The 144,179-nt window shown below is 38.1% G+C and overlaps 2 protein-coding genes across 2 annotated transcripts; one reads left to right on the forward strand and one right to left on the reverse strand.

Annotated features, from left to right (window-relative positions):
- Positions 1-31,271: 31,271 nt before the first annotated feature.
- Positions 31,272-54,479, forward strand: NEIL3 (nei like DNA glycosylase 3; the record flags this gene model as incomplete). Its single annotated transcript, XM_082314971.1, has 10 exons — positions 31,272-31,388; positions 34,724-34,839; positions 39,776-39,910; positions 40,974-41,187; positions 42,361-42,435; positions 44,929-45,095; positions 47,753-47,922; positions 51,034-51,436; positions 53,295-53,469; positions 54,303-54,479. 10 exons carry the CDS (start codon positions 31,272-31,274, stop codon positions 54,477-54,479), a joined length of 1,749 nt encoding a protein of 582 aa, XP_082171097.1.
- Positions 54,480-72,638: 18,159 nt separating this feature from the next.
- On the reverse strand, positions 72,639-91,941 carry AGA (aspartylglucosaminidase). Its single transcript, XM_082315575.1, has 9 exons — positions 91,788-91,941; positions 89,619-89,772; positions 88,860-88,972; positions 82,164-82,276; positions 81,058-81,172; positions 78,965-79,040; positions 78,024-78,131; positions 75,739-75,872; positions 72,639-74,907 (listed from the first exon to the last, which is right to left on the reverse strand). Exons 1-9 carry the CDS (start codon positions 91,936-91,938, stop codon positions 74,807-74,809), a joined length of 1,065 nt encoding a protein of 354 aa, XP_082171701.1. The 5' UTR covers positions 91,939-91,941; the 3' UTR covers positions 72,639-74,806.
- Positions 91,942-144,179: the final 52,238 nt, after the last annotated feature.

Genomic DNA, 144,179 nt, shown 5'->3' on the forward strand with positions numbered 1-144,179 from the left:
GGAAGGTATTATGATCTATTAAGTTGTGAATGAGACTTTACTGCAAAGTTTAGAGCAAGGAGGAAATACAGGTGTTAATTACAGAGAACCAGCATGTGCTTTTTTTGCAATTATTAAGTGAAGGTCAAGTTAAAATAGTTTGGTTGGTAAGAGAGCAGTACATAAGATATCACAATCAAAGCAGAATTCTATTAAAAATGCAGCATTAATAGGATATAATAAAAATTAATTTATCTGGGGTTTTTATGTCATCATTGTATCCTAGTGTAGAAAGGATCCCAGAAGACAGTTGTACACTATCATAGTAAAATAGTACATATGAAAAGACAAGATCACGCCAGACAAGAAAACTCATCAGGCATGCAAAGGTGTAAAGTCATGTTGGACATGGTGCATTTTTAACTCTACAAGTTCCAGGAAACTGTGATGGGATTCCAGACTGTAGAGGCCAGACTGCCAATGTGTCCCAAAGGACACAGGATATCTTATTTCTGTACTGAGTGAGATTAAAAAAAAAACTGGCCGTGTTAAATGCAAGCAATCATATTTTAATGCAGGATCAGGCAAAAAAGAGAAGACTTATGCATCATATTCTTACACAGGACCATCGTCAGGTATGCAAAGGAGCAAGGACACTTCAGCTCCATCTTTGGAGTTCTCACATGTTTGTTGCACCAGTTCTGCATGTCAGTTGATGCTGTAATTCCTTGCCCAGTACTGTCATGTGAAGTAGATGACAAACTAAGCTTGGATTGAAAATTCTACTCATCATACAAAGGTGACATGCTTGCAATCTTGTGACAGTTTTTCCTATATTCATCTCATGTCTGTAGATGTTTACGTTTGAGGATGCTTTAAAGGCCAGGTTACTTTTTGACTAGTACCTTGACTTAATGCTCTTGCTGAATAAAATCCAGTTCTTTGTAAACTGCACTAGCAGTTCCATTTCAGTACCGGATATCTGTACAATACACATAGTATTTATACTCTTAAAGAGAAGTCTCAAAACAAAGGAATGCTGACAGATAGAAGATTAATGAAATATTTTTTTTCCTGGCAACAGAATTCTTCGTTTTGCTAAAAATATTTTAAATGATTGATGTATTTTTTGTCATATTCATATAATTTTCTCTAGAGAAGAGAAAACAGAAATGTCGAGGAACAGGAATTAGTCACACTGAATGAACAGATCATTAAAAAAGAAGTCAGAAATCAAATTGATATATATACATGTGATTCAGATCAGCCCACAAAAAGTGTTTTCAAAGATATTAGTCCTAAACCTCATGTAATAAGTCAGTTGAAACGTATTTTTGAAATAAGAATTTAACAAAAAAACCCCAGTATTTTTATTTTTTAAAGAGATTTACAGGATTTTTAGGAAGCATTTGAAAGAGAAACAAAAAAAGCAATTTCAAACAAAATAGTTTAAGTCTAAAGAAAAAATTATTCTGATATGACTAAATAATAGGTTCTGCTTTCGGAGTCACTAGAGCAATATTGAATTTGCTGAGCTATGAATGATATGGCATTCAGGAACAAAGTTGTTATGTTCAGTAGCAAGCCAGTTTTTGCCTTACATATGGTTTTTGGAGAAAAGATTTACATGTTCTCATTATCTCTGAACACTCATGAGAAAGCAGAAAGCAAGCAGACTGTCCCCACAGTTTACACGAGGAAAAGGTTTCTGTTTATCATAATGATCTCTTGAATCTTTTTAATCCTCTGTTAAAAAGAGCACGACAGCTGCATTTGAAACCCTTCTTCCAGCTGTGTATTGCTCAGCTGTTGCTTTTTCATGGAATTTGGGGATTGGTGTAATTAGACTGAAGGGAGTTGGGTCATGCTTAACAATTAACTCTGTTAATATAGCTGACGTGTCCAAATGTTCCTTCTGGGTATCTGTGTAAACATTTTCTCTTGATAATTCTCTACTCTCCACTTCTTACAATAATGAATTGGCAGCTCCTTCCACTATCTACAGCCCATGCTTATCAACTTTTAAGTTAAATATCTGAGAATGTAATTTCTTTATTAATAAACAGAGCAAATAATAATATTACAAGAGATGGAAAAAGTGACCTCAGAAAGCAGATCATGAACTTACATTAGTGCAGAATGGACATCAACATTTATAATAGTTCATCAAGAATGATTAGGAATTCTACACTGCTGAATACTTCTACAATTGCAAGTTGATTGACTTGTCAGCAAAATGTAATTCAAACGTTGTATTACAGTCTCTAATTTGGATCATTTATGTTGCAGTTAAACAAGGTTTGATCCTGGAAGGAGTTAAGGCTTGAGTTAGTAGAGTTAATGGAACACGGTACTTTACAGAATCAGGCCAGAGACAGCAAACTTTGTAGCTGCCAAAGAGGTAAGCACAAGAAGGGCCAGAATTTGTTAGAAGAAATAAATACATTTGAAAACAAGTAAGTTACCTTGCAAAAAAAAGTAACAAACAATATACACAGAAGTTATACAATTAAATGATGCATCATGATACCATCACCATCACATAGCAACAGCGAAGGGAATAAACAATTCTATTAGGAAGCATAGCAGCGTGGAGTCAAGTGTCACTCAACTAATGAAACAAACGTTCTTTTCCTTGTTCTACTACTGAAACAAGATAAGGTATTTCACCTCTTCTCTTTTTCTTCTGCCTTTCTGATAGGATATTCTTCAGAGCTCTGTCCCTCATTATAGTTTGTACAGTGCTTAACATGACAGCTCCTAATGATTATAATCACCAAGAACGGTTCCAATACAAAACCACCTAATATATGTGTTAGTTATGAATTCTGTTCTTCTTGAGAAAGAGAAATAAGCACACAGAAATAACCAAAATTTCTAAGTTAAAAATCATAATAAAAAACTGTTGCTGCTAAACACCGGAAGTGCCTGACTCACTGAGTACCGCCCTGCTTGAGCTATGCATGTAGCGTTTCCATGGTAGGCTCTTCAAACCCAGAACTGATACGCTTGGCAGAAATTAGCTCCTGGCTTAATTTCCGTGTAAGCCTGGTATCATTCAGAAAACAAGCACTATGCAAATCCAGACTCCAGATCTAGCAGGCATTTTCAGATCACACCTAGCACACATTGACAGGAGTAACCTACTTCCAAGCTTCAGCTGTGACTGCTTTATGTCTGTGGAGAGAAACAAGGAATGCAGTCACAGCCCTTATATCAGAAGTGAGAAAATCAGAGCCTGCAACTTCAATTGTCCAACTCATCGTTCTCTGAGATCTCTGCCTCCTCGCTGACCCCCACTTTAGAATTTCACCTGCCTCTGTAACACCAGCAAGCTATTCTTCACAGGGCATATTTGCATTCAGGTTTTAGTTTAGACCTGTAGCACACTGTTCATGTGAACTCCCCATCAGCCCTACTTACTGTGCCTTGGATCAGATCACAGAATTTCTTTCCTTTCAGAGAACGCCCAACTCGAAAATTCAGTCCAATTGTCATCAAATGTGCTTTGTGGTAGGTTCTTATGGGAAGCAGCTACCACTGGCAAGAGAATCATCCCTCCCTGTTCCTTACCTCTTCATTTGTAAATTTGTAGTTCTAGAGAAAATCAAAATACACAACAAAGGACACAACAAAGTTGATAATAGTTATTTAAATATTCAGTAAACATTATTCATTACCATATCAACCAATCAGAGTGCAACATTTGTATCTATTTAGCATACTCCAATCATTGCTAATAGCATCAGAAACAACTAGAGGGGAGTTTGAGCAAATCCTCACAAAAAGTATACAGTACTAAAGAAACAGCATGGTGTAAGATTGTCATCGTCATCATCTTCATCCTTCATCATCACCACCTGCGGCACTCTTTTTCTCCTGAATTAGCTTCCCCCATTAAAGGTGATGTATGCCTTCAGCTATAGACCCCACTAAGGAACCTTTGTGCCTGTCTCTGCAAGCCTGACTTAACATCCTCTTTGCAACAGTGTCCTCTCTTCCTGACAGCCCTACTTTTCACATTGCTTTCTGCTGCTTTCTTTCCACCTACTAAGATACACGAGTGCTCTGGTTTTAAAAAAAAAAAAAAATAACAAGAGGAAAAAAGAAAAGACAAGGCACCAGTGAAATCTTCTTGCTGTGCTAAAGCAAAATCTTACAATTCATCTCTATCAATGAATGCAGTTGTACATATTGATTAAGGACAAAAAATCCTTTCCTGCTATTAGCTCATGATGAAGGAGGCTCTGCCCATCCAGAGTGTTCTCACAGTGCATGGGATTTTCTTCAACTCTTGAATCTTTCTAGACATGCTGTGAATAGCTCTTTGTCTTCATGAACTAGAGGACAGAACTCTGACATGGAAGAGGAAGATAAGGCTCCTCTGGAATAGCTCAGATTCTGCCTGTCTGGCCCATAAAAGTCTAGGAACATTTGTACTTCCTTTCCCATGGTCATAAACTCTGGAGAGAATGTGGAACTTGTGTCAAAGGGGAAGACTACTTATTTAATGAGTTATGTTGCTTATCCTTACCCTTATTTAAGAATTTGTCTGAATCAGACGATTGCTATCAGAAACATCCTCCTCTGCTAAGAACTGTGGGGGTATTTTTGTCTTGTAGGCCTTGTTTGAGATGGGGAAAATCCTAATTTAAGACTTCCTGGACTCCTTTTCTTCTTTGTCTCCCATATACAATCTTGGCTCTTGGACAGTTGTGGTAAGGGCTCATATTTTAGTGCTCAAAAGGACCAAATTCAAACTGAGCTGTGTAATGATATTCCAAATAAGTTGATAAAGAGTTGCAAGCTACAGCAAAATCAAATGAACAATGAGAAACTCACTGCTGGACAGAAAGGACAATATAAAAGCAAACTAGAAAATAAGGTAGCGTAACAGATGAGTAGAGAGTTAACACTTGCTCTGACTGATTCTTCTGCCTCTGCCTCTGAAACCTCAATTAGCAAGACAGTCCTCTCTCCGCGTCCATTGATTGCCACTAAGCCACAATAAAATATGAAGAAAAAGCAATTCAACTTACCAAAGTTGGTTGTACAAACATTCTCTTCCCCTCTGTTCCTGGGAAAGTAGCTATTATGGATGGCAATGTACGGGTCACTGCTCCCTTAGGGACACTGAATACTAGCAAGAGAGACTGGTTTTATACTGGCAGTATACTGGCAGTATTTAGCATTTGTCTGCATTTGGATAGATTCCAGTCATTGTTCAGTTTTGAATAAGTAAGTGTTAGGGCATTGGGTATATAACAGATTATTTTTATAATAACTTTTATGAATATGAGCCTACTTTTTTTGGATTTACATATATTTTAATTTTTTACTGACTGTACAAGTTGCATCAATTTACAAAATGTAAATCAATGAAAATTAAATTCAGCATGTAAAACAAAATTATACAAAGTATTACAATTACGCTCACTAAATCCAAACATAGTGACAATATTTTCATGTGACTGTTAACTTATATTAGTTATACAAAAGTAGCTCAAATTATCACTTTTTCATCTGCAACGAGTTTGCATGACATAATTCATTGGCTATTCTGAACGAATGTCATAAGAAATGCCTGCTTCATGCCAAGAACTCTCATGAAAATGTGATTTGACATCAGCTATTTCTGATCTTTTCAAGACCCAGAGTTGCAGTGCAACTCGATCAACAGTGATTAAAGTTATGCTTCAAAAGTGGCATTTCTCTAGCATGATCCTTTCTATCCCTTTTCTAGACCCAGGAACATTCTTATTTCACTCACCACTCCCACCATGAATTTCTGTTTCAAATCTTTTAGGCTGTGCTGCTCTGAGGAGTACATATGCACCAAATAAGACAACATTTACCAAAATATTCTGTATACACAACTGGAATTTTAAACAAAAGGAAAGCAATACCTTGAGATAATAAGAAATATCTTAATCCAGCATTTTGTGGTTTATTTTTTATGCAAACTAGTAAATTCAAGAGAGAACATTCAAAAGCTGGAACAAAAACTAAGTCAAGCCAGAGTGAAAATTCATTGTACACACAAATAACTCAATGACTACCGTCATTATCTCCAAAACAGGCACTGTAACTACAAGCATTTAAAAGGTTACACTGCTAATGCAGAAACATTGTAACACATACATATATATTTATATGTATATATTCAGGACACAATTATCAGTAAGGGTATGTAGAAAAATATGAGTTTTCTCTCATCTGGGATCAAACACTGTGGATTACATGATTATAAAATTTCATTACTATATAACAGAGTTGCAGTTTTTTGGATTGCTTAGCCAGGCAAATCAGTGACAATTAGTCAAGGAATATAATCTCCTAGATCTTCAAGTTCAAGAAAACATCCCTTTTTTCCTCCAGGAATAAGGTAGTTGTTATTAGTACTATTCTCTATAAACTATTATTATTTTCTTACAGTAATACATAAAGGCTGCACTCAGGGAAACTCAATTTATAGTACACAGTGGCAAAAATATAGGACAGACTATAAGCTTACTAGGTAATAAATATGACATAAACAAATCAAAAGACAACCTTGTATTTTTTTCAGAAGTAGAAGAATTTTAGTACTGACAGTCTAGAAATTTATCCACGTTGACAACAAGTATTTATGTATATCAGCATAGGGCTGTAAAAGATGCTGGCTACAGTTCTTCAATTTTTCTTTTAGTGGTATTTTGATAAAGGTTTTTTTTTTTGACAGATCACCCAGCCCACAATAATACAAAAGCTTACTGCAAACTCACTGCAAAATGTAAAGACCATTTGGAGAACAGCATGTTTGGACTCAGCTAAACCCAGAAATTTTGTAGCATTGGTCAAAATGTTGCTAAACTTTTTACCAACTGGAAATCTCATTGTAACAAAAAAGAGAAACTGCAAGAAAGCTTTCATTTTTTATTACTCTCTTTGCCTTCCACTTTTACAATTTACCAAAAAACGAAATCCCACATTTTCCAAAAATACCATTTAGCAGGTTAGTTTTCTTACCATATTTTTCAGGGATAATACGATATGGAAAAAGTACTGTAATTTTATCCCTGGTATTTTTTCCTTTTAGTTGAGCTCTACCTCACCCCACTAGCGTCTCATAGCAAAAGTGGTGGAAATCTTGGGCCAGGGCAGTACCTCTGCATTAGCAGCCTTCTATACTGTCCTCCCAGGGCCCTTCCACATCCTGGAAGCTAACAGCCTTCATGAGGCAGAGTGTCCTGTTTCTGTCTTCATAGGGCTGGCCTGCTGGAATATCTACATCAAACAGGACAGTGTTTCCTGTTCCCATCCCAAGCTGACCCATGTCCTGCAGAGGTAAGGCATGCCAGAATGCCTCACGTGCAGGCTCTCTTCATCACCTGACAGGCTGTACGAGCCTGTGCCTTAAAGAGAATCTACAACCCTAACCTGGACTCTGCAGAACTTAACACCACAGGGGTGCAGAGCAGGCCACCTACAAGCAACAAGAAGGAAGAAATCCTTCTTTAGTTTATGTAAAAGGGGAAGAGCAGGAGAATATGGGGACCAAGTCAGGAGACACACATTTTATTCCTGCTAAAAGCCAGGAATATGCTTTACTCTTTCCCACGCCAAAACATCCTTCCTCAGATTTTACAAAGAACAAGACCTTATAACCAGCCTCCAAAGAATTGCTTTCCACGGGCCACAATATACTGCAGTCCTCCAAGAAAAACCAAACAAGGAACCGAATGAGGTGACCCTGTCTCCCTGTCCTGGGATACTCTGAAATTAGGTGGCCCAGGAGTATTGGGCTCTTGCTCCCAAAAGATGAAGATACTTTCTCAGACAAGCAACATCAAAAGGAGCCTCTTCAGTGATCGGCAATCAGTGAGCAGCATTTGACCTGCAACAACATTGACTCCTCCCACTGATTCTGCTTTACTGATGCTGCTGGATCAGTTAAAACTTCAGATTGTGCCTCGTACAGTAAACACCTACTTGCAGACCCATAAAATATTTTAAAGAGATATTCAAGTGCATACGTCTTTACTGTAAACTTATGTAAACATGTAAAGTAGTGAATCTACTTCCTAGGACTTTTAAAACCATTAACATGACAAAAAATTCTGCTCTCTAAAGTATTTCAAAAGATTTTGCAACAGAATTCCACCACTATAAACAACAGCTTCATTGACATTACTGAAATTATCTTAATTTATTCTAGATGTGTGTTAAATCCTTCATGCTCTACAGATTTATTGGAATAACTCAGACAGGGAGAATGGTAATGTGAGACAACACTACACACCTGCACCTCAAAACAGAGCTAGCAGAACTTACTAGAGCATCCTGTCTGAGCAGCCAGCTTATTTAGCCCTTCATGACTTACAGTCAGCCAGTTCATATAACTATTCTGGTGTACCGAACAAAAAAACCAGCACACTGAATTGTAAAGAATGTCAAAGCTTGTAGATATTATACAATATTATTTCATAAGCTATGCTGTATTTGGCAGGTGTAATTTTCTTTAAAAACTGCTGTGCAACTAGCTACTTTTAAAAATACTTCTTTGTCTAGCTTGTAGACTGTAAACAACTATAAGATGAATACAATGCTGTGTAGAAAATTGGTACATAAGAGAGGTCAGCCACTTTTAGAAAATCACACCCATAAGAGTATTTGTTTTGTTAGTACATGCAGCCTAAGATTCTGGTTCAAGTTTCTGTTTTCCTTGCACAGAACTCTGCCTGCCACCCTAAGGGCCTATGAAGCATGTTCTCCTCTTTGATTCCCTACAAAAGAAAATGCTTTCACATATCTGTGATAAAAATGAATTTTAAAGTTCCCATATAAGTAACAGGGAAGGAAACCTCATTCTTTCTAGTGTTTGTTTAGCAGCTAGACTTCAAACATTCTCTGAAAAGCAAACAACTCCAGGAAAAGGAAAATTGAAACACAACAAGCACACTGAACAGATCAAAGGTTTTGAACTGCATCTGCAGATTAAATAACAGGTTAACAATGATGGGAACCAAATACATAGTTAATCCAAGATAAAGGGAGGAACAAAACTACACAATGTTCATGACAAGTATTAATTCTTCTACACATAATTTTGTAGGGTTACTGTTCTTATTTTATACCCTAGAATAAGAAATTTCTTCTTTGAGCAATGGGGGATCATGAAGCTTCAACGTCACACAGAGTTTATTCTGTATATGAAACAAAGAGCAGCTGAAAACATCTGCCTTTTAAGGAAAATTAATTATTCTGTATCAGACAAATGAGAAAGTCAGCAAATGCCACAATATTGTTGGGTGCTATTGCTTTAGCCTATAACAAATAATCTTCATCCTGGCTCAAAATGTGTCATTGCCCAGAAATATGTATTGCATTACTGCATTGGAAAAACGAAGCAAGAGCTCCCTCTACGTAACTCCGGATGCATTACTTTGTTGTACTGTGTTACAGATATATGTTTTATATTTTACAAGCCCTACTGTGAATGTGAATGATGCATATAACAAATCGACAAAATTATTAAAAAAAATCAGAGTTCTCAGCACTAGACTGAAATATTTTTTCAGTAAAATTATTAATTATTATTTATTATAATTACAGGCTAAAAAATGTAAGATTGTTACACTAAATGAGTTGGTAGTAAAGGCCCATTGAAGGTACATGGCTAGAATTTCAGATGAAGCATGCTTAGTTTCTGACACACAAACACTTATGCTTGAAAGTAAGTTAAACCAGACTAATAAGAAATATCTGAGGAGGTTCACTATTATTGCTACAGTCAGATGTGAGTAGAATGTACCATTCTCGGCTGTCTTCCCTGCCTCTCTGTTGAAAGCTTCTGCTCCCACAGCAGGAAAACTCCTGAACCATCACAGATGGTTCACCATCTCACCCAGATCACCATACCAAATTATACTGATGCTGCTTAGGGTTACTTTAATATCCTGGGTAGTAAACGGCAGTTGTTCAGAACTTGTTTCGTGTGTGGTTGCTACCACTGCAGAAGCAATAATCTCCACGAGAATGCCAGGCAGACAAACAGTAATTGCTTCAGCCAAATGAACTGCAATCATTTGTGTTTGTAAATTAAAATTCTGAACACAAAGGTGATTCTTTAGTGATGCATGGTAGAAATGGGAACTGTTACAACATTTCCAGTCTATCTTTGCAAGGATACTCCTGCCTTATGTAAACAATTCCTAGAGCTATTTGTAATTTTTTACAGAATGTTGGCAGACAACTCTGCAACTAAGGGGAAAAAAGTGCCTTTCTTCATGAAAAAGAATCAATAATGCATGACGGTAGTGAGCACTGTTAACATGTAGTCATTCTAGATATTACTTACTGCCTTGAAGCTGTATAAAATGATTCTGAATTTCATTGCACTTTCTAAATAAGACAAAGCCATCCCTTTTGTTTCCTTTCAGAAACAAAACTTTTGCCAGCACATTTGAAATTTAAGGTGGAAAATTACCTTCTATCTTGAAGTTTGTGTCAGTTCTATTTTAAATTTAACAAGCCCTGGGACCGTTGTGATTAATGTTACAGCTAACTAACATGTTAACAGTATGAAAGTCTTACTGTTTATTTTGAGGTTTCCTCCCCTTCTCCTCAGTGGCTAGGCTGACAGGCATTTTGCACAGAGAAAGGAGAACAATGAATGCTGGTAGCACACTGACTTCACAAATTCCTTCCTCATACCCTGAGGAAAGAACAAATTTTCCTTAACTTCAGAATCACTGGCTATTTAGCAGAAATACTTATTGCCTCTACACCAAAACTTCCATCAACATGTGTCACTTTGACCAGGGCACTGTTTTCTTGTCAACCTGTGCTGTTGAGACAATTGCAACCTAATTGCTGAGGAGATCTTCCAAGACTACTCTAAGGACTTCAGACACAGGGCATCCTAAGAAGGCTGCTTCAGGAGTCTTAGCATTTAATCATGACAGTAACCAGCCTGGATCATTTGAATATAGACTTTTGCCATGCTTGCATTTTGTACAGCATATTCCTCTCCCAAAGATCAGATTGTGAGAGGCTTGGTGCTTTTAGAATTAACAAATGTCTTATCCAGATCTTCACAGCAGCAGTTTATTGCTGGGGTTATTAACGTGTCTCTGGTTTATACTCTAGCTTTGTGGAACTCTTTGTGTTGACACATCCCCAGTACTGAATGTTGGTTCAATAACTGCTCATCTGAATAACCCACTGTAAAACACTCATGTAGTGGGTTTTCTGACAACTAGAAATGTGTCATAAGAACTCAGACATTATGGCATGAAAGATACTTCTCTAGACAGCACTGACGACTCTGGAATTGTAACACTAATAAATTAGATTCCAAATATAGAGTTGTAAGGCATGATCCAGGTATGATTACAAGACAGGTAGGCATACTTCTGATAACTATAATCTGCCCAGTATTAGTAATTTGCTGGTAATCACAATATCAGACCTCTAGCAATTCTGTGCACGTTTTCTGGCTGCTTGAGCCTGTGCAGTAGTATCTTGACTGCCTTTGTCAGACTAACTAATTACACTAAAATTACCTGTGATGTGATCACACAGTTATTTGGGCTGACAGGCCTAACAAAATGATATCAATCTTCCCAACCAATGGCAGAAGCAGCGTGGGGAGGGAGAGCCAACATAGTTGAATCTTCCTTGGCTGCCAGAATGGTGGGAGGTAGACCACTGGCACCTGCTGCCTGTTAGAGAAAGTAGCCTTTAATTTGGAGTAAAATATTAAGTATTTAGTCCAGGATCTAAAAGTGTATACTGAGAAATTGTATTCAGTAATGAAACTTTTAGAAGAAGTATATTGTGTTGATTTGTCTCTACAGAAAAAGGACATCTTAATACTGAATTGTATCTTTTGTTAATATTTAAATATGGGTCAGGCAACACCAGTGTGAATCTGCATCCATAATTCCTTTCTGAAAAGATAATTTGACATGCTCTCCTTTTTCACTTTGCTGTGTATTCAGCTTTAGTTGCAAAGATCATTTACTGTGCTAATGCCTTTCCCCTTCAAAAATGTCTGTGCATGCCATGTCTCATGATGAACACCCATTTGTAAACAAAGTAGTGATTCATTATTATAGCTGAAGGGCATCGTTTTACCTGGATGTAAATTCATCATTTCTTAATGCCTCACAGCTTGATGCCTGAAATCTCATCAAGCACTCTGAAAGCTTTGTTGACACAGATTGATGATCCAAACAATTAACTTAATAATGGCATCAGCAACTGGAGGCTAGTATCAACCAGAGAGAGAGTGAGCCAAGTTCATCCCTAGTGTATGCCCAATAAAGTCAAAGGAGGTACGCTTGGGATCTATTTATTGCAAACAATATATTTGACCCCTTTTTTCCTTTTCTGAGGTCATTTTATGAGTCTAGCTATACTGCATTAAGTACTCTGTGGAAAACAAAATGAAGCTTTTTTTTTTTAACAGGTTAGGTACTGTTAAACACTATAAACAACACTCCTTTCTCACAATGGTTTCAGAAAAGCTAATAATCTGTGAATATTCTGTTAGAGCTCAGCTGGAGATAGCCACTTGTCAGCTGTTAATTACTACACATCGTAACTGCCCATGTACGTACTTCTGGTCTGCTCTAATGCACAGTAAAATAGCATTCAGTAAAACCTTCACTCTTTGTTGTTTTTCTAGCTTGTCCAGGTAGAAAAGCTTTCCTGTTTTTTCTAGCGTTGTCTATCTCATGCATCTCTATGTGACCTGGGAATCCACCGGTGAACGCACAGCATCATTTGAATTCAGGCTGAACAAATCATAATTGTCTTAAGGAAGATCTTCTGCTATGGACTTTGATGGATTCTAGAAGACTGCAACCATTACAACCACCTCATTATTACATCCTTTGCTATCAATCTTTCTGTAATATTAACCTCAGCATTTAAAGAAATCCAAAGTACTGACTCTTAAAACTAGGGAACTTAGTTCTTCTGTAGAACTCTATGATGGTTTAACAGTGAACCTTGCGTCTCGTGCTAACTGACGTAATTGTACCGGCAAACAGTGCCTGGGAACTGCCAGTGCCAAGCTGGAGACTGACAGATGAATAGCTTTTCTTTCTGAAGACAGCCAGGTGCTTGGAGTTAGATGTAAAGGGCTTAGGTACTGCCTTGAAGCTAAGCTGTTTCATCCTCTCTTTGATAGCAATAAATGGGAGAAATTCATGAATCAGATGACTATAAATGTACTCTGGATCCAAAGATGACACCTGCCACTGTCTGTCTGCCTCTTTTCTTTAAGTTTTTGTCATTTTTTTATAATATTGATAATTTCTACAGCCTTACCACTCCCTTCCTTTACCAAAGTTATTTTAACTCAGATTTGGAACAAATTCTTCAGATATTTCACAGCAGTTGAGATGTCTTTAATGTTACAGTTAGGGTTCCCATGTTAACAGTAATCCTTTTCCACTTGTACATCTGGCACCACAGAAAAAGCATGAGTGCTAAGTAATTTTCCTACCTATAATTCAGGCACAACTACACACAAACAGCTACTTGTATTTGCCAGGTCTGTTGCATGCATCAGTGACCTTGCAGTTGCAATTTAGTTGCAGGAGAACCAAAACCTTAGAAGTTAGATATGAAGATACTATTTACTACTTTAGGAATACTGATTTTAGTACAGTTATTAACAAAGTAAGACAAGCACTGTGTAACTGTACTGAACTTTCTTGTATTAAGGTGCTGGGTATATTCAATATGGAGTTGTTTTTGAGAGAAGCAAAAGTCTGATTAAAGTTATTCTAAAGAAACAGACTGTTAGAGACAACACAGCATACAAATAAAGATGATGATACTCCATATGTAGTCAAAAGTATGTATGTGTTTGCTAAAGTCTAATGGATAAAAAATAATTACTGAGGAATGGAGGATGGTGATCGGTAGAGAGCAGAGACAAAAAGAAGAGGAAGTATCAAGGAGTTACATACAGCAAGGTCAACTGGAGGTCTAGTCATGCTCCTAAAGTATGATAAACTGTAGGGATGACAAGAATGCATACACATGCATATATTTTAAATTCATTTCTCCGAAATCTTTCAGTTCTAGATGAAATTCTTTGCTACTGCTCATAATTTCTGGAAAGCAATTAATCTAAGTTGAATCTGAAGAGGTAAATGTGAACATGTATTTATCTTCTTTCATAATACAAGAACAAGGAGCCATTTAAGAAAACTGAAAGACAACAGGCTTGAAGTTAAAAGAGAATATTATTATAAAGCACGTAATTAATGTGCTAAACTGTCCACCACAAGATAACAATTATGTGATAGCAGCAGACAGAAAAAGCATACATTTAATGAAAATATTGTTATACTAGACAGAATATTAAAATACATTTTCATAGATGTAAAGCAATTAGAGTATTGTTAGATATATCAGATGTTATGACAAACCAATAAAAGCAAGGAAATGAAAGCAAAATAATACTATATATCCCTTTATTCAAACTTCACTGTTATCGCAACTGTTATACAAAACAGATCATGCACCACAACTCAAATTCTGATGACTTTAACTTTTATCACGCATCTCTTAGTCAAGATCTCCCCCTCCCTTCATCCCTATTCCTTTTCTAAGAAAAATGTGTACATTTGGTTTGTTTTTTTTTTCATTCAGTTCTGCTGTGTATATTAGTCTGGTGAAAATTTGTAAATAGAGACTGCATAAGAGAAAGTGGTGTCTTTGACAGGCAAAATTAAAGTTGTGGTGTGTGGTCTGTAATGCAAAACTGTTCTAAACACCAAAAAAGTATTTTCTTCAAATATTGCTTAAATTGGATGAAATAGAAGCATTGTGGCTAAATATTTTGTCCACCAGCATCTGCATATGAATCTTTTCCTTTTGTTTGATGGAAATGCATAGTGCCCTATAAAGAAGATTAAGTATGTATGTACGTGTGCCCAGCCCTCATTCAGCAGATTGGCACAGCCCAAGCACCACCAGTCAAGAGGGTATGCTTTACAGCCTTTACTATAAAGCATCTCCTTTGTCCATGAGGTTTGTGTAGAAAACTGTAGATTACTTTAAAATGACCTAAAGGTAAAGTGACCTCAAATTCATCACAAAAAATAATAAATTAGCCATGTATTAAAGTACTTAAGCCTGAGTTTTCTAGCACTGATACTTTTAAAGAGATACCAGGCAATGTGAAAAAGTAATTTCAGCCTAACTCAGCCTAACTGAAAAAATCTTTCCTTTGGATTTTTTTTTTTTTTAACAGATGCCCCCACTGCGCAATCTGTTCCAACTCTGCTGGAGTATTTGATGCTGGACATTGTCAGTTCCTTTAAAATAATAGATAAATAGACTATTTATTTGGCTTGGCATACTAATTCCTATAACAGGCTAGCCTATTTTACCTCTGTAGCTTTCTCTTCTAAGATTAGTGTAAGTGTGATTATCAGGTTCTTAACAGATGCTCATTAAACAACCTGTCTTTTCTGTGTACAGAATGAAGAAAAGCAAGTACATGTAATGGTACATCTACTTTTAGACTAACACAGTAAAGGACATAGCTACTTCTTCATTTCCAAAGTAACTAGGTTTTAATTTTAAAACAGAGCTAGATGTGTAGCTCACAGATTAGATATAGATTATTTTCATACTCAGTGATTTATCTTGGCACAGAAATTGAAATTTCCAGTATAGGACTATGCAGTTGAAAAGCACTAAATTATTTTATTTTATATATTGTTTCAACTTCTAACAAGAAGTTGGAATTAAAATACCTGTTATTAGTTTGCACTGAGAATACAGAAAAGACCAGTAGTACAAAACATATTATGCCATGTTATAGACACAGCAATAATGAAAACATTGCTAAAGCAATGAGATTTGCCAACTACTGATGAGACTCAGGAGAAATTCTTTAACAGATGTTTCCTACATCAAATAGATACTTAGCCCTCTCTGATTACCATGATCTTGAGAATTCATGAGTTGATTCAATGATCAACACCTCTTCGGTAGTCCCATAAAAAACAAATTCTTGCAATAGGTTTTCCTTCCACACAGCAGCTGGTAAAATATATTTATGGCCTTCAGTCCCTTATGGTGAAGTTGTATTACAGCATTCTTGTGTTCATGACATAATTAGGGTTCTGTCAGCACATCAGTCATACACTGATGAATGCACATCCTATTTTCTTTGCCATTTTAAAAGCTACTATCCTCACAGTGACCAGTGACTACTGTACTACAAGCTGACCTGACCACTTGCTTACTTACTGAAAATTTCAACTGCTGTGCTCCAAGACTATTTATTAGTATTTACTGCAAACTTACTTCAACAAGATTCCTTTGACAGCTGTTATTTATTACTTTCAAATGCCCTCTAATATACAACTCGCTGAACAGTATTCCCTCTGGATAACTCCTTTCCTTAGCTTCAGGTTTCATCATTAAACAATGTTTAGGCACCTTTCAAGAACAGACATCAAACTCATTCTGGAGTAAGAAGTCACCACCTACAGTGAGAGCTTCAGCAGCTTATACCTAGGACTGTGATTAGCAAGAAAATAATAGTTTGAGATACTAGATAAGCCTGGAAATATGGATGGTCAAACGAACATTGTTTTAACACAATACCCAGATCTGTTTGTTTCATCTTCTTTAATTTATTTTTAGAAGTCTTCAAATCTAGGTCACACTAGTAATATATTATATCTATAATACATGCTTCATCCCAACCATACTTGCTCAGCTCACAAAATATACATTGCATATATAACTCCACTGAAGTACACTCAATTTTGCAAAAACAGCCTTGAAACAAACTGCAGCAAACAGGCACTGAAAAGAAACTCTTGCCAAGGAAATGTGAGAAACCCCTTGATTTTTCACATTATTAGAAGATTTTCAGAGTTACATCGTAGCTTTTTGTCAAAGTTTATACCTCTTCAATTTTCACTGATTTTCATAATGAAAATAGCACAGCTCAATTTAAGTTTTCTGCTGCTTTTCATTTCCTCTAGTATTTACCCTGTTAGTATGAATAATAACTCAGGTACCTGGAATGACATGAATTATTTTTGCTATCCAGCACGTTAAAGCTTCTTATGAGTGGGATGAAAATAACAGGCACCTTGGGCCAGGACAAATGACATCTTTTAAAAAATATATCTTTATTATAAGTATTTTTAATTCAGTTAAACTTTTGTACTTCAAATCTGTAATTCAATTGAAACTAATGGACCTATTGTAGCATATAACTGGCATAGGAAAAAAAACAACCTTTGATTCTCAATAAATATTTCTTAATAGCATGTCATCTCATTTGGACTGCAACACAAGAGACAGATAGCAAATCACTGAATAACCAGGTAATTCCAGCAACGCAGTTTTTATAATTATATCCTGAACAACAGTGAAATTGAACATCTGAACTTAGCCTAGCAGCTTAAAACATACACTTCAAAAAAATATCACCTTGCCTACTTCTTGCACATAAATCATAGAGTGCCAGCTTGCCTTTGCAGCCCTTACCTTCTCAACTGCTAAAAATTGCTGGCATCATTAACTCACTTCATATTATGCTATTTCTCTTTCTGCCCAGCCTGTCACCACCTCATTTTCTCCTGCATCCCCTGGTTTGACAGATGCACTTGCAGTAATACTTCTCTAGTTTTTGACTTATTCAGATTCTGCTATATTGCCAGCTTCCTCCTGAGAGCGCTGCTGTATCAGGAGCCTGCTTTCTACTAAAGTAGACTTCCAAGCACCACAAGAACTGCAATATTGTGTCCTACAGATACGCTGCTTATTTCCAACTTAACCCATGCTGTGCACATTTATCCACGATTTACAGAAACAACTGATTTTTCCAATGGAAATGCATGCAGCCCACATTACTGTGGCCTAGACAGCTCTGTCCCTGACAAGGGTAGGGAACACACTCTATTTGTACACAGTCTATACAGAACATTACACATGAAATACATTCACAACTTCTGAAAAAACAAGCAGATTTGTATTCTGTGTTGTTTGATTGTATGTGCCTGATTTTTAGAGCTGCTGATCAGAGCTATTCTTTTGTGTACTTTACAAGACCTTGTACAAAATTGGCATATAACAAATAAGGAGTTTCATTTTTCTTTTGAAAATAAATTTTAAAAGGGAAACTAGACTATAGTAGTGATGGCAGCACGGATAGATTGATATGGAACCCTATCAGAATCATGAAACTGCTGATACCACATTAAGTCAGTAAGGAATTAAAGGAGAATTAATTAAAAAAACCCATTATTTCTAGAAAATCTTATATTCAAACAAGTTTGGTGACATTATTAGACGACATGCAATTCTGATTAAAAGCTACTTGTAAAAATATGAAGTAAATTCAACCACCTGAAAGATCTGAAAAAGTAAAGTTACAAGTATCAAGTTGGGGTGTCTGTAGAGGGGTCTATCAAATGCTACTCTTAGCCCTGTTCACTTCAATGTTTTAGGAATGGTCAAAAGTTACTGTATTGATAAAATGTATACTGATATTGACAGGTAGACGTGCAGGGTAGACACGATCATTTACACTTTGACTAAAGATATGCTGTAGTGCACTCTTTTGGTCAAGTAAGAAACCAAAACATACTGTTTCTACTACCTTACCCCCTTATCCCTGCTAAAAACAAGGAAACCCTGTATCTTGTGTAACTGTTACTTCTCTCAAGCTGCCGAGTGTTTAATTATAAAATAAACAGCGTTTAAATGTGCAGATAATACAAAAGTACATGCAATCATGATTTGTAAAATGACCCGGATGTGGCTGCAGGCAAAGAGAAACTGTTTTCCCAATTTACTCTTTTTTCTTAATACCCATCTTTGTTTTCAGTCTGCCTTTGCTTCTAGTCTAGCTAGGATCTTAGAATTATTTCTGTGTAATATCTGCCAATTTAATTAATGGTCTGCCTACTCCCTCTTTCAGATCATTAATGAAGATGTTAAATAAGACCAGTTCTAACACTAATCCCAGGGTGCCTTGGCAGACACCTCTCCTCACAACATAATTCATCATACCCTTTGTTTGGAGATTGTTTGGATGATACAGCTGATGCAAAAGGAGGCTGCCCACCTGCTTGGCTATGTTAACCACAGGGAACGTATTACACCAATTACTGAAAAGCTTCACTGACTTTATTTGCTTCTTGCTGCAAGCCAGAAAATGAAGTGTTGACAAGGTTCTAGAGAAGAGCTCTAAACCTTTTGGTTCCTAACACGTAAGAGACAGTTCAGCAACCAGGTCACTGTAAATGCTCTAGATGACAGACAATTCATAGAAGCAAATCCCTACTTTTTGAAAGGAAGCCCTATTGAATTAACTGAGATAGAGAGATGTAAACTCTCAGTTTAAAAAAAAAGACTCAAACCCTTCAACTTCTAGAAGAAAGCAACCTGTTTTTCTTAAAGTGCTCCCAAACCAGAGCATATTAGGCTGAAAGTGACTTATCAGAAGTCAGCTTCCTCTGCATCTTTGAGGGCAAAATCTGTTTAGCAGTAGCTGAACTGTATTTAAGTTAGTTTGGACAGAGACTTCTACAGATGGAGGATTCTCAAGATAATTTTTCCCCCAGATAACGATCTAGGTAATGTTGTTCTTACCTACATGGTATCACCGATTCTGTTTTAGTGTTTTGATCCCTTCTTCTGCCATAGCTTGTTGGTGTAGTTTTTCTTTCTGGTAAATCAGCCTACAGATGGCCAAAGCAACGTCTTTCCCCCTTTGAAAAAACAAATATAAAATAAGACATTTAGTGGTGACTGCGAGTTTCAACAGTTTTTATTCTATTTGTGTAAATATTTTATATAATCTCTTGTGAGCCATAGTGGAAACTTTCCACTATTACAAAAAGAGTCCAGGGGCCCTACTTTTCAAGACAGCAGTCTGCTCAAACCCAAGACTACTGTAGTTGGTTATGTCTTTGGGCAGCTTCTTACTGTGTACTTTCATGATTTAGATATTATTCAGGTTCTTTGTAGAGAGAAATCCCATAAATCCTCATTCAGTGTGCTTCTGAAGTCCAGTTAGAGGATGTCTTTGGTTTATTTTATGCAGTTCTTTGGGGTGTTTTTTTCCTCACCAGCTTCTACTTAGTAGTAACCAACATTAATCTTTCCCTAGTTACTCCAGTGTCTAAAACCTTTTACAGTGCTGACATTTTTATTCACTGTTTTACACAGCTTCTCCTTTCCTTAGATCTGACTTAAGATGGGTAGTAGAACAGGTGCCATTCACAACTACTTTCTCAACAAACTTGCTTAGCCTGTGATGGGCCACACTCTATTAATACAAAATTCTCACCATTTATGAAGTCTGCATGAGGGAACTGAAGGCAAAGGTTGAAATACAGTGAAGAGAGTTCAAAATATCTGAAGGCAAAAGGAATAAATCATTCCTAGTACTGCAGTGTTGCCAACCCTTAAATTGAAAAAGTGCATCCAAAAGCAAGGTTTTGTCCTTTTTGAACTTTCCAGTACTCCTGTCAAACGTCTTCCTCATCAGCTTCTATCAGGTTATACCCTGCCAAATAACCTTGCTGCCAAATCAACATTGTCCCCACTTCACAAATCACGAGAAACTTTATTGCACAGAAGCCCACCTCTTACTGCTATAGCAGTTTAATCAGCAAACCTTTATTGACAGACCTCTGCCAACAGCTCTTATAGTTTTTCATTATCAGAAGGGGAAAAAATTAAATAAGGGCTGCAGCATGTGCAAAATACAATCTGACATTTGTTTAAGTAACACTGAGAGTTTCACACAGAATTCAAAAACACAGCAAGAGAAACCTGGCTGATGAGCAGTGTGGATCTTAGATGTACAGAAACATGCAGACTGGAAGAGACCTCTGCTGTTCACCTAGTCCAACATCTCACTCAAAGCAAGGCAATATTCAAAGTGAGATCAGGTTCCCCAGGGTTTTCCCCAGGAGTATTCTCCAAGGGTGGAGATTTCACATGCACCCTGGACAACCTACGCCTGTGCTTAATCTCTCTTCATGAATTTTTGGGTTTCTTATATAGTAAAAATTTCCTCTCCTGAATGTGTTGCATTGCCTCTTGTCCTTTTGCCGTGCACCTCTGAGAAGAGCCTCTGCATCCTTAACAACTTCTCCTTTCCTTAAGCAGGTGAAGACAGCAATCAGAGCAGTGTAGAAAGCCTTGCCCTTCTCTTCTGCTAAGCAAACACTGCTCTCTCAGCTGTCTGATCTGAACCTGAATTCTCTCAGTGCCAGGAGGCACACAAGGCGCGAACATCGTTCTTCCACTTCGATCGGTCTGCGGCTGCGTGCTCTGCAGTCCCAAGGGCCACAGCGCAGTCTTCTGTTGGTTTTTTCCTCAGGACATGACCGATCCAGTTCCATCTCCTCCTCCTCACTTCATTACTGATTTTCTCCATCTCCGCCATTTTGTTTTTTTTGAAAGTTGATGCTCGTCGTTTCTGCAACTTTTTATTTTTTTTTGCGGGAGGAGGTAGTTGGCCTCCTGCCCAACCCCCATGACTTGGAGGGCCAGTGGTTTTTCTGTCAGGGTGGCCTTCCCTTAGGCTGCGTTGGTTCGCGGCACCTTCTTCAATTTTATCCGGTGCACCCTCCAGAGAGGGATCCCCTATCCACCACCCAGGGGACGCGCCTTCTAGCCGTGCAGTCCCAGCCGAAGGCTCTCTCAGCTGTCCAGCCCCCTAAACATTTTGGTGGAGCTCGGCTGGACTCTCTCTAGTTTGCCAATGTCTTCCTGTGCTGAGGAATCCAAACCTACACATAGGAGTCTGGATGTGGCTTCACGTGTGCTAACTGAACAGAAGTAATCGCTTCCCTTCACCTGACGGCTATAGACCACCCGGAGTAGGACGGACTGCGGTTAGCCTCCACAGCCACAAGGGTGCACTGCTGACTCATTTTCCACTTGACAACCGGACGCCTGCAGATCCCTCCTGCAGCGCTGCTTCTCCACCAGTCAGTGCCTAGGCCAGCATTTGTTGCATGGAGTTATTCCACCCCAGTAGCTGGACTTTGAAAAAGAAGCATCTTCTTGCTTCTACAAAAGCCCAGGCTGCTTTGTTTCTGAGTTCCCCCACGTCTCCAAAACACACTTCACCTATACACTCTGAAACCCAGCAGGTCATTAACCAATTCTGGTCTTTAAGGCCCACATTTGTTTTCTTTTTTGCTTCCTTCTGCTCCCTGTTACTTCTTAACCCTTGAAGAAAAAAAAATCTTGGCTTGTCCTTTTCCCCTTTCCAAAGTTCTCCCTGTCTTGAAAGCCATGAATGACATTAAAACCTGAGCTGCAGCACTGATATGCTGCTTCCTTCCAGCCAGAAGGAAAAATATTTTTCCACTCTCCAAAAGGAAAGGCAGAAATTCATAAAGAGCTAAAGCTTTTTATCCTACTTCAAAACTGTCTCTAGCTTTGAGCAAACTCAGCAAGGTCCATCCTTTCCTTCCAATCTGTTGCCCTTGACTGAGGTTCAAGAACAGAGTAGCAATTGTAAGCTCTGGGACAGCGCTTGTATGGCTTCATCAGGTAGCCACACGCCATTTTTGGGCAAAATGAGTATTTTAGAAAATGAAAATAGAAATAAAGTTCATAAAAAGGGACATTCACATTACTTCCACTAGCCAATTTGAGTTCTGTTATTGCATTCTTACATGACTTGCTGATAGGAGCACAAGTAATAAATATATGTATGGAAGGCATCCAGTTTTGTTTAATTTACCGGCATTGTTTGAGGAGCTATGAATCATGTCAGAGATTTAAAGGGATTACTGATAGAGAAAAGTGTAACCTTTCTTCCAATACAACAGCTGTTCCGAAAAATTTCCATAATAACAGTTGCTTTTAATTATATAAAGAACTGCAAAGCCTTTCTAGCTTCATATCAATAATGCAGCTTTGATTCAAAGTTGCTAAAGAGATAATCCTCAGCCTTTTTCTGTCAAGGCCAGTTTGTGAATAGCAATGATTTAAATCCCAATGTCATAAATTTTTACAAGGGAAGGAAAGAATAGTGTTTATTTCCCTGGAACTAGGACTGAAAAATTATAAACAATGCTTGGAAAACATTATTCTCGTAAGAGTCCCTCAAGAAATGCTACTGATGCCTAAACAAATACATTTAAAACAGAAATATCAGAAATACTGCGCAGACATGAGAAAAAAATTACCCTAAAATACCTAGTCCATCACTGCTGATACAAATAAAACAAAAATCTCTCTATCTAGAATTGGTGTGTTTTACTAAAGAAGGATTATTTTTAGCCATTTTCAAGGCCCAGAAAAGTCAGTGAAAATTGCATTTCTTTATCTTCTACTCTTCCTGCTTCTCTCTGTGATTGAATACTGGCCTCTGACTGCTTAATGCTTATTCATTCCTCATCTTCTGGGCAGATCACTAGTTTGTGAAGATAATTAGAGACCCCTGCTATTCCTTCTAAGCCTTGAATCTTCAGGCTAATTAAAATGGAGTGCTGCATATACATATGCAGCTGATAAAGGCTTGCAGCAAAGTACTAGGAATCGTACTATTTGTGTAACAGAGAAGTAAAAACTGTTTGCATCTGCTAGGACAGTTTTTGTTACGACCCTCATTATATTTTGCCCAGCAAACCTCATTTTGTTCTGTTATTAAAGCTTCATGGGTCTTATAATGCTATCTATGCTTTTAAACAAATATTATCCTAATGTTTTTCAGGACAGCATTAAAATACAATATGTAAACCTGAAGGAAAGATGGCAAGTTCTTCATCCCAAGATCATCTTCTCCTAAATCTTCGTATTTTTCCTTGAGGTGTTAATCTTAAATGTAAAACAGCCAGGGTAAGAGAATACACCTCAGAGCACTGTACATATAAATGCAATATTGGCAAGAAGGCTACAAAGAATGTTTCTGCCTCTCTCCAGGTACCACTTTTCTCCTTTTTCCTTTCGTCTGTTTTAGCCTGTAGATAGCCTAGAGGCACTGCTGGACACTTTTTCTTAAATATCTTCAAGGCTTTACCCTTTGAATAAACTACTGCAAGTTTAAAATATTTTCTTTTCTCCTCCAGACAAATGTAGTAACTTTTACTTAATTTGGGAAGAGCCAACATCCATTAACAAAACAAGGAAAACTACTGGCACTGAACTGTGTCTCAAGATGCAGCAAAGTTATGAGCGCTGTTCATAAGTTGCTAGGTAGGTTGTCTGTACTTATCCCATGAATATCCAGCTTCAGTAAGATCTGCTCTTCCCACCCTGAGGCAGTTGCACATTGCTGTCAAACTTATTTCTCCAAATGAAGTTAAACTATGACTGTAAATTAGATTATGCTATTGTGAATGGGTAGAGGCACCTATGCTGATGGATCCGAGTATCTAAAAGCAAGCAGAGGATTTAACTGGGAAGGGAATAAGAGCCTTTAAGGAGCCTATGATTTTCAGTACAAATTTATAAAATAACTTTGTTTTTTTCAATTATTTTCCAAACACTTTATTTCTGAATTTAGGCTGGGTCTTAGTCAATTCTTCTCCAATATTACTCTACAATTTAAGAACTGCAAAAGATGTTTTCTCCTTAGTGCATAGTATTTTGGAAAGAAACATTCAGGAAAGAAGCTTGATATTGCTTAATACGGTTATAGAACTTTGAAATGTCATAATTTGTGTACTACACTGAACATTTCTCAGATCTTTCTTTTTCTCCAGTTTTGCTTTCTAACACACAAAAAAAATACGATACTTAGACTGTAATAGTTTGATCTCAGAGGTCTGATACCGAGACATAAGTAGTCAAAAACTATGGCTTCCCGCATTCAAAGTCAGTGCTACCTAGCCCGGAACATATCTATGTTACCAGGAAGCTAGGTTTCTGCTGTAGCCACTTTTCTGCCCTTAGGATGTGCATCAAGACTTGAAGATACCAGTTTCTTTGTACCTCATATGTAGATAGAATTGACTAACTGTCTCTACATAACTTGCTTTTGGAGTCTGCTCCAAGAAGTGTAGTTTCTTGTAATGTTTACCAGGTCAACTCTTGAACACAAACATGGTGAGGAGAATATTGTAATGGTCTCTGTAACTCTCTCTGCTGCTGGCTTAAAATAGTCACACAAGGAATAATGCAGCTAGGTTCAAAGCATGCGATCTGATTTGGAGCAGCATATGGACTGTTGATCTCCTGCCACCAAAGGAACTGCCATTATCACTGGGTTATTAGCTACTCTTGATGGAGAAAGGAAGAGGAATCTCTTTAGCAGTAAAGCATTTCCCTTCAATTAAAAAAAAAATAAAAATGGATGTAGATGGATACTGAATACTTAATAACATAACTTAATTACTACATCATTAAGACGCAGATTCACTCTCAACAAGCCAAAATTAAATTCATACTCTCAAAAGCTCTTGTTACAATTAACAGCAAGATCACAGCCTAAGATCAGAATATCCTTCCAGAGATAGTTATATTATAAAATATGAAGTCTGAGGTGACTATGTTCAGTGGCCAGATGCTGAAAATTAAATTTAATAATTCCAGGCTAATCTAAACGACCTTGGTTCCAGCCATTGCTCTAGTTAAAAACAAAGTATGTTATGCAACGTAAAAGCACTCTGATAAGAGAGACAGAGTTAGTCTCAGTTCGGAACACAGTCTATTCTAGTCACCTGCATACTTTCTCAGGAGTTAGAAACTCTAGGATAGAAACTCTCCATTTCCCAGCGGAAGGATGCACCACTGATTATCCAGGTATCAACAGATTGCTGTAGCAACTTAAAGAAGACGCCACATTCTCTTTTTTGAAAAAATTGCTTTGCTTGGACATCTAACCAAAGGAGGTGGTTCACGGCTATGAATCCAGACTGCAGAGAGGCATCTAGGCAACTCCATGGCACTTCCAGACAGTACCCAGCTCAGTGTACAAGTGAGTCATGTTCTTAGACATAACTCTCCCCTTACACTGCATAAGGAAAATAGGTGACTGCTTGAAGTTACGCAGCAGGGTATCCAGTAGCAGGAACTGGTATTGTTCCCTGTGTGGCTAATGAAGAGAAAGACCTAATGAGGCCTCTGCTCTAAATCACTGTCTGGTGAGGTGTCTACCTTTTGCCATTGATTAGATAGGGAGTTCAGAGTTTCCATTACCTTACAAATATAGTATAGTCGATGGACCTCAATTATTACTGAATTTTAGGGAGTGTGAATAGCTTGTCTCTCTCCTTTTAAGTCTAATTCCCTCTTGTGGATTTAACTCTTTGGTCTGAACAAAAGAAAAAATCAGATTTAAGACAGATTAGTTCTGCTTTCTCTTCCTTTTTCCCCCAGCAAAGGCCAAGAGATTAATACAGTACAAAGGTCTCTTTGGAAACAAGTACGATTTTCAGTGTTTGAAAGCAATCCACATCTAATTCCTGACTGAAAATGGCAAAATTACTCTGCTGAAAACTAACATGTCAAACTAGCCAAGATTTTCAATTACTATTTTTTTAAATCTCTAGGGAAATCAAGAATTGATACAGAGATAAGAAGCTATTTTTTCTAACAGAGTGGTGATTTGCTTACAGCCGAACAGTCATTGACAGGTGAATCTGTCATACTATTAATCACTACTCAGGGAAATCCTGGTACTATTGTGACAATATCAAAATATTAGTAACTTTTTAAAATATAATTGCACACATAATTAAGTGGTTTGGGTTTTTTTTGCATCCTCTATCTGTCTTATTCATGTTCTGCTTTGGCAACATAAAGTACAATGTATTGAACTTATATATAAGAAATTGACTTTCTTGTTTAGTATATGAATTGGAACCCTAGGAATATGCTTATCTGTGCCCAGTTTTCAATTGCTATAAACTTGTATAGTACTATTAAGTTTCAACTATCCCTTTTATTTCCAAATCATTGATCAGAAGTATTTTCAACATATACTCCATGTTCAGTGAGAATAGTACATAAGTTGTAGCATTTTATTGTGGCTGCAACAATGAAATAAATGCAAGAAACTCCCATACTAGAACTGTTATTCACAACTTAGTTCATAATTTTATATTGATACTTTACTGCAATTTCCAAAGAACCTCCTTGGTCTATAGCTTTACAATAACTGCAGCTGTAAAAAACAAAGTTTAGTATGTAATAGCATGTTTTCTGTAATGGAAAGTAAGAACTTTCCACCAATAAAAGGATCCCAGCACTCAAGGCATTGTTTTTTTTGAGATAACTGACAAAAAATAATTTAACTATGCATCCATATCAACCATGCATGACCTTCAAAAATCACTGCTAGACCAGGAATTCAGAACCAGAACACATTCCCTGAACAGTGCAACTATTTGGATTAATTGCATTAACAGACTTAATTTAGAAGGATTTGGGAATGTTTTTACAAGGCTTAGGAAGGATTTCATTAGGATTTGTCCTGGTTTCAGCTGGGATAGAGTTAATTTTCTTGCTAGTAGCTGGTATAGTTCTGTGTTCTGGATTTAGTATGAGAATAATATTGATAACACACTGATATTTTAGTTGTTGCTAAGTAGTACTTACACTAGTCAAGGACTTTTCAGCTTCCCATGCCCTGCCAGGTGCACAAGAAGCTGGGAGGGGGCACAGCCAGGACAGCTGACCCAGACTGGCCAAAGGGCTATGCCATACCGTATGGCGTCACACTCAGTATATAAACCAGGGGGAATTGGCTGGGGGGTGGTGACTGCTGCTTGGGAACAGGCTGGGCATCGGTTGGCGGGTGATGAGCAATTGCATTGTGCATCACTTATTTTGTATATTCTTTTATCATTATTATTTTCCCTTCCTTTTTTGTACTATTAAACTGTCTTTATCTCGATCCATGAATTTTACTTTTTTTTTACTCACTCACCCCAGTGAGGGGCGGAGTGAGAGAACAGCTGTGTGGTGTTTAGCTGCCTACTGGGTTAAACCACAACAGATTACATGATGAGCAATTTTGAGTGTGCTTAACTGTTCACATTAACTCTCTAGGCAACCATGAAACAGATCAGTCATCCACTGCTTATTAATTCTTCCAAGATTTTGTGACCATAAAGGGAATGTCTTTGTAGTTCACTGTATACTTGAACCAGCCAGAAGGAAAAAACTATTTCTTAAGAGAGAATCTCAATGCTGACATTGTTCTTCGGACTGTTGGATTAGAACAGGGTGTGCTTGTATTCTGCATATTTCTGTTCTCTTGTGTTGCCTTCAGAGAAATGTAACTTTACTGTTTGGTCTAAAATGATATTCCATTTAAATTATAGTCTATATTTGCCATATGATAATATTCCTTGCCAACACCTTTTTTCAAAGTTTTGTTAATTATGAATTTAACTTATGATTTTAAACTGCACGCCAATGTTCTAAGACTAACGCATTAATCCAAGGGAGAAAATGCACATAAAACAAAGAGTTTGAAGAACTGGATGCTGGTAGCTCTACTCTTGCAAACTAACCACATCAATTTTATGCCAAATGTCCTGTGACATGAACTGGTACAACAAGGCAGGGAATCGAGGTTTCTGTATAAATTCTGGAAAATTGAATTAAAAAAAGGATTGTATACTTTTATAATTCAGGGAAACTTGAAATTTTTGAAAGAAATGTACTGTTCTTTGTTTTTTTCTAATGAGATCATAACTGCAATAATATACCAGCTATGTCAGCAAAAATATGAGCGTCCACTTCTGAGCACACTGTTCTATCGTATGCTATTATCTGAATGTAAATATTGCAAATGCACAAACAAATCAAGAAACGGTGCCTGAGAACACCACTGGGAACAATAGCAGAGGCAGCTGGGCACACAGCTACAACAACAGGGGACAAATTTATGAGCATATGTAGATTTACTCAATTTCTGTTTTAAAAATAGATTTTACCCTTCATTGCAGGTTACTTGCCATTATTTGCTATATCAATTATCATAGTACAGTAGAATGCTATGAATTTGTTGATGTAGCAGCAGACAGGAAGTAAAAAATAGTCAAATGTTAAACTTACACTCAAGTGAGATTTATTTGCTTGTTTGTTCTTGAAATTTGCACATTTAATTACCTGTGGGACAGATTATTTCTTGTGTACATTGGATTTTTCAAAGTCAAAATAAGGTGTGAACAACTATTGACGGAATTACCTGCCAAGAAATGTTATATTCTAATAAAGAACCCTGAAATAAATTTAATGAAAGCTTTTATTTTCTAAGCAATCCATCAGCCTGCTTTTAAAACTTGCATCTTACAAAATATGTTCCCTTGTAGCCTGGGAACTGCAGCGTTGAAACTGAATGGCAGCAACTGAGATTTTCTGACTCAAGGAATTACTGTTACAAAAGCAGCTAAGATTTTTCTACTTGGAACGCTGTAAAACACAAACAGTTACATATTTCTGTCTTGGCTGCACTACTACGTCATTAAAAAACTGTATCAGCAATAATTTTGCCCAACAACTGTTCTTCGTTCAGCTGCTGTCATTTTGGTACTTTTACCTAAAAAACATCCTGATTTAGAGTTCAGCATGGGGCATTTGTTTCAAACTATAAAACTGTGAGACTGGTATCTCTTCCCATTGTTGCAAATGTATTCTTAGACACTTTTCTTAAAGCGAAGAAACTCCCAAATGTTTATCAACCACCACCAACACTTTAATATAAAGTTCACCAACAGTAGTTTGTACGTACCTGGAATTCAACTTCTAGTGGAATAAAAGTGCATGCAAAAGGTAACTGCAGAATCTGTAGTTAAAATTCATTGTTTACATGAGTGGAAAAAGAGGCAGAGAAACTTAATAAATGGTTAGTATTGAAGCTTCTGATGCACCTGCAGAATTAGATGTGGAATTGAAAACCCAATCTGCTGTAACACACTGCACAAAACATCTATTGAAAAATATCCAGTTATAAAATCCCTTATCATGAAAAACCTTATATTTGATAACCAAGTAATAGGAATTGTTATCGTCTGTACTTTTAAGGTGCTTACATATGAATATAGAAACTCAAGTTATGTATCAATTTCTTACTGCCTGGGAAGAACAGTAAGGCAGGACTCAAGGGCAGCAAAAAAATCAGTTTGAGTCTCACACACCATTTTGGAACATTAGTGATTTCTGCTCTCTGACTAGTGAGCTTAATTCTCTGGCTAACGATTGCCTTATTGTTTTAATTTATAATGATCACAGCAAAAACATCACTGCAAAAAAGAAAAAAAGAATACATTTGCAACAAAGGGTAGCATACCCTAACTTTATTAGCACAACTGAATTCACAGTTTTATTTCAGCAAACATAATTACTTTAACCTGATTTAGTCACTTCCTGTCAGGAAAAAAAAAAAAAATGTTATTCTTTTAGGAATAAGACGCATTTTGACTGAACCCAGATAAAAGACTGGATATGGACTGTTTATATAAGAAATAATATTAATGGAGAGATTTCAACCAATGTGAGTATGCGTCACGAGGTGGACATTAGAAAATGGTGTCTCATGTTCCACCTTCAAATGCAAGTTCCCTCAATTTTCTTAAAGCTCATGGAGTTTATTACTCCTATTCTTACTTCAAATGCAGCAGGGAAAGGAGCATTTTCCTTGTGTAAACTTGGACTGATTGCAAAAACCTATTAAATATTGACTTTTTTAAGGCTGAAATTAACTTCCAATTGTGCATTAAGTCTTAAAAGAAGACGTACTTGCAAGGGTGTTTCAGAAAATACCAAGAAGCCTGCGACAGCTCATTAGGTATTTGAGGACATTAGAAGTTCACGCTTAAGGACAAAAAAAAAAAAAAAAGGATATACCGTGTTTTCCCTGAAGGGTCTCACAAAACAAAGCTTTGTGATTAACGTTCCCGTCCACGCAAAAGGTAGTCTAAGCTTAAAGATCAGGCGGCCGGGACTGGAAGAGAAACAAGAGGCTGGGTTAGGCCGGGCCCGCCTCCCTGGCCTCCCCCAGGCCGGCGGCGGCCGCCCCTCCCCGCCCCCGTGAGAGGCACCCGCCCGCGGACACCCCTCGCCCAGCCCCGCGGCTGGTCCTGGCCCGCCCGCGGAGCCCTTCGCGGCAGATCAAGAGCGCCGGTGGGGTTTCTTTCCGTCAGCCTCCCGCAGGGGCCGCGGCCGCACCCCGGCCACCCTGACAGGCCCGCGGTAACGGCCCGGCGCTCACCAGGGCGGCCGGGCGGAGGCGGGGCGACCCCCGGCGCGGTAGCACCGCCCCCAAGCGAGCGGCGGATTTGAACGGAAGAGGCGGGCGGGCGCGGAGCGCGCGGCGGTGCCCCGCGGCCATGGTGGAGGGCCCGGGCTGCGCGCTCTGCGGAGAGAGGCTGCGGGCGCGGGTGCGGCGGGGCCAGGCGGTGCGGAGCGCCCGGGGCAGCGCCCCGCCAGCCGGAGCCGGCGGCGCGGTGAGGGGCCGGGGCGGAGGCGGCGCGCCTCGGCGGCCGTTGGCGGGACGGGACGGGACAGGACAGGACAGGACAGCCGCCTCTCCTCAGGGGCAGCGCGGGGCCTGAGCTCCCGGGTGTGCTCGGTGGTAAAGGCCGACAGGTTTGGGGGAGAGGAAATGAATCTCGGAGCCGTCAGGAGTCGCTGGGGTGCGGGGACGCGGGGCTGGCGGGCCTGAGCACAGGGTGGTTGGTACCGTCGACATGGCCTCCCCGGCTGCGGCAGAGCTCCCGTGCCCCCGCTGCCGTCGTCTGGGGGGTCGTCTGTGGATACTGTCTTTATTCTGCCTTTAAATTATAAAATATCCTTGTCGTCAACATAATAAATAAGTCTGAGCAGGTCGGACATGTAAAGAGGTGCTGAAACTGTAGAAACATAGGGGGTTTGGGAAATAATGAGGGAAAGTTTTTAGAATTACTCTTGTTCACTTAGAGTAAATTTTAAAATATCATTTAGCTTCAAGAAACCTACAATACAAGGAAAATTGTAGCAGCCGTTCCTAATTGTAATTTTTTTCATAATCTTGTAAGTCTTCACAAGTCTGAATGAAACATGATGAGAAAAAGGTACGCATTGACCTCCAGAATAGAAGCTTTTAATTCTATTACCTTTTTTTAAAAAAATTATTTTAATTGCACCAACTATTTAAGTAAAGAATGTGGTATCTGCTGTCAGTGTCCACAGTATGTAATTTTTCTACTAGTTTTTATCTTTTCTGTTGGCAGCATAAAATAATTCACCAGTACAAAACTCTGCTGGGGCTCGTGAGACCTTCTGGTAGAAGGAGAAGTTAGAATGTCAGTAAGCAGACCTAGCTGATGAGCTGTGAAGATACAGTCCTCTGGTTTTGAGGTGGCTAGGGTATCTTTTTTTCATGCCTGGTTTTGCTCAGCTGTGAGAAATTGTGCATTGCTTGTGTCCCAAGTAAGTATACTGGATGCCTCCAGACAGAAAGTTGGGGAATCTTTCCCCACCTTCAGTTTATAAAAGGCAGTGCAGGAGAGTTTGTGATTAAGGCTCAATAAGATAGTACTTCAATGAAAGAACAACTTAAGGAAGAATGTGGTTCAAGATATGTCTGTCTAAGAAGTCAACAGCAGTATATGGGTTCGTATCTTTCAGGACTAAGCTTTTTGAAGTAAGGATTTATGCTCCTATGGTTTCAAAAAGAAATTTAATTCCCTTAAATATAGTCATGTTCACAACTTTGTACAGTAAAAGTCACCTCAGGGCAGACTCTCTTCATCGGCAAATGACCATGATAAGAGTCTTGGGCTCTTTAGATCTCACAGTGGCTGCTAACCATGGGCAAAGCCTTGGCCACTGCTGAAGACTACACAGTTTAAGAGAGTTCATACTATGATGACTGTAAGGGCTCACCTGATACCAAAGTGGTATGAATTTAACTTAAAATATTTTGAAAAATCAAGTCAGTTTTCCATCTCACTCACTTCGTACTCTGGTTTAGTTTAAACAAACCTGAGTGGCTTAACACTAAAATAAACCTTATTGCACACCAACTTACTTTAATACTTTTATTGGAAGGGATGATCTGTTTATGTTTGTGAAAGCAAAATTTTGCTTTCTTCCTATTTTCATAATAGGCAAAGTAAATAATGTTATGCAAAAAATGTTGTTATTTTTCTACTTGACAGAATAATAACCATAAAACCTTCTAAATGTGTATCGTTTCAAGGTAATAATACAGTGGGAGATTGTATAGAGAGTAGCTCTGAAATTTCACTAACTAGCTGAAGCTTTGCTGATTTACCGGAGTCACTTTAATACGTATTTTCTTTGCGATTGAGTGTTGTGATTGAAGCACTGGTACACATATCTGTGCCTTGCAGTTAGGGCTCTGATGACAGTGAATACACTGCTTGCAGATTTCAGCAGGTTCCGGGAAACTTGAGGTGCTAGTCAGGGGGACCTTGACAGGCAGAGAAAAATGCGCTGGCAGAAACTTAAGTTCAGCATTTGCAGGACTTGCAGAGTCCTGCACGTGGAACAGAATAATGTCATGCAATGGCATGGGCCTGGCTGCTGGTCAGATGGAAAATGGCTCCACAGAAAAAAAGGACCTAGGGTCCTATACCAGCTGTGTCCAAGTCACTAGCTGCCCTTCCAAGGAAGAGGGCCAGCCCAATACTGGGCTGTGCTAACGACAATGTAGCCAGCAGGCTAAGGAGAGTGATTCTTAGCTCTGTTCAGCACTTGCAAGGCTGCATCTGGATTACTGTGTCCAGTTTTCGATTCCCCAGCAGGAAAAAGATAAACTAGAGTGAGTCCCCTGGTATGATTAGCAGGCTGAAGCACATGACGCACAAGCAGAAGCTGATAGAACTGGGTTTTTATTGCTCTCTTCAGCTACCTAAAAGGAAGGTATGGAGGAGACAGAGCTAGACTTGTCAGAAGTGCACAGTAGGATGAGAGGCAGCAGATGCAGGGGACAACAGAAGAAATTCTGATTAGGTATTAGGAAAAATTTTCCATCACAACAATAGTGAAGCCCTGGAACAAGGGCCCAGAGAGACAAGAGTCTCTATCCGTGGAGCTACTCTGCACTTAACTAGACAAGACCCTGGGCTGCCTGATATAAGTCAGCCCTGCTTTGAGCAGGTGTTTGGACCAGATAACCTGTAGAGGTCCCTTCTTATAATTTCAGTGGAGTTTCATGTGCTAAGCAAGAAAAGATTATTTCTTCAATCTCACAATTATATTTTTCTTGTCCTCTAGTAGTGTCCCACCTGCTGTTCAACATCTTCTGAGATTAGACTTTCAGCTACTAGGAAGAGAGAGATGTCTCTGTGGGGTCTGTGGAGGCTTTTCTGCAATACACAATGCCCTATGTGAAACATGGAAAGCGTATTATTATCTTCGATAGAAACTCCAGCAAGCGGCATTTGGAGAAGGATGTAGGTCTGCAAATGGCAGAATTGACACACTAACAAGTATTTAATATTCAAACTATACCCGTTTAGTTTACATGAGCCTGAAACTCTTATTGTGAATTCATGACTTGAAGGAAAAGGCATAAAATACCCTGATAAAAAAGATGTATTGTTTCAATTCAGAAAATAATGAGCTGAGTTACGACAGCATTAGCAATAGTGACTGTCTGCTTCCTGGGTTAATAGTCTCATTGGTTTTGATATAGCTGCTTAAGGAGAAAAGGTTTAATATTGTTCAAGTTGGAAAATTAGTTCATACAGCTACTTGCTGAATGTGTACTGATGCTAGAATCAAAATAGCAGAAATTATGTTTTAATCTTTGTGTGTGTGTACTCGTTTTCAGACTGCTGCAAGTGAAGGGAGAACCTCTGGTCATGATTTCCTTGTTGGATATATTTACAGGGGTGTGGAGACATTGGGAAAAGAACTTTTTATGTATTTTGATCAGAAAGCTTTAAGGTAAGAGGAGAGAAAAAGGCTTCCTATGCATTCAGACTGTACATATTCGGGGGGGGGTTGTCTTGTTCTTGCTAACGTCAGTTTCAGAGAACTGAAAGTGAAGTGTTAGGGAGAAACTTCTCAGCAGCCTCTCTGCAGTGCCAGAAATACTGGATATAGTCACTTACATTTTCAGGTAATTTATTGCTTTATTCTTAGTCTAAGATTCCACGTAAAGGTATCTGAAAAGGACCGTTATTCCTTGAAATGCTTCGTTTCAAACAGGACATTACATTTTCTAGGGACAAAACTGAGAGAAGTGCATGCAGTTACAGTTACTTAATATCTTCCACTACAAACTGCACTTGCAATTTCTTTTAACTTTCCTTAAGAAATTTAGACTGAAATTCTGTACTTAACTTTCAATGATTCAATTGCTCTGATAAGAAACTCATGTGAAAATCTTGCCAAACTTAAAATATTCTGTGTATATACATATATGCTGCCTGCCTTTCTTTCTTTAAATGATATTAACAACTCCTTGGTTTGGAAGTATGGTTTGAAACTTGGCAGATGAATGGTTTGGGTATCATAAATGTAACTCTTAACTTTCTAGTGAAACCGTGTCTCCTAGACGAATGGTAAAACTGCCAAATCGTTGTTTGTTCATGCTTTGCAGAGCTTATTAGGGGTTTGTTGGCATGTTGAAGATTTGTGTCATATGCTTTAACCCCTGGGACATCTTCTTGTACTAGCCACCAAGGCTGTATTTGGAATCTAGTCTACTTTTTCTAGTTCAATATGCTTCTGTACTGCAAAGTCAACTGAAAATAAGTCTAACCAAATGCACAGTGTAATGGATTATTAAAAAATCCCCTCTCATTCTTTATGGTAATTAGTATAGAATACATAAGTAAGGCCCTTATATTTAATAGGTAAGGCTTGCATTTAATGCTTTTCTTTTACCCTTCTACTTGCAACATAATTCTAATCTTTCTAAATCTTTAAAAGGGAAAACAACAACACTTCTATGTTTAGTGTAGTCTTTGTCACCTAGTGACTGATCTAGCACAAAGGTGTAAGGTCATGATTTTTGTTCATTTAAAACTGGTAATATCAACAAATACCTTACAATTCTGTGACATAATATTTTGCCAGTGGCACTGCTGTTATAGGAGGGAGATGGAAAATGCTTGGCTGTGAGTTTTCGGTGGTTGCATGCTGGATAAATAAAGGCAGTGATGTATTAGTAGTTGCCTGGGGTGATCTGTAGACTGATCTTTGGTAGCAGGGGCCTGCTGGTTATCAGATATAGTGCTAATGCTTATTTCTTCTAGCGTTAGAGAGTTGCAACTAGTCTTACAAGCACATACGAGTCTTTACATGATAATCATACAAGTAACTAGTAGGACAGGACTGCATACGTGTTTAAAGCTACCCATATTTGTGAAGGATAGGATTATGGTCCTAATCAGTTTCTCTTGCTTCGTATTTGTTTATTAAATAGAAACAGAGAAGAAAAAGCAGTTTTAAAAAAGAAAAAGATAAGTCAAATTATAAAGGAAGATAAAAAAGGCAGGGGAGGTAACTGATACGGATGTTAGCTTTTTTTAAATGACTATTGCATGTATTACAAATTGATTGGATAAGTAAAGGAGTAACTTATATAATAAGAAAACATTGTTTCAACAGACTGAATTACATTATCAGAAGAAAAAAGCTAAGGAATGTAAGTATTTTGCAAAAGTTCTCTTCAAAGACAAAGAAAATGTGGCCAAGTTCTAGTATGGAAAATATAATCCCTGGACTCTGAAAGATCTTAAATAATTCTTAAGCTTTCTAGCCAATGCAATAACTTATTGTACTTAATGAAAACAACTTCCAGTTATCATTTGATAATAAGCTTAAAAGTTTCGTCAATTTATCAGTTATTGTAGATCTAGAAACTGTATTTAAGAAGTCCCTTTAGTCATGTCACTTATTTGACTGGAAACATTGTAGAAGCTATGTACAGTAAAGGTCTCGTCTACGCAGGATGCAGAAGTTACTTATTATCAGATAATGAAGATCTTCATTCTCTTGTTTTAAAGATATATGTTGTGCATCTTAAAGATGTTGAGGGGAGGTAGAGGAAGGCTTCAGAAAATGCATCTTACAGCAGTCTAAGATTGGCTGCCAGGACTGTTATTGGGAGAGGAAATAAGGAATATGCCTTCAGAGGATATATTATTTCTCTATTAAAGTTAACTCTCAAATATAGGACTTTCTTGCCATGAGGAGTGTTACTGATATACAGATTCTGTATTTGTACAGTTTCTCAACATAACAAAACCAGCTTTTCTCGTCTGCTGAGATTACCTATAAAAAGGTGGTAGTCATGCTGGAATAATGTTAGTCAGACATGTCTTGTGAAAGACTGGGCCATGAAGGGTAATTAACTCATTTTATGCTCCTGGATTTTCTCAAGTGGTGAATGACTGCCTGGTGGGAGAAGATAACCTGGCCATGAAATTGTTTTATACACTTTGGCTACTGCTTGCCTGACTTGCAAATGAGGAGGCTACTTCTGAAGTGTTGCCATGTTGTGGATAGCAATTAGCAAACGATGTTCAATATATTTGCAACCCATGGTGGGCAGTAGAAGCTTTTTTTTTTTAGGAGTACAAATAAGCAATGACACCTTCTGAAGAAATTAGTACTTCTACTGTTTGATGTCCATTTAAACAAGGAAATTAAAGTCACTGAAGAAAGTTAAGGTTTTTTGGAAGATCTAAGGATTGGGTTTGGTTATTGGATTTTGTTTTGTTTTGTTTCTTTTTTTCAATTTTGCCTTGAAAGTCACTTAAATAATCAATGAAAGTTGAAAAAAATTCTCTGACACTCATGAGTTGTGCAGGAAAGACTTGCAGGGACTGCATGTTTTGCATAGAAATGATAGTTATGTGAGAGAGATTGTCTTGGGTTTAGTTTCTGTAGTGTGCTATTACTGTAAATTTGGAGTGATAGATTGTTTAGAAAAGCTTCTGAAAATTGGTAGTGCACATATGTTTTTGCATAACTGAAAATGGACAAAAATATTCTTAAGAAAGAGATAATTGTTGACTCCAAATCCCTTAAAGGAAAGACATCTGTTGTCTTGACTGGAAATATATCTTGGCCCTTAAACTTGATAATGTGAATTGTCACTGTTTTTTACATCTCCATATAATAGTTTGACTGTGCTGCTACTAATCTTTTATTTTTATGGGGAAAAATGTTTTAAATAAAAGCAGATCTTTACAATACTCTGTAGCACTAAATAATTCTAAAACATCAACTTTTTACTTTAAAACAACAAAAATTCATCAACTCCTTACTACTAGCTATCACTGAATAACAGATCCTAGGTTTAATTAGCGTAGCTTTTCTATTTGTAATTAAAATGATAAGATTTCTGTTTTGCCCTATTTCAGGACATCAAAGGTAACAAAACACCTTGGAATGGAATTTTGTAAATTTTTTAAGGCTTTTGAATATAAATGTGTAGCGATGACTCAATTATTTTTTTCTAGTCATGAACTGACAAGTCACTGAGGTAGCTAATAGTTGTGATTCTTAATGCTCCTTTTAAGCAGTATACTGGAGCTTGGTAAATGAAACCATCAGCTATTAATGTGAATGCTGTTTCTTTAAAAAGAACTTTCTGGAAGCATTTACTGCATTACCATTTGGTAGCAAGATGCAGAGCTTGGTTTAAAAGGAAATTTGACTAGTTAAGCCTGTGCAGTACTATTCGTGGCACTTGAGAACTGGAAATGGCTATTGAAAATAAAAGTGGGTGAAATGACTATTTCACCTGAACTGTCTTATAAGAGTGTTTTGGAAAGACACAGGTTTTTAAAAATTGAAAAAAAATAATGAATAAATGCTATGAGGAAGTTACATAGAGAGTTGACTTTAAGACTATGCCTAATGAAATGTTGTCTTAACCTATCTGTAAATATTTAAAATGCCTATCCTTCCTGAAATGTAGTGAAGAGGGGTTAAAAGGAAATATACACCTGATGTGTTTCTTTGGTCATTTGTGTAGTTTAATCTGTTAAATCTTTTTGTAGCTACAAAATAATCCAATATATACAATGTATAGAAGTAGGACACTCCCTCTATCTTATGGTTTTTTTAGGACTTGAATGTACCAGGTGAATTTGTAATAAATAATATGTATGAGACCATAGTCAAACATGTCCTTTGCTCAAGTATACTAGCTCTCAGTAAAAATATATTGTAAAATGTAAGACCTCTTAAAGCATTAGTGAACTGTAAAAGCAATGCTTGAAAGAGTCTGTTCCACTCCTTTTCCATCTGTGCATTTTTCAGTTTATTTCTTTTATAAATTTTTAATTGACCTGCAGGTTTTGCCTTGTTTGAGGCAAAGAAAAGCAGAAAACAACATATGGCAGGTGTTAATTACTTTGTTTATGGCGTTATTGGAAGTAGCTTTGATATGATAACAGTGTTGGCAATATGGAGACTGAAATCTTTCCTTTCATACCAGGCGACTTCTGCCTGATTTAACAGAAAATTGTCTGGTAAAGTAGCCTCATTTCTTTCAGCTTCCCTGAGGACTTAAGAACCTATGTTGGAAGACCAGCATGTCAAGTGAAAGTATCTAAGTGCAATACACCAGAAAAGCGTGTTACTTAATAATCAGGTTTGACTTCTGTATAATGAATTATGAAGACGACTGGAAAACTGCTATGTTTTGCAGTGGTTTTGACTTGGGGAGGGTTCTTCTCTGGGAATTGAGCACTATGTAAGCAAATAGTTTGTTGCTATGTTTCTCTTAATGACTAGAATTAATGTACATGCATACTGACTTGGTTAGGTAAGAATAGTTCATAACTTCAAAAATAGACTAGTGTAATGTTTGGAAATATTGTTAAGATAAAATACCCAAAGAACTCTCTTTCTTTCTCAGGATTCACTTTGGTATGAACGGTTCCATGCGCATTAATCCTGATGGAAGCAAAGACAGAAATGGAGCACTACCAGTTTTGGAGATACAGCTCACAGAGGATACTATTTGTTTTTTTGAAGTGACAGTAGAGTATAGGTAAGCAGAAACTAACTAAATAAAAAACACAGCTTGGTTTGTTTATTTTCATAACATTCTTTTAAGAACATAGTGAAAAATCACACACAAATTAAGTGCTTGAATGCCATCATAGACACAAAGAAACAAAACAAAACTTTCTAAACATATTGGTATGGTAATTTAATTTTGTTAGTTTTGTATCAGTTTACAGACAATTAAAGTAGTTCTATGCCATAGTCTTAGATAGTGTCAAGACTGGGAATGAAATTTGGATCTAATTCTGTCCTTAGGTCTGAATACTGAACCCCCATTGCTTCTTTAATTTCCACACAAGTCTTGCTTCCTTGACAAGAATAAGGACCTGCGATGATTACTGGTTTCAAATTTTTATGCTCCCAAGGTTGTGGTTTTGTTTTCTTTTCAGAAGCAAATTGGTATAATTGTTCTAATTGGCATTAAGTGGATGTTTTTGCCCATCAGCATTGTACTTCTCACTGCTAATAAAAATAACATAGCAAGCCTGATTTTAAAGCATTTGAGGCTCTCGGGTGAAAAGGAGCATGTAAATTCAAGTAACGTATACATGCATATTTAAGATTACAAAACATAAAAGCTTATGCAAGCCTGAGACTTCTTGTACTGTATTATTTTCAGACTGTTATGCTTAACCTAATAAAATCAAAGGTTAAGAAAATATATCTTTTATTGTCATATTGTAACTACTGGACCATGTAACCATACAGTTAGTTATGTTTGATGGTCCAAACACATGGTCTTTCCATGTTGGAAGTAGTTTTAAAGCAAGGACCTGGCAATTATTTTTCAAATTAATATGAACAAAATGAGGATGATTTCTTGTATATTGGATCGGATGCATGTTCCACTCGTGTATCATTGACCTGTTTTTGGGAGGGGCGATTAATGTCATTTCTGTGCCTCTTCCTGTCGCTGGTATTTTCATGGTTTCTGTTATCTGCATATAACGTTCTATTATACTCTCATGTGTTGTTTTTAAAACCATACTGTTATATTAGCATATAATTAAAATAAAAATAAATCTTACTGTATTTTTCTCTTGCAGAAATGCATCTGAGAGTGAGCGGAAAGTGAGAATGATGGAAAGCTTGGATGTCTGTTCTCCAAAGTTTAGCTTCTTAAGAGCAGAAAGTGAGATTAAGCAGCAGCAAACCCGCATGTTGTGTGATGTGTTACTGGATCAAGCAGTATTACCTGGAGTGGGAAATATCATAAAAAATGAAGCGCTGTTTGACAGTGGTCTTCATCCAGCTGTTAAGGTGGGTGAAATGTCTCAAGATTTGTTTTTAATGACACCAAAGCATTAAGAATGTAAATACATATTTATAAAACATTTTGTCATCTTCTTACCTTTGTTTTATCATCTGTCATTTCTTAAGTTATTCTAAGACAGTAAATTAATGTTTTATCATTATAACTGGAGATATTTGTCATGGCATTCCTTGGAACCTGTTGCTGCTACTCCTGCCTCACAGAGTGGACATTTTGTGGGGCTAAGCCTTCTCTCTTACAACCTGAAACCTCTTCTTAGTAGGGAATTCATTTAACTTTCAAATCCTGACTTTGGCAACCTGTTGTACTACCATTAAATTGTCAGCCTATAAATGAAGGAAAGTGAAGAGTGCTCAGGTTTTCTTTGTTCAGTTACTACCCAAAATGGTTTATGTGGTAGAGTTGATTATTTTTACAGCTGCTTCTTCCACTTCCTGTCCTACTAGCTGGCATCATTTGTTTTTCTACCATTGTTTACCGTATTTTTTTGGTTAAGATCCTCAAGCATGTGTCTCCAAGCTTTGGTTGAAAAGAAGTCTGATGTTTGTAAAACAGATTGAGATTACATAGAACGTAAAGGAAAGTACATGAAGATAGTAACTGAAAGGTTTTTTAAACATATTTCTGAAAGTTCTTCATAGGATCAGTCTGGATTTTAATTGTCTCTGCAATGTGAGCTGGCAGAGGAAAGAAAAATGTGACTTAAAATTTTGAGTTCTTAACAAAAATGTGTTTGGTTGATACATCTCTCTAATTGTGATGCCTTTGGCTCAAGTATCTCCCTGAAGATCTCTCGCAGGAAAGAGCCTCTGATGATAGGTAGGTTGTATCATAATCCATGAGGAAATTAACTCCACATGATTCCTGTGATCAGGAACTCTTAGGTCAATATAGAGAAAACAACTGAAACGTTTACCTAATGTTTTACGCAGATGAGGCAAAGTACATTGTTTGGTATTCACACAATGAGTTTATAGAATGTGAAATGAACTGTTTTACTGAGATGATATATATAATGTGAAGTCAGAGAATTATCGTAACAGGAAGCAATGCAATTCCACATCAGCTGAAGGTGTTCAAAGTGCCCCTGTGTTATGCGTCTTTCTGCTGTTGTCCCTTAGCATCATAATATTCTAAAAATATTCTTGTCTTATTTACAGGTTTGCCAACTGACAGATGAGCATATAAGTCACTTGGTGAAAATGACGCGTGATTTTACCCTGCTTTTTTATAAGGTATTGCCACATGTTTCTGAGAAACCTCCAAAACCTGACTCTGGCACGTTAGCTATATGTGATCATCTGGTGAAAACAGTAAAAACATGCAACAGGACAAGTGTTCCCATGAATAGGAATGTTGGTTTGTGTGCTCTTTATTAATTGTGAGTTGTCAAATGATGGAAAGGTGGGGGAGTCTAGACTGTAAGAACGTGTGCAGCCGTGGCCCAGTTGCAGCAGAAGAATTTGACAGACGCTGCCTGAGGGCCAGTACAGTTTAGCTGTCCGTGAGCTGTAACGTCACTCTGAACGTGTCAGAATTGATGTAGGTTAAGCACACACTTACATGTAAGATAACATAAAGGTCACTCTTCAAGCTGGGAACTAGTAATTGCCCCAGGGAAGTATGAGGGTAGTTCATGTGGCTTCCTTTATGAAACTTGAAATAGCAAGTATATTTATTTGACTAAATAGATTGTAGCTTCTAACAACTTTTTTTTTTTTCTAACTGAAACAACTTTTTTGGTTGCTAAAGTGAAATAAATTCAAGCTTCTCCCTACTGCCACAACCTCACTAGGATTTGATTTCTTCCCCTGTAAATGCTATAATTCCTGGTTGTTCTTTAACTTTCCAAAATAGAAAAAGAGAGAATCTGACCTAATTCTTATATGTTTTTCTTCTTTAAGCTGCATGCAGAGAGATGACCAGCAGCAGTGAAATTCTTGTCTGTTTCTCTTGGTATTCGTGAAAGGCAAGGAGCTAGTGCTGCTAAAAATTCTTTTTTTGGTAGGCTAGGAGGAGGGCACTTAACTTTCCTAATACCATCTTTCAGTCATAAAGGCTAAAAATGTAATTTGTTTAATAGTCTGCTTAAATGTCTGCTTTCCCCCATCCCACTGAAGAGCAGTTTAGTCTGTTGGCTAGGGAAATCTTTTCATTCTCGAAACTTCATAGTGAAGTCTACCAGTAAAAGGGTAGCATCCAGTTCTGCAACAACGATAATACTAGGAGATTTAAATGTGTCGCGGGCTTTTAGACTGACAATAAACAAACAAGTTAAACTTTCTGTAGCTCAGTTTAGTCATTTTCAAAACTTTTTTAATCTATACTTAGCAAGTATTCACCAGTCAAGTGCTTTTAAAGGAGAGCTAGCCCCCCCCAAGTCTCTTTAAGATAAAAACATAACAAAAATAGGTTAATGAGAGGGGTAGTTCTTGATGATTTTTGTTTGTGTAAAAAGCTGTTGCTTTTGTTTGGTTTTTAAATAACTGATGGGAGGAAACTAATAAGAAACTATCTGTAAAACTTGAGGAGAAATCTTGAGGAGAAAGCAAACTGCTTGTGATTATTAATGCAAATATGTATTAGTAATTACTTCTGATTGAATTATGGGATTGTACCAGCAAAAGCATTCTCATTCAGCGAGGCTGATGAATAAGAGCACAGCAGAAGCAAATATGCTGTGCTCAAAGACACCTGTATTTTGGGAAAACTCCAAGGGTCTTCATGCATTATGGAGCTGGAGCTATTGAACCCTGCCAGAGCTGGGATGGTATTGCTGGGCCAGCTGTGGTATCGTTTGAACTGTGCCCAAGGAACGGCGATTGTAATGCAGAAACTCGTGTGGCTCTGCAGACTTGGCTGCATCTCTGCTGGGCTTTTCTTGTTTGTTTTTTGTTTTTCTGCCAGTTTTAGCTGGGGTATGTCTGTGCTGACTCCATGTGAATTGTCTCATGAAATGTGCCTGCTTGTCAGCCCTCTGGAGGCTATTTAGGTCACTCTGCCCTTTGGGCTTGTACTATACTTAATTTAATATGACTTTCTGCCAGGATCTGGGGAGCTTGCCATAGTGCCAAGTGGCTTTTCATGAGCCAACTTGCCTGGCATGGCCAGTGCTAAGATGAAGCTGAGCAACTTTACTGGGCGCTACCCGACTCCTGCAGAATCTCTGGAATATTTCTGCATTGCTCAGTTCTTTAGGTTTTGGGAAGGTTGAACCCAGATTGTAGCATCAGGTCTGAGCTGGCTCTGTGGTGTGTTTTAGGCTCTTTTTGGGGTGAGGGAAGGTGGTGTTGGTATTCTGTTTTATGTTTGTTTTACTTCTGTTTTCTGTGCTGCATTGATCAGAGCTCATCAGCTCTTTAAGAACAGTCCTGCAGGTGCCAGGTCAAAGATGACTGGTGCTGAATCTAGCTGGTCTAGCTCAACTCAGGGGGTCCCTATCGTGTATTTGCTTGCACCATGCTAGTATGGTTTTTTGTCTTGTCTTTTATTCCATTATGTGGAGAATTCGAGACACTCTTATACCTGATTTGAAGTCAATTCTTTTCATAAAAGAATGTGAAATACAGATGATAGCCCTTATGAGTGTGCCTTAAATATCTTTATTTAGTCATTGAGCTATCAGTTTACGTAGAGTTTTTTATTTTAGCTTCAGTTGAATTGTAGAAGGACTGACATAAAATTTATACTGGGTCTCTAACTTGAGTTTTAAACATGTTCTGTTTTAGTGCCGCAAAACTGGGTCTCCACTCTACAAACACTACAAAGTATACAAGCGCCCAGCCTGTGGTCAGTGCAATGGGAAGATCACTGTGTGTCGTTTAGGAGAGAATAACAGGATGACTTACTTCTGCTCTCGATGTCAAAAGGCAGATGCCCAGCTTATCGATGTTAGGTATGATGGTAACTTTATAACACTTAAGCATTGCTCTTCTCAAAGTGCTGTTACAGTAAGAGGACATCACTTCTCAAGTAGAATGGATCCTTGTGCGTTTTATATCTAAATTCACTTGACTTTGCAAAAGAAAAATATTTTGGCCATTGGTATTTAAAAATGGTTAAAAGCTTTAATTCTTTGATACTGTTTCTTTCAAAGGCCCCATCTGTCATGAAATAGCTATTACTCTAATCAAATGTAGGAATTATAAAACAATTCAGAGTACTCGGAATTATTCAATGCTTCTGGAAAAATTGCCCCTTTTTCTTGGTGTTATCAGTATAATAGGCTTGGATGTTTACACACAGCTGAGTTGAATGGCATAAGGAAGATAGGATTTGTGTCTCTATTTCTTTTCATAGAATAGACCCTTCAGTCCTGGAATATCTAAATAGCTGTGCATCTATGCAATTTTATTCTGGCTGTAGAGTCACACTGAGGAAAACTAAAACTTCAGTAAATTCTGAGTACAGCAAATATTGTAGGGCTTAGGACTTTTTTTTTTTCTTCCTCCGTATCAGATTTGGAAAGCTTTTACTACAGGTGTGCCACCAGAGACACTTTCAGTTCTACATAAATTGTGCTAGCAGCAGCTTTCCTCCTTTTATTTCAGAAAAGCACAAAACGCATTTGATATCACAAAGGGTCAAAAGGTAAAAGTTCCAAAAGCACCTTATTCAGACTCTTACATACCTAAGTTATTCTTGAAAACTTTCATCTGAGGTTTCAGAATCTTGCCTTTTTATACTGAGCTCTGTCAATCTGATAAAAGATATCGCTCTGCTTTGCAAACTTTGCCTTCATTAGTGTGTGTGTGTATATATATATATTTTTAGATAAGATTTACAGAACACACAAGTCCCTTTCCCGCCTCCAACCTTCTTTCAAGATTTAGATGGCTGAAGGGATTTTGGTTAAAGCTTAAAAATCACCTTTGAGTGCAGATCAAATATAGAAAATTCCAGCATGGAAGATAAATATTTCACATGCTGATAACCCCAATCTACTGTATTTTCAGAAAATAATAATGAGAAATGTTTTGCAGAAGGGTAGGAAGACAGCAGTGTTCCGTTGAGTCAGATAACTAGAAAACGATGCAAGGAAAAAAAAAAAAAAAACAAAACTCTCTCTCTCTGTTCTAGAACAAGTAGTGGTTTGTTTTTTGTTGTTGTGGGTTTTTTGTTTTGTTTTGTTTTTTTAAACAAATAATTAGTGGTATATTTCAGTGAAAAACATGGTAATGGTAGCTATAAAATAAAAAGGTTGTTTCTTGTGCTGTCCTCATCCTAATGGTCAGGTCTTTGTGTTCTACTGCTCTGTTTTCTGTTATGCAGTAACTATTACCAAATAAAAGTGTGTTTAGCTCAAGTGGTTTATCTGCCATTCCAAGCTTTTCACGTTTTAAGACTGAAAGGAGCCTCTGTGATCAGACTGACTTGCTACGGGTCATAAACTGTAGAATTTAACCCAGTGGTTCTTGGGTCAAGTGAAGTAGCTTATGATTTTGCTCAACTGAAAAAATGAAGAAAATACCCATTATAAGCTACCTCATCAAATTCAAATGTACTTTGAATCTTTAAAGTACACTTTCCACCTATTGAAGTGCTTAAATTCTTAGGAGTAAAAAAAAAAGTCTCCAAAAAGTACATAATTCCACAAAAACTATGGAGAAAATTGCTTGATAACTTATCAACCATAGTACTTAAAAATTTACATACATATCTTACTGAACAGGTAAGTTCAAGTTGCATTTAACATGCTAACAGTGTTTGGATACTATGACAAAATTAGTCCTTGGTACATGTAGCGACTGTAAAATAGTAACTATGATTCTAAATCAGTGTATCAGCACAGGAGGTATTATAATTTACAGGAAAATAAATAAAATTAAAACTATAGAGGTGTCTGGAGTACAGCTTTGGCTCACCAGTCACAGCTAGGACATTCCTGAGCTCTTTCTGATGAAAAAAAAAGCACAAAAAGAAAAAGAAAATCCTTAATTCTGAACAGGCTCCTAAATGTTAAAAGGCTTTCCAGCAAATGATGACACACATGAAAGACTTTCTAACTTTTAAGGTTTTCAGTTCTGTCGGCTGTTACAATAACAAAGTGGTCTAATGGGGACTGTTTAAACGAGAGTAAAAAAAATTGTTTGCTAGATTGTGTGACTCTCTGTAGTTCAGCTTCTGAACAGTTCTTCATCCAGTAATGCATTTGTTAGTAAGCGTTCTGTACAATGGATGGGGGGAAAGTACTGAAACAGCCTCCCTTTCTTGCCAAGTTTCTTGCTGCACTACTTGAAAATGGTGGGGAATTTGAGAGAGGCTGGGGCATTGTGCTGGACAGTACATCGGTTAATTATTAACTTTCTGTCCATTTTCAGTTAAATATTTTTATTTGTATTACTTCTGCAGCACCAGGAAAGATTTGCCCTTGAGGTAAAGAAAAAAAAAAAAAATCAAACTCAACCATGACATGCTGTCCAAGCTATGATAGGCAGGCATAACACTGTGTACTACTTCTTCTCTAGCCCTGTGCCTCCCTGCACATAGTGGTATAAGGCAATTTGTAGAAGAAACGTCACAAAAGACTAACATCATTCTTTTGTTTCACAGCAAACTGCCAGCTAGAAATAGCCTAATTGGCTGGGCATATGGCAGGGGGTCATGTTCTAATGAACACATAGCTCAGAAATCTGAAGAGGAGTGGACGTGTATGCGCTGTACCCTAATAAACAAGCCTTCTGCTGAAATTTGTGATGCCTGTTTGACTTCAAGGCCTGAAGGTATTGAAAGGTTGTCTGGAACCTGTACTGGGAAAGGAGGGAGGATTGTTGTTTTGATGCAGTTTTTAGAACTATAGAACTGTCTCCTTGTGAATTGTATTTATATAACTTCAGCTAACTTAAAGTCAGATTTTGGGGAAATCTTACACAGACAATCATGGAAACTGTCTTGTCTTAAACCCTAAAAGTGTCTTGTCTCCCAGCTTTGTGTGCTGGTGGGGTTCTATGGACAAGCCTCTGCAGTGACCCTTTGTTTTTTACTGGGGCAAGGAGTGAGACAAAATGCCATTCTTTCAACTCTCCTTAAACTCATTAGAAGCTTGCAGCATATGTCTGATACAGAAATCACCAGGGGGGCAGAAAAGTAATTATCATTCTTCCATGTGAACAAAAGCAGTATATTTTGGTACCCTTTCCAAAAGGCTGTCAGGTTTCTCAGGGGCTAGGTTTTTTCCTCCAAGTTCAGAGTAAAGATGATTCTGGACTTCTTACCTAAATTTGTTGTTTGTCTCTTACTGGAGCTTTTAATGCTGCAATCTAGATCTGGTGGGCAGAAGCAGCTGTGAATGAGACCTAGAAAGGGACAGGAAGATGGAATGAATACCGTGCTAGCTTCTCTCCAGATTTCTGTATAGAAATTTAGATATTAAGAAGGGATGAGTGAGGTAATGGACACGCTTGCCACTGAGGCCTGTTTTCTGTGTGAAGAGGAGCTTTGTATTCTTTTTCACTTTCTGTAGAAAAAGTGAGTAAATTACTCTGTGGAGGGATTTACAGGAAGTTATTTGGATGAAGACTGTTGCTCAGAAACATTTTGAATTGCTACATATATTCCAAGAAACGAAGTCTAGAGGTATGCACGTGTGTGGCTTTTTAGGGATAAAGCTTATTCTGTAACAATTCCACACTGAAACTTTTCTACCTCAAAAACTAATACTTCACTTTGTGTACTGAATTATTTAATGAAGTGGCTAAAATCTGCATACTACAACTTATTTATTTTTCTAGCCCCAGTGCTGCAAAACTGAAAGAAAAGATATTTGTAAAAAATATACAGGCTTTTTGTATCTGAGAAGAATGAATGTTTTTATGTAGGCTCCAGGACCTCTTGTTAAAAGTTCACTGAATTTAACTATATGACTCAAAGTATACAAGCTGAAATCAGAATTAAAGATCACGTTCCCATAGCTTTTGATGATACTTTGAGCCATACTTTCCAAAGTGCCCCCAAATTCCGAGCCTGTGAAGAAGTGACTATGGTACTGATCTCAGTTCTTATAAGTTCCAATGCTTTTTTAAAGTACTGCTTAATTCTAGTTATTCCTTTGAATGAATGGAGTGATGTGTGTGGAACTCTTATCTTACAGTAGCTAAAGTCCATTTCTTCAGGCCATGAATCAATAAAAGTATGTCTTTGTGCCTTACGTGACACTTGTTGCCAGCAGAGGCTAATCTTGCATAATTCATCTGCAAAATCAGCACCAGAAACCTGAAAGTTTTAATCTGTCCCTAGACTCAGATTTACCAACTAACATTTATCCTGGAATTAATACTGTCAGCTGGACCTTAAAATATACAAATGCTTTATTTTAAGCTTTGTAACAAAATCTTTTTCCATCTCCTGTACTTCTAAGTTTCATTTGTTTAGCTATATGCCATTACTGAAAACAGGCCTGGAATTTGAAGATGTGTTAGACTTGGTGGAATAATGTTAACAAAAATTCTTTTTGAAAAAATAAGACTTATTTTTGCATCATAGGAGTGGTATTTGAGATTTTTCTTAACATGGTTTTGCTTACCTCCCGCTTCTCAGACTTTAAGATTCCTTGTCTTCTCACTTTGTTAATTTTTTGTCTTTTATGTTGCTTCTAAAATTAACTACTGTCAGCAGAAACGTTTGAATTTTTGAGGACAGAATACTTGGTATGTAAAGTTAGCTGCTGGCCATACAGCCGCAATAATTCAGTCTGTAGAGAGAGGTAACTATTTACAATTACATCTCAATTTCCTTGCTCCTTTGCTAAGTACACGGCCAAGCTCCTGTTCTTTCTTAAACAAATCTGAATGCACTGGAACAGTATGTTTCACTGTGCAGCAGTGGCAAAATGGAAGGAGCCTGGAAACAAGTATTGTTGAGAGTGAACTGTAGGGATTCTTATTTTGTTTCTGAGTGCGAATTCCTTTGGAGACAGTGTGCCCTTGTGTATGCCTTATTTATCCATTTTTCTTCTGCTTAATTCCCTCTTCCTTGTAAGGAGGGAAGAGGTAGGAGGGAGACACTTGCTGGAGATGGTAGAAAAGAAAGGACTTTGTTCTTGAACGCTATGGCTTCACAGCTACTTAACAAAGATTGCACATAGGGACCCCATAAAGTTTTTCTTTTTGCCCTTTTCTCAGGAAAGATTACCTACAGGCTCCTTATTTACTAAACTGGCATCAATAAATTATGCCCACTCTTTTGGAATGATTATTGCGCACTAGGTGGGCCTCTGATTCTGTGAAGAAACATACTGTTGTTCATGTCAGGAAATAAATGCAAAGTAAATGTCTGAACTGCTTGCTTCTGAAGCCTCTGACAGTAAGGGATCGATAAGTTTGGACATGCACAATGTTTGGAAAGGATGGGAACCCTGAAAGCACTAGAAAACCCAACAAATGAATATTCCTTTTTGTGTCAATAGTAAAACAGTACTTTAAAAATGGATAATGTATTGCTGCTGGAGGTACCATACCCTGCAGTCTCCCAGTGCTGGGGTTGTAAAAGGTTATTTTGAAAAATTTAAATATTTGGACCAAATTTGTATTTGGGCCAAATTCAATTTTATATGGTTAATTCTACAATAGCTTTCATTTACAGAGTACTATTCACATCTTGTCCTATTCAAGCAATAGTAAATGTTATCTTGAAACACGTGTTGTACGTGACTCCAAAAGTTCATGAACTTTTTTATTTTAAGAAATTTGGTACTATATCTAATCCATGCCAGGTTTTGAGATGGTATGGTAAATTTACTTTTTCACTCCCTGTATGATGACTTATGAATACAGATCAGAAATATGATGTATCACTCTACACAGATGAATTATAACCAATAACTTATTTTTCCTTAGCTCCAAAGACAGACAATGTTGAAGATTCTGCAGCCTTTAACATAAACTTAATGAAGTACCCTTGTAATGATTTCAGAAAACCAAGCACAGAAATAAAGATCAATAGGAAAGCTGCATTTGGAACTACAACTCTTGTCTTAACAGATCTTGGTAACAAAGCTGTTTTAAGAAATGACACCCAAATATCCAATGGACACTCTCAGTGTGTTGCTCCAAAAAGCAACTGTAATCAAATCCAAAACAATGTCTACCAGTCAGGGGGAAGCACAGACAAGGATTGCTCAACACACGTAACTGCTACGACTTTGTCCTCCTGTCAGCAACCTCTTGCTTTTGAACACATACAGAAGAAACAGAAAACTGATCATCTGCCCTCTGTTCACCAATATAATATAGCAATCAGGTATGTATTCTAAAACGTAAACAAGTCTTTTTATAATCCCATAAACCAACTTTATCCCTGAGGATTAATGGAATACTGTGCTGCTGGGTTGAGACACTGTTGTCTTTGGATTTCTGCCAGAGGTAACTTATTCTTGAGTAACTAAAATTACACTCAGATTTCAAAAGCACTGAATGACCTAGGCTGTCTCTGGAAAAGTCCTGATTTTGGCATCTGGCCAGTACTGCTGTTAACTAAACAGCTGTCCATAGTCCAGCTATTTCCATGGAATAGGACAGTATAGCTCTAATACGTCAACGAGCACAGTTCTACCTAAGGAGTTGTGTGATCTTAGCACCGTAGTTGCTATCTGCTTAGAGATAACTTAAAGTCATTGTGAAAGATGACAAAAGGAAAGGAGCTGAATGAATATATTCTGATTAAAGTTATTTGTCAACTAGCAGTTTTCAACATTCTTCCATGATACGAAGTTCTGTACAGGTACCTTGATGAACCTCCCATCACTCTTTTCTCTTAACTTTCCTCCCCATCCTATATGTAACTACTTCAGTGCTCTACCCATCCTGAATTTTTATTTACACAGCCCTATTCGGACACATCCGTTGCCTAGTTAAGAGAAATGTGAGAACCATTAGGGCTGTCAAGGAAAAGTTGGGGAGACATACATGACAGTAATGGGAGTGCAAGGTACCACTACCTCACAGTGGTAAATTATGCAGGGTGAATGTGAAAGATATTAATGATGTGCTACAAAATTCTTGGTCATGTGTCTGTTCTGAAATATAGAAGTTATTTCTTGCATTGTTGAAGCACCAGTTTTGAAACAGGATCTGACTGGCTAGCCAGGTTAGGCTGTATGAATATGCGTTCTCCTTGCTGTCTCAGTAGAGGACTACAGAGAACTGAGGGCGTAGGCAGGGTAATTGAGAATACAGTGGAGTGCAAAGAAGAAATGAGACAGTATCAATCACAACAATAGGTAGTTACAGCAAGTCATCAACTTAAACATTTAAAAAAATTCAAAAAACCAACAAAAACCAAAACCAAACACTTTGTAACAAAAAACAGCAAAGAATTTGTTGGTTTCTTTTCCTTTTGTTTTAATGAGGTGTTGGAAGAAACTGCTGATGTCTGCAGGACTGCAATCTTTCAGACATAAAAGAGAACATAAAATTCCTAAGCTGATAACAAGAATGAATTAATCTTTTCTTTTTTTCACTATGGCTTCATCACTGTTTTTCTGCTCTATAATTATATTAGAAAGATACATTTCAGAGCATTAATCTTTTTCATGTTACCATTTTTAAATAAAGCCTTGTGTATTGTATTCAGGTATTCTCTGACTGTCTCAATCATGAGGAAGAAAGAAACTTTATCCCACTCAGGGAACACCGTTCTGCCCCCCTCAGCTGGATTACTTCTTGTCTGAATATGATTTGGAGCATTACTGTAACTTCTTAGTAAAGAGGGTGGGAGACTTTTCCGTGAAGCTTACAAATACCTTCAATCTGGAGTAATTACTTGGCATCGGTCTTTTTCTGATGATCTTCCCACTGAGAGCAGAATACTCTTTTAGAATATGCTGGAATTTGGGATGGACGGTATAATAGCAGTGGTAACATTTATTTTGTTTTGCAGATTAATTTGAGTACTTTGAAGTAGTTTAGAACATGGGCTAATGCAGGGGAAAACTGGTATAGTACCTGCAAGGAAAGCACACAGTCTTCTCTATTCACTACTAGCAATCATTCAGCTTTAAAGGTGCAATAGGGTGCATTAGAGAAGTAAATTCTTTGGCTGTGGTGTTGGTAATCCCTTTAACATTACACAGGAGTCATTTTGTAACCTGTCATTACAGCAAACCTCAAGCTAATACGAGAGATGATATTCGTATGTTGAGCGCGGGCCATCCTCGCTGCAGTAAACACAGCCGTCTCTGCAGCCTCAGAGTTGTGAGAAAGGACGGAGAAAACAAGGGCAGACAGTTTTTTACCTGTCCTCTACCCAGAGAAACTCGGTGTGACTACTTTCAAGTACGTATAAGACTTCAGGGCCTGTTTTCTAATAAGCGCTTGTTCCTGCAGCCTCCTTGCCCCAGTAATCTGTAATTGTGGGCAGATATGATCCATTTAAAGTTTGAGGTGATCTTAAATACTTTCGCACACTGAATTGAAACTAAGAGCATAATAGTAGTTATAAACTTACAGTTTTAGTTACTTCTCTTACTGCTGCGAAGGCACGTGCTTGTGCAAATGCTCTTAATCTGCTTCCGTGTGATGTAAAACAGATGCATAGCAGAAATGCTGGTTTGAAGGGACTTGTACAAGTCATTTAGTTCAGCCTCTTGCTTGAAGAAGGACTATGGCAAACTCCTAGATCTAGACATCAGCCATGTTTCTGTCTAGCCAAAATCTTGAAAACCTCCAAGGATGAAGATTCTGTAATCTGCCATGGCAACTGCTCCCACTGCTGCACTAATACCTAACCTGACCTTCCTAGCTGCAACTGGTGGCCGTTGCTCCTTGCTATGAGTGTATGTGACCGAGAAGAGTTTGACTCGGCCACCTACCACCAGGTAGTTAACAGATGAACTCAAGACAGCAATGACTGTAATGCCTTAATTGGAAGAAAACTGTGTGTTAACATCAATTAAAGTTACACTAGTTAAAATGCGTGCAGTTGCAATTAATGTTAAAGGAAAATATAAAATCAGTGATCACAAAAGAGATCAGACTATCTTAACTACTAGGAAGAGCTTCTTCTAGGGCCTCCCCTATAGATCTGTTTCTCTTGCCAGTTTTAAAACAAGGAATTCACAGCCATCACACGTGCTAAAACTGTGCCTAAAACCTGTTTCTTTTGGCAGTGGGCTGACTTGAATTTTCCATTTTGTAACCATGGCAAGCGATGTGTTATGAAGACTGTGTTGAAGATTGGTCCCAATAATGGAAAGAATTTTTTCGTGTGCCCTCTTGGGAAGGAAAAACAGTGTGGCTTTTTCCAATGGGCAGAAAATGGGCCAGGTATGCAGGTTATTCCTTGATGTTGATGTTCCTAGTTATCTGCTCCTCAGGATCTTAAGTGCATACAACTTTCCTAGTCATTTCTGGTTTGTTTTTGTTTTGTCTTTTTCCCTGTTCAGTGGTTAATTAGTAAAATAGCTCCAACAATGTAAAGAACTGCAGATCTGGAAAGAGTAATTTTACATAGTCCTATAAAAATTAAACACTGCTTGTATGCTGCATACTATTTTGAAATAAACATCTAACTTGCAATATATTGTCACATACTGTTATATTTCTAATAAAAGAATTGAACTATTTTCTTTTTTTCATGTAAACCTCACTGAAGTTTGACAGCACTGCATTACTTTCAAGCATGTGTGATTTATAGAATGGATAACTTAATCTAAGTATTTTAAATTGGTAGACTTTTTCATAAATGCAAACATGTATTTAATAAAAGTGAATAAAAAGTCAATGTATTTTTTAATACCACTTCATGCTTTATTTCCTCAGAGCTTAAAATGAAACAGCAATGGACTCTACACTTTGAATGCTACCATAGTTGAATGCGTGACCTTGCTTAGATTTGGAAAACAAAGACAAAAACCGCCCTAAAATTAATAACAGGACTCTGCAGTTTTCTTAATTACGTATTTTAAAACCAGGTCTTAACATTTTATTCTAGTTGCTACTGAACTTTTTTCCCCCAATCCATGTATAATGCATAATAAAACCATACTCTGAGGTGGTTAAAGCGCAGTTTACCTGTGCTTGTCTTATCACTCTTTGATGAAGCAAGGGGAAAAGTAAATAGAATATGCTAAGCTATCAGATGTGAAGTAAAACAGAAACAGAATTCTTCAGATCTTTGGAGCATGTACTATAGATAACAAGGAAGATGAAACTAATGAAGATACAGCCATAGCTTCACAAATTACTGAAGGACAATGAGTTTTTAAAGACAGTAATGGGAAGTAGTGTTGCTTACCACCAAAAGTGTGTGAGATGAAACAGGTTTAAAAGCTTCTGTAAATGGTCCTTCAGTCTATATAAATACTTCAGAATTGTGTCATTTCTGAGAGCTAACTGTTTTTTTGTTGTTGTTGAGGGGGAAGGACTACTTAATTTTCCTGAGAAAGTTGTGGAACTTCAGTCCAATTTAAATCTTCCATGCCATGGTGCAAGTGAAACAGATTGATTCTTGTCCTAACCAACAGAAATTCAGAGGCTTTTTTCTTTCCTCTTTTCAGTAGCTTTTTTTATACTGAAATGATACTTTTTTGATACCTTTCAAATCTTTTAAAACTTCCCTTATGTGAAAGAAATATTTTCTAATCAGATTGTAGAAACTATAATCCTTATGTTGCTCAATGGACTCTTTCCAAATAATATATCTTTCATGAAGGCTATTATTTAATGTGGGGTGCAGAACTCCACCTGAGAACAAAATAAGCTACTTCATGTGGTGAAGACTGACTTTCCATTGCCATCTTTTTATATGATGCTTGTTACAATGATATGTCACTGCTAGCTTGTGCTTATACATCTGAATCTTTAAAATTGCTATCTAACCAGTTCCTCACTTGTATTTGTACATTTGATTACTGTGATAAAGTGTCCGATTATTTTTAAATTGTACATGCTTTTGGATCTCTCGCACAGGGATAAAGCTTCAGTAGTTCACCTAAACATGAAAAATCAAAAAGAAATCCAACCATTTTTGATCACTTGCCTTCAACAAATGTTAGGATCTCACTGAAGCTGAAAGTTAAATGACTTTTTCAAACTTTGACACCTTAAAGATAACAGTTGGGCTCTTATGTCGTCTTTTTTTTTTTTTCATCTTAGCAGCCAGACAAATGAGTATGTGTTTACATATAACACATACAAGTTTTAAAGGATTAACTGCTTTTATTAGCTACTGCAATCACTTTCCTTTTTCTGTTCTTATATTTCTAGAACTTGTTGTATCTTTTTAAAAAAAAAGTGCAAAGCAATATGGAAAGTTAATCTGGATAGTGGAGCAGTGATGTATAAAGTGCATTTACCCTCTGCAGATGCAAAATTGGAATTCTTTATTGAAATGAGTCTTATGTCCTGCTTAAACTAAGGACGAAACTAAGGAAAAGTGTCTAAAGTAAAATATTTTGTCCTGATCATTGGTTCATCTATTTAACAAGTCATTTCTCCTAAAGCTTGAAAAATGTAAAAGCATGACAAATAACCTACATTAAAAATCTTACTGTTACAATAGTAAGCTTCATCTTGAATAGAAGTTGTCTTTTATTTTTAAAAAGTTACTTTCTGTATTACCTCATTTCTGCTACTTTCAGCCTAACTACAAATGTTAGCATGCAATAATTTACATTTATCATCTCAAACATAATGTAATAGGCTAGCCAGTTGAAGTAACCAAAGCTGGCTGCAGGTAAGTAGCTTGAACAGCTGTACTTCATTATTTACCATTAAGATTGCAAATTAGAGATTATTTTATAAAGTCTCTGATTGTGCATGAAGTTGCAATAAAACAGATTAAGAATTCTAAGCATCTAAGTCTAAAGATGTTCCAGAATGGTTGTATCACTGATTGATGATCTCACTGTTTTGGACAAACACTTGTTTCAGGAAATTAATATTTAGCTCAAATAAATTCAGAGAAGAGTTGTCACCTAGCAGATAAAATGTAAAATGTTGGAGAGGAATTCTGAAATGTGTAAAAATAGATTTAAGAAGTTTAAACAGGAAATGAGGCAGGAGCCACAGGGCAAGGTATGGCTATTAAAGGAGTGCAATATGTTTATGGAGAAATGTTTATTTCATAAACACAACAATGTTTAGAAATTAGACTACTGCCTAACACTCAAATAAAACAATTTTGGGACTAGTACCTCTTCCCTAAACCTCATGAAAGTAGGGTATGCTACTATCAAGGGGAACTTAACTGCCCTTTTATATTGCTATTACGCTATACATTAAATAACAAGATTATAAATTATTTAATTCTAATTTCATGTCTCCTCTATAAATACCACCCATTTAAGCTATAAACTTCAAAAGTTTGCAGAGTGTGTTCCCTTGGGCATCTGTTTTGAAGGGGTAATATATCTATATCAGCCTAGGTTTGCTTATGATAGATCCTGGTTGTATAATATCGCAGGTGAGAAAAGGCAGAAATGGAAATATCAAAGGGCAAGGATACCCTGAGCTCATCAGAGAGAACTAAAAGGAGGAATCTGACATGTTTGCACTCCAGCGAAGTAAGAGACAGTGGGTTCTCATTCACCAGCTGCTTCTGCATAACTTACTGCTTTTGCAAACACTGCTTTTTAATTATTTTTTTTTTAAATTTTTTTTTCTCTTCCTCCCGGAGAGGACAGCACTATGTAACTTGTTTAACAAGCTGTGGCTGATAGCTGGTTATAAAAGGTTTTGATGAAAAAAGCTGGCAAGAAAACTTATCTTGGAATAGATTTCCCCTCTCAACCTTTCAAAAAGAATCAGCAACCAAGGGTGCAAAACAGGGGACAGTTCTTGAAAGTCTCTCTTGTGTTTGCCCAAGATAAAAGTCCTGATTTCCATCTTTTGTCCTAATAGTTTACAAATGTGTGTGTTTTTTCACATTGATTCATCTATTACAGTGCAAGTGCTGGAACACACTTATTTCAGATTCCTATCTGGCTTACACATTTTAATGGCTTGTGTTACATGCAAAGGCTAAAGAGAATAACAAAGCCCATCTTAAAAGAGGGAACTGTCTATCCCAAACAGTTTCTGTCATTTATATTGCTCATGAAAGCCTATGTAAATAGCCTTTAAAAAAATACAGTCCTTTTTAAAGGCCTGAAGGTTCTGACGTAGAGTTGTTACTTTAACCTGTACCCATAGACGGCTAAGAAAAATGGGATGTATTGCCAGCGTCTACAGGAAGCTGTTAGGCCTGACTGACAGGCTCACATAAGCTCCTTTGACTGGATGCATTCTGAAGGAGGTGGTGATGGCAGTTCTGTCATAAAAAGGAGTCTTCCAGTAAAGCTGACTTCTAAGTACTCTTACAATTTTTAGAGAGCCTTTTTAGGCATTAACATTATGAAGTGATAGCATTACTTGTAACAGAAACCTGTCTTTAACCTTACGCACAAAACACTTTTTCTGGTTTTATATACCACAAAGCTAACCTCATAAAGCTCTCTGAACTGAGGTGCTATGTAATACCGTTTTCAGAGGATCAAATCAAGGTCACACAAGCTGTGAATTAAAAATTTTAAACCTAGAAAATGCTAATGCTATACCCAGTTTCTGTTTTATGGTAGCACTTTAGTTACTATTGGAATTTAAGTAAGTTTAGGTAGAGTGTATCTTTCACTTTGAAAGTAATGTTTATTTTCCAATTTGTGACGTTCCAGTTAGAATCAATGGATTTTATGCCCAGTTTCATGCCTTTATACCCTTATTTAAAGTACCTCTATAACCAGCTATTTGTTACAGACAGACATGCATTTTTCTTAATCTATACATGCACAGCTACCATTTGATGGCAATACAAATTCAGCAAATAGATTGAGGCCTGAAGCAGTGGTCTTATATTAGTAATTCACTGAGGGAGAAATAACTTTACACTGAAAACATGCACTCAAATTTTGAGATGTGACGATGTCACAGCTGTGACTACAGACCTTTACAATTATACATATCCAACTATTTCTGCATCCACCTGCCTGTGTAAAAGGGTGCTAGTTCTCACTTGGTTTTTTTGGAATGGAAAACATAAAGAAGAGTGTTTTAGCTTGATGGGGGAAGGGGACTTTCAAACAAGTGGAAGATGCCATCCTTTCCTTAATATCTGTATGAATGGTCATCATTAGCGGCTAAGCATCTTTCACATGGAATCAAAAGATATTGCAAAGTCTTTCATGGACTTCACAGCAACTGGAGGCCCCCTTTCTCTCTGAAAAAAATCTCTAGAAGATGTAAAACTCTTTTCAACATCTCTCCTGTACCTTTCTGCACTGTGCAATTTAACTTGCTGTCAGCTACACTTGTATTAACGTTTGCTGATGACAGGCAGAGTTCAGCATCTAGTGTAACTTAATATGCTGCATAGCTGTCTCTTTATTCCTCTAATGCCTGAAAGGTTGTTTATTATGTCCAATTTTTACTTGAATATTCAAAACACACATTCAAAATCCATTTAGAAAAGTGTGGAAATGCGCTATACTTTATTTTAGTGGAACAACAAAATAAAATCCAATCTAAGGAAAGAACCCAATGATAAAACTATTTTCCAGATAAAAGCTTATTAAAAACACAGCAAGCACACTTATGGGTGAGTAGAATTCAGAGTGTACGCAGTATTGTCTAAACATCGTCAGTGCTTTAGTTATTTAACTTATTGAATTGCCATTCCTATACAAACTGCAGGTCCCTGCAGAGTTTGTATGCTTTATGGGTTTTATTACAAAACCAACTTTACACAACATGAATGTCTTATGCTATTACTCATGTGGTATGATCATACTGGAAAAAGATCCTAACGCTGGGCTTCTTTTAATACTAAGGTTTCAGGTGGGTCCTCAACAGAGAGGTGGCAGAGTAAAGACAGACGTCTCAGAAGGCACTGATGAGCAGCAGAGCCCAGCTTCAAGATGGGATGAAACCACATAGTTAGGAACACTGAGGGGAAAAGCGAAGCAAGAGTTCTTCTGTTTTGGCAGGAGAAGGCCCATTCAGCTGGTTTGGCTACAGATGGAGCTGAAGCCTAAGTCCTTCCTTCAGCTATCGTGTATCTATGTGGTCTCACACCAACCTGTGTGAATCCGCATTTCAGATCAACAAATTAACTGCAATCCAAATGCTCTGTGCTTAGATTAAACAGGCTTTAATCTCAGATTGTACGTAAATCCAACTCCACATTTCATTAGATTAAAAACTGGCCTACGCACACATTTTGCTGACAGGTCTGTGCTCCAGGCTGATTCCAGCCAGCTCCAAAAATACAGTACTCGAAGTGGGCCTTACCACAGCAGCTTGAGCACCACATCTTTGGATAAGAACTGCCCTATATTCTACTAGTTTGTAGTTTATGCAGAGCAAATGCAGATTTTGAAGAAATCTGCATATACATCCCGCAGTAGACGGCAACTTGAATAGGAGGCGCCCTCACATTTTGATCATAGGATCTAGGAAGACAGATGATGTAGAAGTTTATAGTTTCCTGTAAATGAATAATTTATTTCTATATATTGCACTTTTGACAGAATCATATTCCTTAGAGGGATCTATTCACATATCTTTAAATCTACAAAGGATTACAGTAATCATCTAGCCTACCCTTCTGCAGAAACCAGGTGGATTTATTATGCTCCTTTAATCAGTTTAAGTAAGTGTATTAATGTCCACTCATTTGCCTCCAGATGCACTTAATCTAGAAATTCTTTGTGGCTACTTCCTTCAAACATAACTTCTCTCTCTCATTCTGGCCCAGGAAATACTTGATCATAATGATCTGGCATGCAAAAAAACCCCTCATAATTTGTTAGAGGCCAGGACACTGTAGTACGGAAAAGGAAAAAAAAAAACCACACTTGAACTAGGGAAAACTGGGAAATGTATTTTAAGCTTTATCCAGAGAACACAATGCAGCACTACACAGGGATAACCAGCTTTGGTACCCCCCAACCCAGTTAGGTAGCATTTGCAAGGCGCTTTTTCTCCAGTTAGTTGACTCCCTTGAAGAGCAAAATTGTCCTGGTTTCACCTGGGAGAGTTAATTTTCTTCCCAGCAGCTGGTATAGTGCTGTGGTTTGGATTTAGTATGAGAATAATGTTGATAACACACTGATGTTTTAATTGTTGCTAAGTAGAATTTACACCAGTCAACGACTTTTCAGCTTCCCCTGCTCTGCCAGGTGCACAAGAAGCTGGGAGGGGGCACAGCCAGGACAGCTGGCCCAGACTGGCCAAAGGGCTATGCCGTACCATACGACATCATGCTCAGCATATAAAGCTGAGAGAAGTAGGAAGGGGGGACATTCGGAGCAATGGCATTTGTCTTCCCAAGTAACTGTTACACGTGATGGAGCCCTGCTTTCCTAGAGATGGCTGAACATCTGCCTGCCGATGGGAAATTATGAATGAATTCCTTGGTTTGCTTTGCTTGCGCATGCAGCTTTTGCTTTACCTATTAAACCGTCTTTATCTCAACTCACGAGTTTTCTCACTTTTACCCTTCTGATTCTCTCCCCCATCCCACCGGGGGGGAGTGAGTGAGCAGCTGTGTGGGGCTTAGTTGCCGGCTCGGGTTAAACCACAACATGAATATTGGCCTAAGCTAATATTATTTCAGACCTAAGGCAATGTCCATTAAGAATAACTAGAGAAAAAACAATGTATAGTCTCTCATAAAAGTAATGCAGACTACACATCTCAGGGTATAAATAATTCTATACCAGCAAAAACCTAAGGTTTTAATCAAAAAGAAACAGATTAAAAATCAAGCACTTATTAAATAAATTAATATGTTCTAGAACTTCAGGATGATCTTAAACGTACAAATGAAAGTTTTGAAATGTCTTTAGAAAAACAAGTTACAAAATACAAATGGAAGCCTAAATTTAAATTTCAGTTTTAAATCTAGACTGCATTTGAAGAGCAAGTGTACAATATAAAATTTAAACTCATTACTATAGCAGTACTGCAGCGTCTATGGAAGTGAAAAAAAAAAACCCCAACATTTAGCGAAGTTCCACTCTGAAGGCAAAGATGGTGGATTGTACTTCCTAAGGATGGTATTTCCACACAAAGTGGTCTTGAAGGTAACAGTGTAACTTGCTTTAATTGTAACTGAGAAATAACATTTAAACAAATACTGGGCTTTGTAGATTAACAGTATAAAAGTGAAAAATGCACTCGGTACCAGAATGCACAAGCAAGCTTAAAATCCATTTGTACAAAGAAGAAATTAGAAAAATAGCGCACTTACCATTATTGTTTTTCCTTACCGTATACATAGAATATATAGTTTATTCTTTGCTTTCTCTGGTTAGCTCGTTATTTGCACTGTATTTGCTACTTCTCAGCTCCTTTCCAAAGTTCACTCTTTACCTAGTATTGTAATACCATACATCTTCACCTAGAAACATGTGCAATGTCTCATGTTACACTTCAGTTCATCTTCACTAGAAAAATAGGGTGTGCTTATTTTTAATCAGTCTAAAATAGCCTAATAGGACAAGGCTTTACAAATACAAAACAACTGCCTTTGTATAAAAGCAGCCTTTCAGCAAATGCTTCTCTTGAACCGACTCCAAGTAGACCAGAAAAGGAATATTTACTATTATAGTAGCACAACAACTTCTCAAATTTGTGTTTTAATAAAATTGAATTCTCCAATTAAAAAAAAGTAACTGATTTTTTTTCCCCCATCAATTACTCAGGATGACTGTACGTAGGTTAATCCAGTATCAGATGCGAAGAGTAGCAGCAGCAAAACACAGGAAGTTCACAATAAGGACAGGTTTCAGAAAGTTACCTTAGAAACTCTTGTATCTGTGTCAGAGACATGCAACCACTGAAAAGGAAGTCAAAAAAGTACATAATCACAGGTTTTTCTTTTTCAGTGGAAACGTGTTAAACACGTCCTGACGCTGGCTACTAAAAGTTCTTGGATTCCCACAGAGACCAATACCGACAAAGATCAGGTGATCAAAGCAAGGTGTAACTGTTCAAAGTGCCACTCTATAGCCTGACTTTGGCTGGTTGTACATAGCAATGCAGAATGAACCATAAGCATAAAAGAAATTCTATACTCTTGCCATAAGACTATTCAGGTACGCAGATACTACAGTAACTACAGAAGTTTCAGTTATTTATATTTTGCTAATTATAACTTGCTTTGATAAACTAGAACAGGAATTATGTAGTTATGGGTTAAAACAGAAGGAGGAAAGCAGTTATGGGACAAAACAGAAGGCAGAATTCAGGCAGGGGGAAATAAAACCCTAAAACTGTAGTGTGCACAAAAGGAAACCAAAAAAAAAAAAAAAAAAAGCGGTTTAATTACTAACCTGAAACTTTATTTAGCAAATCCCAGCTCACTATGTGATGCTAGCTTAAATGTAATAAATTAGGTACTGCAGTACTGAACGCGGCCCCTGATAACAATAATCAACTGCAATTCAAACAACTTCTTTTCCCCCCTCACTTCTCTACACAATCTAGGTTTGGGTGTTACCTAGTACACATTAATTTCAAATTCAGTTTAAAGCCTCTGATTCATTGCACAAGATGGATTGCTTTTATTTTTAATTTATTGTTGTATCAATACACGAAGCACATGAAAAAATTCAAGCACTTAAACTTTGCTACTTCAATCTCCAGAAGCCAAATAAAGCCTATCTTTACAACAGATACAGCTAAATGGATGTATGTAAGTCTCTTCAAAATAACACAGTATGCAGGACTGACAGCTTTGATGGTAATAAATACTGGAAAAGGCCATTCCTGAGATAGCACTACTAATCAAGCCATACTCAGCTATTTTGTCAAAAATATTAAGTCATTGTGTTAATTGCAAGGTTTCAGGTGACAATCAGCCAGCAGGCTCTGCTGATTGAGATGAATCTTTTAATGATAGCTTAGGTGATTATATTCAATCTGTATTTATAGATTGCTTGGGTTGTTTGATTGAAGAAATTACTGATGAAAAACTTAGGATTGTTTCCTATAACAAGAACGACACTGGGCAGAACACAAAAATCTGCAGCTCTCAGTTTCTACTGCTTCCATGGCAGTACTGCAGGCGCAGCCACCAACTGGCAGCAGGCTGCAAGTCTGCTCGTGCCAAGTGAGCCAAGAACCATTCATACTAGCTGTTAAAGTGCTAAAAAAGCACAACTGCATCGATTTTGAAAATGAAAGGTCCACCCAACTAACTCCCATTGTATCTAAAATCAAGTTATTTAGAATTTTTATCTTGCTTTATTGAAAGCTGCTAAGTTAGGGAATACCGTTCATATCCACTGAAAATAGTTTCCCAGATGTTGCAAATAGTAGAAAGCTTATGCATTGGAAGTAGACAGTAAGGTCGACAGGAACGACCTGCAAACGCCCTTTATGTCTATTCACACCTCATTTTTGCCATAATGATAAGTGTATTGTGATAATGATAATTTATTCTATGATAATTTCTTCATGGGCCTGCCAACTGCCCTTAATTCTTTACTCTGGCACATGAACAATTAAAGCAATTTTTTTTTTTTTTTAATATTAGTTTCTTTTTGAACTGGTAAGAGATAAAACTACACTTTTTCTAGAACTTCTGGAAGACTCCCCAAATAAGGATGAGTTCAAGGCAGGCAAGATTCAGGAAAATATTTATTCAGATTGCAGAAGAAAACAGAATTCCCACTTATTCCCTGCAATAAGAATTAATGAATGTAGCTCTTACAGTTATAAAATATCATGAAACATATACATCCCATGTGCTTGGCCATATGATTAACACACATGGCAATTACAACCTCTCACCTAAACCAGTGCGCAGTGCATCCGCTTTTCTCTTCAGGCTGTAACACTGCTTTAGCAGGTAGCTTATTCTGAAGCACCACATCTGAACGCAGGTACTGGTAACCCCTTTACGTAAGGCTAAAGTAAACACTCTTGGATGTAAGAAAGATTTACTGTTCTCTAATTGATTACTCAGATTATAGTGATATCTGTTAAATTGTTCTCCCATGGATAGGCTGCTAACATTGCCAGAACTTCATTAAAAACACTGAAATTTGTCAACAGTGTAAAAGGAAGAGGTTTGTGTTGTTCTGCACACGCAGGGGATGGCAGGCCTGAAGCTGTGATTGCATAAAGGGAAAGGTTGCACCTGGAGTGGCAATCTCACGTATTTGGTTTGAGAATAAAATTTACTCAATTGCATTTCATAGGTACAAGAGAAGGAACACCTACTTTGTAAGTCTGTGGTGCTTCAGCATGAGACAGGTATGTTGTTAGTCATTTACTATTAAGTCATGTGCCTTTATAACATCCTTGAGAACAGACACTTACTACTATGGAAATTCAAGAGATGGGAACTTAAGGAACCTCACTGATAGAAGATTCTTGATGTCAGAAATCTACATTTATTCTTTACTCACCAGAAATTTGCCCTTAATCTCTTGTTGTCAGTGAACTGCTCAGAAACCTAGCCCATTTTCTGAGCTCTGCTGATATTCAAGAAATGCTTACCAGATGTTTGGTGCCATGTACTACCTAACCAATACTGGCAGAAGAACAGACGTACGTCAGGATGTGTATCCTCATGGAATCTTACTTCTGCCTTTCTAGAGAAGCAGATCTTCATCTGGTATCTTCCTCGCAATCTCATGTTTCTTACTGAAACTGTTTCTCCTTGTATAAATTAATTGCTACTTATTATAGGAGAATAAGGAGGAAAAGATTCTTCGGCCTCAGTGTTCTAGGATAATCAGGCAGGTTACTATTTGTACACAGATTTTCATGTTTCACATATAATAGCACAGTCATTAGAACAAGCAAGTGCAAGAAGCCACAGACACACAAACTCACTCTAGCCATCTGCTGAGCAGCATTCATTGTGTCAGCATCCTTGTCAAACCAGGCCCTGGAGTTAGAAGAATAAGAGAATGACCAGAGCTGGAGGACCTGTCAGCTTCCTAGCATTAGGAGTTACTGGTTTTATGCATCCCCATTAAGAGAAACACGTACAGGAGATGTGGGATAACTACAAAGTTAGAAAGCAGCACCTGAGACGAAGTACTCCCCATAAAGCTTAAAACATTGGGCTCTGGTACCCAAGACCCTTTTGGATCTTCCCAAGAAAGGGCAACTTTTCCCTTTCTAAGGATGGAGCACTCTAATCTTTGCATGCTGAGACTAAAGGCTTCAGTATTTCTGTATTGTTCAGTGATTTTGGTATTCACTGTGAGAGATACTTTAGAGGCACTTATATGAGATGCTCTATTATATGACTGAATTGCCTCAACTTCTAGTATGCGTTTGAAGTTCTTCCCAAATGCTAAGTGTGGAAAAATCACAGCTACAAAGTCAAACATAATGGTTAAGAAAGACACTGATTGGCATACCATGAATAGCTAAGACTGACCAAAGGTACATAAATGACAATTATAAACGACAGCTGGAATATTTATCTGGCATTAGCAGTTACATCTGTCATAGTGAGACACTACATTATTGTTACACAAGTACAACTTCATGCAAGATCAAACTTCTATTCTCAACTCTGAAAGAGACTTGATTTTTCAAATTAAGTTACAGGGTTATAGCTCTACTCTTGAATGTGATTGGAGATGTTATCTTAGCTCCGCTGAGCATATTGGCACTTGTCTCTTGCCTAAACCTCTTTGTGATTCAGTAACCAGACGCCCCTGTGACAGAAACCCCCGAGAGCCCAATATAGTAGTCTGTCCAAAACAGTGGTGTTAACACAAAGCATATCTCACGGCAACTTTCAATTAAATAGTCACTCAAGCAGTCTGCACTCGTGGTGCTCACACTTTCATAAAGCATTGTAGTAACAGCAGTTGCTCTGAAGTGTAAGATCTAAGTTGTAAAGCCTCCTCAGTCAGAAGAAATTCAAACTCACCTTTTAATGAAGAGAAGGCCATCAGAAAAAGGTTGCATGGAGACCCTGTGCTTTCCTATCCTGAAGATGGGAAACCCATCATAAATGAATATTTACATGACAGAAGAGAGAATACGGGCAACATGACAATAGCCTGTCGATGAGAAAGCTCTCTGAAATACTGAGAGTCCTGGATTCAAATCCTGATTTCTCATGTCTCCTGCTGAATTTTACTGGGGAGAAATAATAGGATGGGCATCTAGCCTGAGGGTTGAATCATGAAACCTGCAGAGAGACAGGCACCTTACTTCAGTTTGCCGGAAAATTTTGAAGACTCTGCTTTTGCCAATCTAAGTATGTGCCGTCACCAGCTGGATAATTTCCTGTGCTCCTCAGTGTCCTATTGTGTATTCCTGCAGTCTACCTTGTGTTGATATTACCAGCTGGGTGGCTGTATGGCAAAACAGAACAGCTTGCTTACTCATGCTCTGAAAAAGGAAAAAAAGATTAGTTTTCAGTCAGACCAGCAAGCTGATTCATTTTGTGGAGCTGCATAATCACCAGAACCAATTGCATAACTGAGGAGAGAACACATACTGGAGGGTGCTGGTAGTACCAGCCCTTTCGGGGAAGCAAAATCTTTATCCAGCTGAAACCATACTCCAGAGATGGACAAAGCTTAAAACATAATTGTCTTCAGCACTTCACTATTAGCTAATTGTTCTTTGTTCAGTATAGTTGCTTTTTGTGGATTTTAATACCACTGCTGTAACTATGAGCCTAGGAGCTCAATTCATAGGAATGAGGATAGCATCATATACATACCTGAGGGCTTTGATGCATGCTCCCCCAGCAAACAGCTGCAGTCAAATTGCCCTGGAGCTGTTTGTTACTGCTCTTTGATCAGAAATTATGAATCCCACAGCAGAGCCAGTGGAATGGGGTGCAGGCATCTGCTATTCTCAGTGCAAAGTGCAGATGGAGGTCAGAGAGGTTAAACTGCTGGATCTGGCATGAAGCTATTTGGGTGAATGCATACACTCAGTCTGCCAGTCCTGGTACGGGCACAGGAACCTCCAGCAAAGAGACACAGTGGGCAGGGAGGAGAAGTACCACCGCAGAAATCAGTTAAAGCCTGTTAACATCCTTAAGCCCATGCGGCAGAGTGATGTTACCCCCTAAAGACCCATTTTGTGGGGCTAGCACTTTCACTAAGCAGTAACAAAAATTGTCATAATTCTTGCTGAGAAGTGAGATAGCAGAACTTTACATGTTGACGGATTCGTAAGAATGGGTAAAGATTGAATTTAAATAGTTAAGAGTTTGTTAACACTACAGCTACTCCAATGTAGTTTTTCTACTCTGTAACATACAAATTAGTCTTCAGTTAACAACCAAATTAGCAAAACACACTTGACTGCATATGAACTAGACCGGTTTATAATACTTTTACATTCACCCTTTTAATCTCTAATGTTTTGCTTCATCTATTACTATAAATCTGTCAGAAAAAAAAAACTTACATAGATAAAGAATTAATTACACAAAAACAGTGGGAAACTGTCAGCTCTATGTTGCTCCTCAATCCTCAGGAAAAGTGCTGCAGATAAAAATATTAATTTATGGGAAGTTTCAGTTCCTTTATACTTCTCTATGTATCAGCCTGCCAACCCAACCTTCATCCTTACAGATGATCTATGATAATTTGCCTTAGAATTTTTCTCGTAACAATGAATATCCAGTAGTATTAAGCTAGCAGCACAACCATTTTTATTTTCAAATAGCCTGTCACAGTGTATTCAATAAATAACCACATATACCATCAAGCATCTACTTATGAACAATAAGCATTCATGACCTAGCTAAGTATAATCCTAAATCTGTAGTACTGCAATACTGGAATTTACTGCGATACTGCTTCTCAGTTTGAGTATCTCCTCCTTCAACCCTCAAAAATGAAACTTCTGTAGCCAGCATTTAAATCACTGACTCACTATTAGTTAATTCAGGACACTACATTATAATCTATTATTTTTTGTATTTACAAACACACAAAAAAACCCCTTAAGTCCTCACTCTCCTCCTCCCCCCAAAAAAAGTACACAGTAGGCTTCTCAAACATCCAGAAGAATGACTAACTGCTTGAGGAATTATGCCACCTTTAAGAAGTCTTAACATCCAGAACTTGGATCCTCACCGCCAAATACTGCTTGGCAAAATAATAATACAAGACAGTCTACATCACACACGAAGTAAACTTCAGAAAGAAAATTAACCAACAGTTAAACCTGGATAGGTATAGTCAGAATGTGTCAAGAAAGCTGTTATGACAACACAGGTCTGCTGATAGCAACAAGAAAGCAAATTAATATGGAGAAAACATTTATAAAACAACAAACTACATATTTGAAGAAAGTACAAAGTACCATTAACGGCAGGAGAACAGGAAAAAAAACACCAGTATTCTTCTGATTTCAGCGGTAGGAGGTAGGAAAAGGAGCATGCCTATACGTGGAAGGCAGCTTTAGACACACCAGAGACTATTTTAAAAATTGCTGTAGTTTGTAGCAACTATAAGCAATGTACCTACTTGGTTTGGAGGTGATTCTGTGAAATTCTTGTGAAATGGCTTCAGCAGTATGTGATACTAGCCCTTAGCAACAGTCATCCTAAAATCTACTTTAAGCCTCAGATTAAATTACTTTTGCATGGGGCAGAAGTGAGGGGCAAGAAGGGGTGCAGGAGAATTTGGGTGACAAGTGAAAACAACTTGCCTAAAAACCTTGTTTATCCCACAGAGCGGAAAAGAATCTAACTTGTCAAGGTCCTGTGCAACAACAGGGAACCTATGCAGCAATTTAAGTGAAGGCTATGAGTAAAATGAACATGGTAACATAGCTGTAGAAATTAACATGAAGGCAAACATTCTTCAGACTTTCAAACAATAAAACATCCAGATCCTAAAATTCTATGTGAGAGAAATGACTTAGTTTATATTTCCCATTTCAGTTTTACAATTACAAGCTCATTTAGTATTATGGTTGCTTAATATAATATTATAAAGCTCTACTATGTAAATGTCTATATGTAAATATGTAATTTCATTTCTTTTACAAAAAATTAATCAGTAGGAAAAAATTTACAAAAATCTGTCAGCGTTTGACAAAAAGCTCATCTGTAACTGAGACTATATACATTTGTGAATTCAAGTTACTAAACCTTCAACAGAGAAGTATCTTAAACATTTTGATCTTGTAACAACAAAACCAAAAAATTCAAGTGTCAAAGTCAGAGTATCACAGTGCATTTTTCCTGTTCAGTTACCCTGACATTCTACAAAGACTAAATACAGTCTGCAAATGCAGTGGGAAGATCAGCCTTACGTGTACACTCTTTCACAAAAAGCCTTTCTCCTGTTGGGAGGGTTAGGTTCTATAACAATCTCTTTATGCTTGTCTTGGAAAAGTAACAACTTCAGGTTCTTCCCATCTGTACATAAGTATTCAAATAAACCAAGGCCACTGGATTTCTTGCTAGCTGAATTTCTTATTCCTTAGGATCTTTGCATGACAAATGCTAAGAAAGTAGAAATATAAAATGCAACCCAACTTCACAACTACATTCAAGTGGCAGAGCTTGCCGCTTTTTATCTTTTACACAACACCAGCAATCAAAATAATAATTTAGCAACAAGTAGAATTAGAGCTGAAACATATTTCGGAGTCGGCCTGGAAAGTATGCAAAGGGTGAAAACAAAGAAACTTCCCATTCATCTAACACATGAAAGTTTTCTCCACACAGAGCTCCGAAATCACCATTTCTAACCAATAAAACCCCCTGACTTTTACAACACAATTGTTTCTGTAAAACTCTATCTGGGGAAAGTATAATAAAAAACTTTTCTTTCAAAGATTTTTCCCTATCCTACTAGAAAAAAAAAAGAAATCACCAGTAAGAGGAATTCCCTGAACAACTGGCACACTTTGAAGTTGCTATTGCTTTTATTTCACAGACCACCACCTGTCACTGTAAACATATCAGCTAATTGAACCAAGAGAGCATTGTACCAGCAGGTGTATTTACCTACGTTGATTCCAACTGTCAGGGGAAAAAAAGAGGAGAATGAAAACACAGCAAATATTGTTAAATGCACAAACATCTAAAAATGTTTGCTGCCTGACAGCAGCTCAAACAATCAATAACAAAGCTAGTCATAAAATCCCGAGGTTCTGCCACACCTGCTCCACAGACATTTCAGTAATGCTCTTTTACTGTAAATTTAATGGAACTTATGTGGAGGAATGAACAGACGCCCCAGTAAGAACATTTGTGGTTCAGTGCTTAACATATACTACTTGTGTATTAGAGCTAAAGTAAATTTAACTGTATCACTGATGTTTCCTCACACACACACAGACTACTGATAACAGAACTGAAATCCTACACATATCTTCTTTCAAAGCAAAGATGCAGAGTTGTTAATGAGTTACAACAGTCATGCAATAAGTAAACCCAAACAACAAACGCTAGAAGAAGAATTTCTAAGTGAAAAAGCCATCAGCACCACTGTTGTTTTCACCCTGTGAAGAGATAATAGATTCACTCCAGTTTATACAGAATTACTTGTAGATTCCATCTGAAAGACCAACCTTGAATTCTCTGAAAATCTGAATTATTCCTGATTGAGGCAGTTACAGATGAAAAGACATATTTCAGTGGTAATGAACAAACAGTGAAATGACAGGGAAGTTTTCTTCAATAAGTGCATACAAAACATTGTCAGAGTTCATATAGATTGTTTTATTAAAGAACAATTCAGTGGCATGCAAAAACATGGCATAGTTGGCTTCATTAGTCAGACCACTGAGCTAAGATTCTTTTTCTGCCTACATTGGATGAAGTGATAATTTGGTAAGAAGTTTTAGAAATAGAAAAAAGCAGGCTAGCTAGAAGCTAATGAACTTAAAACACAGTTGGACTTAAAAAAAAAAAATCCACAACTTTACAGACAGGATGCATTCAACTGTACTGCTAACTTGCAAATACCCATATTCTGTGTAGGTTTTTTTCTGTGTTTTGTAGTAGAAGTTTGAGAGTAAAAACTTAAAAATACAAAATTCCTTGAAATCAGAAACAGTAAGATTTTTTTTTTGCAACCACAGCAGGAACCGTCAGAGTTTTTGCTTACTTTTGGCATGGGTCTGTACTTGGAAAAAGCTTTCTTAAAAAAACTCATGCGTCTGCCAAGCATAAGAGAATAGCGCTATTACTAATAACCTTTAAAGAAATATTTTTTAACACAATATATTAAGCAAATTATTTTTTAAATTCAGAATTCTGTCCATAGCATGAGAACGGCACATGTATAAATATTACAATTTAATATACTATCAAATTAACAATATATTAAAATAGTTTACACAAACTAACCCTTTCATTTATGATAACTAATTCAGCTTGACAAAGCAACCTACATTATTAACCCACATATATTAGTACATATGTCTCATGGAGACAAGTTCATGTATAGATGAGCTGACTATACAGAAAGTTACAGTAACTTAGTGACTTCAGGTACACTGTTACAGAGCACTCATAGCCTCTAGAGGCATACGCTAGCTAGCAGAGTGGCATAAGCACACTAGAAAGCAAGCCATGGATCCTCCCAACCTCTCCCAAAAATGAATCCTGGTAGATTCAGCAGCAGCAGTTTGAGACATTACCACTCAGCTGCCAGTACTGAACTGTCTATGTTCACAATCCACAACGCCATCTCCGAAGTAACAATCATTGGGATTTTATGAATCTATTTGCACTTGACTGCCTGAGTTATCTGAAGATACAGCAGCCATGGCAGAAGGGTTGTAGGTAGGACAGGTAGAAAACTTATCTTAAACCACTGCAGATGTATTCAGTAAGAGCTTCTTTGACTAAAGCTTGTTGTGGCCTACAATGAACTTTATGCTATGAGATGCTCTAAAAATCCAGTGACAGAAGCAAATCACCAAATTACTTTGTTGATGAAGTTCAACAGCAGGCCATTAAAGACGGCTATTCTAGTTTGAATGTTTTTGTTTTTTTTTCCCAACTTTCACAGATACCAACACAGAACATAAGGCAACAATCACTCTAAAGCACAGTACACAAGCACCTAAACAACCTTACTTATAAACGACACATTAAGGTGTGCTTTTATTACCCAATGATTTTATTCAAGTAGACAAAGAATAATTAAAGTGTTTATGACAAGACATGCTCATTTTACTTGCTCCCCCCTTTTAACTTTTCCTAGCTCAAGTTTAGCAAACATTCAATCAAATAATCAGCAAGCCACCAAGTTAAGAAAACAATCAAGCAGATCATGAAATACCTATGGAACAATCTGCAAGATGCTGAAGTTCTATTGCAAATGATTCCTGGTATCTCTAGACACAGAAAGTGACAAACCCAGCTTTGTCAGCTGTAGGTAACTGTCATGCTCTAGATATGCAATTGCTCCTTTGCAGGCGTCGATGTGCTACAGGAAAGGGCAAGCACACAGCATATTCATGACAAGGAAATCACTGTGATTAAGATTCATAACTTAACTGCCACTACAAAAAAAGGTAACAGGAAGATTTCCACCTGTCTTCACAGCCCGTTAGAGCCAATGCAATACTCCTTGAAGGCTTGTAGTACCAGGGACTTCTGGATGTCCTCTCTATTCAAATGTATTCTCAGCTGTTGTGAAACAAGTTAGAAAGGTCCACAAGGAGATGCTCCTTATCTCTTAAAGCTTTGAAACCTGCTCCACTACTCTTCAACCCCCTTCCCTTGCTTGTCAGCATTTGCATGCAGCTTTCTTTTCAAGAGAAAAGAAAACCTGTATGAAATCTTAGAAAGACAATTAAATATTCTCAAAATAAGTCTCATGTGTAGAGGCAGAGCCCCTCCTGCTCCCTGCCCTTTATTCCAGACTTCTGCCAAATACGTTTCTAAACAGCAAAGCGAAGGTCCAGTTCAAAGTTTACTATTCACCACTTTTGGCTACTTAGTTCTCATGAAAACAGACAAACTATAAGAGCCATTAGACACTTGATCTCTTCGCATGTCCACCACCTGTCCACTTTATGAGCTCTCTTGAAAGTTTTTTTTTTCCAGTGATGAAAGCTCTACTTTCCCCAAAAAGCAGATGAAACTTGGCATTACTTGGAAGTAAATATACAACAGATAACTTTCTGTGGTATTTGGAACCATAGTTTCATTGTCAGGTTTGCAAAAGTTTAAAAATTGAGTTAGGATGTAAGGTAATGCCTACTAAATTAATGATTTAAGACAGCTCTGTAGTGAAGCACATCAATTTCAGCCATTTCATTTAAATGTAGATTTTTAAACAGAGATAAATTGCCTATGCTAACTGTGAAAGTGTCAGCGCTAACTGTAATTTTGCAACTATGTTCACTTCCCTCAAACTACAGAGAGTCAGTTTTTTAATCCTTGCTCTAGATTATAGTACTAATCTACAATAATTTAGAAATAAGTTACCAAGATAATTACATTAGGAAACCACAGATTAAGCTTAGTTGCACTACACAAAGCCATAATAAAGCAGAAGATATTAAAAACAGTGAAGTAGTAGCTGCACCATCAACATACCTTTGTACTTGTTCACATGATTAAGTAACAGTGAAAATAAACAACCATTTTAAAAAGTAACACCTGGGGAACCTCAGCACTTTCCTCCTCTAAGTTTAGATGTTAATATGACAAAAGAAATCAAATGCAATCTACTACTTGCTCAGTTGGCTGACTTAGCAAAGGGCTAGAAACCATGAAGTGAAACTGAGTGAATCCTGGAATTTTATTACATGCAGCACCTAGGAAAGAAAGAAAAAAAAAAGTATAATATGCTACATTTAGAATTAGTGTCTTTGTCATTGTACTTTATCATCTAAAGACCCAGGTACTAATTCTACTACAATGGTGTAATTATTCTTTTACAGTCTGTTTAACCCAAGACATCTTGAAAGTATTTAATTTTTAAGTAAAAATACAGTGCTACCGACTGCTATACTGCAATTAATGCCCTTATAATACAATTCAAAACAGAACCATAAGTTAGGAAAATCTCTCTCTCTCTCTTTCAATCCTGATTAACTTAATGAGTTCCTCCAACACTAATCTCTTAAACACAGAACTATGGGAAATAAGAGATCAAAGAACAGCAATAAGCAGTCTAACTAAGTAAGCCATGTTGATTAGCAAATTGTATTTCCTACTGATCTAAGAGTTCACTAATGAGATGCCTGGCACAATGACTGATCCTGGATTGCTTTGAAGCTATGCTTAACATTCACATTCTCCCTGCCTTATGCCATATCTAGGGGAGGCATAAGCATTCTTTTTTAAAACCTTCAAATTAATCATACACAGTCCAGGAAAACACATGAAGGTTGTAAATATTTTTGATTTTTCCTAAGACTTGCATAATTTTTATGAAAGCCTAAGACATCAAAATGCAGAGGAAAAATTAAAATATCTCAAGTCCACAACAGGACACAGTTGCCCTGCTAACCAGCATTTGGTATTATGAATGGCCAGTATTGTTGCAGTGTTCAAAGACTTCTGCTTTAAAATCCACCTTTGGTTTTGTACTTCTGTGACCTAGTTAGGGTCAACAAGCTTTGTCTGTTAAGCAAAATACATACCATAACTCCCAGTTGTATTGGCACATATAATAGCGCCAAAGAACTTTGGAGCATACTTGTGGATTCTGGAAATAACTTTCTGACAGGCTACTGTTGGATCTGTTCCCATCCTCATATACTCCACAGCTTGATAACTAAAAAAAAAAAAAAAACCAAGCCCACACCCAGACAGTTAGCCATACTCACGTTATATATTCTAAGATACCATTGACAGACCTTGATTTCTTGGAATAATGGAAACACATGATAAATAATCTTTAGGCAAACTTCATATTGGCAATTATTACTCAAGTTCTACATGAAAAATAATTAGAAACAGGACTAAAATGGACTGCAAGATGTCATCTATGCCATCTATCATTCTAAGGCAGGACCAAGCCTGGGATAACTCTGATCATTTGCAGTAGAAGAGGCTAAGCAACAGATCAGTTAAAGAACTGCAAAGAAGCAGCTAAAGAGCTAGTGGCTTTTATTTTTCATTGCATGATTAAGTTCAACATTAAAAGTTATTACTAGTTTTCAAAAATGCCAATGTCAAGATAATTTTTTGAAGAAAATTGACCTTATTACATTACTGATAAGTTATTGAATTCAGTAAGCATTAAAAAAATCTTTCAGAAAAGACCTTAAGTTTCTGAAAAGCTCAAAATTGACACATTTTCTTTATTTCATGAATATGAAGGTACAATGTTTTGATCAGGACTCTGAGCCATTTTCAAATTCTTTGCAAGCCAATTTAAAAAAAATTCTCACAGTAAATGAAAGAATAATGAAAATCAAGTTCCTTTGTATCTACAGTATCATTAGACAAATGACTATATGGGCATTGCTTCAGATGAATCAGTTGCATCTCCAAAATGTCCTCAAAGGCAAAAAACCTACTTTCGTTGTTGTTTTCCTTCAGAACCTGAAGATTAAAAGATAACGCATAATATAACTTACAAGCAAACAACACTAGATTTTATTTTGATGAAAGATGCATGTACCAAGACCAACTCGTTACACTAAGATTCATCTACAGATAGCATTAACTATAGATGTTATCAAAGTACCACAGAAGAGAACTTTCCTTGTATTTTGAGACTCTCTATTATCTTTGATTTATTCTAACAATCAAATAGGTTCAAGTTATCTAAAGAGAACTATCTGAACATAAATCTACATTTCACAGGGGTCTCTTCACTAATCAAAAACTCAGTAAGATGTTACTATCTCAAAGGCGGCAGACAAAAAATATTAGCAATTTTGTCCGTTACTTGACACTTCCTTCACTTTTGGTAGGTCAATTCTATTCTTTGTTTTCATGTGGGAATATCTAGATAACATGGAATTAGGAAAGATCTGTATCTACAAGGAACCTGTGATTAACCAGCTAGTCTGAATTGTTTTCTAAAACCCGTTGGTGCCAACAAAAAATGTTTTAAGCATTACAGCCAAATCCTTCAGGCTGCTAAACTGTAATGTAAGCTTTTATTGATTAACCTCATAGTGGAGCTCAACTCTACTACTGTTGGTATCTGACACCTCAGGGTAATTCATGAAGCTGTCAATTGCCTTTTATTTCAAGACTGGTTTGGAACAGCTTGAAACTCATTGAGGACATTTGTAAATATGCAACAGCTAGTAGGCATTCATAACTGCCAGAGTTTCAGAAAAAGCACCTGAGTAATATGAAGGCTACTGCTATATATTCCTTCAAGCATCAGTGCCCATTATGTTCAGCACAGACTTCCATAACTCATTCCTGCTGAGACCGACCCACAAGCATGACTGTCAAGACTCAGTGATGAAAACAGCCATATTTTACGCAGGTTATGCAACCACGATGACAGCACTAAAACATCTCCTCCAGTTTCAAATTAGAAGCAATTACATAGGATTATAACAGTGACACCTCCCCACCCTCCCGAGTAATCTGAGACTCACCCCTCATCCTTTCTACAATTTATATCACTTATTTCCCACACAACAAAACATTTTGGAGGAGAAAGCTAATCAGTTCTGTTGAAAAACATGAAGGTTGGGAATATACTCATTACCTGCTGCCTGTTTGCTCACAGCTTGGCAGTATTAAGGGATCTGTCATCAAGATATTTAAAAAGTCACTTCTTTTAAGACAGATCATAAGGATGACTTGATTCTGCTACTGTTCTTTCCCCTGCCATTCCTTTCTTTACTCCCACTTCACCAGCCAGTAAGTCAGACTGTCTTTTTAATCAATTACTTCATTTGCTGAGTTCACATTTTGCTAGCGGAAGCTAGCAAAGTCTGCCCTAAGGACAAACCTGGGTAAGAAGCGCATCATGACGTCACCATCCCCAGTAGCTGCAGCTCCTCCGGCTGTACTATCCGCATAGGATCCTGCTCCAGCTATCGGAGAATCTCCCACACGGCTGTAGTGAACAATGAAGAAAAAAAAACCAAACCAAAAACTGGAAACTATAGAAAACTATAATTTACTCATTCCAATGGGATTGCATTAACGTAATAATACTTGCCTGACATTGGCAAGTTCTTATGACTTAGGCGCACTTTTAACTTTGCCAACCTTACTGCCTCCAGCTGGGTTAGTGTTAAACCCACAGGAGAACAGAACAGGTAAAGAGATCACTCCACTGCAGTCAGAAGTCTTGTCTTAAAACTACTGATAAAAGTGATCTGTGATAACCTGGCTGACCTAAGGCTTAATCCAGCTCCAATTCACAACTGTTTGTTTTTATACTGACTATAGTTAGGGCAGTAAGGTTTAGCCAGTGGGCAACAGTAAGCAGCTAGGGATATTAGTATGTCCAATAACTTGTTGCTAGATCCAGAAGCTGTCTGACTTGGTTGACAGACAATATTCCTAACTGGGCAGAAAAAAATCTCAAAGACAAAATACAGGCCTGGGCCTCTGATTCTATGTACATTTCTTTGGACACTGTGCACCTCTCCAAAATCCTTATTTGTCTCTGGTGCCTTGCCTTACAAGTTGCCTCACTACTGTGCCAGTTGTTTGTGTCTCTGTATGGTGCATTAAGCAAGCTGAAAAACAAGCATTCCCTCAAACAAACACAAATCATCTTGCAACTGAATCAGTTTCTCAGTATTAGGATTTATGGCAGTGCCCAGAAATAAGCAAGGCCATTTTGTGATCATCACAGTCTAAAACATATGACCTTTAGATAAGCTTAACATAGGAAATGAGGTGGGAAAAAAGCTTTTTTGTAAAACCAGAGATACTAACCCTGGAATTTTGTGGACTGCACCATTAGTAGATGTCCCAGAAGCAACGGTTCCGCTCCCACCGATTACAACCATACCTGAAATTTTTAAACAGGGATGAAACATATTCAGAAACACTCCTAACAAATTTATAAAACTGGCACTATGGTTATAAAACAGAACCACAATACCCAGACTATCCAAATTACTGATATCCTGAAACACAGGAAAGTCGTACTCTTAAAGAAAACAAGTCCTTTTTAAAATACATTTGGAAACTTTTTGGATGTATTACAAGAGCTTAAAAAGGAATCTAAAACAGTGAGTGCCACACTGTTCAGAGTTGTACATTACTGCTGCACAAGCAGCCACTGTCTCCTGATATACACCTATGTTAACGAGTAGAGAACAAGTACCGGGTGTCACCACATCCTGCATCAGTACCATCAGAACAACAGAGTTTGGAAATTATAAATGGTGCTTGAGGGAAATTAAAAAAAAAAGAGTCAGAAGGATGAGTTTAAATTTGGCAGAAGGTGAAATATTGCCTACCAAAGTAACAAGAATTACATGACAGGCAATCAAATGTGTGGATGAGCCTACCCCTTGCTATATTTTGAGCTGACAAGGAAGCCGCTGCCTCATATTAGAAAAGCTTAGATTGCCACTTGGAACAGGATTTGGGATCAGCTGCTTCTCCATAGAGCAAGACTTCACCTCTTTAAGAGACAGAAGAAATTGCTGCTGGCATCAAACTCCAGTACAAAGTGAGAGCCAAGAAGCAGAATGCTCTTGAGGTACTGCTGTACCTCCTTCTCATAGAAAAGCTTCCTGACCAGTAGAAGCTAAAAGCATAGAGGCACTGACTCTATGGCCACCGTTAGCCTCTGCAAAAAGACTGGAAAGGCATCAGTTCCTACCAACTTCCTAAATGCTTTCTGAATGAAGACTCTTCTCAAAAGGTTAGTCAATGAGACATTTCATATATAAAACAAGGAGGTGGGAGAACTTGGAAGTACAAGCATAAGCGCCATCATTTACTATAAAACAGCTTAGGACTACTTAATGATACATCAATTCCTGAACTGTATTTAGCAGATTCCCCTCTCATACTGACAATCCACAATTTCTACGTTTTCTAGCACATACTGAAGACTATATATCTCAGTAAGCAAGCTACCTACCAACTTAAGAATTTGGTAGGTTGCCTGACTTCTGTAGTACATTAATTGGTTATTAGTAGGGTGGACTGGAAGCAAAGAAGAAAGATCCACACTTGAAACAGCTTGTTAATTCTTGGTATTGCAAATACTGTCAGGCAAAAAGTTCGAAATTGCTAAACTGAGAAAAATCCAGACTAAACCAAAAAGTGCAAGTTTCAAGACTACAAAGTATAAAGCTTTGAAAGACATGAATCTGTAACTGCTCCAGTTCTTTGTCTGATCTGCTCGTTAATCAGCTTATAGGCTTAGCAATTAACAGTCCTCAATCAGTAAACTGTTAGAAGTTTTTGGGACTACTACTGCTAATCTGCTTTAAGCATAGTAGTTTCTTTAGAATTTTATTGATTTAGTCAAAAGCCAGAATAGAAGAAAAAGGAAAGCAAGCTTTATATTATAAGTTTAAGGACTGTTTGACAAACATTGCTTTTGGTTGGCAACAGGACTGTTTACTCATTTCTTCCACAACCGCAAAGCCTTTTAAGTTGGTCTGACGGCTACAGGGGAGACTTGACCTGAGTTAACCATAATCAAGATAAAAATAATTATTTTTAATCTTGATCGGTTTTCTAAGCATCCATAGCTGCCTAAGCAATTATGCCAAGGTATCTGAGGGAAAAGCAGTAGGGCAGTGAACAAATAGCTAAGGGCAAAAAATGAAGCAAGTGGCTGTGCAGCCAGTGCACCGGGGGGCGGCGGGGGGGGGAACAAAACACCAAATCCTACTTTTAGACACTCCATCCTAACACATAAGTAACAGAATCTTGAAACCACTATAAATAGGAAATAATGCCTATATGAAATACTTTTCTTTAAACTTAGCATGATTTAACCTGTAAGGGAATGAGAAGAAAAAAAAAAAAAAATCAGCATCAGAGTTATCAAAAGTTGTTACCAATAGTATCATGATTATGAACACTTCTTTGTGAGAAGGTCTGTTCTTCTTTATAAGTTACTTTTTCAGGCCGTTTGTATGGTCCACAGGATTTTGAAGAGTCTGGTACCACATTCTGTAATTATTTTGTGATTTGCATGAATAATATATTATGCTTCATTACATGCAAATTTAAAAATACTACAATCAATACCTATAATCTACTACACAGGTATCAGATGCCCAACACTTAAATTATATGCCTGTACTGAAATCCCACAAGTTGTTTCATTCAAAGAATAAAGACTGACCTCTGGTATTATATGGTAAAAAGTTTTTCCTACTAGAAAGTTATATTGTTCAAAGTAAAGATTCTCCTTTGCTTAACTGACTGGTTAAAAAAAAAAAAAAGCTCATTCTTCAGCAAAATGAAGAACATTTTCAAGCTAAGAAAACAACCAGATGAACTGAGCTTGTTTTACTAATGTCAAGATATTACTGTTAAGTCAGTATCATAGTCAAGATATTTTCCCAACTGAAAAACAAAATATCTATTGAATTAAAATGGTTCAGCAATGCAGCATTTCACATCCAAGAAACAATGAAGACAGTGTACAAACATGTAGAAATCTGTAACACCAATCTCAAAACAAAAAACAAAACAACAAACCAACCTCACCACAATAGGTAAGTTTAGCGGACAGCTGCACTAATCTGATGCGTTCACAGGTCTGCATAAAGCCTCTCCAACTATTTAAGGATCTTAATTGCTACTGTAAGATTTTCTTTCAGAAATTTGATACATGCATCAAAAAATACATGCACTGATTTGTTTAGTTTGAGAAGTTCTGTCCAAATTTAGAGCTAAAAAAAAAAAAAAATAATTCCCACACCAAAACACTACTGCAGCAAAGTCAAAACCAGCAGGACCTAAGAAATAAGAGCGAGACACATACTCTTCCCGAGTCTACTAAATGCTTGGTAATGGCAAGTTTGTTCTGTTTAATAAGCAAAACTTTATTTTTCTTCACATGTAAAGCCCAACTTCAATACAAGCTGAAAGGAAAAGGCAATGCTGCATTACTGACTTTCTAAACCCTCCCTTCACCACCACCACTGTACTGTACCTTCCAGTAGTTTGGCTGACAGCTTTGATTAAGCCACTCTGAATACACCGAAAGAGATTTTTGGGTAGTTAAATCTTCATATGGAAACCCCATTCTTACAGCAAACAGGGAGGCTTGAAAAACAACAACAAAACCAAAAACATTAACTTATTCACATTTTTATGTATTTTATGATAATGCAGTCATGTAATGTTATCTAGAAATCAAGAAATTCTATATTCTCTATGGAGATGAGACATATGTCTTCAGGGAGCAGTATCAACCATTATAGCGATGTACAAGTGCAGTAACAAACTCTTCCTTTACTGGCAGTATCAAATTTCCTCAATTCACTATAACTATGTTAACACATACAAGTTTTACCATTGGAAGAGAAACAAATTCAACTCTCTTAATCAACTGGATGCAAGAGTGGCCTGGGCTATGTGTGTCACAGAAATATTTAAATAAATGACAAAAATAACAGTGTATTTTCCTTAAAAAGCTAGTCTTTTGTGAAACGTGACATAGCAGCACAGCATTTGCCACTAAAACACTGATACTTGCAGAAATCAATCCACCAGCTTACATCATATTACACTTCTTTCTTGCAGCTTTAAAAGTGACTGCTTCCTTGGTTTGAAAATTAATACATTATGTGTCAAGAGAGCAAAAGAAATACCAATACAAGCAATGAAAAAATGCTGCACTACTAAAAATGGCTTTCATAGTTAGCGAAACGGAAAAGAAAAAAAGATCAACTGTTCTTTCATCTTTTGGTTGTGGATACCTTTGATATTACCTAGTAACAGATACTGTTGCTAGATTCAGATGCTTGAACAATTTCTATTACCAATCCTTGATAATAATGTCACTATAATACAGAGCTGAACAAGCTTCTCCAGTCCAAGAATTAAGAAAAACCTTCAATTACTTCTGGACAGCTTTTCTGCGTTTTTCTTAAAAACTGACACAATTAAACTCTTTTGCACTCAGAGCAAAAGAAAACTGACAGGTTCAATTAAACAGATATTTATTTTCCCATTTCTAGAATAAACAGGCAGGTTTGGGTTTTTTTTGTTTGGTTGGTTGGTTTTGTTAGGTAAACTTGTGCTTGTGCATGTTTGCCAGTCATTCTTTCATGACTTTTGAAGCCTTATTTCTATTCCAGGAAGCAGAATTGGTCATTTTTACTCTCTGAACTTTTTACTTGGGTTATTGGTCTAATTATTGCTAGGACAAAAAAGGGAAAGGTCAGGCACACTGTGATTATGAAACTTGCCTATCTATTGGAGACAAACCTGAAAATTTCTTGGCAGATAACCAAAATTATTCTTTTTTTCCTCACTTGTAATCATTCTGCATCAAATGTCCTCACCTGACTCAGTTCTACATTGGTATACATGGCCTTCAATGCCAGTTTTCTATGACCTTTCCTAAAGAAATTAGGCCATGAATGCAGAAAGCAGCTCTTTCAACACTGCAAGAACTGATCAGCATGGTTATCTGTCTCTGCTCAACAAAAGCTACACCAACTCATTTTTATGTACACCACTGTCATTATAAACCTTAGCTGTAAAAACACACCAGCTTTGGTTATATTCTGGCTTACATCTACAACAACAAGAGTAAAAGAAGACATCGGGTTTGACTTGCATGAGTTCTTTTGTTCAAGATAGATTTTATCACCACCACACTGCCATCCTCTTCACTGAGTATGGCTCAAGCTTTCATCACAGCTTGCGATTAGCTAAAAACTGTTCACATGTAAGTCACAGGTTCAGCTTTCTCATGCAGTATGATACAACGATTTCTTCACTTCCCCAATGTGAATCATTCTCAAAACCTCTTTTTGCATGTTTTTTTAGGGGCAAAATAATGTAATTTATTAAATTTTCATTTAATAAACAAATAAGTGAAAATAAACAAATAAGTGAAAATAAACAAATAAGTGAAAATAAACAAATAAGTGAAAATAAAGCAACAATATGACTTCAGACTTTAAAGATTATCAAATTTGAATGATTTTGTTCACTGGATAATTATTTCAGTGTTCACAGCCTCTGACTCGACTTTTCATTTCCAGACCTAGAATCTGCTGACTCACACTATCAGACATTTTTATTTTTTATTTACTAGTTTGTCTGGATTTTTTTTCCCCACACTGAAAATACTGGCAAGGAAATAATTTCAAAAAGAGATAATAAAAGCACAGGTGCAGACATTCTTGAAAGTTAAAAGACTAGCAATTCTTTTAGTTGTATCAATAATCAGAGGCGCAGCTATTTTAAACAACATGTGTTGAAGGGACAACACAGCAGGGCGTAAGCAATCTAGAAGGTTTCTGGAGGCCATCGATGACAAATTCCTGACACAAGTGACAGAAGTGCCAATGAGGACAGCTGCTCTGCTGGACTTCATACTTACAAACAAGGAAGGGCTTGCTGTGGATGTGAAGGTCGAAGGCAGCCTTCACTGCACCAACCATGATATGGTGGAATTCAGGATCCTGAGAAAAGGGAGCAGGGCAAAAAGCAAGATCAGAAGCCTGGACTTCAGGAGAAAAGAATTTGGCCTCTGCAGGGATCTGCTTGAAAAAGTCCCATGAGCCCTGGAGGGAAGAAAGGTCTGAGAAAGCCAGTTGATATTCAAGGATCACCTCCTCCAAGATCAACAGCAGTCTATCCCAAGAAGCAGGAAGTCAGTCAGAAATGCCAGGAGGCTTGCACGGATGAACAAGGAGCTCCTGGCAAACTCAAAGATAAAAAGCAAGTATACGGAAGGTGGAAGCAGGGACACGTAGTCTGGGAGGAATAGAGAGACACTGTCTGAGCATGTACATGTGAGGTTAGGAAAGCCAAAGCCCTCCCGAAGTTGAATCTGGTAAGGGATGTCAAAGGCAACAAGAAGGGCTTGTGTAAGTACCTAAACAGCAAAAGGAGGACTAAGGAAAACATGAGCATGCTGTGGTCTGGGGAAGGGGCCCTGGTGACACAGGGCATGGAAAAGGCTGATGTACTGAATGCCCTATTCACCTCATTCTTTACTAGCAAGACCGACCTTCAGAAATCCAAGGCTCTGGAGATCGGGGGGAAAGTCTGGAGCAAGAAGACTTACCCTTGGTGGAAGAGGATCAGGTCAGGGAATACTTCAGCAACTTGGACATGCACAAATGCATGGGCTGTGATAGGATGTAACAAGTAGTGAGAGACATAGCTGATGTTGTTGCAAGACAACTCTCATTTATCTTCAAACTATCACAGTGACTGAGAGAAGTGCCCGAAGACCAGAGAAAAGCAATCGCCTCTACTGTCTTCAAAAAGGGCAAGAAGTAGGAACCAGGGAACTACAGACCAGTCAGCCTCATGTCAATCACCAAAAAGATGATGGAACAAGTAATCCTGGAAACCATTTCCAAGCATATGAACAACAAGAAGGTGATTGGCAGTAGTCAGCATGGCTTCACAAAAGGAAGTCATGCTTTATCAGCCTGCTAACCATCCGTGATGAAACAACTGGCTTGGTAGAGGAGGGGAGAGCAGTGGATATTGTCTACCCTGACTTTCATAAGGCTTCTGACATTGTCTTCCATAAGATGCTCACAGAGAAGTTGCTGAATTATTGGCTGGATGAGCACTGATGTGGACTGAAAACTGCCTGAAGGGCCAAGCTCAGAGGGTGGTGATCAGTGGTATCAAGTCTAGTTGGAGCCAGCAACTAGCAGCGTACCACTGGAGTCAATACGCGGTCCAATACTGTCCGGTATCTTCATTAATGATCTGGATGATGTATGTACCATCAGCAAATTTTGCAGATGATACAAAACTGGGAGGAGTGACTGAAGTACTGGGGGGTTATGCTGGCATCCAGAGTGATCTCGACAGCCTGGAGAAATGGGCTGACAGGAACCTCATGCAGTTCAACAAACAGAAGTGCAAAGTCCTGCACCTGGGGAGGAACAACCCCATGCAGCAGTACATGCTGGGGCCACACAGTGGTAAAGCAGCTTGGCAGGAGAAGACCTGGTTCTGAGGGGCAGCAAACATCAGAAAACAATGTGCCCTTGCAGCAAAGGCAGATAACAGTGCAGGCTGGGCTCCAGCATGAGAAGAAGTGTTGCCAGCAGGTCGAGGGAGATGATCCTTCCCCTCTATTTACCACTGGGGAGGTCACACCTGGAGTACTGTGTTCAGTTCTGGGCTACCCTGTACAAGAGAGACATGGACATAATGGAGAGAGTCCAGCAAAGGGGCACAAAGATGATTAAGGGACTGGAACATCTCTCCCATCAGGAAAGGCTGAGAAAGCTGGAGAAGAAAAGGCTGTTCAGCCTGGAGAAGAAAAGGCTCAGGGGGGATCTCATCAGTGTATAAAAATATCTGAAGGGAGGTGTAAAGAAGACAGAGCCAGGCCCTTTTTGGTGGTGCCTAGTGACAGGACAAGAGGCAATGGACAGAAACTGAAACACAGGAGGTTTCCCTCTGAACAGCAGGAAACACTTCTACACTCTGAGGGTGACCGAGTTGCCCAGAGGTTGTGGAGTCTCCTTCCTTAGACATATTCAAAAGTCATCTGGTCATGGTCCTGGGCAACCAGCTCCAGGTGGCCCTACAGGGTGGGCAGGCTGAACAGGGGGCAAAGGGGGTTGAACCAGAAGACCTCAAGCCCCTGCCAACTTCAACGATTCTGTAATACATCCTCTTCCTTAAGTTCTCTATGTACCAAAGGTTTTAAAATACCTAAACTTCTGTTTTTTTAATCAAAGTAAATAGAACTGTGAAGACTATTCAGGTGTCATGGCACTCTAACAGCTTCCCTCAGTGCTTTTAACACTGAAAATGAAAATTTCCTGTTACTTTCACCGAAACTTTACTGCCAGGAACAATGTACTGCTCACACATTTGAAAATGATGAACGGCACAAAATTAATGTGTGCCACAGTTTGCCACTGCCTCCTCCTCTCTAGTGTCAACCGCTCATAGAAATGAAATTTTAGGAGACAGGCATACTTTTCCAGATTATATCACCAAATATATTCAAATAAAAGTGCAGTTTAATTATTGGGAAAAAAGTAAGGAATAACCTCAGCAATTTTGCATCTTGAATAAAAAAAAGCCTGCAGAGTTTATATACATTTATATGAAAAGGTTTTACTATTCTAGCTAGCTTCTCTAGTGAAAATGTAAATATTTTTATTTAGAAAATAAACTGTTGTTTCTCTCACATGCTGATTTGAAGGTTCAAATATATTCTTCGGAAGCTATAGCTTTATTTTCTCTTTATCAATCGTCACCTGGTAAAGATAACTATAGTTTCATTTATCCAAGTTCCTATTTCCACAGAAAACACATTCCTTCACAAGAAATATTATTCTTTCTCAATTTCCCCACTGCTTTGATTCATTCACTAACATTTATCACCATCTCCAATTTTTACTGAGATCTATCTTCAGTTTTCCTGTCTTTCTTTTGCCACTACTGCTAGACAGTTTCTTCTGAGGAAGTTCTCACTGACAGCAAGGACTCAGCGTAACAGCCTTGTCCACATGACTCCATTATGCAGAGCTATCTTCTCAGGCTGGAAAATATATTTTAAATCAGCACTTTAATTCTTCTGTTTCTTCATCTTCTTTATCTTTTCTGCTCATTCTACCAGTCAAAAATTAAAATATTTTGATAACTACCAATGATGGGGAAAGGAGTATAATGAGCACTTCTTCATTCTCTGTTTAACACCTGACCAATTTCTTTTTCAGCATCACCTGTGAAATCTCTCTTACCAAAGCCACTTGTAACATAATCATGGCCAACTGCTCAAATTAAATAGAATCTGCAAATCTCTCTCTCTTTTCAGACCTTCTGTCACCTCCCTCTATTGCTCTATTTTACTCGACCAAAAAACTGCTGTTGCACTTACTTCTCTATCATTCTGTACACATTAATTTCTTCAATAATCTTTTATCTTTTCTTATCAATTTCAAAGCACTTGACTCACCCTTAATGCTCCAATGTCAATTTCCACACTTATCTCCACATTTCTTTCTGAGCAGGCACATATATTTTAAAAGTCCTTAACTGTGAGCCAAGTAACCTTCCACTCACTACTCATGTATCTTCCCTACTTGAAACCAGTATTATTCTAACAGCAGCAGCTCATATTTTAAAAGCTCAACTATTCCTCCAGTTTACTATCACTCTTTTGTTGTGCCTAGGAGTACAGTCTCTACTGCAGTATTTTACATTCAAGTTCTCACTCATATTTTTAAACTATGAAATACAGTAACCATGCTCAATACATACTAAAATAGTAAAATGTAACTATAGTGTCTATTAATTCTTTCATTCCTTAGAAAGAGTTACTCCATGGTTTTAAATGAAATGTCTACATCTAACAGCTTCTATAGTGTCTTGTATAAATCATCTTTGATACCTTTGATATCAGTGATATTAGCAAAGCCTTGGGGTTGCAAGTTAATATTTGCAGCTAAATTGTGGAAAGACCATAAAATTATATTTTTATTTTCATGCCCAAATAATCGACTAAAACCTAATTCATACACACGTAACAAGAGAGTAAACACTTCTGAATTATTTGGCTAGATTCATTTGATTGTCAGGGAATCCTCCACCTATATTACCAAGATCAGTGTATGGCAATTTTAACAGGAAGTGGTTTAAGAAGAAGGTATGACTTGGAAACGGTTAAAGGAATAATTACCTGACTCTCCCACTAATAATGTATGCTTAGTGTATTCAATGACCTTTCGTGCTACACCAATTGCGTTTTTTACATGTCTGAGATCCGCAACTGCCCCAACTTCCATGGTGTTGCTGGAAACAAGAAATATTTAAAACTTATTAAAAATACAGGAATAATTGTACATTTTTTATTAGACAAAAATCTGTTCTCATCTAAATGATAAAGCTTGCTCCTTTAACATATTGCTTTAATTGTTCTATGCCATATACCAATGGTATCACACTAGCAAGGAAAAATTTCATACATATATTGTTTCCTTTCACAGACATTGGGATGTTGCTCAAGTAACAATAACTCCATCCACAGTAATATTTTCAGTAGAGTAACTATTTTGTTACATAAACTCATAACATGAATCACACACCCGCAACTACTTTTTAATCAGGACAGCTTTAAATGGTAAATAAAGTATAGAAGACAATTGCTCCAGAAGTGAAGTATTTATGGAATGAATGTAAAGGGAAAGCTTACAATACTACCATCTGCTTTGCAACGGCTTATCTAGAGCCAGATTACTGCACTACATGTAAAGATTCAATAACAAACATGCCTAGCTACTCTTCCACCAATTAGGCAGGTATTTTTCCTAGTTCCACAAGTTCACATATAACTTGTCCCACAGTCAGCACTAAACCAACAAGATCTCTGTAGCAACCCTTACATTAAAGTGTGCTAAAAATTACAGGGATCATTCTTTTTTCCATGTAGTTTTCTTACCCATCCATAATCATTGCATCCAGTGTTGTTTCTCCAGTTTCATCTGGGCTTCCTCCATATCCCACACTCCCATCACATTGGTCAATCTCACACTGACCACAGCCTCTCTCAACTGCATCCAGCTCAGAACCTCCCAACTGTAATACTCTCCAAGCTGTAATCAACACAAATAATTAGATGTTACCAGTGAAAACAGTCTCCACTACTGCTTTAAAGAATGTTTTAAAGATGGACATGATGACGATGCACTATGTAAGTGGATAAAAAAAAGTAAACTATAACTTATAGGTGAAAAAGTCAAAATATAAATATATTCAAAAGAATATAGAGCAGTACTTTTCTAAACACTGTTTTTCTTGCATATCTGATTAGTGTTTCTGACTGAGAAATGAAGCTTTTTTTCTGACTGGAAGGTGTTATTTACTAACAATCATCACAACTTCTATATATTAAACAAACTCCTCCGCCCAGAACCAACCATTACTTTATCACTGTTTCTTTAAAGCCTTTTGCAGGGAGGGAAAGGGGGAAGCAAAACTTTTATCTCAAAAAAAAAAAAAAGTTATAACAAGCAGCCCTCAAAAGCTTTATATGAGAATACTAAGTGTCTAGCTGCAGAATAAAAAGATCTAAACTACACAGTAATCTAAAAGATCTAAACCTACATCGGTAACTACATAAGAACAAAAAGAAAGTGGAAAAGGTACACAAGAAATTACAGTCTCCGCATTCTCGTGTTCAACCCTTAGTCGTCTATTCTTTAGGATCTAGCTCGTGGTGCAGTTTCGTAAGACATTACAGATGTGCCAAACGACATGACCTGAGTAAACTGGGCCTGAAGGCTTTGCACATATGACATTTCCCAAGGTTGGACCTCAGGCAAGATTTTCCAGGATGCCCGAGCTTGCTGCCATTGACAGTTACAATCCTGCTTCCTCCTCCATCTGCTGGCTCTGGTGCTCTAGCATCTGCCAGACTCAGCACAGCGGAGGCAGCAGAAGCATACAGCCCAGCTCTTTTTGACAGAAGTAAACTATTACATTGTCTCAACCATCTCAAGAAGCCTCATCTTCACAAATGTTGCATGCAACTGCATGAAACCGCCTGCACCAATGAAAAATTAAGACTTAATACCTAGCATCCAAGTTCACATATGCTTGTCTTTATTATAAACTTCAGTGTGAGGAGTACTGCTCCAATTCCTGTTACCTTTATTGCCGTGAGTAGCCTTAACACAAGCTTTCAAGAGCTGCAGAGCAAGGGCCTTGCAGTTTTCATGACTATTTCATTTCTAATCTATACAAGGCTTTATAAGTAACTCATTTCACTAGCAAGGCTTCCCTAACAAGGAGTTATTTACAACCGAACTACGCTAAAATAGCCTATGAATCTTTTAAAATCAGTATTCACAACTAATTTATGTTGCCATAGGAAAACCTGCTTTGACCGTCAATAGGACATCACAAAACACCACAGAGCTCGAAAAACATAATATTTAGAACTATCTAAATCTTTGGGGGCAAGAATGAATCTCAGAAAGGCACCACTAAAAACAAGGCACCACTGTGAACAGCCACAAGAGTGTAAACCACATTATTGGCAAAAGAATGTTTTTAATCTAGCTTTTCCACAGCTCATAACTCCCCTTTTTTTTTTTTTTACCGCCTTTTTCCCAACCTTGAAAGTTAAACCGTTTGCTTGCAGGCTCTGAGGCAACAGCAGGGCTCAGCGACAGCGCACCACCCATGCAAACGCAAGCTCAGGGGCCTGGCCCCTTCCCACACGAAGGCAACCTGGCTCCCCGACGCCCGGCCCGGGGCCGCGCTCCCCGAGACCCAAGGCAGGCCGGCCCCCAGCGCGCAGAGGCGCTTCAGGCAGCCTCCCTGCCGGCGCCGGGCTCGCTCTGACCCGTGCGGGGAGCCGGGCGGGCAGGAGGGAGCCCGGGCCCGCCGCAGCCAGAGCCCTTTAACGGAAGCTGGGTCACAGGCCGCTGCTTCTTGCCACACGTAAGCGCGGTCACGCCTAAGAGACTTATTTTGCTTTTAAGCCAGCACCAACAGCCAGAGGCCCCCGCAGCAGGAGGAGCAGCGAGCGAGGGAGGGAGCGAGCGAGGGAGGGATCGGCACCGCCCGGCCCCACCCGGTCCGGCCCGGCCCCCCACCGGGGCACCTGTCTCTGCGGCTTTCCTAAACGCCCAGGTGTTGATGACTAGAGGCAAGGAGGCGGCTGAGGCGGCGCCCGCCAGCTGCAGCACGACGAGCAAGACAGGCGCGACCAGCCGCCAGCGACAACCCCAGCCGCGCCCCGCCGCCGCCGCCATCGCCGCCCGGCCCGGCCCGGCCCCCTCAGCCCCGCCGCCAACCAGGCGGCGGCGGCGGCGCATGCACACGCGGCCCAGCCGCGGCGGAGCGATACGGCCGTGGCGGTTGCAGAGGGGAGCGGAGGGCGCTGCTCGGCCCTGTGGAGTGATGCGGCTCTGTGTGGGGGGACAGCTGCCCAGTCGCTAGAGCGCGGGGCGGCCTCCTGAGGAACGTTTTTGTGGCAAGGAAAAGCCTAAATGCCTCCCAGCAAAGGCCAAGGCCCAATGCAGATTAAAATACAATTTATATTTATTGCATGTCTGGATGTGTGTTAAAGCCAGCCTCCTTGTGTGGAAGTCACAGTCTGTCAATGGCGTTACCGGTGCTGGAGTGCCAGAGATGAGCTGTGGTGGCGGGGGCGGGCTGTGCGTGGGTGCCAGCAGAGACCCTGAGCTGGGCTGGCCCTGCGGTGGCGGGGCTGTGGGGCAGGGGCACACCAGGTAAAGCGTGTTCAAAAGCAATCTCCGTGTATGCTCATGAGATTCACATGCAGCATCTTTACGTGCCGCCTTGTTAACATGTAAGTCTTTGTCAAAAGTGTCTTAGTAGCACAGAGACATTTCTACGACAGGTGCATTTTCGGATCTACTTCAGCTAATAGCTTACGGAAGGATTTGTAAAAAGCCTTGCTTTATAGAAATCACAAAACATATAACAAGTAATTTCTTAATTCTGCCCCTGCCATTCAAGCTTTTCATTATAAACCATTAGCAATAGTTTAAAGCCATTTGACACGTTGCCATAGCAGTCTGACTGTTTTCAGGTCCGTAGGCTCACCTGCTCCCAGCATAATGCACCAATTTGTGTTCAGGGCTGATTATGCTCAAGCCGTCGCTGATCATCAACCAGCTATTATTTCTGAACAACGTGAAAAAAGGTGGCTTCTGCTTCTGCCAGAGGAAGTGGATATAAAATATATATTTTTTTTTTTTTTTTTTTTTTTTTACTTTTTCAGCTCATTCTCATTACTCCTTTTCAATGTATGATGGGCCAAACTCAATTACACTTTACCAGCAATGTCGCTGGTCTTGTAGTAAGAGGAGATACTTGAACCTCATGTGTGACAAGCTCAAGCTTGGAGGCATGCATAAATTTTAAGTGTACCCAAGCTGATTTAAAAAGCCTGAAGCAATATTGGTTTTATTATAACAAAACGATCCACAGACTTTGGAGTTAAATGGTTGTCACAAAAGAAACATATTATCCTTTATTACAGAAATCACAAAATAATAAAATACAATATTGGGTTCAACTTTAGTAATAGCATGGCCTTGCTTTCAGCTGTTTCCCAAAATCAAAACTACAAGTAGGCTAGAGAAACCTTTACTCAGGTAAATACTGTTAGCTGATTTATTTCTGATATTACAGTTCTTATTTCTGTCACGTATTTTTGTGGAAAGCTGTTAGGGAAGGGAAAAGGGCCAAAATACAGATCTGAATTAATGTTAGCTGAAGGAAAACAGAGGAAAATATTTTCAGGGAAGTAATTTAGTAATAAGTGAAAAGGAAAATATAATCAAACATGTTCGTAGAATTGATACATTAATGATATTTTTGAAATATTGTTTTCTTTTAGCCAGATAAAATGGACCATTATGAAAGAAAAACACTTTGATATGGATGGGTGTTATTCAAATAAAAGTATTGACTATGATGGTTGCATCTGCAGGCTGAGCCTGCACAGCTGTGGAATATTTTGTACAACTTGAAACAGCATAACATTATGCTTTGAGGCCCACGTAGAAACTCAGTTGGCTTGATTTCTGTGGTATGCTTTCTAACTGGCATTCATATGTGAATGACTTCCTGCTAGAAATAAATGCAATAATGAATCCATGCTTTACTGTATACAATGTTATTTAATACCATATATTTTTATGCTAAGTGTGAAAAAGCTCACAAAGCAAACGCTGCTGTCAGATACAGTGTGTAAAATCAACAGCAAGGTCTATAAAACTCTGGCTTTACATGCTGAAAGCCGAGAATAATTTGAGCAGTATCTGTCCAAGACAATTCTGCAAGTCAGTTCTGCTACATCCATCCGGGCTCTTGATTTGCCTTCTGTCTCTGACATAAAGTATTTTAAAATTGGTCTTTGAATTTAAAACTTGTTTGTATTTTCATAAAAATTAGCTGTTGTTTTATATCAGTTCTTCCTACATCAGCAGTGAAAATGCACCTTATTCTGTTTGTCCCCCAATACTTAGTGTTATCTTAGAGACCGCAGCTAAGATAAATGGTGATACTGGTAGACTTTTGTCTCTGCAGCTAAAAAGCAAATCAATGTTTCCACAAAGAGAATTTTTCTTCCTATGCGTAATATTGAAAGAATATTCTAGAAGGCTTGTATGGTCAAGGGATTACTGCGAGGATCTACAACAGCCAACACTGTGCCTGAATGGCACTGAGTAATTAATGAAAAACACAGGAGGAAATTCACCTCTTTCCCTGGGAGTGTCTATTCCTACAGTGGCCAAATTCTGACCTCAATTATATCTGCGTGACCTTATCTAGCACCATCTGTTCAAAAATGCATGCCCAGCTCCTTTTTGCTGTCTCAAATTTTCCATAAGTGTGCTTTGAAATCTAATTAAGTATTGTAGTTATGTCTGTAATTTGTTTACATTTTAATCTTGATTTTACTTACACTTTCCAATATTAACATACACAAACACAGGAAAAACAAATCTGAGAATAATTTTCTTAATAAAAATAATCAACTGATTAGCATTTGCTATGGAAACTTCTTAAGTATGATTTTTTTTGACACCTAGGATTTTGAATCCATCAGGCTTCTAATTAAAATGCATTTTTAAATGACCCTGTGTTATGGTTTTCTCTTTGGAGTAGACTTGTGGAAGCATTGTACTCTCGGTTTTTAAAATTCTTTTTTTTTCTCTTTCGATCCCTTTTGTGGCTTCTTACGATACGTGTGTTCTCTCATTCACTGAACGACACTGGAAAGGATGAAAAGATTTATTCATGGTGAATGTCTCCATCATCTGCCTCTTAAATCTTCTAGGAAAGACCCTTATGCTCCCTCTCATGCTTGAGAGGAGCTATCTATAAACATTTTCAAAGCTACTTAGTTATCCTCACCCGAATCCTCCATAAAACTCAGCATCAGTGTGAGGTCTGTCAAAATGTGTAACGTTTAAATCACCTGATTATCCAGACCTCTGCTTCCCACGCTGTTCTCAAGTTTCCATGTCTTCCCCAACTATCTTTTTCCATGTGTTATGTGTTCTCTTTTACTTGTACTGCAAAAGGTCTTTCACATATGGGTTGTCATTTCATTTTAAGTTTGTACAGCATATAGCACCACTGTGTCATAGCTTCACGCGCCTTGATCCTTGACAATACGTTTACCAGCATTAATGCATATAATGAGAAAAGATACAGATGCTAATTATAATGACCAAGCAGCCATCAATAATAACTAAACAATAATAGTCATGTTTCCATTGCTAAATTTGCTTTTGTTACTACTTTTTTTTAGTCAGATTGCTAAGTTACAGTAGCTTACTTTCTTACTTTGTAATCTCAAAATAATTATTACGTGTCACAGAATAATATGTTCTTACAGTATTATTTTGGCCTGTTGTAACATTCTGTCTCAAAACAAGTTATGTGTAATATATTTCCTATTTGTAATTGCTATACTGGTCCACTGCAGTAATAAAGTTGTCATATGGAACATGTAATGGACCACTTTACATTGTTGGAACTGCCTTTTTTATTACAACTCCTTGTTACTTTATGATGCCTTCATAAATGTGATCCATGACAATAATAAAGTTGGACAAATACAGCAAGTTACTGTTTGCTTCCCCCAAGTCTGAAAGTTATCTTGACTTTGTTAAATGAGCATACTTGAAGTTTTCAATGTTGAAAGGAAGGCAACCAGAGACTTGTATTATACAAATATTATTTTAAAAATATGGTAGCTTACAGTGTCTACATCTATTTCATGTGGTTTGGGTATGCCTACCAAGACTTTTAAACAGGATCCTTACTGAGTTATGATTATCTTAGAGGGCTTATCAACACATGCAGCACTGTGATGTTCTCATGGTTAGAACACCCCAAAGCAATAAATAATTGCTTTGACAGGTAATTTACAGTGTGTAAGCCCCGACTTTGAAAAGAAAATTGTGTGATGTCTGTGCATAGTGCTCTGCCCAAGTTGTTTTCTCTGTAGTCTTTGTTAGGCACACGAATGCCGTTCTGTGTTTCTCCATGTATAGTTAGTCTGTGCAAACCAAGCACCTTGTTTTGTACTGGCTTCTGTGTCTCATACTCAAGTTCATCCACATAAAGGTTGCTGAGGTATCACAGCACCAGAGTGTTCAGCTGAAAAACTTTGAAGACGGATTTTAAGAATAGGGCTGAGAAGTGGTAAAGAGCTAGTTCCTACTCCATGATGTCTGACCTGGATGTATCCACAGCTCTGCAGCGTTTCTAAACCACGGAAGAAGTGTACAAATCAGGTCAAAGTCGTTTTGAGAATCTGTTTCAGCAATGTACCAACCATTCAGTTACTATCCTTTGCAAGTTCCACTGGACTCTGATACTAACCACAGGGGTTATTAAGTGGGAAATACATCTTTTTTTGGCTTCAGACTGACAAACTAGAATCTCGAACAAAAACCCTCTTGATAGCATTTTACCAACTATATTTTAAGATGAAATGGCTCAGATACAAAGCACAGAAATACAAAGTTATGAGCTACCACTACCCTTTTAAGTTCATTTCTGTGCCAGAAATTGACTTTCCGTACTGATTAAATCATGAGATATGATGCCTAGAGACAAGGGGCAAGCCAACGGTTAAGCAGCGAGTGTGAGCCGGAATTTACTTACTTTGCGAGGATTTAGTCTGATTATTTGAGTATAATAATCTCAACCTTTCCTGGTCACACCAGTGCGACACCACAGAATGCAAAGGAGACTGGGTCGATTGAAACAACAGCAGAATTTTGCTTCAGATTTTGTGTGTTTTCATTCTATATAAACATTTCTCAAATTCTAGAAGCTTTTACTTGAGAGAAAGGAGTTGTTTCATGCATTTGCTGTCATCTTTGATATTCACTTTTGGAATAATGTTATGAGTTAGACTCATCTCATACCCTAGATAAATCTCAATAAAATACATCTCTTCCTATGTTTTCTGCTCTCCAGGGTTGTGATTTTACAATTACTTTTTAGACTTAGGCTTTAGAGTCACGTTGAAAGGGGAGGCTACGTTGCTTTTGTAGCAGAAATACGAATTCAGATTGTGAATAAATAATAGTTAAACTGACCTTTCAGACCCTTACTGCTGTGGATGGTCCCATTGGTTTCATTGGAGAAGTATCTGGTAAACGAGTACTCCCTCATCAGCAGAACTAGTTCACCTACGAGGCAATTGCCTGGAGCTCTGTGCCATGCAGAGACACAGCTAGCTAACTTAGGTGGTCATTTGAGACAAAAGGGACACATATCTAACCTTCTGACCTGGGGCTCCCTTAGTCTGGAACAACACATGTAATGGTGTGAAATTACTGAGTTCACTTACGATAGTCTGTCGTCACCTTTACATTGTCTTGACTTTCATAAAAACATTCATATACACCTTGTCAGAAAAACATTTTCTGAAATACTAAACAAGAACATCACTGAACTAAAATTGCTAAAATTGGTCAAGTCCAGTGTCTTTATGTCTGTTCGTTTTCCCAATAGCCTTCTAGATACTCTATTTAGAAGCAAATCTAGTTTTGCTTCAAAATTTGAAATTTGACAACCTTGTCAACCGCTATAGCCATAACATTAGTTAGACTTTACTTAAAGGAGCTGTAAGGCTTGATGAAAAGCTGGATAATGTCATACTGAAACTATGGTGTTACTGTACAGACCTCCATTCAAACAGGTCTTAATTTTGAGCTGCTCCAGTACTAGATGCCTTTATTGTGACTTGATAAAAATGATCAAGCTTCTAAATAGAAATAATGCTTTTTGGATTTGGGTGTAAAGAGAATCTGCCAGAATTTTCACTTAAAATATATATGTGTGTAAACACCTCACATTTGTTATTGAGGGGAACTATATTAACAGCTTTCCCCCTATTTATCCAAACATATTTGTTGTATTATATATTCTAGCATGTGTTCTCTGCGTTCATATACATTAAGGACAGCTGTGTAGCTTGGGGGATATCTGTTGAGCTATATTATGGATAACCATATGGTACCTGGCTCTAGATGACTATATTTCAGCTGGAGGTTCAAATTCATAATCACAAGCAATACAAATATAGGGGTGTCTCTTATTCTGCTGGGATTACTCTGTTAGCTTGTTTTAGTGAAATCTGTTTTAAGACTAATAGATGGTGTATTGCTGCTTGGATTAACCCTTGTACTGTGTGGTGGGTTGACCCTGACTGGACACCAGGTACCCACCAAAGCTGCTCTATCATTTCCCTCCTCAGCTGGACAGGGGAGAGAAAATATAATGAAAGGCTTGTGGGTTGATATAAGGACAGGGAAAGATCATCCACCCATTACTGTCATGGGCCATACAGACTCAACTTGGGAAAATTGGTTTAATTTATTGCCAATCAAATCAGAGTAGGATAATGAGAAATAAAACTGAAACTTAAAAACACCTTCCCCCCACCCCTCCGTTCTTCCCAGGCTTAACTTCACTCCTGATTTTCTCTACCTCCTCCCCCATGATGGTGCAGGGGGACAGGGAATGGGGGTTGCAGTCAGTTCGTCACACGTTGTCTCTGCGCTCCTTCCTCCTCAGGGGAGGACTCCTCACAATCTTCCCCTGCTCCAGCGTGGGGTCCCTCCCACGGCAGACAGTTCTCCATGAACTGCTCCAGTGTGGGTCTCACCATGGTCTTCACCACGCTGCAAGGGAATCTCTGCTACAGTGCCTGGAGCACCTCCTCCCTCTCCTTCTTCACTGGCCTTGGTGCCTGCAGAATTGCTCCTCTCACATATTCTCACTCCTTTCTTCGGCTGCAGTTGCGCAGGTTTTTTTCCCCCTTCTTTAATACATTATCCCAGAGGTGCTACCATCATCGCTGGTGGGCTTGGCCTTGGCCAGCAGCGGGTCCATCTTGGAGCCAGCTGGCATCGGCTCCATCGGACACAGGGGGAGCGTCTAGCAGCTTCTCATAGAAGCCACCCTTGTAGCCCCACCGCTGCCAAAACCTTGCCACGCAAACCCAATACATACTGACAATTCACTCAGCAGAAAACAGCTAGGATCTGCATGCTTATGTTGCTTCACATAATAGGACTAATTTATAATGTCTGACTCCCTTGTAAGCAGAATTACCAGAGATGTAGTGCAAAAAACACATAGTTTATATTTACAAATTTATATTTAGAGGGAGTACCATATGACATTTCAAATACATGATACTTTGCAGCAGAGTCATGGACCTCGCGTAGATCCACAAAACTATTTTGAACTCGTGACTCATGTTTAGGTTCCCAAACTACCAACTATGTGAAACTACAGACACAATAGGAGGTAGGAATCCAAAATCCTTTGCAAGTGTGGCCTGGCCTATGGCTAGTTTCTGAACAACTGACTTAAATCTGACTTAAATCTCAAGATGTTTCTTTGAAATATAATCCCCTGAACAGACCGCAGTAAAGTAATTGATGTGGTGCTTAAGGACATGGTTTAGTGGTGGACTTGGTAGTGTTAGGTTAACGGTTGGACTCGATGATCTTAAGGGTCTTTTCCAACCTTAACGATTCTATGATTCTAAACTGAACAGCCTGGACTTAAATCTAGAGCTATCTGGACACACTGGCTCTAGATCGGCATCTTCTGCTTTTGAGAGATGTGCAAAATGACCTGCAGCCCATGCCTCTTTCACATTAGTAAGACCCACATGTAAATATGTTCAGAGGACTCTATCTCCTGGCATCCACCAGTGCCTGCACAGCTACAGAGCATCTCTAGGGAAGACAAATGAGGACTTGAGATTTAGGGTGGCTGTGAGAGTCACTAAGGAAGAGCAGCACACATTAGAGAAGACAGAATGAATAGAGCTATATAGAATGGGGTGTGGATGACTGAAGTATCTCCACCCTGCTCCTTAGAAGCCTAGTATTCTTCATTTCTACCTATCAAAGTCATCTTAAATGAACTTCTTTCTTTGAAACATTTTTCATTTTCTATTGTGCATATCTTTCTTTTCTATGTCTATTTTAAACATTATGATTTCAGTGCAAAAAAATGTGTCTAACACTCTTTTATACACAGTTAAAGAAGTGCATGCATGAATATTGAAATAATAATAATAATAATAATAATAATAATAATAATAATGATAAAAGGGCGTAATTAACTGATAAAGCATAGTTTCTTCAGAAAAAGCCCACATGACAACTAAAATGTTATTGAAAGTGTACCCATTTAATGTATTTTCATCAAACCACCCTTCGGCTGGGGCTGCACAGCTAGAAGGCGCATCCCCTGGGTGGTGGATAGGGGATCCCTCTCTGGAGGGTGCACCGGATAAAATTGAAGAAGGTGCCGCGAACCAACGCAGCCTAAGGGAAGGCCACCCTGACAGAAAAACCACTGGCCCTCCGTCATGGGGGTTGGGCAGGAGGCCAACTACCTCCTCCCGGGAAAAAAAAAAAATAAAAAGTTGCAGAAACGACGCGCATCAACTCGGAGATGGAGAAAATCAGTAATGAAGTGAGGAGGAGGAGATGGAACTGGATCGGTCATGTCTTGAGGAAAAAAACAACAGAAGACTGCGCTGTGGCCCTTGGGACTCCAGAGCACGCAGCCGCAGACCGATCGAAGTGGAAGAACGATGTTCGCGCCTTGTGTGCCTCCTGGCACTGAAAGAATTCAGATCAGATCATCAAACCACAAGTTACTGGGAATATGGCAGCATGGAGGAGGAGCAGGGAATCCTGAGGAGTTGCTTGTGTTATAATAAATTGAACAAAATGTGGCTGATTTTTCCATATAATTTATTTTTTTGATTTCTTTCTCAAATTGTAAGAATTTCCCATAAACAGTGAATTTGAAGTTTTGACTTAATCCATAAGTGACACATTATTTAATGAAATTTTGTCCAAAAGGCCTATCCCAGCAAATAGTATTTAAGATGAAACTATTTACAGACTTCAAGAGAATAGATCTTATTATTTGTTTAGAAATCTTTTCTAACATTTGTTAATTTCAATAATCCTTGAATTGGAAATACGATCATGGCTAATTAATGCACCACCTGGGAGCTACTTTAATCAGTAAAACCATTCTGGGAACAAAGATGGTTGCTGTCATCCAAGCTATGACTGAAACAGTGCCATCAGTTTTCTCTAAAGCCATTTCTAAAATTGTGTATTATGTTTTATTCATTGCTCTTATCAGAGTTTGCTCCAATCAAACATGCATTCTAATAGTGTATAATTTCCTATCAATCAGATGTATGAATTGTGTTTACTTTGCAAAAAAAAAAAAAAGTGTACAGAATCAAGGATTGCATTATTTTCTAATACCAAAAATACCATCCAGTGCTTTGTTAAAAATTACTCCACCAATGTACGATAGTGATGGGCCGTTCTTTCAGGTGCTTACTCTGGCAAAGGATTCACCTCCTTTGAACAATGGCTGCTGTCAATTGAGTTTACGATGTTTATCACCTCAGCAGTTTCAGTTTTCTTTTTTGTAATGTATGTATTCGAAGTTAAGCTGTTACTATTTTTATCATTCCATTTTTTCTATAGTTTCCCCATAGTGATGGGTGTACTGCGATACTGTCATATGGTCTGTGACGCTTCTATTTCTACATAAGTATATAAAAATACATAGAGACTAAGTCTGTTCAGCACTTTGAAATAAAATGTAGAATATTAATCTGGTATTAAATAGATCAGATGATTGTGTGAAATGAGTAAGTCTGTAGTTTTAAAAGTTTGGCGGGTTTTTTTTCTGCAATTTATTTTTTGTTCATTAAAAGATATTCAATGAAAGTGTCTTCTTTGACTAGTATTTACTCCTAGAATTATACGAGCATTAGTTATAAGCAATGCCTCTGCTTGTGTTTAAAGAACTTACATTCATTAAATTTGCACATATTTGGCTTTGAAGTAGCAAATACAGACTCCTGCTAGTCTACAGACAGTATGAAATTATGATTCTATCTACAGTCTATAAGAACTAGCAGATGAAAGAGCATATTATTTTAGTGTCTCACTCATAAAACCAGGTTTCAGTCAAGGAGGAAAACAGATTACAAATCAATCCATGTAATAAACATAATACCCAGAAGCTGAAAAATATATCTAAAAGATATAATAAAATTCCCTTGAAGACCAGGTGGGACATGGAACTTCCTCTCCATTCGACATTGTAAGATATGTGTGTGGACTTTCAAGCAGCACTTTTCATTGTTTAACTTGTGAAACGTAACTAGCATTTGGTTCCGTACACTGTGTGTATTTGACTGCATTCTGATTGTTTTATACTAACAAGAATGAACCCAACTGAGGAAGTACACCACTGAGAATGACCCTTGAGCAGCAAATGACTTAGTAATTAGGTACACAGCTGGATCAGCTGCATTTGGCTCTGTTGTCCACTACTGTTCTAAAGAGCAATAACGATTGTACATATATATATATATGCATGCAAGCAAACAGACTTTGAAGTAAAAAAATTATAAATTACAGATTACCACTTAATTGCACCCTAATGCCTGTATGTATCCACTTAAAATGAAGGACATCATTGCAAGGATCTTCGTCCATTTCCAGCTGATAGTGAAGCATGCTTTGCTTTTTCCTACTCCAGAAATGTGACATCCTAATTACAAACTCAACAGTACTAGAAAAAAAATCTGGGCTGACATATATGCCATGAATAATTTACACTTTTTTCATGTTTATTAGGAATTGTATTTTTGTATGGATGTATCCTTTAATATAGATACACTCACAAAATATGCCAACAGCTGTAGCGTTAAATTAGTCTCTCAATATAATGATCCAGAATTTTCCAAACAGGCAATCCCTGTCATGTAATTCATTTTGTCATCTTTTGCTAAGGAACTGAATGTTTCCTGCTGGAAAAAATAATGACAAACTGGCCCTTAAACTTCTCAGGCCTTGACCTTGCCTGCTTGGTGGAAAGTGGTGGTGAGGAAGATGTCATCTGAAACAACTCTGTTGACAATCAGAGTGATTGAGTACATTCAAAAGTTTTCAGTACAGTACTGTCTTATGCCTTCATAATGTCTGATCAGCGCATTTTCATCTTGTCTAGTCCTGTTTGGCATTGCCGTCTCCCATGTCACTCCTTAAGCTGCCTTGAGCATGACATAAAAGCTCATATGGTGGTTGTCAAGATATCACTTGCAATTTGTCAGTCCAGGAGCTCCACCACAGATCCTTTATACCCACACTCTGTCTTAGAAACCATGGCAAATCTTCTGGTAGGCCAGCCTGTTGGTAGCAGAATCCAAGTAAACCGGCACAGTCTGATGAGTGCTACATTTTTATCTAAGCAGAATTCGGACTGCCTCATCACTCTGAACAAATCAGATTTAATGTCACCTAGGCATAGGTGGTTTGCTGACAAGCATGACAGACAGCACGACATAAGGTTTCTATTCTTCCTTGACATTGGTGGCAGCATATATATATTTTACAGGGTAAAACTTACATCCATCAAAGTGGATATATTGCAAATAGACACATAGTTATGCATATGTGCATTGTGATCAGGCAGGGCAATGTACACATGCAGAAACACGCACACAGACACAAGGATTAAGATGGTCAGTGAACACCTGCTTACACACCACATCACTATCACAAAGGAGCCAGAGATGTGAATTTTCAGGATACCTGTATCATAAAAATACCGCTGTACGCTCCATTTTATTTTAGTTGAATTTCCAAATTTATTCACTAGGTGGCAATGTAGTATGTAATTTGTAGCAAATTTACAGCAGAGCTGTACTGATCAGAAATAACTGCACTAGATAAACGTTTTACACTGGATTGCAATAAAGAAATGTTGATTAATTCATGGTCCTACTTTTCTATTTTATGCTCATAAGAATTCATGCTCTATCTACAGCTTAAGTAGAAAATACATGAGGTTGTGGTAGATTGCAAAGCCCTCAAGAGACACATGAGGTATTTAGAGGTAGTTCAGGAGAACCAGCAGACCCCATCAGCCCTAGTACTTATGCCTGAAGTGTCAGGAATGGAATGTGGTGCCAAAAGGAGTACATGCAGCTCGGTCACCTCAGTGGGAAGAGTTAATTTCCGTCAATGAGAAAAGCCTGATTACAGCAGGAATTAGAAATACTTCATTAGAATGAGTTTCTGAAGTATATCTGCTCTGGTTGTATCAGAGCTCTAAGCACTGATGTGGAGACTAGTTCTGAACAGAAGAATGTGGGTAGCTTTGTCTATGAGCTCCTTGGTTTTTCTCTTTTTTCTCACAATCCTGATGCTTTAGAAAGTGCCCAGAGGAGTCTCAGAGATGTGGACTAGAGGCAGTAGGAGCACCACCCCAAGGGAGCTGGTGAGAGCTGGCAGCTCTCTCCTGGAGACCTGCGGCAGAATGAGGTCTACACTGCAGGGCCAGAAGAAGGCACTGCGGAGGTGGAGACCACCAGCAGGATCAGTTGCGATTCCCCTTTTAAGATTCACTGTGCATGCAATGGATAGGCTGCCTGTATGATTTGATCACTTCAATATTAAATCTTCCTTTTGTAGACATAAAATGTGAGGTGCTAAAATACAGATACTATTTTATATAGAGCCAAGATGTTCTTTTTCTCATTTGCCTTGTGAATTAATGAAATTGTTTCTATCAGGCAGATTCAATCTTTGCTGGTTTTCAGAATGACCTCATGCGAGGCTAACTGTCTGCCCAGTTCTCTGTAGGCAGCCTTTTGCTTTCTCAAATTTCATTATGTGACTCGACTGGTTAATTTGTTGTCTTTTAAGCTGTCCATACTTTTTACTCTAGGGCAATGGGCAATGTTTATATTTAGAAGTTTTTGCTGCTGTGGTGCTTTACAACACTGATGGTTTAGTCTGTCTGACCCAGCACTCTTTTGTCCTGAACACTTTCTGTCAAATTGTCTCAATTATCCTTCCATTCCTTTGATAGATTGTACCCCTGCTGTAATTGTCAAGTGGACAATAATTATTTGGGACATTTAATTATTTTTGGACTGGGCCTGTTATATATCTCTGTTTCTGATGCTTATGATCTGTTTTGTTAGGGGACCAGGTAAAAAGTACCCATTGGCTATTATTAAAACGTATGCTGCAATTCAGGAGAATTTGTACTATATTTTATGTTTCTTCTTGCTGTCCATATTAAAAGTAAACAAATCCTCAAAATGTCAGAAGTCTTTTGCAACCAGAGGTGACTCTCACCTTGGGGATAGTGGGGTCCAACCCTACCAGAACATGATAAACCCTGCTAAAGCCTTTCTTTGCCGTTCTGACTTAATAGGGACGGGCAGTGGCAACATAATACAACAGGAGTTTAAAAACAATATAGGTTATTTATTATCAGGGTAAATCTAATAAAATAAGAATATGTACCTATTAAGTACTGGAAAACAGAAAAAAGTGGCCAGTCACCTGTAAAAACTCTGCAAAACTTTTACAACTCTTTTTATTACAACTCTGATCAGCCTTTTTGTGTTGTCTGAATTGCTACAGGCTCCGCAACTATGGAGATAACCAGTGAGGTTCCTAACGTGTAACAGCTTATTAAAATATGTGATAAATTTCCACCTTTATCTATCTATATATATGATAAAGTGTGAATGCACAGTTTTAGGACACTCCTGAGCCTGCCCAGTAGCCCTGAGTGAGGTCTCCATTGAGTTACATGCATGCAAACACAGATGCACGTGCAGTTGCACACAAGCCTACCAGAAGTTTTTCTGTTGAGATTCCCACCAGCCAACAAGCTTTAAAGCTGCCACTACTTGGAACATCTGTGAAATATGTTTTTGACTTGCAAGGTCTTGTTCATATCCCACACTGTCTTCTCCAGCTTCATTCCAGACCAGTGACACGAGGAAGAACCTCTTGTTAGAAAATGCTAGCTTACAGCACGGCAGTTACTGCAACAGCGTTTCCATCCAGAATGTTATATAGTGTGAAATGTTTCTGGTTTTAACATCTATGTAGATTAGCTAATAGTTTCTATGTATCACCCAGTAAAATAACTCATACAGATGGCTGAAAACAAACCCAGAATATCATGGAACTGTTGCTTGTAGCATTTTTGCTCACTTTCATGGAAAAATTCAGTCACATAATCAGTAACTTCCTTTGGAAAGCCAAGTAGAAACCTGGATGATTTACCTGAGTTAAGTCTGAATCCTTAAAATGTATTTGTTTGTCATTCCTACTTTGACCACAAAATGAGTAATTAGAAGTAATTTAATTACACAGGAACTGATTATTAACCCTTTATCTCTGAGCAATTGACCTGGTGCATTACACTGAAGAACAGGAAAGGATTTCCCGATCTGGCTTTATCCAAGTTTCTTTTTTTTCAGCAAGGCATTTCTTCCCATAGCTTTTAGATACATACATGGATTAGCCCCTTCTAGATTGAATTTACAAAGTTTTTAACTGGATATTTGGAGAGTAGGATTTTATTAGCTTTATATCGGCCAACAGAAGTGCAAAACTTTTTTTACGGGAGGAACATAAATGCACAACTTTTTTTACAGGAGAACATACATTTCTCAAATCTGCTCCTGATTTGACTTAATTTTTTTTTCCCTGTAGTCCCTTGTTTTCAATTAGAAAGTTAGTATACCTGCTAATAAGTTTACTGTCTGTTTTCAGCTTGCTTTGCATTCCTTCTGTACATGGATGAAGTGGAGACACCAAACTGTAGTGACTGTGGCCCTGGTTCTGCAACAATATGTATATATATTTACTTAATGTTAAGCCTACACCATGACACCATCCATCATTATTGCATTGTGAGCCTTGCAATATTTGTTGTTTCTCTTAAAAGCTCACTTCTTGAATCATGTCATCAAGAAAGAATCTCAGCTTTCAGCTAAACAAAAATATAAATTTTTATCTTCCTAATAGGAGAGGGCAGTTTGAAAATATGACTTGAATACACCAAAAGGCTTTTAAAGACAGTAGGTAAAAGAGAAATACATTTATTTTAAAATTATTATGATGTTTAAGAAAAGCCTTCTGTTTTGGGTTGGGGGTGATTGCTGAATCCTGGACATTCAGGAGACGGACAAAAGAGCTTTTAAGCAGAGGAAAAGCATTCAGAAATACTAGCAGACAAAATTGTCCTGTGCATTGTTGATTTCCATGAAGCTGACTTTCCAAGTTGCTGATAAGATAACAGCTGCTTTCTGGTAATGATAGAATTAGCACCCTGTACAATCTGTACAAACATAATGTATGCCCCTAAGAACCACTAGCACTCCTACAATACAGCAGCAATGGTATTTACATTATGCATACTGGGGAATGAAACTGGTCAGAGGCTACTGCCAGGATTCTCAGGGCTTTTGAACATTAATAACAGAAGTTCTTGAGGAAGCATGTAACTGGTAATAGCAAACAATAACTACTGCTTGGTTTTTGTACATTTGGATCCATATTTATTGAGCTGAGCAGAGCTGTTATTACGTTTTGCCAGCTTTACGACTTTGCAGAAGAGATGAAGTAGAATGGAAAAAAAGCTGACTTGAGTCAAAGATACAGAAGATAAAGGGAAGCTACAAAATTAACAGTTCTGAATTTATCTTAACAGGTTCTGTTAGAGGAAAACATATCATGCTGGATTTGACAGCCCAAGGCAGGTGAGGCTACTGCAATGCCCCCAGGTCCAACAAGCAGTGAGTCTGAAAATGTCTTCCCAGTAGGCACAAGCACACAGAGCACCTAGCTGCACCGCATGCCTGTGTATATGCACGGCTGGCCACTCAGACCACAGACAGACACAGAGAGCACTCACATGAGCACAGACAGCACCAACGGCTTTGTCCTGCTCCCCTCTCTGGCTGAGCAGGGTAGAGGTCCATTAGTTGGAATATGTATGTATATGAGCAGTGTGGATGCTTCCAGTAGTGAAGCTCAGATGCTCAGTCTGCCCAGTAGCTGCTCCTGGATCCCAGTCTCTCCAGTTGCGAGGACCTGGACATAGAAATTCCCAAGGCTGCAGCCCCGCACCAGTTCACAGAATCATAGAATGGTTGAGGTTGGTATGGACCTCTGGAGGTCTTCCAGTCCAACCCCCTTGCTCGAGCAGGGCCACCTAGAGCTGGTAGCCCAGGACCATGTCCAGATGGCTTTTGAATATCTCCAGGGATGGAGACTCCACAGCATCTCTGTGCACAACCTGTGCCAGTGCTCAATCACCCTCAGAGTGAAAAAGTGTTTCCCGCTGTTCAGAAGGAACCTCCTGTGTTTCAGTTTGTGCCCACTGCCTCTTGTCCTGTCACTGAGCACCACTGAAATGGGCCTGGCTCTGCCTTCTTTACAGCCTCCCTTCAGATATTTTTATACACTGATGAGATCCCCCCTGAGCCTTTTCTTCTCCAGGCTGAACAGTCCCAACTCTCTCAGCCTTTCCTGATGGGAGAGATGCTCCAGTCCCCTCCTCATCTTTGTGGCCCTTCACTGGACTCTCTCCATTATGTCCAGGTCTCTCTTGTATAGGGGAGCCCAGAACTGGACACAGTACTCCAGGTGTGACCTCCCAAGTGCCGAGTAGAGGGGAAGGATCACCTCCCAAGGATCCCAGCATACTGTTAGCCACCTTTACTGCAAGGGCACATCATTGTTGGCTGATGTTCAGCTTGCTGCCCACTGGAACCAAGCCTTTTACTGCAAAGACGCTTTCCAAAATGTTCTTCCCTGCATCCCGTAGCAAGTCCCACAGCTCTACACAGTGACCCCCCTTAGTCTGAAAGGTGATCCAGAGAGCTGTTCCCAATGACTCGCTTTGATGGGTTTCACACCTGGCCACAGGGGCTGAGGCTCTCCTGGGAGAAAGCACCCTCAGCCCTTTTTCCTGGGATATTCTGATGAAGAGCAATAAAAAGTGTATGCTCATTTTTAGCTTTGTCAGTGAAGCCTGTTGACTGGTGACACTATCTCTGAATATATGGGTTTTTTTGATACCCCCAAGCTTATTTGCAAAGCATAGCCCTTTTAAAATGACAAGATGCATTAGAGGTATTTCAGTATTAACCCTGTCTCTTCTAACCAAAGGAAATTGAGAAGCTGAAGTTTTTGATTATTTTATTGGCAAACTTGAAGTGCTATTAGGTATCTTGTTGGTTTTATTTGGAAAATTGTTGGAAAATACCCCAATAATGTAGGTACAGAACCGTAGTGTTTTATAAAATAACATAGAGAGGATTTTCACTGTTCGGAATGCTTTTGAAAATGTGGCCCAATATGCTTGCAAGAAATTCTAAGTAGAAGGTCAAAAAGGGCCAAATCTTGAGGTCCCTACTCTGCTTTTGTTCAGGCTTGACTCTGCTAAAGCTCTTACTCCTGTGTGGGTTTTGCCTGAACAAGCACTGTGAAAGACTTACAATGCCAGGACTTAGCCCACAAAAATTATTAGCTCAGGTCACAGTCCAGGCTTTCTTATACAATTTATCTGTCACTTACTTATGTTATAAAAGTGCAGAGGTGATAAAGAAGTCATCTCTCAGGTCATATAGCAGTTTAAACTGCTGTGTCTCTGATTAAGCATTGTAGACAAAAGGGGATAATAAGATCCAGGGGAAGATGAGAAGAGTAGAAGTAAAAAGCTTGCACAGCTATTGGAAAGAAGACTTACATTATTTTGCTACAGACTCAATAGGAGCATCTGATCCCCATTTCTTATGAAGTGTAGTTCTGACTGCCCCAAAATTGCTTTAAACATGAAAAAGATGAGACCACTGTGCTTAATAATGCTGTTAACACTGTGTCTGAAGATTTGTTCCTTCACTGTACTGCACATAAATACTGCTTGGTCTTCATCTGTGCAAAATGTAGAGGTAAACTTTAATTGAGGGCTTTTCTTTGGGGATCATGTGCATTCAGGGGGAACAAAACTCCTATTATCAACCTAGAAATATAACAAGTTTGAGAGCGTTGTCGCATAGAGATACTGAAACGTTAATTCATGCTTCTGTGACATCTTGTCTGGATTACTGTAATTCCCTGCTTGCAGGTCTCACTCAGCCCTCCTTTCACAAAACAAGAACTGGTACAATAATGCAACCACTGAGATTTTAAACATGCACAATAGCTGGCCTTCATATGTTTCTGTGCTGAGATCTCAGTGCTGCCTGCCATTAGGTACTGGATCGATTTGAAGATCCTGGTGATGTGTTTTAAAACACCACATGTATCCAAATGAGTTTTTGGTTCCCTATTGTCCAGGCCCAATTTTACTCAAGTGTAAAAATGTTGGGCTTTCATTTGTTCAGAGCAAGAATTACAAATCACCGTGTCCTATAGCTTTTTCATGCAGCTATGGAATGCACTTTGCCAGAACAGATTTGGAGTGTCAGTCTTGACTTGAGGTCAAGACTGTGGTGGGTTGCTTAACTTTTCTTTCTGTCACCAGCATCTCTGTTCATGTCAGGATATACTTAATAGAACATTCTAAGACTTCCTTTTTTTTTTTTTAACTGTTTCAGAGTTGCAGCATCCCTGTACTTTGCAAGAGGGCTTTTCAAATGCCAGCAATAGCATTGAGATTTCTGATTTTTTAAGAGTCACGAGAAGATATTTATACAAAGAAATTTAACAGGATAACAGAAATGTTTCTAATACAGATGTTGCTATCTGTCAAAAGGATACACCTATCTTACCTACACTTTCTGTGTGTCACAGATAGGATAGGAAAGACATCTTTAGTTATGCAGTTGTGCTCTTTCTTCCTTCTATATTTTGGAATAGCGTACAAACCAATTTGTTTATATTGATTGTGTACTTCACACAAATGCCTACAGACTTTGTTGTGCCAACAAGACCTTTTTATCTAAAACAGCTTATAAAAATAGTTTTGCTGTGAAAATTATTACACAAGTTTATTGGCTGCTATAGTTCCATCTTTTTTCTGTCCTTATCCTTCCCTCTTTTGACCATTATATGCTGCTCATGCTATGTATATATTTGCATCTTTAGTACTGAGCCTACATTTTGAAACATAATGTTTCTACCGCTAAGCATGATTAGTGGAAAACCTCATCTGCACATTTAGGCTCCATTAAAAAAGGCATGATCAAAAGAAAAAGAAAGAAAAAGAAAAAAAAAAAAAGAAAAGAAAAGAAGTCCTGTATCCACACTGGCTTCTAGTTACTTAAATCCTATTTAGTATCTTACTTTGCATTGAAATAAATGAATATAGGCAGCTTGACACCTAAAAAACCTTATGGATTGGTCCCTAAGTGCTTCATCATTCTGTCATCCTTGCTCACAGCCAGAATACTGTATATTACTTTTCTGTTATTTTCTAGCATTTAACTTTCAATATAGGTATTTTATTACATGCAAATGTAATATTCCTTTCAAAGCCAGGATGATACATACCCTTTTTGTTTAGCCCATCCTGTAGTTTCTTCTTGTCAGTTGCAGTTTTGATGATTGTGACAATATAAAAAATGTTACCCTCCAGCATAGTGTATATCATCTACAGTAGGTGAAGAAAGGCCCGCGTATTAAACTTTTGCACAAGTTCAATATACTGTTATTATGCGCAGACCCGCTGAAGTTTGCAGCTTCCAAGTCTAAAGCGCTTGGTTTCTCAATTAAGAAACAAGGATGTCTTAAAAGGCTAGGCCGTACGTTATGTCCCCAAAGACTAACAAGCTTATACTTCTGTGGAAGGTTTTTTGGTGAAAAAATCCTTATCACCGTTACAGACTTAAAGGTTTCCTGTGTCACATCACCTTCATGGATTCTTGTGCTTCACATCTCCAGTGGTACGAAGCAAGGTTGGATTTCACAAGGTGTTGCTGTCATTTGGAGACATTTTACTGCTAACAGTCCTGTTGGATCTTAAGCAGCTTGGTGAAATTTTTTTCCCACATAAAGTGTAATGTCTGTCTTTACTGATATTCTTGTTTGACCCTGAATGTGAGGGAGGATGTATCATCTTCCTTGATGTGCCTGTTCATTTCTGCACTGCCTATAGACACATTCAAAACTTCTCCAGCAGTTAAATTTTCCTTTCTGTGTTTGTCTCTGTGTCTGTATTCAAGGCCAAATTCAGAAGTGGTGCATGTTACTTAGAACAATTCAAAAGGTCCCCTTAGATTCTGCCAGATCTATTTATACCATCTCTATCAGTGTATAACATAATCTGTAATTTACATACCAGGGAATTGCAAGAGGATTTCAATTTAAATAACAGAGACTCTTCTTTCATTTACACCTACTCACGAGTCCTTATTATGAAAGCTGTAGCGAGTTAGATTGACATTTGATGAACAAAGGGCAATTGTCTTCAACGGAAAAGAACAATAGTGCTCCAGTAGTTTTTTGAAGCATATTTTCACTCTTATCATTGTCATTTTCATCTTCCTGGGTTTGGTAAATCCAACGTTTCATCCAGTGAATTGATATTGATCCCTGCCAGTCAGTATTTTGCAGCTGTGTGGAGGAGAAGAAAAAAACTCTTTTTATTTCTTTTATTCTTGTGGTGTTGCCTGAATATATTTCTCTCTGGTTGGTGTGTGGATTTTGAGTGGGTTTTAGACGGTCTGTAGTTTAGTCCGTTCCAGGTTTTTCTCCTGCTAGTCTGCTTTGCTTAGTGTAATGCTATGGTGAATACAGAAATATCCCTGGCCTGGGAGACTCTGGCAGTCCAGGAGTTAAGGTGTGCAGACATCCAACGATTGTGGTGCTGAGCCAGCTTGTCAGAATCATGACCTGGATTTTTACTTTTTATTTTAAATTATGATAAAACCTAGCTAAATTCCTAAGTCTTTGTATGCTAAACGTCTTTCAAACTTCTTTCCCTTTCAGTTAAGACATAATTACAATGTGAGACAGTAGTTAGAATAGTATTGGGCTGTATTTCCTACGGTTTTTGTCAGCCAGTCCAAGCACGTATCCCTTCTGAAAGGCAAAGTATGAGGCAGTAGGTTTACAGGCTGATGGGGAGATAGGGGATGGGGAAAGGAAAGGGAAACTCAGATGATCTTATTTCCCCTCATCAACAACTCCGGAAATCAGTAGTAATGGTACATTCTGTCCCTTCCTCACCTCCCAGCCTATGTGTGTGTGTTTGAAGAGTTTTTTAAAGGGCAAGGCCACCTGGCATTAGGTCCTGGCAATTAGAGAGAAAAGGATTTCCACTCGTTTCCCTCTGCTTTGTGGACTTCTGTCCTTCTTGGTGTATGTTATACTGCATTGACTCTGTAGATTAGGTGAGTTAGAAAAGTATTAGAGATTACAAATGTTGTCCTACTCAAATTGGATGTTAACTAGAGCTGTTCTTCTGATGTTTGACTTAGCAATTTTCAGCTCTGCTCTGCTGACTCTGTTAGTGACCTGAGAACAGATTTGTATTATGGCTGCTGAGAGTATTAAAGCTTCTCAGAAATGCAGGTAGGCTCTGACTAACCAAAACATTTCCTTCACATTTGTGGACTTCAGAGTGTCTGTAAAGAAAATAATTCTCAAGAATCTTTTTTTTTTTTTTTTTCTTAGAATCCTTTGTGCAGCTTCAAACTGTCAGTTTTTCTCAGAAAAGTTAAAGTCCATTTTTGGTAGTTTAACTTTTTAAAAGAAGTGTCTTGCAAAAATTTGTTTTTTTCTGAGACAACTCTATCTTTGTATCATATTGATGTTTCATGGCAAAAAGTCGTATCCTGGATTTGAATGATATACTTTGGCTTCTCTGCTAGCTGTCTGAGTTTGTAGATAGCTGTTTGCAAGCTATGTGCCCTCTATTACGCAAAACTGACAATTAAAGATTCATATGAAATACCGTATGAAAAGCCCTAATCGTAACAACAAACATCCAGAAAAGGTATATATTCTTTCCAAACTTAGTACTGGATGCTGAAGCAAAGGAGAAATCGCAAACGTCCGTATTTCAGATGTTAAAAACAATTGCATTTCTTCAACTTCAGGCAAGCTTGTGGTAGTAGTAAGGTTTATTCCCCACATCTCCTTGCTGTAATTAACATGGTTTCTTACTAGGTAGATTGAACGGTCTAGCACTGCAGTGACCATCTTGCTGCAGTAAACAATGTGTCTTCTGTGTTTATTAAATCTATGGTTTCATATGCCACAGGAAAGAAGCTGAATACCTGATTTGTCTTTCAGTCATGTCAAAATAAATTTCTTGTGCAGAAATATGGTTTGAATGGGACTTGAAACACATACTGTCTTTTGCATCCTGCTGGGTATCTTCTGCAGTATGCTGAACAAACTTGCTGCCTGTTAGCTTTGAAGGGGGCTAAAAGCACTCATTACCATGCAGGATCAGGCCCTTAGAAATAAAAAAGTATGTATCTTACCATTAAGGAATGCCTTACAAAATGAAAGGGATAAACTCACCGTGAAGCTACTTTTGTGCTCCTAATGACTGTGTGAAAAAATCTACAGGGATAAAAAGAAAATGAAGTAAATAACAGCAGTGCCCCACCACCTTTCAAAGGCAATATCAAATCATCCATAAAATTCTGTGAAAACAAATGTCCAACTAATCCACAAATGAAAGATTTCAGATTATCTGTTTAAAAAAAGTAATGAATAGACCTGTTCTTATTTGGATGATAAGCATTAAAGATTATCTCCAATAATTAAGGGTTCGGGGTGTTTCTGTACTCTTGGAACTAAACCTTTTAAATAACTTCCCAGTTTCCAGACCACTGAATCTTTGAAAAGTTAATTTTTGTTATCTCCAAATACAGGAAGCTTAGCACAACAATGGCAGTTCAAAGCCTCCCAGGTAAAGAGCCTTCAAAGAGTAATTCGCAATACAAATTCATAAAAGTCAACAGTTTAGACTACTCAATTGCTTTTAAGATTTTCATCAAATACATCGCAGCAGTTGAAACTTACCACTGATGCCTCCCAACTGAGTTAAAGTCAGAAAACACTGACAATGTTACCTTTCTTTTTCTGTGGTTTTTAGGCAGTGAGAGATAGCAACTGAACTTTGCCTCAATTTACTTCATATCTTATCTTTACAGATCTGACTGAAAGTAAATGCACAAGTTAAATACTCTGTTTGGTGCAAAAAATATTACATTTCACGCTGTTATTGAGGTTTTAAAATACTAATTAATAGCAAGTGAATTGCTCAAATCAGAGTATATAAATGTTGACTGCTCTGTGTAATTAAAATTCTTTTAAATACAGATAGGTGCTCCCAAGGTTCTTTCTGATGTAATAAAGATAACTATTCTAAGATCAAAATTATTTTAGAAGACGTTCAGCATTTTGGGGACATTCTAGGCTTTCGTAAAAAGATGAACAAGCTCCTCATCAAAGTGACAATAGTGTGATTTTTCTGTAAACTGTAGTAGAAATTTTCCTTTAAGTGCTGCAGAATTGCAGCCCAGTTTTACTGCTTCATTGTACATTGTCCTGGCAGAATCAGAAATTAACTGTATTACCAGAGAAGTGAAATGAACTACTCTGTGTCTGGGCTCTCTTGTCTGTCCGCTGGGCAAGATTTTCAAAACAGAGGTTGGTGAATCGAGACATACTTTTAAAGAATTTTTTTTTTCTTACTTTGAAAAGTTAAAAATATTATGATTTAACTCTGATGCAGTTCCTCATCCTCTCAATAGTGATGTGGTTGTCTCTTCCTGCATTAAGAATTTTGTGCTCTGTTTAAAACTTTCTGTATCCAAATACATTTATATGTGTGTCTGTATCTGTTTATATGCATGTGTACATATGACTGAAGAAACTTGGAGCTGTGATCATCTGGAATAAAAAGGTTCTGTATTAATTTAAGGCCTTCATTATTATTGTTTCAACATTCTCCGGGACTGCTGTTTCAAACAGATCCCAATAACTCAACAACTCGTACAACAGTATAATCTGTTCCTACCAGATACTTAGATTTGCTTAATGACTAGGAGGTTTGTGCCTTAGAATATCAGTATAATAATATGTATTAATTATAATAGCAGCAGGGTGGTCATGAAATGAAAATATGATAGCTTTTTTAAATTTATGATTACAAAAGAGTAAAAATGTCAGTCTTTATCCAAACCTTTGAACCCCTTGGTTATAGAAGACTGCAGTATGAGAAGAGGCTTTCTCATGAGCTCTTATTTTCTCTATCTCTTTCCATCACTCCCCCCCCCCCCCTCCCCCCCCTTAAAATACTGCTTCTTAAATTATTATTTTGTAAGTCCTTCTGGGCAAGTCAGAAGTATAATGATATAATTAAAGGATATTTTTTTTCTTTTGCTTAACAATCAATCAGGAGGTTCAACTTGGATTCAGACCCTCTTCTCTTTAGCCTTGAGGAGACAGAGGATTTTCGGTGTAACTCCATAATCCATAGCAAAAGTTCCCAAACATTCTCCCTCCGATGATGCAGAGGGGATTGTTTACATCTGGAGCTTTCTTCCACTTGTAGAAATGGCAATGCATGTTTCTTTTCAGGTGTGGTTCTTCCTAACACATTTCTAAATGGTTAGCACCCCAGGGATGCCTTGGTGGATTGGGTGCAAAAAGCTGATTTCCCCATCTGGTAAAAATAGGGAGGGTAATTACTGTTTTGTTGTTGTTATTGTTGGTTTGTTTGGTTTTTGGGGGGGCAGGGTGTTGATAGAAAGAGCTCTCATTATTATGCTTCACTGGTCACCCTGGCATCCTCTTTCTTGCCGTACAACCGAACCTTTCTCTTGCTGTCTCACTGCAATTCCTTTGTCAAGTGAACTCTGTAGCAGTTGAGTCACCTCTAACAATATCCCAGCCATACCCTGATGACTTCCATTGCTCAGCCATTTCATCATGGGATTTATACTAGAAATAAACATAGCTTCTTGCAGTTATATCATTCAACCAATCTGGCAGTTAAAAACCAGTATCTTTAATATTTGAACCTGAATAAATTACCAATCAAAAGCCCAATCCTGCAAACACACCGAAGTGAGTCTTTGCTGCTTGTATAGTTGGCCCCATAAAACTCATCAGAGTATTTGCATTAGTGTGGACAAGGTGAGACCCAGAGCTGGTCAAGTAGTCATTAAAAGATATAAATCATAATGAAATCACTTGAGGTTTGAGTGAGAGAAAGAAAGATTTAGAAAATAAATAAATAAACATAAGATTTCAATTAGGATTTCAGCCATCAGGAGTGAAAAGAACAATGTGCTAGGATATACTAGGGATTTGCTCTCGGGGATTCATGCTGAACCTATATAACACTGTAGTAATGAAAAGCTGTATATCAGAACATGAGCTGACTTCCTGTCAGTCAAAACATTTCCTCTAGCTATCAGTGCAAATAAGAGAGGAATTTGGACTTCATATATGTAGTATTAAAATTCTTATCAGGAGGTGTATGAGAAGTCAAAACCAATATTGTTTCAGATTTTTCTTCTGTTTTTTTTTTTTTTCTTTCTCCCCCACCCCCATTACTCACAGTATACAGCCACCATATACTCAGTTTGACTTGGCCTCTGGCTTTATCAGCCTGGTTAGGAACCAGAGTTTTTAAAACTCAAAAGCAAAAAGGGTATGTAGCAGAAATTTTTCAGAATCAGTTGATTCTTTTAATGCTTGATGGGATTTTCTTGGAAAGCAGGTGAAATTCCACTGGACTCTCCTCCAAATTGTTAGGTACGCAGATACTTTCACAAATATGCCCCTTTCTGAAGCTGATGTTCAAAACTGACTCAGTAACAAATGTACCACTGAAAGGCAGTGGAAAAACAACCCAACTGTACTGTAAGTGGGGAAGGCAGTGAGGCATAGTGAGCTACCCTGAATTCAGATAGAAACTGAGAAAACTTTGGATTAACCGTGAGAGGAAAAGAAAAACCCCAACCCCAACCCCTTCTTTATGTAATTTCTCTGCAGGCTGCCTTGCTTTTGCTATCAATGGTAAAAATGTTCTCTTCGCTAAGATGATTACTTAGGAGAAACTGATCTCTATTATTCTGCGCAATTACCTCTGAACATACCTGGGCTCTTTTACTCCATTTCTGAGATTCACATCTCTGAGACAATTGCTCCGTTTATCCTGAGTATTTCTTCCCTCCCCATTTCCTCCAAGCCTGTTCCCATGCTACCTCCGCCTCCGCTCCAGCTACCTGCCTCTCTGTTTCTCTGGAGTGCTGGCTAGCCACGAAAGGGGGAAAAGGAGACAATTATACCCTCTTTAGTCACAACTACAAAATAAGCTCCGCCTACATAAAATGATGCTCTCAGCAGACTGTACGGGTATTTCAAATATGATGGCATATAAATTCTCTGTGCTTCTTGGTTTACCTCTTACTGGCTTCATCCAGTGAAGCTGGATTCAAATTCTGCTGTAAAATTGCTGTAAATTGCTCTGATAGAAAGTTTGAAACTTACATTGCAACTCAGAATAAATAATAATAAAAAAAAAATTATTGAATTGGGAAGTGATTATGCAATCAGTTCAGAAGCTCCAGTTCAGCCACTACAATACTGCTTATTTTATGTATTTAACTTTGTCCTACCTTTCCTATTCTTTTTGTGTATCACTTATTGTTATCTTGACGTTTCCATCAACAGACCCTTCATAAATACAACCGATAATGTTTCATATTACAAGGGCACTTATGCAGACATCATTTGTATCACTTTTTGCCCAATTCATGTGTTCAAGCTTTCTTTAATAGCAATAAAGCCTAGAAACACTCAAGGCAATTTTACTGAGAATTATTTCAATACCTTTCAAAACAGAATCAACTGTACAGGAGAGTATCCATGTGTGCAAGCCCACTTGCTTTAAAGGAAAGTTATGGATCAGGATATGTTGTGTGAAAATGAAACGGATAGGGAAAAGAGGACTGTGGTTTCTTGGTAGCAGCTGAGTATCTTGGAAAATGGCAGGGGGGACTTGAAAATAACTCTTTTCATGTAAAATTATCAGAAGGTAAGAAATATATAATGAAAAAAGATTTTGTCAGTGAGCTTAGATGAATGAAATAGGATTTCAAAGTCATTCTAAATGAAAAAAATGGAAAATAAAATGTGTAAAAGATGGGGAATTCAGAATGCTGTTTTGCTATCTCATGTACTTGAAAAGATGCTTGGAGCCAGGCCTATGGCATTAACTATAACTTGAGATGTCGTTACAGTCGATGATGTGTTTTCATTACAAGGCTTAGATTTCCAAAATTTCATTAGAAAACCCCACGTACAGCTTGTGTGTTTAATGCACACTATTTTATATTTTTACATACATATATAGATATATGAATATATGTGTATGTAAGTGTATACCCCATATATGTATATGCTTTTTTTTTTTGAAAGTATGCATGTTTTCCAGATACCACAACTTTGTTGCTATTCTAGATAGTCTCACTAAACAATGCATTTGGAGATATTCAGTGTTCTTGTCCTTGAGAGCCAAACATTTTGCATGTTCTAGTCAAGTGCATCCTTCTAAGCCTGACAAGGTCATGGACATTGTCAGCAGCAGAGGCCCAAAACAAGGAATACAAGATTAACAATAGACGGTTTTAAATGATAGGAGATTAATTTCTTTAGCCTGAATAACATTGTCACTTGCAATTAATTTTAACTCTGAGCTCAGAAGAGTATGTAGCTGATACTTTGAAAATTGAAAACTGAATCAAGCAGCGAGTAGGGGCTATTTCTACTTTTATATTCTATTACTACATTATATTATTATGTTAGATTCCGAGTTTTCTAAACACTATACCTGTCATGGAAGTTAGATAGATTAGGATGCTAGAGGGATCTCTCATAGATGTACTTTAATATCACTGTTTCTTATTACTTTGCTTTCACCATCATAAATATTTTGCTTTGGTACCTATTATGTTAATAACTGTAGAAAAATTACTATGTGTGGTTCTTCAGCATTCATTTTTTTTCGTAGCTTCTCTTTCTGAGTCGTTTGATTGGGGGGGATTTTCCTTACTATATACTGCCAATATAAGGAGCATGCTATCTTTTTCCTAAATTCCTCCTTTTAGTAATTTCTACCTTCCTCAATGGTTGTTCTTATTGAAGAATCTTCTCAATTGCCAATTTCTTGAATGCCAAAGACTATTAAAACAGCCATTTTTATGTTTTCAGATGACTGAAATACTTAGGTGTATCTGGTATATCCTTCAGAATAGTCTCTGTCTATTGCATTAAGGGCAGGTGGACACATTTTTCTCTTTTGCCACCTGGTAAGCAAAGGTTAGAGTTCAACTTGTCCCAAATCAGCTTATCCTTCTACGGGGTAGTCAAAGCCCACTTACAAACACTCTGCCGCAGTTTTACATTTTTGCCTCCCACCAGCATTCAAACCTGGGTGAATGTCTTTCTCTGTCAAAACAGCAGTGGGAGGTGAAAATGAAAGTCCTTTTTTTCTTTCCCTGAGAAATTGGACTGTAAAAAGCTGTCAGTTTAAAAATGACATAGTGGCACAGCATTTCTATAAGGTGGCTCCTTTCATTTTTGACTCCTGCTGTCTCTCTGACAGTTGAAGTTGCAGCAGGAGGTAAAAACTAAAATGAGCACTGCTGGCATTTGCCCTCGAGCACAAAATTAATAATGGAAGAAACAGGACGACATCCAAAACCACCTCGTATCAGATGTCAGCCAATGAGGTTTCAACACTGCCACAATAAGGTGACCAGAACGATGCCCATTATTCCAAATATGATCTTATTCTCTATTACTTGCCTAGTGCTGGGTCTATTTTCTCCATTTGATATTTGATTCCCTGCTTTGTGGGTTATAGAATATTTTAAATTCTATTAAGCTCTATGCTATGACTTTATGTTTTCCCCCCCTGCACCTAGATCTGGTCAAAATTTTATGGATGTTGTCTTTTCTCAAGCTTTCTACCTCTCAAACTTTCTACATAAAGGTTTCACTTCCAAATCACTATTTGAAATATCCTACTATGTCCTATCCATATATATGAACAAAACTCAGAACGTATTAAATTGATAGCTTTTAGAGTAAACAGCCACAGGATCAAAAAGCTGAGATGGTTTTTATTCTTGAAAACTCAAGAGCTGAACATTTCCTGCCATCATTAAGAAAAAAATGAGTCATTATTAGGTGGCTGAGAGAAGGAAGAAGACTCAAAATCCTTCAAGCAGGATAGGGGTCTTTTTTCTTTCTTAAAAGACTCAGTGGTGTGTGCAAATCTTATCAAAATTAAAATAAATAGGCACAAACAGTCTGTTAGAAATGGAGTACAAGTGTAGTTCCTTCTGAGATAATTCAGTCATTTTCTGATTTTAGCAGCTTTTGGGGGGTATTTACTATCTTACTTTTGACTATTAGGAGAGCTAATATTTCAGGGTTGCGACTGTTGACTTACTGGGATATGACACTCCTACACCACATGAAGTCACACCATGTCGTTCAATTCTTCTGCAGAGCTTAGCTTTGAGGGCAACCTGTGTTCGCAGCATGCCTAACTTTTCTTAACATAAATTATTTACACTTTTCTGTATTATATACCTTTCCTGCTACCTTTTCACTTCCAGCTTTGCTACTGCTTTTATTGGCATATGCTTTTGTTTTGCAGAGATGAAGAAAGGGGGCAAACTTTCAGCAAACCAGTGATGCGGATAATTCTCAAGTGCTGACAAATACACAAAATAAACACATTGTAAAGAAAACATTTTATTTCCTCATGTGCTGTTGCTTTCAGGCATTATACCAGTCATCTAGCCCACAGCTTAAAACAGCTTTCAGCTATTATTAGGGAATAAGAATGACTCAAATGCTTCAGCTGAACCCACTGATCTCATTGATTTCAACATCTGTCAATGACAAAGAAGCTGGACTGGATAAACACTTCTAGTTTGTTACAATTACCTTTAGTAGTTCATTCTTGAATTTCTAAAAATCTTTTATTGTATGTTTTAACCTCTTGTGCAATTTAACTTTCATTCTTGTCTTCTGATTTTTTCCTTGAGGCTTGTTTATAAACTTAATTTAGTTCTATAATCCTTCTTTAATCTTTTTTTTATTCTCAGTTACTTTTTGTGCTTGTTTGCTCATCAGTCTAGTTTTCTCTAAAAGTTCGTTCATTGTGGGAAGAACCCCAGGGCAGCTGGGCATATATTAGTTATTTTGCATTCTCCATTTCCCCCGTGTACCCTTCCACTCTATTGCTCTATCCCATCCACTTCCCCCTGTGTTTTCCATGTCCCGCCAAGATTTATTCTGATTACTTTTGGCCTCTTTGTGTCCATCTATGTATGCCCACCATCCTACATGCAAACATAAATTGTTTATGGTTACTGTTGTCTAGCTGCTTCTCCACCTTCACTGTACATCCCTAAGTATGTTTCTGCTTTTCAAAATGTAACCATGCATTATTCCCTTCCCAATTTCCTCTTTCATGTTTTGTGTGCATCGTATTTGTCTTTCAGTATTTTATCCCAGTTTGTTTTCCCTGATTTTTCCTTCTGCTTAATGTTCTCCACTTCATGGTTTGGGTAGCTGCTTGAAATCTGCATTGCCTGTAGGGGCTTTACCTTTTAACAACCCTTTTACATGTATTTTATATTGTCATATCTTGTTACTTGTCTATTAATATTTAGCTTCCTTTTGTAAAACTGAATTTTAGGCCATGATTTTGCACACAGATATACTCTTTTTCTCTCTTAAAAGCTTTGTAACATCACTCACTTGAATTACTCATGTCAGATCTCAACTTGCTTCCATCAGTGGGAGGAGAGTAGGACTACTGTCTTAGATCAAATTCTTCTGGTTTTGTTCATACAGAGTTTCCTTCATCTTGATATTGACCTTGAGTAAAGTAAACAGGATTTGGTTCTCTGTCATTATGTACAATTGCTCTCTGTTTTATTTCCTTTCATCAAACTGCTCATTGACCTCACAATACTTCTGCCTTTTGTCAAATTTTGAACTAACCCACTATCTTATTTATTCCCTTTTCATACACACATCCATAGTTCTAACTTTTGAGACTTTCTTGTACACAGATCTTAAAATATTCCTCCTCTGGACTTCTTATTCCAACCTAGGGGTTTGTTTTAGCTGTAGGAGATGTTTCCAAAGTTTCTGCTGTCAGCTCTCATAGAGTTTGTAGAAATATTTTATCAGTATGTAAAGGAATTAATTTCCCTGAATGCAGTGTAAAAGAAATAGGGTGGTTAGTTAGAGAAAATTTATCCCTTTCACTTTTCTCTTTGGACTCCCCCCATCCCCATTTTTTTTTCTTAACTAGTACAATATTCATGCGTACAGGGCTCTATTGTCTTCTTTGCTGTTTTGATTAGTTTTAGCATTAGTTTATGTAGCATGATAGGCATATGGAATGCAGTAAGGGGGGATTATCCCAGGTAAGCTAAGATGGATGATAACACAGCTGAGCCTTCTTAGACCATGTATTGTCCGGGGTCTGCTGATAACAAATCTACTTTTTTCCTTGGTCTGCAGGGTTGGCTTCCAGCACAAATATTTTTTATTTTTCACTGTATGACATAGGACAGGAAAAGAATTTGGTGCAAAGGGAGCTGAGAGTTGAGCTCCTTGCTGTGGTTCAAAAAGTCTGTGATTTCTTGAGCACCATCTGCACCGTTTCCCAACCAGTGTGTCGCTGGTAGACACAACAGTTCCTCGTGGACAAGAGACTTAACAAGATGGTGTCCCTGTCTTGTCATCATGGTGCTCTAAAGAGTGCAGAGTGCTGCTCTCCACTGGGGACCTGCAGGTCTCCTCAAACCACGGAGCTCCCTGACCTGCATAATCCTGCTCATCAGGCTCCTGCTGGATGAGATGCTGGTGTCTTGTACTCAAGAACAAATAGACAGGAGCTCAGTGAAAGATGAAGAAAAAATCCCCAACAATACTCAGAGATGCTTAGTTCATAGGTCTGGTAAGTGCAGAACATCTGTGGAAGGAAGTCTCTTCCTGTTGGAAATATGAGTGTTTCCCTGACAGCTCTGCAGAGGTACAGACACTGTGAAATCAGCTGGCTGCTATTTCTCTGAAAAAGCAGCTCAAATACTATGAGTTATGCTTCAGAGTCTGACACTCCAATACCCAGTTTATAGGACAGGAAACAGAACCAATGCCCATCAACAGTGAAATATACTGATTTAATTTAATTGGATTTTAATGCCTGCCCCGCATTACCTTTCCCTATTGTACCTTGTTTGCTTGCCTGTAACTCATGTACACACTTTAAAAATCCCTAATGTACAGTTACTCCTGCTCACCTCAACAGGCATGAAACACACAAACAGCAGGGCACCCGCTCCATTTATAGCATATGACCGACTAGCCAAGGTTTTCCCCAAGTGATTAATAACACTGGAGTCTGAATTGCCTGTCCAGCAATACTTTAAGAAATGCCTTTTTTTTTTAATAAAAAAAATGCCATCTTCTGCCTCCCCTGGATATCTGAAAAATTGAAGTGCCTAGAAGCATCAGGTATTTCTGAAAAATCCTGCCCAATTGCCACATTAGGTACACAAAATACACTGTAAGTCCTAACTCTGTTTTTAATGAGAAACAGTAACATGGTTGGAATAAACACTTGTTAGTTGAGTAGACAAGTGATGACAGCAGTTTCTTTTAAACAATCCCATTCACAATAAAGGTTAAATCACTTAACAGTAAATTTTAAATTTTTGTGTATATATGTATTTTTAGATATTATTGTATTCTAAAAAAAAATTAGCATGTAAGAAGTCTTCTGTGGAGTCAATAATGTACTGTGGTACATCATAAAAACTGATGCTCTGGCAGTTCCCCCTTGCATGAACAGACTGCCGTGCTTCTTGAACTATCTTGCTGAACTAATGAGCCTGCGTGTGTTAACAGTTAGGCATTAGTCTCATAGTTCTGAATATACCAAAATGCTGTTTAAATGTCTCTATTGCCAGTCTCTTTCAAAGTTACCATCACAAACCCCCAAATACGTTAATGTTCCATAACCAATCCTCTGGTTTGAGATTATTGTTATTCCTCATCGATAACATGTCGTTTCCCCAAGGGATATGCTGAGATTAACACCAGTTGAGGATAATTAGTATCTGACAAGCTTTCATAAGTTAGTGTGCTTTAATAGGGTACTGTATGGCATTAATTGTATTTACAAGTGCAGATTTTATTGCATATGTCAAAAGAATCTGGATAAATGTTCTGTAGTGGAAAATTATGGGAGGATAACAACATCTAAAATAGGTGGTCCTTTTTTTAACTAGTAGATTGCTTTTTACTTAGGAAAGGGTGAAAAGGGAGATTAGAGATAAAAAAAAGGACAAAGATATTTCTGAATTTAAAAAAATTACTATTGCATTTGTACTTACTGAATCAGTCGCTTTGCAGACACAGGGCATCAGTGTGTTCACACTGAAGGAAACGTACCTTATGAAGCGGCTGTTACACTTCACCTTGAGAGAGATGTGCTTTCTTTTTGGTAATTATAATACATGTGTTCAGATGGCAAGTCTTGTCCTTCCTAATGCTGCTAAAAGAATATTTCAAAATAAACCTCACATTGAACTGAACAGCTGGAGTAACCCCATTCTTGAGGACTTTGTAAATACACTTCTTTTTCCTATCTTGTAATGAATTGCACTTTTTTTCAGCTGTGGCAAATGGAAGACAAAGAGTCTCGTTTCTTTGTAGTATATATAATTTCACCTCATAGACTTTTTTTTTCCTTCTTTTCATTCTTTCTGTTTGAAGTCTGGAAGTCTTTTTTTTCCCCCTTCAGGCTTTACAATGCTGAAGTCCTTGGGGATAATTTAAGCACTCTGCCACTAGTTTCAATTGTAGCACCTTGTCACAGAAAAAGCAGGTTCTGTAGGCACGGTAGAGCTCACAAGAAATACTCCCCCGGTAAGGTGACAGGCGTTAGCTGTGGCAAAGCTCTGCCAGGCCGCCTTTCGCCTTGCCGCCAGAAGGCAGCGCAGCCCAGCGCGCGGGCTCCTCCGGTGCGGGGCGGCCTGCTCGCCTCCCCTGAGGGACCAAAATACGCTTCAGGAAGGAGATGGCCAGGGGAAGGAAAGTTGCCATGACAGAGCTACATTTGACGGATTCTCTAATATGCGTTAAAGCAATATTATTTTAGCTGCCGGTCGTAGTTACTGAGAAGAGGGGAGCGAAGGGATGAAGTGAAAAACCACGAGTGTGGTCCAAGTGGAGGGAAAGGGGGTGTGCCGCAGCGGGGCCTGGCTGTCTCTCCATCCCCCTTCCTCCTCACTGAAACTAGAGCACGGCTCAGGACTTGGAAGAGATTCGCATCTTGTGACTTCCCATACCCTGCCAGTGTCTGGAGAGAGCTGCAGCGATCTGGAAGCTTAACGTATGGGGACTCTTAACTTAGCCTTCTGAGAGGCATGCTTTCAGATCCTGATATCTAGGGTTTAAACTCTGAATGAGCCTTTGAAGACACCCTGCTAGGTGTTGCAGCTGGCAAAATGCCATGGTGCAGAACATAACCTGCAGCAGAGAGGCTGATTTCACCCAGCCAAGCCCTGGCAAGAGCAGCTGTGATGGAGCAGGCTGCTCTGCACTCAGCAGCTGAGTTTGAAATGGTGAGGACTAGGATGAAGAGACACAAAAGTGACCATGCTTTGGTTCTAGATGAATCATGAAGAAATTGGAATGAGTCAGGAATGTCTTGGGAATGCCAGATCTCATCCTTAGCAAGCCGGACAATCGATTACTGCCCGGAGCAGTCATTCATCCATTCTGCTCAGGTTTGGTAACTTCATTTCATTATCACAAGAGGTCTTTCTCTCTTCTCACATAAAAAGTGTTCGTGGTATAGACACTACAACTCTGCAGAGCCTTGGTGTCAGTCAGAATAGATTGACATTGCTGTGCCAGGCTGTCACAGGCTATGTAAAAAACTTAAAAAGTAGGTCAGTATAAGCAACTTGGATGCTGGTAGGTAGATTCTCTGTAGATTCTCTGAGGCATACGTTGGAAAAGAGTCTATCTGTCAGTATTATGAATAGTGGAACTAAAAGAAGTTATTCCAAGAACAATGCACTAGGAATAACTTTTTTGGTTAAATGGAGGATATGCCTTAGATCAATGAGTTCTGTCATGATGTAGGAGTTACTTGGTGAAATTCTATAGCTTGTGCAATAAAGGAGGCTGAGGTGACTAGACAATTATAATAGTCCACTTTGACCTTAAAACTTATGCATTTAGGAAACAAGTTTTCCAATCTGAGACATAGAAGGCTATATTTTAAAAAAGAATCTGCAAGGCTGCGTATGCCTTTGTGAAAGCATCTTGCCATGTTTCATTTTCTCCCTGTTAGAAAGGCTGATTGTCATTCCATTATAATTTCTACTTTGTTACTATTAATGTTAAGAGCCTGATTTTGGTATATTAGATACATTCATTTATTATGCTTTATATATATCTATATGCCTGTCAAACACTGAATATAACAGGCAAATGAGTAGAGAAAGTAAAGCAAAAATCATGTCCTTTCTTTTGCTATTCCTGTTAACACTGACAGATATTTTGGAGACTCAGAAACCTAAAATAGACCTTCTTTACAGATTGTGCTACCCACCTTCTTTGCTTGATTCCCTTGAACCTTGGTTCAGTAGGCTTCCTTCCACTGATTCACTGCTCTTTGGATCAACCCCATATTGCATTTTATGACTGCCAGCTAAGTAATGTTGGGGTACACTGCTCTCCAGGAGAACAGTGAAGTGTTCAGATAGGTCTTACAAATGGGGTCGAAACAAAGGAAAAAAAAGTAAAAGCTTGCTTCAGAGGAGAAAGGCAGTAAGACCGCCTCCCTTTTGGGATTAGTACCTAGCAGGCTATAAATTGGCTTGCATCAGCCAAGTACAGCACAAAATGTACTGCACAGAAGAGCAGCTATTATGTACAGTAGCCACTTCACTGATTGCAATCAATGTCACAAATTAGAGTGATTTCATGGCTTGAGATGTGTCAGAGCTAAAGTTTCTGTTGTGAGTCATGCTGTCTGGACATCCAGCTTCTAGGCACTCTGTCTTACCCTCAGCAATTTTCACTTTTTGTCTTTCATTTTTTGCAAATGGATCTGTGCTCGCTTTTACTATGTAAGTGTAGACTGCTCATAATTGCATCCAAGTGGCATTCAATATTAAAAAGAAGCTCCCATCATTGCTTCTTTAGCTTATATTGAAATATATCTTTTTTTTTTTTTTTTTTTTTTCCCAGCAGCAGAATTTCTGTTCAGAAGTGGCAGATCTTTGTCAACATTATCCAGAAGTTTGAGCTGAAATTTTAATACTCCCTTGTGCTTGCCTATTGTTGCCTTGTGCCTTTCCCAAATGCCTGATGATGGCTTTTCCATTCCAGTCAAATGTTGTCCTAATTTTCATGCCATGCTTTGAACACCCCTTCTGCTGCATCCATTTGATTAAATCCAATTGTAAAAGCGATGTTTTGCACACTGTTTCGTGTATAGTTTTTATATTTTGCCAGGTTGGACTTCAGCATTCACACAAGGACAAATACACAGCTTCTCTCTGCACTGAAGTAGTACGGTGTAATCAGAAACATTTGGTCTATACAGGGAGCTTAGTGAGGAGCTGCTTTCTTTTACCTTGCAGCAATGCACTGTTTCAGTGGATTAAGAGCATCCACATGCATAGCATTAATGAATAGTAGCTGGTACACTGTAAATTCATGCTTCAGCCTACCTGTTGCTCAATAATTTGTGTAAGAGATCCCTGACATTTTTTAATGGGGAACAAGTAAATAAATTGTAACTAAGCCTTCACATCAAAAGGCAACAAAGGGAAGTTAAGCATAATTATTTCTTTGAATGAAAGGGTCAGCACTTTGGTGTTGGATTAACTATTATTGAAGTAAGTGGAGAATGGTGAGATAGATAAACGACACAATTAATTTCCTAATAATTTAGAAATCCTTAGGTGTGGGTTTGTCTGCACTACAGAGTTAACTTGAGTGCTTGCTTGCCTTAGCTTTTCTCCCAGAGTCACTTCTTCCACTTTTAAGGATGCTTACAGTAGGTGGAGGTCTACTCTAGTGCTTTGAGCTCATTTTCACTAGATCTCAATGTGCCCACTTGGAAGAAGGATGCATAAATCATTCTTCTCATGACAGATTTTCCACTGCTTTTCCATAGTAATTAATATCTCCTGAAAGTGGTGCAACTTCCTTTGCAATTCACTGTGGAGATTTCTGGAGTAGTCTCCTCATTACAAAGCAAAGAGCTATGGGGGACAGCCTAGAACATTTAGTGAGGCATATGGAGGAGTATTGAACCAAAAGGAAAAGGTTATCTCCTTGTTATTATAGCAACTGTTGCTCTAATGAAAGGCATGTATGCTTCCCAGACTAGCTCCAGAGCTGCTGGTATATCTTCCCAACAGCTCGCAGCGTGTTCTCAAGATCCTAGCCTGGGTAGCAGATGTCTAGCTGGCTTCAGTGCCATGCTGGTGGAATGCTTTCACTTCTTGTTCCGAACGTGGTTGGGCTGGGCAGAGAGATGGCTGGGCACCCTCCCTGCTGCAGCAGAGTGGGGACTGAGCTGAGCTGAGCATTCAGCCATGACTGCTGCCACCTGGTTACCTGCACTAATTCTGCCATGAAGATCTGACCATATAATACCATTGGCATGGACGGGAATAGGATGATCTAGTCTCTTTACCTATTGACTGGACTGCATTGTGTTGTCAATTTAATGACGCTTTTTTCTTCTAACTGTGTTATTACCTTTCACAGATGTTCATCATAGTTATAGGTCTCCATCTTCTGTAGTTGTTTTTTTTTTCTTTTTTCAGTGGCATGAGCTCTAGTGTCACAGATATTACAGGTACATTTCATTGAATTATAAGAGCTAAAAACCCAATCCATTGATTAAGAATGTTGTATTTCATTTGCTAAGAGGAAATCAGCAGCATCATAGGACTCCATTGTTTGGTCCAGAAGTAGCTTCTCATGTTCTCTAATCTGTGAATAAAATTTTTAGGAACATTTGATATATAAGCCATTTTCCCCAATATAACTTGAATCAAAGTTTAATGATGCTACCAGTCTTCAGCTGACTTGCCCAACCCCTACACTTTAGCATGTAAGTGAGAAGAAAAATTAAAAAGCAATGCATAAGGGAGAGCCAGACCATTGCCCATTGTACAAAGGTTTGGAAAGGAACTCTTTATGCAAACAGCTGTCACGGGCCACAGGAAAGCAGGGTGATGACACTGCGCAATTGCACTCCTACCTCTCTTGAGCTCTTGATTTCTGAAGGACGCTGTGGATCTGGGAATCTGCTAATGAGAATGAAAAAGGAATGGACGGAGGGAAATACATTACACTGTCTTCTGGCAGAATGTGGTCATTTCCTGAAGCAGATTAAAAGAGAGGATTAGCAGAACACGGCTCAGAAAGTTTAAATGGTGTGGTGACGTGGATCAAAATCCAGAAGACCATTTTACAACCTCTTAAAAATAGAGGAGGGTGGGAAAAGGTTGAGTTGGGATGCAGAATGCAGCCCCAAATAAAAACCGTAACAAGAAGTATGTGAGGAACATCTCCTTTATTTCTTCCTTACAAGGTTTAGAACTGTCTTCCTCACTAGTCAAGGCTTGTCTACCTTATTATTGACAGATGATAGCTAGCAATAGTGCAATTCTTTAGCCTTGCATGAATTTTGGGGTCACTTTTACCTGAATACAAGTGTCCATGGAGGAACACGCTTGTTCTAGAGCGGGTCTTGACAATTTCCAAACAGAGGCAAGATCCAAATTCCTGTCTGTGGCTTGATCAGATTGTTCCTGCCTCTCTGTTTCCTGGTGTACAGGGGACATTATTAGGCAACAGATAGTCGTATTCAGAAGTGAAGACATAAAATAAGAATATCACTGCTTTTAAACAGGTACTTCTGAGCTTGTGGATAAGGCTGTAATTGCATAGGGAAGTTTCCTTGGGATCTTCTGTCATTGTTTTGGTTAGATTAGTTTATCAAGAACTGTAATCCAATATAATGAGAAGATACAATCAGTGTGGCTCCTAAGAAGTGGAGTTACACAGTCATCCACATAATTTCCAGCTTGAATGCTGTGTTAGGAAATCGGAGGCCAAACAGGGAAGAATATTTCAATATGGGAGCAGCAGCCAAGCAGGAGAAAGGATTTAAACTAGGAGGACGTGTGCCCTGATTCCAAGCGATGTCACAGTTTTATGCAAAGAGATGGGAAAGTATGGAATGGGAAAATATTTCTAATTTACTTTCCAATGACAGATGAAAGCAATGTTATATGATGTAAGACTGTAAAGATAGCATGACTTTGCACCCCCAGTGGAGTTTGTAGACAGTTCTGTGCTTTAAAATGTGTAGCTTGGGTCTACCGGTCTTACTTCTGACTGCAGTGTGATAACTTTGATCTCTTTTGTGTTACCATTTTAGTTTGCTTTCCCTTTTTGTTTCAGTCACCCTCTAGCATACTGTCTGACCTTTTTCCCACATTGTGACACATACTGTCTGGTATTTAAATTATTGCTGAAAGATATTCTGGCATAAAATCTCCATTTATTTAGTTTGGGCAGGCATATTCATTTCTATAAGAAGTCTCAGGAATCCAAGCCCCACATTGATTTTGATCTTTGCCTCATTCCCTCTGCTTAATATTTGTGTCTCTCTCTATATATGTTCTTTTTTCCCTGATCCATTTAGTGAATAAAGTGAGCATTCTCTTGTATCAGAGGAACATTTTTGACCTTTAGAAATGCAAAAGAAGAATCTAGGGAAATATAACATGTACATGTAATAAAAAATACTGCAATGAGTTAGCGAATATCTTTTATATCTCTATCAAGAAAATCCCGAACTGAGATCATGACTGAAAAGTTCACAAACACAGAATCTGCAGTGCGCATGGGGTTTTAAATACCTGCTTCGGCTCTCTGCCATGTGATTGATTTAGACACATGATGGGATTTATTTAAAGGGACACAATCAACTTGAAAATAACAGTGCTGTCTGAAAAATTGTTACTGAGTGTAATTATAAGTAACAACTAAGATTACTATAATTGAAAAAAGTTAATGAAAAAAATCTCTACTTTTTTGATTGGTTTACTTTGTGCATTTGACAGCTCTCTGTTATAATTATAATACCTACCTTTTATACAGCACTTTTCATCAGTAGACCACAGAAGCTTTACAAAAATATGGTCCATTTCCCTCTATGTATAGACAGTTTCTCTGTTTCCTCCACAGTCAGTCAATTTCTTCCTGTCTGAAAGACTTTTATAAACATCAGCTCAGAATCAAGAAAAAGATCCAAAGCATTTTATGAAATGACAGATGTACTCTTTAAAAAAAGATCACCATCATCTGGGTTTAATTAGCCACATTATAAAGAAAAGGTTGAAAATATCTTTGAGATTGTAAAATTGGAACAAGAAGTTGATCATTTAGTATGTTAATAATTTAGAATCTGTCTCAAATTTCTGATGTTCTTAAGTTATTTTCTGAATTCCATTAAACTCATTTAGCGTTGTATTAGGTATTCAAGAAGAGAATGTCACAAAGTACTACCAAAATTATCATATGCGTATTAGAAATGAATTGACTGGGCATCCTTTATGCTCGTAAAGACAAAGACACCTAGAAACAAAGGCTTTTCTTTCCTAGTCTCATGAAAACCAAAGTTTTCTTTCTCCTTTATCTCCATATTTCCTAATTTAGAATCCTGAGTTCTTAATTGTTTGCTACTATTGTGTTCAAAACCTTGCATTTCCAACTTGCAGTGAGAAAATGTCTTGACTCTTGAATGCAAAGTTTGTAAAGAAAGACTGTTGCCTTTTTGTAAGAATGCACATTAAATGCCTCTGAGCTGTTCAGGTGGTGAAATAAATATATGGAACAATGTTTGGTACCTTTTGCTTTTCAAAAGACTTTAGATCTCGTAACTATACTCTCTTAAAAGCTTTTGCCATACACTCAGCAGCATGTTCTGCTTTTTTTGTTAGATTCATCTTTTTGGCCTACTTTTCAAACTATATTTTAACTGGAACTCAAACTCTTTTCCCTTTCCTTCTATTTGCTGAAGCTAGCAATCCCATGCTGAGTAAATAATCTATAGTCCATGATCTACTATCCTATCAGCCTTGTTATCCTGGCTCCAAACCCCAAAATGTTGGATATCTAGCTGGTAAGTATTCCCAGGAAGGCTTCCTAATGACCTTCCCCACTGGTTACTATCATCATTGCTTATACACAGATAGAACTACCTTGTAATACACTGACTATATTTGGAAAAATTAATTGGGAGTTCTTATGGTGTTTTTGTTAGGAAAAGTGACATTTTTGAAGTTAAGAAAAATATCCCAATTCACTGTCTTTCATTAGATATAACAAAACATTGCTGCAGAAAATATATTCCCAGATGTAATAGTACTTCATTCTCTTGCAATAAAAGCAGCTTGGGATCCAAATCAATCGGCAGATGAGATTATTGCAGTCATTTGGCTGCCCTGTCATTTTTAAAATGTTTTTGACTGCATTTATAAAGCATTTAATATATGCTTAAGTGTAGGGCAAACATACCATTCCTTATTAAATTATAGAACATAATGAAAAAAAGGTTTATACATACATTAAATATAAAGAGGATGGAAATAACTCTCTACAACTGATAAAATGTTATTTCAGCTCAGCTGGGAAACCTACATATAAACCTTACACCTTAGTAATCAAATTTTAAAAAATCGTGAACTTCTGAAGGAAAGAACCTTTACCTGGGCTGGATAGAAGAGTTTATAACTTAGCCACTAAAGGTTTAACAAAATGTCTTTCTTCGAGTATAAGAATGGGTGGTGCAGTTCTTTTTTAGTATTTTATGTTGTCTCTGGGTAAACGCAGAACCAACAAGACCCTTAATATGCAGGAGGAAATGAAGAAATTCTCCTGCATTGCCAACTGTCCAGGCATGCAGGTGCAGACAATGTCCTTCCATTTGTATGTCTGTGACACTGAGCTTTCCAAAATGAGTGCACACTTATGTCTAGGTCAGCCATAAAGCTAGAGCTTAAATGTGTCTTTAACGATGCACAAGATATAGGTGTGGATTCTGGCTTTTATGAATAGCTCCTATTTTTTGAGCCTTCTGCAAATAAGAGTTTCAGCTTCCTCTGTTGCCATTTATCAGGTGCCCCTTTCCTATTAGTCAGGAGGCTAGAAAACACTAGAAAAGGTCTTTTATACAGAAATTACCTAACTAATTACACTGCCAACTATGCAGCTATGGCAACTGATAGATTGATTTCACCTGAGAGTTATGAATTCTATGTTTAAAGCTGGAAACTGTGATAGGTGAAAAATCTAAGGAAAGGTAAACATCTCAGTAGAATGTGCTGAAACGAGTTCCCCAAAGGGCTACTCTGGTACACTGGAAGGGGTTTCCTGAGCGCCAGGACCAAGGCTGAAGTGGCACACTGAGGTGCCACCTGGCACACTCCCTTTGCAATGTGGATGTGGGGTCCTGCAGCAGTGAGCTCTTTACCTGCACGATGGAGGCCTCGGACCAGGAACAGCTGCAAATCTAGTAGTGACCAAAATGCAATGTGGATGTATGGTTGTAAAATAATATCATCACTGCAAATTAGATGGCTGCCCTTCCCTCTTTGCACTGCCTCATTCCATAATGTGAGAACTCCTTGTTCTCATGGGGGAGAATGGCAAAAAATCCTCATCACACCAACATCCATCCGTCTCTGACTCTTTCAGGCATGTATCATCTATGGAAGCATAAGAAAGGAGTAAGAACTGAGCCTCCAATAAAACTGGAGAGACTTTCTTTGTGCAAAACAATTATGGTAAGAACTCAATAATCCCTCATATACAGGAAAGCTGATCAGGATCTGACCATAACCTTGACCTCACCTGTGAGAACGGCAGCACAGAGGACAATACATGAGCATAAGCAATCAGCTAGGTCAGAGTAGACCTGTAAACATAAATGTTATATTCAATAGGGAAGCGTGTCCTTGTGAAATTCTATTTTTGTAATGCTGGACTGAAATGAGCTGCAATTATTTGGCAGGATGTTCAGAGAAATCCTTTGAAAAAAATCATTTGCTGAATGTGATGAGATTTTTTTAAGAGAGTTTTTCAGATTTTTTTTTTTTACATTGCTGAAAAGACACACTGAAGCAAATGAATAAATGGCAGAACATGGAATATGTAACATGCTGTGCGAGAACTGGATTCATTCAAATCATCAGTTGTCAGAAATTAGTTCCTATACCAGGGACCTTACAATTGAGAATGTAGTGACATAAATCTAACTTGGTTAACTTGGTTCTCTGTGCTGTGTAAGTGAGGAGAGATAGCACATTTTAAGTTATTCAGTTGCTCAGCTGAGTTTTCATTTTTTTCTGATTTAAGTGTCTTAAGTAGCAGTCATGTACTGAGGTTGTAAATATGATTTGGGGTACTGTGTGTTTTGAGGGCCAAGGTTAGCATCTCTTAGACTCCTTTTGTTTAAGAATTCAAGGAACTCAGAATGATAACTTACAGAAAATTGCTAGCCTCTTCTGGAAAAAAAAATGCGAGCAAGGGAAAAGTAGCTACATACCCTTAAAATTAAAATAATTGCAAAAGTATAATCATGCTTAATAGAAGGTTTTCAGACAGTTCTTAAACGAAATTATGCCTGATCACACTCTTCTAAGAGCTACTGCAAAACTTATTATTTATAACTGAGAAAACGGATTTCCAAAGTAAGTTCACTGATAAAAGAGTTGGTGTTGCAGATGAGAACAAAACTCAGAGTGTGAAGGCTCTATTGCCTTGCAGTTGCCAAGTGAGTACAAAAGGCAGATGAAACGCTACAGCTCAGGCTAGTATCAATTCACGATCTCTTTGCACAGGATTTTGTTATTTTACTGGGTTAAAGGCATCAGAAAATCTGCTTTGCTTTTTCTCTCAGAGTTTTCATTCTTTGTTTTTGTTTCATGAAGGTTTTTATTTTCAGCCCTGAATGCAAAGCCCAGATAAAGACTGTCTTTCATTTTTTCTGGGATTGTTTTCATCTGACAGAATATTGGTTCCAATTTATGATTTCTTTGGCAAAGAACCACGCCACGACATTTTTGCCTTTCCAGCATTCCACCTTCTCAATAAACACTCTGCATCCTGATTCTCAAAAGAGGAGATATGACTTTAATGTTATCTTTATATCTTTATATGTCTGAAGTGGACAGCATCAGAAGATCCCAAACTTGGACAAACGTGTTTGGAAAATAGAACTGTGAGCAATTTTTTTACCTCAAATACACTGCCAAATAGACGACAAACAATTTTTCATCTCTGAGCAATAAGTAAATTATCTACTTGGTCTCACTGCTTTGTGGAGATATTTAGATAATCTGAGACTCGGTATTATATGCACTTTTCATTTCTGCCCTATACTTATGCTTGCAAAGCCCTTCATAATGTTTAATCATTATTTCATGTATAAGATATACTACTGCCTTCAATGCTATCATGATTACCATTAATATTGACTTGAATTTTCAAAGCATCTGGAAATAATAGTTCTGTACCAGATTGTCATTATATTTAGGTAAAAATAAAAATAAATTTCTATTTGAAAGAACTATAACTATTCATTTGATGCTATTCACTTGAAAACTATAAAAGCTTGATATATAAAAAATAAATATAAAAATTAGATTAGTGTTTCCTGACATTCACTAACAATTCTGAATGTGAGACTGCAACTTAATGATATATTTCAGTAAGATAGTTTTGATCTCTGAAAAAGGAAATAAGAATTTAGTCTCTTATCCCAAAGTACCATTATTTCACATTCACCATTTAGTATTCAAGTTTCTAGCTTCAGGGTCACCCATTTAAAAAGAAGGTTTCCCTAGCCTACTTTCTGATAGGCAAACCTTCAAATTTGAAAGAGACGACTAGGAGCAGTCTTATAGCAGTCATCTACTATACAGCTTCCTACTTTATTTTCTTGCTTTCTAGGGTGTAAATTCCTCCAAGTTTTTTCTTTCTCTTACTCTTCAGAAAGTAATGTACTTGTCAACAGTATGTGTGTTTATATGCAAGGAGAAAGTATGACAACAGAGAGGGAAGTGTGGATTGCAAAATTTTCTTAATTTAAGAAATAGTTGTTAGTTTAATAGAGTAAGATTCTTCCTATGTTTTTTAGAGTCTGTCAGAGAGGCAAGCAGACCTGGATGTAATGTATATGAAACAAAGTTCTGTGGGAGTTCTGCTGGCCTCAATGTGTGTAAGCTGTCAGTGTTCTCAGAGTTAAGAAAAACAAATCAGTATAATAAATCAAAAAACAGTGGTTGGTGAATGATGACAGTGACTAATGTGTGGATATTTTGATTAATAGAATCTCAGTCTATGTACACATGCTCTTACACACACTCATGCACTTTTCTGGCATGAGAAATGCTTTCCCTTCTTTCCTCTCAGCCTGAACCTTTGTGCATATGTTATACAGTCATCTATTTTTACACTCTCATCTATGGAGTTCATGAACATTATGAATGTGGGTAATAAAGTGAAGACTCCTTGTTTTAAGGTAAGAGTTGATGAGGTGTTTTAGCTGTTCCTGATTGCATCCATCATGCAGATGAAGATGTCCGTTATAAATGCAGATAATCAAATCTTACAGTTGGAAATCTAAACTGTTTGAATACAGTTCAGGCAGACAGCTGTTTTTACAAAGCTTTTTTTTAACAGCTGGGATTTGTAATAAATATGATGGCCAGTGTATGATCAGATATTTTTATACTTTTAGTGAATAGTGAGATTCATTGAAGTTAGTTTAAGTTAAACAGTTAAAGCAGATACTATATTTTCAGCAAGGAAGATGACTGTAAGGAACAATGAAGTGTCGATTGCTTTCAACAAAAGGTGATCTACTTTTGAGAGATGTAGAATTCATGGGTGATAATAAGAATACTCGTATTGTTCACACATAAAAAGTAGAAGACAAATGTCCCTATTGAAAATCCGCCATTTACTTGTTTACAATAATATCTTTTCAAGTATTACTGTATTCTCTCTTTACAGAAAAACTGAGATTTAAGATTCACTTACAACAATTGGGTTCTTATACTGTTTTTACTTTAGTTTTGTACTTTTATAGTTTAGGTATTTCTAGTGGACTTATTACAGGTTTACATTGGCGTGACTGGATAATCAAGTCCATTGCATTTCATTATAAGCTTCAGGAAACTCGGCTAAGCAGAGTAGGGAGATAATACCCTACATTTCTGGATGAGATAGGAAGATGATTTGAAAGGTTCTCCATTTCATAAAACTAGTTTCCCAGAATCTCTTGAGACTTTGAAACCCTGTCTCTATGTATCTATTTCTGGACTGCTTGAAATATAACACCAAACATATCAGTAAAATCCAGTTTTGAAGACCTGCATGTTTGGGATGTGATACATTTTTCCTTCTCATGAACTTTAAAGCACTATCACTTGTTTGGTATGAGAAGGATGATACAACTTGACTCAGCGGATGATACGCTGTTCCCACTGCATCCCACACAATGTAACCAGCAGCCTAGAGTCACATGTGAGTTCAGACAAAAAATTGCTGTAAGACTTCACAGACAAACCACTTCTCAAGCAATTCCACAATGGATACTGTAAATTATGGAAGTATTTGAGAGGAAGGGAAACAGTGAGTAGGGGCATACAATGGACAGTCTGGCTTATTTTTGTGTAACTGATCTAGAGTGCTCTTCTCTGCAGTGTGAAGATAAGAATTTAATGAAAGGAGATTTAGTAGCAGGGGGAATAATTGAAAGGAAGGCTGAAAGACCTCTGATGCCCTCTGTTTGGGAATGAACAATACCATTTCTTCTGTCTGTCTTTTCCTACTCTTTTTTTGTTCATTTGACTGAAACAGCTAAGAACGTCAATGTAGCTTGACTACTTTACCTTCCAGGTTCTGAAACAAAGCTGTGGTTTGGCAGTATGGCCATAATTCATCAAATGAACAAAATTAATCTGTGGTGCCTGACTATTCATGCTTCTGAGCACCTCCATTTTCAGTTGAACTGGTTTCATGTCTAATATAAAGCTTTTCTTCTCAGAAGCCATGATGGGTTTTCTTCAGAGAAAGTGTGAAGCCATGGTTTACCTCATGGGTAGAAAAGGGTGGTGGAGTTTAGTTTGATCATAGAACTAGTTTAGGATCATCTCAGAAGAGCTCGTATTTGCTGTATGTTAGGAGAGGTTACACAGAAGTTCCGGGTGTGATCATTAATCTGTTGTGTGAGAAATATTCAATAGACCTTTCCAACATGGTCTGGATTTCTTTTCTATTTATCTACTTGAGCTGCATAAGGTGAAATTCATGTCATGCCATAGTTTTGTTGTCATGGCATAGCTCCACTAACAATCTGGTGGTTCCTTCTGAGCTTCTTGCTTTCTCAGTATTTATTAGGAAATCAGCATTTTTTTTCTCTGTAAGCAGGTGTGAGGCTGCAAGTTACGGAGACTGCAGCCTCCCCATAAGGGACAAATTTCCTCTTGCAAGAAAGGACATGTTTGATTCAGCCAGGCAAGTATAATGTCAGTGCATTTAAATGCAGATGGTTTGTTGTAGTTCATTACCAATATCAATTTGTTAGTGTAAAAATAACTGGGATTCTGTGCATTTCCTTTCTGTGGAGATTAGGCTCACCCTGATCTACAGCTATAGTTCACTAGATCCTGCGGTATTCATAGCTCCCATTCATACAGAGGCTGTTAACTTAATTCATACCAGTTTGCACAGGAACGACAGGCAGTCCTATGTTGTCAGGGCTTGCAGGTCATGAGACCTGTGCTGAATCGTAAGGTACAGGCTGTTCATATTCCTTACTCCTACGTGAGAAGGAAAAACTCCCTGCTGTAGCCAAGGTGCCTTTAGAAATACATTTTGCAGAAATCACATTTGCTTCAACCAAGACTTGGTGATGCTGGCATTAAAGAGTGAACACGAGTCAAAACCAGCAGATAGCAAGCTTCAGCTCAGTCCCAAACAATAATACACTGAAGAATCAGAGGGTCATGATAAAATTGAAGCCATTCACCAAAAGAGCGTGGTGCAACATCATTTTCCACCATGTTCAGTGCTGCAAAATCAGAAAAGAAGAAAAAACAAATGAAAAAGTTGCAGCATAAGTCCCATGCCGTAATTCATCTACTTCAGATCAGAAAACAGTACTGTGGATTTCCAACAAATAAATTCTACTGGAACAGAGAAATACGATAGTCAAATCTCCTCATCATGTTAGGGAACAGAATGAAAGTTCACCTAACAAAATAGTGGCCTGAGGACATCAGGATAAAGAAAAAGAAGCTGTTTTATGTTGTGGTAAAACCAGTATTTTTTCTTTTTCTGAACTTTCCTCATTGAACTTCTTACTCTTGACTTGAGTCATTTAAAAAAAAAAAAAAAAAAAAAAAGTGTCTCCTCCTTCAGTTTAGAAAGACTGCAAAATCCACGACAACTTTATTCCAAAAATATCCTGAAGATGGCACAATAGGCACACGTTGCTGTATGGTTTGCTTAAGGTCATACTGTAAGATGAGAGAATTTTTGCTAAAATATGAATCCTATGGAGGACCTCTTTAAAAAATAGAAGCAAAAGAGATATTGAAACCTTTTAAAGCACAGTCTATCAATAAAATTATTTTACAAGTGGAACACAGGCTGTTAATTTCATGCTGCCTAAAAGATCAATATAAACAGGTGGGCAAACAGGTACCCATCATGATCAGGTGTTATTGGCAAGAATCAGTTTAATTCGTGTTGTTTAGTTTTTATCGATACATTTCCTTTGTAATTGTAAAACAACTGATAACCTCATCTGTTATCTCCAGCATAACATATAATCTACAACTAAATGCCAATTTTTATGAGGCCCATTTTGACTTTGGGAGAGACAAGATTACTTGCACAGTGTCTATTTTATTAAAATATAAGAAATATTATGGGACATTTTTATTAAAAAAGAAAATACTGAGTGTCAAGTTGTATTAGTGAACAAATAAATCTGTATTATAGATGAATTAACCATAAATACTCTCTCCACAACACTCTTAGGCACCCTGATAATATGGAGTTTATAAAACATGGAAATAATTTCACAGATGTACTATAGCTAAAGGTGATTCAACTGGCTATATCGAAGAACGTATGCTGTGCTTGGATTTTCAAAATGTGTTTAACAAAGGCTCTGTGCTGAAAGCTCGTACGGAATCAAAGCTGTCCCTATGGCAAAAGAGAAGAGTCCTTTTGTGGATTGCTACCTGAAAGGTAGAGAAACAAGAGGGTAGGACTAAATGAGCTGTTCTACAGTGGTAAAAGGCTATCAGTGGAGACCCACAGGAGCCTTTACCGACACCTTTGCTATTTCACATGTCCATAAACAATGAAGAAAAGGAGAAGGAAGTGAGTTGACAAAATTTACTGGCAAGACTACAATATGTAAAGCAATAAAAATGAAAGGCAGTGCCAGAAAGCTGCAGAGGGATCCCCCTGTATTAAGTGACTTGTAAGTGACTGTATTAAGTGACTGTATTAAGTGAAGGGTAGTTGAAGTCCAATATGGGTAATTATGTGCAATGTGATTTACATGGGGAAAACCAACTGTAACTATATGTGCACAATAATGTTGGGTTTTACAGTAGCTGTTACCACTCAAATAGGAGGTATAGTCAAGTATCTCCAGTAGTGTACCAATATTGTAAAACACTGATTTTTACCATCATCTTCATTAGAAGTTAATAACAGGCAAGACTGGGGCCACATACACAAAGGAAAAAAGCACCTGAAAGAAGAGGAACCATCCTGAAGACGAGCCTGGCATGTATGAAACATTTTCTCAGCTGCCATCTACTGTGGCAGTTGCATAAATTCCTAGGAGTGAAAGTCATCTAAGTTCAGGAATACAAATATCAAATGTCTAGTTGAAATATTTTTATTTTGTCTCCTTTTATAGCCAGTGTAGGCAGCCATGGTCTTCCAGAGCATGATTCATTCCATCCTGAACAGATGTCTAAGGTGGATGAAATGAAATGCTCTTCATCTCTCCATAGACTGTATAAGGAACCTAGATGTAGTGTAACTTACTGCTACACTGAGTATTTAACACTTCTGCAGCTACAAATGAAATTAATCTCACTCCAGTGTCTAAGTTACCCCTGATAGTCTTCAGATACCTAGGCTCAGAGCTGCCCAGAGGCAGCTCAGTCCCATTATAGTGGAGACCCATAAAAACTTCTCTGTTTCTCTTTCTCCCTCCTGTCTACCTTTCTCTGTGCTAAAAAGTACTCTCCTTCTACTTGTTTCCATCTGTGTGCTGCAAATCTCTGAGTTTTTCTTCATGTTCTTACAGCTGCTTGGGATTATGTTGTTTGTGCAGTTAGTGAAATGATTCCAATCAAAACACCACCTTTGGGGTTGTTGATGTTGTTGTTGTTCCTCTTCTTCTTCTTCTTCTGTCGTAATAATTTGTTTTATAGCAGTGTGGCCTCGCAGTAACATTGCCCCATACCTGAGGATGTGTGAATGTTGGAGAGAATGAGAGGGGGAAGAAGAGAGCATGGGAACGTCTTCGGTTGGCTTCCTCTCTGAAGCTGATGTACTGTAGACTCTTGACAGCAATACGCAGTGCGTAAGTGCCTTTCTGGTGCTTAATCCCAAACAGGGCATTCTCAGCAGAGTCTCTTTTAATCTCTCCTCTAGGAGCTTTTTCTCTTTGTGTAAATATTCATGGGAGCACTGACTGAAATGCAGGTTTCCCAGGAGAAGGTAGTACCCACAAGGCTCTCGAATCCTTCTCACTCTGCAGGCTCATGTATTTATTCCTGTATTTTAAATGCAGTGAAACAGCTTCAGAAAGGGAGGTTGAGGGGTCTTGTTTACAGGACATCTTGTCTCAGAAAAAAGGAAATGTGGATACTTGTTTTCATCCATGTCAGTGACGTTCCTGCTCATTGCAGGAGGGTTGGACTAGATGACCTTTAAAGGTCCCTTCTGACCCAAACCATTCTATGATTCTATGATTCTATTTCAATGTATGTCTTTTATAGCCTATATGAATGCTATAACCTTCAGGCATTGGATGGCAGTTTATCGCACCTATTCCTAAATTTTTGGAAGAGCAATGTCTTATGACAAGTGATCCAAGAAGGATTCCTGGCAATGGAAGGTAAATGGGAGAAAAGGTTTTATTCCACCAGATTTTTTTTAGAACTTGTCCTCCTTCCCCAGCTCCTCGGCATTTCCTCTGAGCTGGTATAAGCAGCCCTCTTTTCAGTGTAAAAGTTCTGGTGAGTTCCTCTCTCCACAGGGCTAATTCTCCCTCTGCTTTATATTTTTCTCAGCCAGAGTGCCTGGCTGAGGGCTGTGAACTCTCCCAGGCAGTAAGCACTTGAAAAAAAGTTAACAAGTTTCCATGAGGTGGCCAGAGCTGGAGGGGAGATGCCACTCAAAGTGAAAGAAATCCACAGTGGACAGTAAGGCTGTGAGAGCCACCCAGAGCCAGGCTCTGAAGGGGTGCTGCTCCCTGCAGGCTGTGGGCATAGTGCCCTTCCATGTTTCCTTTCTACTGCCCACTTTGCACAGTTCTGAAGGCCAGACTTCTCCTTGGTTAGGATTTTTAGGGCTTTGGGACTGTTATCACAGATTTTGGATATAAACATGGACATACTGACAGCATAGCTCAGGCAAGGACAAAGGGTGAGGGTCTTGGCTAAAATACAGCTGCCAAGCAAAGGAGGGAGGGCCAAGTTCCTGTTTGTTTCCAACAAAATGTTGATATTTTTTACCTTTTCTGCTCTGATTAAGGATTTTACCATCTCCACATTATTCTGTCCCATTGCCAGGATTTCTTTTGTTCCTCTGAAGGTGACTGGAGCAAAGTGTTTGCTTTTCACAGAAACTAGCTACGACTGCCCATATGGACAATTAGGGTGCTCCAGCTGTGTGTGGGGTGTAATTTCCAGCTGTAGGGTGGTAGTAAACAGCTG

Source organism: Platalea leucorodia, assembly GCF_965183815.1.
Source record: "Platalea leucorodia genome assembly, chromosome: 6".
Lineage (NCBI taxonomy): Eukaryota > Metazoa > Chordata > Aves > Pelecaniformes > Threskiornithidae > Platalea > Platalea leucorodia.

Excerpts from the sequence above, each read along its gene's own strand:
- AGA (XM_082315575.1), bottom strand. The coding sequence starts at position 91,938 with ATGGCGGCGGCGGCGGGGCGCGGCTGGGGTTGTCGCTGGCGGCTGGTC. Across the intron at positions 79,041-81,057 it reads TCATAATCATGATACTATTG|GTATGGTTGTAATCGGTGGG; the intron begins GTAACAACTTTT and ends TAAAAATTTCAG. Across the intron at positions 74,908-75,738 it reads CAATACAACTGGGAGTTATG|GTGCTGCATGTAATAAAATT; the intron begins GTATGTATTTTG and ends TTTCTTTCCTAG.